This window comes from Poecile atricapillus, chromosome 1 (assembly GCF_030490865.1).
Source record: "Poecile atricapillus isolate bPoeAtr1 chromosome 1, bPoeAtr1.hap1, whole genome shotgun sequence".
Lineage (NCBI taxonomy): Eukaryota > Metazoa > Chordata > Aves > Passeriformes > Paridae > Poecile > Poecile atricapillus.
In genome coordinates, this window is record NC_081249.1 from 151,323,949 (window position 1) to 151,468,127 (window position 144,179).

A 144,179-nucleotide genomic window follows, 5' to 3' on the forward strand; every position below is an offset into this window, starting at 1 on the left:
GCCTCCTCTGGGAACAGATTTTAAATCTAACTCAAGCCATACCAATTTGGGGGGAAAAAACCTGCTTATTCCAACAGCCTGGAAAACATGTAAATGCATGAAATTGTTGTCTAGGTTCCCCCTCACCTCTCTTTTTTTAAGAAGGAAAATATTAATGGTTTATATGACGACTTTCTCTTTGAAATCACATGGCTACTTGTTCAGATCTGTTGTTTTTCAGTTCAAGAATTAAGAGAGATGATACAGCTACATGATACAGATGTATGAGACATTAAATAATTGAAATATAAAAGTATGTGATTCCATAGAGTAGTAAGTAGGTAGCCATTAATTACTTCATTGCATATCAAAGCAATTTTTAATTAGAAAAAGATTTTTCTGGATTACTGGTGCTTTTTGTTTTGGGCTTTTTTTTTTTTTCTTTTTCCTTGGTTGTTGTTTTAATTTTGTCAGGGAGGAAAGCTTTTGAGTGTATTTCTATTATACGGATGTGTACAGTAGCGCTAAAGCCAGTTGCTTCAAGGGTATGTGAAGAGGCAATATAGGGTGCCTAAATTTAGGCAGACCTGAACGAGGTCACCTGTTCCCCTGTAATAAAACTAGTTTGCTCTTTCTGATCTACAAACTTAATGAAGCTTCCACTTGGTTGGTAATGAGTTGTATGAAACCAGGCTCTGAATTACTCTAGTGTGAATCCAGAATCATTTAATGCTGATGTAAGCAGGATCAGAATCGGGCACGTTATATGACTTGTGCTGATGTAGTCAATTATCTTTATAATGTAAGGAATGGTTAAGAGAAGAATTATTGCCAGTCCTTGATTTTTGACATTGGCATTCAGGCACATATCTGGAGAAATTCAACTTGGGAACCATGTATTGTACATGTTCAGTCAGAATAATTTGCTGCATACTGAAATGCCAATCTTAGGGTTCAAGATGAAAAATACACTCCTATTAGTCAAATATTTATGAGTAGAACCCAATGTGTTTAAACCTTGTTGACCTTTACATAGTTATGACATATATATCATTTCTTGGTTATCCTTACTGTTGCTGTGTTCTAGGAAAACTAAAACAAGAGGTTAAGTAGTCCCTAAGGGTAAGTTAAAATGTAGACTACTGCCATGTTGCATGGCTGTCTTTCAAGGTAAGTTGATGAGACTGCTCAAAGCAATAAAAGAGCTTACTAGATGGTGACATTTAAGAAAAAAATGTATTTTTGAAAACGAGTTTACGATTTTCATTTTTAGTGTTCTAGTATTGTAAACAATGTATTTGATAGTATCTGATAGTATTATGTAAAGCCTAATTCTCATGTTTCTCTTCAAGCAGTTGCATTCAAAATGAGTTTAAAAGCTAATCTAATTTGCTGACACATTTAAGTGTTTTTTCTGATTCAAGGCTGGAAGGAAAGTCACCATGATCACTTAGTCTGATTTCTTGCTTAATATATATTTTAGGTATTTCATTCATTAATTGCTGTTTATAATTTAGCACCTGTATTAGCAGGCATCATTTTGAGACAATATGGTACCCAAAAATATATCTTAATTTAAAGTCATCCAGAAATACAGACTCTTACTAAATTCTTTGTGGTTAATTACTTTTAGTGTCTATTGTAAGTAGCCTGATTTGAGCTTGTATAGCTGTATTTTTATCTTATTTATTGCTGTATCTTGTTTTCCTGATTTTGGTAGGTTAAATGGTAAATATATCAATATAAAGTCAGTGTTGCTGCTCAGATCATCTCTTAAACTTTTCTTTGAGAAGCTAAACAGATGAAGTTCATTAAGGTTCTAAACACTAAATGTGTTGCTGATGTTCTTCAAAGGTCTTCTTTAAGCATTTTCTTTTGTAACCAGGCTAAATCTATGTATCTTGAAAGCAGCTTTGCTGAGAAGATTGTTGGGGCCCTGGTGGACAGCAAGCTGACTGTGAGCCAGCAATGCACCCTCATGGCAAAAATGGCCAATAGTATCGTTGTCAGCAGATTGGAGGCTTCTCCTCTCTGCCCAGCAGCACTGGTGAGGCTGACTCTGGAGTACTCCTTGTAGTAGGTGGCAGTAATGTTGTAGCCGAATCTCAGCTGACCTTAACATTTTCTCTGCACTGGAAACTTCTACAGAAATACAGTGGTCACATAGAAGTCTTTCCTGTATCTTGTGGACACTTTTCACCAGTTGGAAGGATAAATTTCCTTCTACCTTGAAACTAATTTTTATGCACACCAATGTATTTAAAGCGGTGTACATTGCACACTGCCTACAGAAAATAAATAAATAATAATGAAGGAAAATAAAGTCTTCAGTGTTTGATATATAGTCTCATAAAGTCCTTTTCAGCCTTTAAACAATGGAAGTTTTGATTTGAGTTGTGAGTAGTGCTGTATATAGTCATCATATAGTTGCAACTGATGACTCCCAGAACTAGCCTTTTCATCCTTTTTTCCCACTTATTAGAGATGTCAAAGAAAGACTTATATACTGTCAGCGGATAGAATGCTTGCCTTTCTTGTAAAAATATTGCATACTATCTATACATGACAGCCCTTATCTTTAAACTGATTTTTTTTTCTGGTCATGATGTTTGGTGTGCCAACTAGGCCTAATTTCTAAAGATGGAAACTGATTAAATTTTTATGCATCTTTGATTTACCACATCTAAGTGACATTCAGAATTTACATTACTAGGAATTTTTAAACCAATGAAGTCATTTTTAGGGGAAAAAGGTAGAATATTATGAAAACTGTGTAATGAAGTGAATTGTACTTTCTTATTTATACAGAGTGATACAAATGAATATGAGCTGCTCTTTCTGTGCCTTCAGCTGGTCAAGGTGAGTCCAGCTTGGGTCCAGAAAGCACATTGCTGTGGCAGTGTGGTGGTACATTTATCAGTGTTCTATTTTACTTTGCAGGGCTAATCTAGCAAGCTTTGTTATGTGGCTTCCCCTGACTACCTCAGATATGGTTTCTGTGTGTGTGATTTCTGTACCCATATGTGTTGCCATAAATGTGAGTTAGTTACTGAATGGGAATGGAGTTTATGTAGCTTTGGTAAAAAATAATTCAAGAACAACATCTCAAAGATTTTGCATGACATTTGATTTTGGAAACTGAAACTGAAAATGTAAATAGATTAAGAATTTAATATGCAGTCCTCAGAAGAAGAAAGCTTCCAGTGAGATAATACTAAGTATTTGGGGCAAAAATTAAAATTTCTGGCATGATTATTTGTAGCATTCATGGTTCAATGTTAAATGCTAGGGCTTCAGCATTTTTATTAGTTATTTCAGAGTGCTCATTTGGGAACTGGAGAGCTGTTCCTTATTTTCTAGCTACAATGCAGGCTGATAATTAATTGGAGTAAATAACTTTACACCTGTGCTAATGTGTCTTTTACATGCCACAAGGCTTTTCTAAGAGTACCTTTGAAAAGTTAAGCCTTGTCTGAATCGTGACATTAACCTCCATGCCAAAATTTAGGTCAAGTTTTTTAGGGGAAAATAAAATATGCAAAAAACAAGTTATTTTTCTTCCACAGTTTCAATATACAGTAGTGAAGCCTTACAGATTAGTGTTAATGTAGTTTTTATTTCACAACTACAAAGAAAAAATATAATGGGAAGGATGCTATCACACCAGAGAAAATAAACCATATTTTTAAACCAAAAATATGCAAATCAAAACTTTTTGCATATTTTTGGTCATCTGTTTACTCCCATTATAGTCATTATTCTTGACAGTGAAACATGAGTTACACTTCCTTAGTTAAGGAAGTTTAAAATAGTAATTATAATCTTCTTGTTTATTTAAGTAAAAGAAAGAACAATGAAGAGGAAAGTGCTTCAAATCAATCCCCCTACTATTTTAAACTCTAGAATAACTAATCAAAGCGTAATTCATAAAAACCTTGGGAGAATATAATACTGTTCCTTATATGCATTTCTGTGCAAGTGTGAGTGTTCTTAGGCAGTATCCTCATAGTTAACACTAGGTCTTAGCTGTCACTGTTACCATATGTAGTAATCTTTACTGATAAACTTAGCCCGTAATCAATAATTGCACAGACTAGGAAAGTAAAACATGATATAGTCCTTCAAATGAGAGTTATGTTAGTTGACGAGTTTGTAAAAACAATATGACACTTGTCTTCTAAATAATACTGCAGAAGTCTCTTGTAAATCCTTTGGCAATTTTTTCTAATCCTTTACAAGTTGTAAAATCATAGCTGAAAGGCAGGCAGAAATGGAATGCACAAGTAAGACATCTGTTATTGTTATATCAATGATGATGTATAACCAGCTCTGCAGTAATAACATTTTAACAAGGACTAGCGTCTTATCCAAAATGAGATCTCATCCACTTCCACGTCTTCATTTGCTACTTTCATAAGAATGAAGTTTATAATTGGGAAATGTTACCAGTTAGTGCTTGTTGGACATCACAGGTATGCTACAGTCTGGTTTGGATTAATGGCTTTGAACCCAAGTCATATTTTAACAGCAGTACCTGTACACCAGCTTCAAAATAAGGTATTTTTGTGGTGCTTATAGAAGTATTCACCATTGCTAAGTACAGTAACACTGAATTTTAGGAGTTCAGCACAGTGAAATGTACATAGTATTAATGTATGATCTAGTCCAATAAAGACAAACAGCATATTTTGCTTCATTTAGAAATGGATTTAAAATCAGAAGTGTGGAGGGCCATTCTGGGACAATTTTGGAGTGTAGATGCAACATTCTTTTAGAGAGACTGTTACCGTGTTAACTCAAAAACAAATTCTTATTAACTACATTTTAGCATCATATAAGATTCAGAGTTTCAACGTGTTTGAAATTGGTACAAAGCTACAAAACTGTGAAATAGACACAGCTTGGGAATGGCAAGGAACTTTTCCAGCTCTAGTGGAAAATGGGGAGAAGATATATTATTTTTTATTGTTGTTTTGGCCATGCATCAGTAGAAACAAAAGTAAACCAAGGAAGAAACATCTGTGTGTTTCTTTCTTTCTTTCCTTAAAACCTTTTGGTTTAATCAACGGTAAAATAGGTAATTGTGCATTCTAGTATATTTCAATACTGATTCACCCAGTAACAGCTAGTTAGCTCTTCATTTCTGTGACTTCATTGTGGAGTTAATATGAACTGAAAAAATGAGACCCATTCCATTGTTCTGTATGATTAAGTGTGGAGGTTTTTACTTTATTCTAACAGCCCATGGGACTTGGTCCAAGAATGTCTGTGGGATTTGGTCCAAAAATCCAATGATCCAAAAGCTTCCTGGTAGGGTTTTAAACTCAGTACTTCAGCTTTCAGGTTCTCTGGATTTGTGTGTGCATTTTGCTGCTGATACAGCAGTAGAATATTCCTTATTTTGTTATTATTTATTACTTTAAAAATATCTTTTTAACTATAAATCTTTTAGGCCTTTTACCAAGTTAGATTCTTACTGGAATTAGAAAAATTGATTGATTTGCTCTTGAAGAATCTGCTCTGGTTTTCTTTGCAGAAAAAGTGGAAGTGTATTGCTCTTCATCTTAGTTGCAGGCAATTTGGAAGAGTATTGTGTGTGGTTTTTTATCTGTTACAATGGATCATGCATTAGTACATACTAATACTGTGGCAGTATTTACCCCAATACGCATTTTTTTTGCTTCAAAGTTATTCTAGTTCAGAGAGATACATGTTTTTTATCTTCTTAAGCCAAGAAGATGTACATGTTTTTGTTAGGTTTTTGAAAAGCGTTGTATTACTGCTATGCTGTGCTTTAAAGAGCAAAATATGCCTACCTTTGTCTTTTAGAGTTGCAATGCTGCTTCACTTACAGAAGAGCTTTTAAACAGATCCTACTGGAAGAACACTCAGGGGTCTAGTATATTTTAGATATATTAGATACATTCAGATTCCTGAAATATTATTAGTGAGAGAAACCCTACTAGGACTTTTGTAAGCATGGGAAATTAACTTTCCAGATACAGAATGGAGAACAAATGGTACTGCTAATGTCAGAATCCAGTTACATATTTGTGATGGGTGATCTTTTTTCATTGTCCTGTCACTAAATTTATAGGCTAAGATGTTGATCTTAATGTGTAGACTAATAAAGGCATTTGTAAATTAAGATTAAAAAATGTGTAGTGAGACGACAGATGTTATTGAAAAAGAAAATATCAGATGCTGAAACAGTGTTCTTCAAGGAATGTTTCAGGGAACTATCAGATTTAATATTTCCATTAATGACACTGGCAAAACAAAACATGCTAAAAAAATAGTAGGTGTTAGAGCAGACAGGAGATAAGATTTCACGCAAAAATACCTTACTGCTGGGTAACCTTGAAGCAGGTAGTAATACAAAATGGAATGAAAGTCTGTAATATGAGGTGAAAATAACAGCAATTTCTGCTATAAATTACACTTTTTTCACTGTGAACATGTAAAGAGCTGGGGGTTCTTGTGGGTCTGATGTATTCATAGTTAAGTCAGGTAAGTGTTAAATCCATTGTACAAGAGTTTCATATGTCTGAACGTCACCTAGAATACTGTGGTGCATTTCTGGTTATCTGCTTTTAATAGAGATGAGTTCAGCTGAGATGGGTGCAACTAAATGGAATAAAGTAAACCTCAAGGAAACTGAAGAGCTTAGATTGCCTAGTCAACTAAAACAGAGACTATGAGGTGCTACAGTGGTTACTCATGAAAACATGAACATCCACAAGGCAGGAGAAAGACATTCTCTAAAGTAAAGGACAGAGCAATCAAAAGAGCAATTTGTCATAAACTGGGCTATTATAAAACATGAACTGAAAATTGTTTCTGCTTATAAAATGCGATATTACAGCTGTGTTATGGATAGATGGAACAAAGAACCAGATAGTTTCCCCTACAAAGTTTAATAAGTTTATGTAAAGGTTTTTAGATGTGGTTACCTAAGTTACTGTGAGACTAGACTCTTTCATCCCTGTTTTAGCAAGACCAACACCTTGGTTTCTTAGTTGTAGCTTGTTATGTTTTTATTGTTTCAGTCTTTTTTTCTCTTTTTCAATAGATAAACACCATTCAACACTCTTTCATAAATATCACAAACAATTTCCCAGGTAAAGCACAGAGGGCTTTGAACTTCTTTTTCTACTGCATGGTTTTTCACCTACCCTCATTGAAACAGAATCTTATTGTAATTGCTTAGGTCCACGGATGGTTCAAAAATGACTTCTTTTATAGTATTTGGTTTGTTTTATGCAAGCAACTAATGATGAGAAATGTAGACAATACAGTTGACCCAACATTGTGTCTTCTTACGCTTGTCCAAATCCTGAGTTCTCTGTTGTGTGTGAATCATGACATCATCTTCAGGAATTATTTCTTCATTCATGTTCAGTGAATTTATCTGTGATAAAAACTGGCTTCCTTTGTTTTCCAGGAAACAAATTAATTAAACATTGTTAATTATTTAGAGCTATAGGCATAGCATTTAAAATCTAACTGGTTATGCTTTAAAAATTCTTTAAAATATTGAAAATTGCTCTTTAATTTTCAGAATTTTGAAAGTAGAATGAACCTGAAGTTTTATAATGCCATGTTTTACCTATTGTCTCACATTTTTGCTTTGGTTTTCAACAGGCTTTGACTTTAAAGAAATACAGGGAGAGGTCTGTCTGTATTATCTTTTATTACACCAATTGAAATATTTGAAAAAGTTATGCTTACAGGCACAGAAGTCTCTCTTCCATGTGTGAAATAGAAATAGCAGCAAAATAAAAGTTGAGAACAGTTGCTCAGAGATAGCAGACATGCATCAATTCCGCCGTCTTTGAAAGAAAAGCAGTTGGTACTTGTGAAAGAGACAGGATAATATGGGGCTGGGGGAGAACAGGAGAGGAAGACAGGCACTTATCTGTAGGGAAAAAAGTTGGTTGTTGCATGTGAAACACTGGTTAGTCTGAGAGAGAAGGAAGGGAGATTAAAGTGTGCTATAAAACCACTCGCCAGCATCCACGTTATTTGGCATCCAGTAGAGTTGCAGGTTTTGCTTACCAGAATTTGAAAGGTGTTTCTAGTTTTCACCTGACCATAGGGGCATAATGTGTGAGCCAAGAGAGGACAGAATGAAAGATCAGAAAAGGAGTGACTATTGAGAGGTATTCACATATGGGTACTTAATTCCCTCTAGAGTGTGTCTGTTCACTCTGAGTAGTTTTACACTGATCATAGGTCTTGCTATGGCAAGTTACTGGGATAAACTGTTTATATTCCTGAAAATGCAGTTGTAGAATTGAAAGATAGTGGTGGTTCTGTGAAGTGATTATTTGCTACAGTAATAAGAGAGATTTTACGTTTTGTGCTCACATATGGTCTTCATTCATTCAGCATCTTTGGGTACCTAGGATGTTCCTGATAGTGAGGTTTCTGAGGCTAGAGACTGTTAGAACACCAAGGTGGTTCTTGGAAAATATCTCTAAAATGACATCTTCTGGAATTGCTTATAATTGGTTTGTGATTTTCTCTTTAAGTGCCAAGTACAATTTTATTTGACAGCTATAATTCCCTCTGTGGGGCTCAGGTATCTCTTTCAAATAAACACAATCTTTTTGTAGAGGTGTACCTTTTAATAAAAGCCTTCTTTGGATAGTTAATGGTTCTGTGGATGGTATGACAAGATTTTTTTCAGGGTGGATGGTATGGCATCTAAAGTTGCCCAATGTGAGAGTGTGTGTGTGTGTGTGTGTGTGTGTGTGTGTCTATTTGTTTGTGTATGTGTTTGTATCAGATGGTTGCAGATTTATGGAAATAAGTTTGTAAATTGTGGGGTTTTGTGTGTATTAGCTTGTAGATTACCATCTTTGATTTTGACCTGAGTACCTAGAAAGGATACTAGGAGTATTTCAGGGGCAGTTTGAAAAGAGTTACGATTATTGAATGCACGATTTCAATTAATGAGTACGTCCATGATGATGAGACTGTTATTCATATGTCTAATGAAGTATGGACTTGGTGCTACATATGTAATGGTGAGTAGTTGTTCTTTTATTTAGCTATGAAAGCTGCTGCTTTTGATTAAGACGTGAGGAAAGTTTATGCGTTCTAAAAGTTTATCTGGGATATTCAACAATGCCAGCTGCCCTACTCCTGCTTCTGTCCTTAGACCATCTTGATTACAGCAAAGTGCTGTGGGAGAAATAAAACCTTTTTGCCTTTCAAGCCCCCGTTTTCCTAGTTTATCTGCACTCAAGCTGACCTTTGCTAGCCCTGTTTCTAATTCTCCTCATAGACTCATTTTTAGTAGAGGATATGTGTTGTAAGTAACCAGGGTCAAATTTCTGGACCCTTGTATGTTAACCCAGTGATTTCTAGCCCCTTTTAATCCTTTCCTACACCAGGCAGCTGTAGTAATAAGGGTCAAGGGGCTGCTAGGGATTGAGGTCATTAGCTTTTGGGTTCTATTTATTAATTTTGTTGGTGTTTTTCACTGACCAGCCTTAATGGATATTATCCATTCAGCTGTATGGTATTGGAACAGCATTTGACCTTGCCAATAACATGCAAGTTTAATTTTTAAGTTTATTTTACTTTGACTGTAAACTGGATACTGCTTTTTAGATGTGGGAAGAAATTGTCTCACTTTTCATTATGCTGTGAACTGTCTGTATATCACGTTGAATACCTCAACAGTAATGTGTATAAAACCAGATCTCACTGAAGGAATAAAAAAAGCTCCAGTGAGGTCAATGAAACCTTTTAGGGATTTCATTGTTATTAACGATAATTTATTGGGAAAGGACTGTTTGCAACAAGTAAACTGTTAGACTTTATATTACTGCTTAAACCAGCACCTTTATCATTGCTTCAGCATATATTTATCTTTCTTTGACAGAACCACCAGAGCACACAGCCTGAGTCTTTGGGTTTATTACTATTTTTCAAATGTAGCAAAATGGTGAATTCAGAGTATAAGACAACAGTAAGAAAAGTAGAGATTTCATGGCCATTAGTTTCTCTTTAGCTGCTCCACTACAAATGTAAAGCTAAACAGTTAGATTCTTAAATTTCCCTCACTTGTGCGTAAGGTAAAGACTATAGACATTAGCACATTATGTGAAAATTGACAAATTTGTGCTTTTATGAACTTTAGCAGAAACAACATACCACACAGCAGATTCTTCCCTGTGTCGAGCTTTTAGCATTCTTCCTTCTGCTGTAGTTAAAATAGTTTGTTTTATGCCTTGATGTTGTCAGCTGCTACTGGTGAGGAGCAATTCCTTCACACTGAGGAGGAAAGAGTTTCATGTATTTGGTGTTTTTAGTGATATGGATGCATGCTCACTAGGTATTGTACTGTGATCAGCTAACTCATTTCATTAAAAACTCTTTTAGGTAGCAGTTATATATGGTTACTCTTAACAGAGTTGGTGTGAATCTGAACCAGAAACACAGAAGTGAAAGGCTTTCTATCCTAGTAACAATTTCCTGAGCCTTCCATTCTCCTATATTAAGAGGGGTTTTTATAGAGTGGAAAAATGCCTCATCATAAAGCTGTAAAGTTAAAACTGCAGCCCCTCTCCCTTCCCCAACACTCCTTAAACTGTGGATCTTGTTTGCTATGGGAAGTGAACTGCAGGAGGAAGCCAGATGGCAGCTGTATTGAGCTGCTGCTTTGTTGTGCAGGATGGGTGCCCCTCCTCCCTTCTCCAAAGCAAATGTTGATTCACGAATGAGGGGTTTATATATCTGAATGAGGGATTCATATGATTTCTTTAAATGTCTGCTCTTTAAATAGTTTGCAAAAGGAATTGATCCTGTACTCATAATAAGAAACTGCTTGAGATGTGTATGTGGCAAAGTTATATAATTTTAAGGTGGACTTTCTAAAATGGTGCATATAGCCATTGTCAATTTATTGCTCTCAGTTAAACTGCCTGAAGTGCTGTGCCAGCACAGCCTGCTTCTTATGAAACATACTCCAAACAGAAATACTGGTTTATATTTTATTTTAAGGTAAAATATATTTATTTTGTCAGCAATGGACTAAAATTACAGAAACCGTTAAAATATTTATAAATTAACAAGTTTCTAGCTAGGGAATTTTTTTAAATTATAAGAGGAAGATACATTGGGTGGATGGACCTGATTTACTTCACAGAATCTGTACCAAATCTCTGAATGTTTCATGGCACTTAAAAACATTTATTAAAATTCTACAGTACTTGCAGGTTAATCCTCAGGGCTGATTTTCTTTCTAATTTTTGTTTGAATTTCTTCATAAAACATAGCTTGTGTAAGTTTGTATACTTTTTAATTGTTGGGAGACATGTTTGATTACCATTGTATTTATGATGCACAATACTTAGGAGTTTTAAATTACCAAGTGTGCCAAGTTGGTTCTTCAGTTAAGACCACACACATACATAGTATAAGGTTTATGAAGATAAACCAGAACTTTATTTCTTTCACTGATTACTAGGATCATCTTCTTGTAAATCCAAGAACAATGAGCAGTCATAATTGCAAAGCTCACCATAAGCACTTTCTTCTAAATATCCAGGGCTGAATTCTCTCTGGCACCGTTGTCAACTGCATGTTCCAGGCTCAGTCTTTTGCCATAAACTGCATTCTAAGCACAATGGAAATAGCATAAAAACATAAGAATTAGGAAATTGTGTTATTAACAGGCTGTGTTTTTAACCACCATGGGGGATTTATTTAGACTGCCTAGTGTGCAAAATGTGTTCTTTAATGTAAATAGCTACTGAGAAAAAATTCAGATCCTCAGATAAATGTTAGAAATTAACCTTAAAAAATATTTTTAAGAATGTACACCAAAAAAGTAGTGTGGTTTTCCCTGCTCTTTTCTTCTGTTTCTTGCTGTCATACTCTCTTTCTGATGTCAGTTTGTACTTTTATAATGCAGATATGAGAGAAGACGGGGGAATAACTCTACAGTAGAGATGGAAAGAGTTAAATTAATTGGTTTAGAATGCTAAAACTGATATTCCTTCACCTCCACATACTACATTAAAAAGTAGTTTGGGGTGCCTGGCATCATCATGACCAGTAATATACCTAATATCAGCACTATTCAGGATCATTCAGAATTGAAGTGCGTATGGTTTATAAATAAATAAATAAATATGCATTATGTCTTTGTGGATATTAGAGATACATAATAGGCAGACATATATGTTGAAATCTATGTTTCACATCAAACCTCTATAGCATGCTTCATGAGGGAGACAAGACCCATGTGTTTTGCAGAAGCTTTTAAAGCTGTTTCATTTATTTTATTAGCCTTTAATGAATGTAATTAGAACCCAAGTAATTAAATGCAATTGTGCTCAGTATGTTCCTGTTGTAAATTGCCCTAAACAATGTGCATGGTGTGAACAAATTTGTGGGATTAATAGAGGATAGATAATGTTTTTGGATAGTATTTCACACTAAACGGCTGCAGAGAGAAACAAAGAAGCTGGCGCAGTGTCATTAATCTTAGTCAACTGGCAGTTCTGGTGTAATTTGCATGACTTAGGCAGTGACACAAGATGGGGCTAGCTTGGGATGGGTGTTAGATCACTAGGATACATATGTATTTATTTCTCTTTAGTACTCTGATTTATAAGTAGAAAGAAGTTTGTTTTAAGGAACCGATTCATTCTGGTTTCATCTTTGTTTTTACCTTAGATTAATAGAATTACTGGCAGTATATTGTATGTGTTCCTTTGTTTTTATAGTTAGCATATTGGTTTATGGATATTAAAAAACATCTGTGCATCCTTATCACCACAGAAGAAAAGCAGATGTGCTGTGATTGGATAGTGTGTTGCTAATGGAATAGATTTTCTTTCTTCACTCTGTCTGATGTGTCTTGTTTCCTAGTTTAAAAAAACCAAACAGGATACAGTAAGACACTTCCAAGTTACTGTCTGAAAAACCTTATATTAGTCATAAATATACATTTTCATTTTAATTCCTTTTGTCCACATGATTTTCTAAAATTATTGAATGCATGTAATCTGACTGAACAGAAGGATAACTCAACAACCATAAAATACTTCTAATATTTTAGTTGAGTAACGCATTTTCACAAAACAGTAGTGACCACTGCAGTTAATTTTCACAACAATTTTTAGACACCCTGGTTTGGGTTAGTTTAATTTTTCTTAAACTTACAGCTGGATGAAAATGTCTGTCAAATTGAGCTGTTTTGCTGAAAATCTAAACAAAAATATTCCACTAGCTTGCAGTTTTAGAAGGAGTCAAAATGAATTTGAGTCTTGTTAGCTGAGTGTTTCTGTCCCTGACCTTAACATCGTTTTCAAAATACTTCCCATTGAAAGCTAATATTTTTATATATGTTATGGTCCCCTTTATGTGAAAAGGGACTATTGTCCAAAATTGATGTCGACCCGTTTCATGACACCAAAATCTTCCTATAAATGTATTTTGTTTTATATTATTCACTGCCTGTTTTGACAAAAAACTGTGCCAGAATCATATGTGCTGAACTTATGAATGTAATATCTCTGGAAGATATTATTCTGTTAAATGTGTTCCTTCCACACACCCTGTTTCTTGTTATTCTGTATTACCATCATGTTAACTTAGAACTGTAATAAAATTGACTGATAACTAAACTGGGGATCTTCAGAAACCTTTGAGAAATTGCAGTCCTGACAGATAAACAGGAAGGGATTCCTGCTTCAGCAGTATCAGTGAATCTTCTAATTGTAAGTTTTCGGTACAGGAAGGTTGCACTCAACCAAGTCTGAGGAATAATGAGATAGGGTGTTCAGAGGCTGTTTAGCCAAGTAGTTACCTGTTGGACAAGTAGTAGTTACCTGTTGGGCAAGTCCTATAAGCTATATTTCTTATATTTTGGAAGCTTTTTCATCCTTTTTAAAATTGCCCCATTAAATAATGAAAATAAGGAATTTAAAATAATTGTGGGCAACCTTGAGTCCTCTTAAATGGCTTGATGATGATAAAATGTTTGTGCTTTTATCACTGCATACGAAACAATTGTAATCATACTGTTAATATGTGAAATGTGAAAATAGCACAGCTGTTACACCAAACTTTGTATGGTAAATATAACAAAAATACTGATACTGAAAATTTCCAGGCATTCAGTTAGGCCAGCTAAATCTGAAGCAAATTTGTCCCAAATGGTCTTGTCTCCTGAATTGTGAGTAAACAATGCAAAACTAACTGAATTGGAATGAAATATGGGAATTATTCTACCGTTGATGAGAACAATATTAGCCATGTATTGATACAGAGGGGTATGATGGCATTAAAGACAATATGCTTATAGCAATTTGGGAAAATATAAAATGCTTTAGCTATAGAATGTGCTCTACTGTGGGTTTTAATAAAGGGAAAGAAAGTATGTAAGGACAGTAGAACATAGTAAACAGAAACTGGCTGGATGGCTAAACACAGAGATTGGTGCTGAATGGAGTCAAATCCAGCTGGTAGCCAGTCACAAGTGGTGTTCCCAAGGGCTCAGTATTGGAGCCAGTTCTGTTTAATATCCTTATTAACAATCTGGACAAGGGGATTAAGTGCACCCTCAGTGAGTTTGCAGGTGACACCCAGTTGGGCAGAAGTGTTGATCTGCTGGAAGATAGGAAGGCTCTGCAGAGGGATTTGGACAGACTGGATTGATGGGGTGAGGCCAATCATGTGAGATGTAACAAGGCCCAGTGCCGGGTCCTGCACTTGGATCACAGCAATCCCAGGCAGTGCTAATGGGACAGTGCTGCTGGCTGGGGGAAGAGTGGTCCAGAATTTATTATTTAATAATTCTGAAAGTATGTGGAGAAGATTATGGGCTTAGCTGTACAGATGTTAAAGCACAGCGGTCTGCTTACCTGGAAAGCTGCCTGATGGAGAAGAACCTGGCAGTGCTGGTCAACGGCCAGCTGGACACGGTTCTGTGCCCAGGTAGCCAAGAAGGTCGATGACATCCTGGTCTGTATCAACAATGGTGGCCAGCAGGACCAGGGCAGCGATTGTCCTCCTAGACTCTGCATTGGTGAGGTGACATCTCGAATCCTGTGTTCAGTATTGGGCCCCTCACTGCAGGAAGGACATTGAGGGGCTGGTGTGTGTCCAGAGAAAGGCAACAGATCTGGGAAAGGGTCTGGAGCAGAGTTCATATGAGAAGCTGAGGGAGCTGCAGGTGTTTAGCCAGAGAAAAGAAGGCTCAAGGGGGAGCCTTAATTGCTCTCTACGACTACCTTGAAGGGGAGTGTAGTGAGGTGGGCGTTAGTCTCTTCTACCAGGTAACAAGTGTCAGAACCAGAGAAAACAGCTTCAAGTTGTCCCAGGGACACTTAGATTGGGTATTAGGAGCAATTCTTTTACAGAAGGGATTATCAAGCATTGGAACAACTTGTACAGGTTGAGTCACCGTCCCTGAAGGTATTGAAGACGTGTAGACATGCTACTTAGGGACATGGTTTAGTGGTGGACTTGGCAGTGCTGGAATAATAGTTGTATTTGATGATCTTATTAGTCTTTTCTTCTTAAGTGATTCTGAGCTCTTGTAGGGAAGTAGACAGTATGATTCTTTTTATACAGGAGCACTGTCTGCATTCTTTTTTTCTTGTTTGTATGATGCGTATAGTATCAAGTAAACTTCAGTGTCAACAAGTTCTACAACAGTTTAGCCTGCATACTTGTAAAATACAATTTTATCTTTAAGTAATACAAGTTTTGTAGATCTGCACCTAGAACCTGGCTACTGGAGACAGCTCTGGTCACATGAAAAGTCCTGAAATAAAGAGCTTGAACTCACTTACTTGTGTGTCAACTCTCAAGCTGTCTAACCATACTACAAAACATTCTTAGTATTCTTACCTAAAGTATCTTAATAGTAATATTTAAGAAGGCTCCTACTAGCATCTATGCAATTGAAACAATGTGGATTATCTCTATTTTGGGTCAGCAATTAAATGTTATTCTTCTGTCTTGTGGAAGAAAAGTTCTTTTGCTTTTTCTTTGATAACTAGTATAATGTGCTACATTACAAAACAAAAGTAATTAATTAACAATTCATGAAAGTAGTTGACTCCAATTAATATGCCATTGACCCAAGCATCACTGTTCTGCATTTAAAGACCAGGACCATAATATTTATTATGAGGTCAGACATATTGATATAGCATTAAAATGAGTCACATTTACTATACTGCATAGCAATTATGTTAATACAAAAAATATCAATGTTACATAGATTTTAAGTGGGAAAAAAGTTATGTGATCCAGAATTTGTTATTTGACAATTTTGATAGAATGTGGATGAAATTTTTTATGGGCTTTGCTGCACAAATGTTAAAGCACAATGGTCTACTTACCTGGAGTAATGAATTCTGTAGGCAGCAGTTTCCTTTTTCTACTCTTCAAATTATTACCACATTTATTTTTACATGAAGTTTGGGGAACTTCATCCTTCTCATCCATTAGGCTATATTGCTATAAGCTGTACACTTCCAAAAGAATAATGGGATTTCCCAGGACTTTTTTTCTGTTGTGTTTGTTCATAATGAAAATCTTACATTCCTTCCTTCTTTCTTCATGGCCCTTTTGTTCTACATGTATTTAGTGTCTGTTGTTCCATTGAATAGGCTGTTTTTTTTAGTGTAAGAGGATGTGGGAGAAGAGACAAATATATCTGGCCTGTCTATTTGCAATCAACAAATCTGTATTGGGACATGGATACGTTTCACATTTAGCATAAGTTTAACATTTAGATTTAAGGCCAAAATAGAGCTAAAACATTAATTAACTGTTTCTTAACAATACTAATTTTTTCTTTTGATAATTCTATTGCTTTGGACTGTATCACTGTATTGCAGTTATCCTGCTGAAAAGAAGCCTTACCCTCATTTAATCTGAGAAAAACTGTGAGCATAGATCCTGAGTAAAATATAATAAAATTGGAATACCATTGAGAAGTTTGGTTTAATTTTGAGTGTTTCTAGGTATATGGTATTTTGAGTGTTTCTAGGTTAAAATGGTATATGAAAGTGTATAGGCTTGAATTTATTCTGGTTTTAATAAAATAAATATTCTTTAGATTTCAGTTCATAAAAGCAAAAATGCAAACCTGAAAGAAATCAAACTTCCCAATTTCCTGCAAAAAGGTCCTGAGAATGTACATGTACAAGGCAATTCACAGATCTCCCTTAATCATGTGATTAATTCTATCACAGTTTGAGGTAAATGGGGGAGATAATTCCTTAGTACTCATGAAGAGCCAGAGACCACTGGTAAGATCTTCCTAGATGCCACACTGATTCAGATATTCCAGTATTGTTCTAAATCTTGTTCTGCTGCTAATTCTAAATTCAGTGTTCATATCTCTAGTCCTACCTAGTTAAAGATTTTATATCTTCTCACAGGAATTTACACATCAGTTGCTTGAGGAAATGTGAAAGCTATAGCAAGGAGCAGTTGCAAAATTAGTTATTAAATTTGAAATAAATACAATATCTAGGGAAACTAAAATTTCTTGGTGATACTAAGTGGCAATATTTTGTGCCTGCATTTTCTGGAATTAACAAGGCAATGATTGATATTTTTTAGAATATTATAGCAGGGACCAGTCTTGCTGCTGATGTGAATGGGAAGATGCTTCTGACATAGTTTTGTATTCATAGTGAATTGTTTAGGTACCTCAGCAACTGAAATTGCTAACACAGTTTCAGTAACTCCTTTTCAAAACTCACTTTAAGAAATTAACTTATGTTTTTAATGTTATTTATTATTGTTTAAACTTACAATTAGATTTTATTATTTTATTAGCTATTAATCTTATTATTACATGCTATATATTAATAATTATATTTTTATTAAAGGAAACAGTACACACATAATTTATTGTAAATTTCAAAAAAGAGGTGTCCTCACTGAATAAGTAAAAATGCTTGAATTTTTCCACATTGGTTTAAATCAGGTGAATCTATAGAACTTGTTGGTCACTTCAGGGATTATTTCCTTCTCTTGTCTTCAAAATACTGGCTTTGATAAAAATGGGCATGCGATAGGTTGAAGGGTGTTTTTCAACTATATTGATATTCCAAATGCTCCTGCACCTTGCCCAAAGGGCAAATAGGACAACCACTACTAAGCTACATTGCCTTATGGCTGTTAATATTGCAGTTTTTTGTTCTACCAACATGGTATTGGGCTGTCTGCATGCGTGTGCACACTTACACAGAAGAGGAAACCATTTACTACTATGCTGAACTCTGCTACAGTGAAATCTGTTCTTATATAGCAAGCAAATTAGGAAAACTTTCGAGGCAACATCCAAAGCCAATTTCATCCAATGCCAATTTAAAACAGCTTCCTGTTTAATTTATTTGTCATCCTTCAACAAGTAACTGACCCAGTGGGATGCATGAATATAAACAATATGAAGGACACCCACATCATTGTGACCAACCACTCTTTTTGTGTCATGCAGGTTCTAAATATTGATGTTATTTTAATATGCTTGAGCTACAAAATATTGATATAGATTTCTTGAAAAAGCCTGGTTTTTTGGTGAAAGAAGATAAGTTATTGTTACAAAACTCACTGATTTTTGCACATGAATGAGACTCTTCAAGCTGGCAGGGAAATCATCATAACTAAATGATCACTGTGTTTATTTTTTATCATAAAATACAGGCTTTTTCCTTTCTATTTATCAAGTGTGTACTATAATTGAAAACAAAAGTTGCAGGCTTAACACACAATTCCAGCTCTGTCAAGTTTATTTCTCTATGCTTGTAGATGGCAAAAAAACAACCACTGGTATTTTTGCTAGTAATTAAAGAAATCTATTAGGGTGAAAAAGAGCCTACTTGAAGTATAAATCCTAGTATACTATTCCACATAATTGATTACATAACTTTGTTGTACATAGTCCATATAATATTTCTTTTCTTTTAAATACTTAGCTTAGTAAGCTAAAAAAGAGCATAAATTCATACACTTTGCCATAATTATAAACTATTTGACTTGCATTACATACTTATTTTCAAAATAAAATTGTTTTCCTATATTTAAAAATTCTCAATTAAAATAAAAATATTTTTGTATTCTCTGCTCTAAGTAAAGAATGGACAAGAATTTGAGAGAATGTCAATGGGTGCAGAGCCTATTGTGTGTGTATAAATTTCAGCCCAGCTCCAGTTACTGTTTTCATTATACACAGAGATAAGTAGAATAATAGGAATAGAGCTAGTTTTGACTTTCATGGCTTGTTGTTGTGTTATTTTCTTATTTTTCTTACTTGGACTAAATGTGTTTTTGTAAACCAAAACAACCTATTGGAACAGAAATGGAATTCAGCAGAAACTTTTTCTCAAATATATCCACTGTAATGGAATTTATGACAGATTATTTTTTTTAAGCCCAGGGCAGAATTTTCTACCAAAATAACAGAGGCCTTTAAATATTCAGTTGCCTGTTGACCAGGGGTTTGTGTTTTCCTGCTGTCTGTTTAAATAAGAGTATTTAATCTGTGTCAGCCATTTCCCAAATGCGGGAAGCTCAACTTCATAGCTAGTGCCATGAATGGGAGTAGCTTTTCTTGCTTCTCTGTGAGCTATTTGACTGCTAATTAGTCCAGCAGACAGATTACGGAGTTCCACAGCGAGATATTCACCTGATGTGTCAGGAAACCAACTCTGAATTTGTCTAGGTTCCATTGCTACCTGTTACAAAGCCAGTGGTGATTCCCATTCCCTGAAACAGACACTTCCAACTCTCATGTCCAGCTATGTCTAATTTTGAAATGTTTCAATGCTGTTAATGCATTAAATTCCGAGAGCTGCTGTCTTACACACAGTGGGGTTGTTCAAGCACAGAGAGCTTGCAACAACTGCTCTGGATAAGCAATTGCTTAGTGTTAGATCACACATTTTGGACATTTCAAAATAGAGAGCTGAACTTGCACCTGATTTTATAGATGTTAGAGGAATGTTCTAGACCAGACCAATACTGATTGATTTCCATTAACACCTGTGATGGCTATGCTGTTTAGGATTACTTTATGGCTCATTGCAAAGCTATGGCTGTAAGAGACAACTTGCTAGGCTGTCTGCTCATTTTGGTGCTTTTAAGAAATTGCGTGTTATCCATAGATTTATGTGATATATGGATAGTTGCTTTTTACCATATTTTCCAAGATAATTTTGTTGTGTTATTGCATTTAGTCCAGCAATAAGCTAACTGCAATTTTTAACCTGTTTTGAGAAAAAAATAGGAGATAATGAATTTTAAGTTGACAGAAGTATTGTCTGGCTATTCTATGTAATTTCATGTCTTCTTAGGACAAAACTGTTTTTTTATTTACAGGCTTCAACTGTTTTGCCTTAACTGTGATCAGCATTTTTAATAGTGTACTGCTATATAGCAAATATAATACTCAAGTACGGTTCTCTGCAATGCCTTGATCTGAAATAGCATTTTGCTACTTTGCCAGATTCGTCCCAATATCAAAGGTTCAACTCCCTCTTAACATTAAAATACATTTACAGGTCTACTCTTTCCAGCCTTTGCCACACTTGCTCAAGGGAGTTAGAAACACAGATTAAATCTGATGAAGAGTGGTTCCCCAACTCTCATTCTTCAGAGCTTTAGAGTGGGCAACAAACCTTTATGATTTCTTGTAGCACCTCTTCTGAATTTTATTGCTGTGGAAAATAGTATCATGCTCACTGGAATTTGTGAACGTCTTTCCATTGATTTTAGCACACAGCACAAGTGACTCCCAATGAGAAAGCACCTAAAGTTGTGAAACTACATGTGCAGTAGGAAATATTGCTTGAAGAAAAGATGTAAACTGGAGACTGGAAATTTCTGCCCGAAGTTCTATCAACTATTTTCTGAACCACAAAGCAGAGAGCTGTTTATGTTTGTTACTAGTTTTTAATTCCTGTTGGCAGTGACATGCAGACTATGAAATGTGTTAGGCTTGATTTACATAAATCAGAAGGTTGTCAGCATCTTCCTTTTAGATGTCTATTTGCCTTAAAATCCAAATGGATGACCTCACTGTAACACAAATAAATAGTGTTAGTAAATGTTATTATAAATTTCTTCTATTACTGAACATACAGATGGAAATGCAAAGTTAAAATTTGTGATATTCCTTCGTACATACACTGTGCTTTGTTACCAGTCTCCCAGATTTTTAAGACCTTTTTTCATTAAGAAAAAAGTTCTGATGTCTGTATTTCAAAATGCTTAATCATATTCTGTACACATGGTCTTTTGTCTAAAATAAAATTTCTGTATTGCTATACCTCATTGTATCAATACAAATATAAATTTGAGGCCCTCTAGATGTTCATCTTAATGAAACAGAAAAGAAAGGAAATATTTTACTCTCTTAATTCAAGGGTTATTTCTTTGTGTTATCAAGGATCAGGAATGACAATTATATTGCCAGAAACATGAAGGGAAATAAGGAAAATACTGGAATTGGAAAAGTTCTGGATAATTTTGTGACAGCAAAGAACATCTGTTCATATTAGTAGTATACTAGGATTATGCAGTTGATTAGATGCATTGTGAGATACTTTTTATTAAGGTGAGTTGTTTTGTCACAAGGCTTTAACTCCTCATGAGGTGAAGTTACTGATCTCAGTGCAGTATAATGATTTGACTTTCTGTTTTTCTGTACAAATCTTTTAAAAAACATTTTGTCCTGGCAGCCAGGAATCAACTGCATCCTGGGGTGCAGCAGACACAGCATCGCCAGCAGATCAAAGGATGTGATTGTCCTGCTCTGCTCTGCATTAATGTGGAGTCACCCCAAGTCCCATGTACAGTTTGGGACGCCACAGTAAAAAAAGGATATCAAGGTGCTAGAAAGCATCCAAAGCAGGGCTAAGAAGATGCTGAAGGGCCTTCAGAGGAAGGCATACAAGGAGCAGCTGAGGTCACTTTGTCTGTTCAGCCTGGAGGAGAGCAGACTATGGGGAGCTAATACTTCCTCATGAGGGCAAGAGGAGGGGGAGAGCCTGATCTCTTCTCTCTGGCATACAGTGACAGGACCCGAGAGAACAGCATGGAGTTGAGTCAGAGGAAGTTTAGGCTGGGTATTAGGAGAAGATTTTTAACCAAAGAGTGGTCAGGTATTGGAATAGGCTCCCCAGGGCAGTGGTCCCAGCACCAACCATGACAGAGTTCAAGAAGTGTTCGGACAGTGCTCTCAGGCACAGGGTGTGACTCTTGAGGTGTCCTGTGCAGGGCCAGGAGCTGGCCTTTATGATCCTTGTGGGTCCCTTCCAACTCAGCATATTCCATGATTCTTTGGGTTTTTTTGAGATTTCAGAATAAATAGTAAGGTGCACAATTTTGTTTGAAATCTTTAATTCTCTACACCTTAAGATGATTTGCATTGGTCTGTCAGAGGTATGGTTATAAAAATGACAAAATAATTGTTTTTGTTACCACTAGTATATAACATGCAGCAAGTTGAATATCTGTAATTTTCATTACAAAAGCACTGATGTTTCAATGCCTTTCTGTATTTGGATGGGTTGAATGTTGAGCTACAAGTGGATAGATTTCCACGTTCGGGTCTGGTTTTAGTGTTCTTCTCAGTGGATACTGTTATGTGAAATCATCCTGTCACTTTCTAAACAAACTACTTAGCTCTGGAATTTTTAAAGGAAGACATCTTTTCACCCTTTCCAAATTCTACCTCTTCTTGCTTTTAAAATAATGAAAGTACCAAAAAGAATATGCTTGTAATTAAAAGTAATTTTTAAATAAACTCAGAAGATTGTTTCTAGAAATCAAAACATCTTTATGGTCCCATTTCTAAGGAAAGAAAGACAAGTGACTGGGATCCTGTACACTTTACTGTATTCTACATTAATTACCTTCTATTAAAAAATGACAAAGATCTTTTTGAAAGGGAATCTGGCACTCTTTCCCAGAAATGATGGCAGACACCCTACTCTGCTGATTTCTTGACACTTCTAATTACCTGTATTCATTTGAAATCGTTTCCTTTGTAGTGAGTTATTGGCATGATTTTCAGAGAACAAGAGGAAAATGGAAAACATTTTAGCAAGTTAAGAAAAAAAAATCAACAGTATCATTGTTTGCAGCTTTTGTTGAAACTAGCTATGTGAGTCATTTGAGGGACATGAAGGTAAATGAAAGGTTATACTTTGCCCTGCACGTTGTCGCTGGTATTTGTAATGTCAATAACTGTAGAAGGTTGTCAGGAAACTGGAGAGATAAAGGTCAATAGCAATGACAAATATATCATTGTATGTGTTTGAATATGCAATATCAGCCTAATCTCACGGTGGAGGTTTTCACACCCTGGAAATATCAATCAGGTGCTGTATCAGAACTATCCACTGTTTTCCGTGTACCAAGAATTAAATGGGAGGTCAGTAGATTTAAGTTTTAGCATGTTTACACTATTTTTTTTCCAGATTGCTTTCTGTATTTAGTACAGAGAAACGAGTTATTATCTCAAAAATAGATTTGCCTGAAATGAAATACTAACAAAGATTTTTAAAAAAGGTATTATACTTTCCTTAATTTGTTACAGGACATTAAATATTAATTTCTCTATAAAATCTGATATTGCCACAGTTTTCAAAATATTTTTGCAAACAATGTCCTTTTGTTATTATGTGCAAGTCTTTTTTTTTTTTTTTGTATACAAGGACGGGCAACAACATCTCATTTAATGTGCCTCTTACAGGAATAGACCATTATATTTTACAAACTACTGAAATTTCAGAGCTCAGTTAAAAGCAAGTACAGTCTGCATTTAAAAGAATGTGTATAAGGAATAAGCCTTCTGAGAGAATTACAGCTAAACATATCAAAGCACAAGATTCTTAATTGTTACAAATGTGTGTCCTGGTGTAGGAAAACCTAAATTTGACCTATAGGGGAATACCAAATCACAAGTTGTTGCATTATTATGTGACTTTCTGAGATTATGAAAGAACTAAAAATCAAGAGTTGAAGAGCAAGGAAAGAATTTACATCAGCGAGACATGAGCATTGAAAGTAAAAAGAACAATTCACTGAGAATCTTGAGGTAGGAAGGTAGGGAAGGGACACAACAGTGGAAGTATGAGTTTTGAGAATAACAGGAAGGAAGAATTACTGCAGAATGGTCTTGCTTGAGAGGCAATTGGAAGAAATAGTAAAGCATTTAAAAAAGTGGCTGTGGGAAGCTAAGGGAAAAGTGAGTACAAATCATTCACTGCTTAAAGATATGAAGTCATATATAGCGAAAAGAAGCTGAAAATACAGTAAGGCACAAAGGTAGTGTTAAAGAAGGATCCAAGCATCAGCCTTCTGAAATGTCTGAATCTAACTCTTTATAAAAATAAACTGAGTATGAAAATATTTACTAAGCCTGAATTAATGATTTCACTCTTCCCCTGAAAATGAATTCCTTTTACAAAATGCTAGTACTTTGTACTGATAAGTTATCACTTCTGTAGTGTCCCTAAAATTCTGAGACCTTCAACACAAAACTATAAAAACTTCAGTCATTTGCTATTGACTGACTTGTAGTTTTAGACTTTATTCCATTTATTGTGGTTTACATATTTAGTGACTAATTTAAGTACCATCAGTGACTTCTGAGAACATTTTGCCTTTTAGGATTTGGGTTTTAATTTAGTAAAAAATGTGTTTAATTACAGTTTGAGAATACATCCTAAGTGTGCTATTCTGCAAATCATTAAAGAGTATTTTTGTTGTGTTATGCAACAGTTCAGCGAGTTTGAGGAAGTGCTTGAAGAAGTACACTGTTAGCTGAAGTGTTTTGCCTGGGTCATTTTCTAGAGGTCCTTTTGACCTCCAAATACTTCTTTTTCCTGAGAGTAAACATCTTAGCTGAGTTTCCAAGGACATAATAATGACTCTTATTGCTTTCATACAAGTGAATACATCCCTGCCTAATTTTAAATCATCTGTCACCCAGGGAGTTCAAAACATTTTTTCAAAAACAAAACATCCCATCTCACAAGAAACATTACAAAAATATAATAGATTAAGGCAGTATCATGTTTTTCAGTCATGTGGTTTGTGTATTTACCTTGAGGGTTGCTTCATGAAACCAGGTATTGAAGTGCTATACCAATTAAAATTTCTTTTACAGTGCTGCCTGAGAAGTAGGCTTGTAGTTCTGGACTGTCCCTTGTCTAGGCTGTTGACCTATGCATTTTAGTGTGTGTTGAAGTTTTTGTCTTCTCTGTGCATATGGTGTCTGATACAAATTCTTAGACATTAAGAGTTAATTTAGATGATTCTTTCTCTCCTCACTTCCTCTCTCCCTTCTGCCTTCCCTGTCTCCTCCCCTCCTTTCTCTCCTAGCAAATGCTCTCCCTTTCATCTTCTCCTCCTCCATCTCTGCAACTCCCACACCATGTTCACGCTCTCTCTCACCCTCTCCTTGCTGTGTTACAATACAAGAGTTGTCTTCTCAGCACAGGGCGTTTGTCTACCTGTCCTATGTATTTGTTCCACATACATTGCTTCGTTAGACTTCCTCACTCTCTCTTACCCACGCATAAAGACGTGTTAGCTACGTTTTCCATTTGAAAACAGTCCCATCCCTTATTATAGAATAACACTTCTTAGATTTATTATTGTCAAACAAATGCTTAATTATATTATTGTCTGAGGTCTGTTATGTGCTCAAGCTCATGACGCTGCTGTGAGATGACTACAGTTATAAGGCTGTGAGGAGACAATTGCATTGCTCTTTTAAATCTGTGTTTTAGCACTCTGGAATGGGGATATCTTTCAACAATTGCAACCTTTTTGTGTGTTTTTGCAATTAAGGAAAACAAAAACAATTCACAATATTTTCCACAGCTAGTGGATAATCTCCCATGTATTGTGAAATGCATGTCTGAGGATTAGATTCTCCCAACACCTAGATAATTTCTAGGTTGAAATGCTCTACTTTGGAAATGAAAGATTTTTAAGTATTTCTGAAATAGACATTTACTTTCTGTACTCATGTGAGCTGGAGGAACTATAAGCCCAGCAGATTTCTCTGACATTATTACCTTCAAATGTTTTTACACAAGCTGTGAAAGTTCTGTAGCTACAAGTATCTGAACCAAACTTTCTAATCTGTGGGATATAATTTGGAGTCTATGGCTGATCTAAATGAAGAAAAACAATGTATAATTTCTCTCTTGATACCGTTTTTTCCCTGGACAGGTAATGCTGTACTTTGCTTTACTTTGCAGGGATTCAGCATATGAAGACTGGAATGTATTACAAGCTTTTGAAGAACATGGCTTTGCTCTTGAGTGAAGGGCGTGTGCCCGTACATAGGCCATAACTGCAGATTTTTCCTAACCTTTTTCTAAAGTCCTCAAATTCTAGACATGTATTTCTACTGCTTCACAAATCTCACAATATCATACATTATCTAATATTTTTTTTTCCAGGTAAACTACCAATATTACAAAGGTCAGTTTGTATTAATTAATGTGCAATGGTGAATACCTTTTGGAGTTTAAGAACATCACAGTACTGTAAAAGTGCTGCAAATAAATTCTTTCACACGTGAATTTATTCTTGTTAAAAGGAAAGTGCTGCATATTTTAAAATACATGGATATAAATATAAAAGACCTAAAAATAGACTCATGCAAGTGTCTCCTAGTTTCTGCGTTCCTATTTAATGCAGAATTTTAAAACCCTCACATGTGAAATGATTTTTATTTAGAAATGCCTATTTGTGATTTCTTTTTTGACAAAGAAAGGCCTTTTGTTCTGGTTTCTTCAGTAGAACCTCATTTTGTGACTTTCTACTGTCCCCTAGTGGCATTTTAATCTTTGTAACTATTGTGGTATTGCCATTCTGCATTGCTTCTGTGCTTTTCTGTTTCCTTGAGACTATCATTAACAAACATTTAAAATACTATTAAACAACCCATCAACTGACTGTGGAAGCAATAACATTGCTCTTTAGCCCAACCGGTCCTTTCAGATATTTAAAAATGATATAAACAAAGCCAGCAACCATATGCTATCTATATAATGCATTACTTTGTTACAGTAAACATTTCAGTTTTGCAGAATGTTAACACAAACCTGATGAAAGAAAAATGTTATTAGTTGTGACGAGCCTATACATACCCTACAGTAGCTAAAATGTAATTTGTGAGAGGTAGAGAATTGTTGTCAGTAGTCTTAGCATGAGCATGCATTCTAGCTATTCTTTTTATTTTCTTCCTTTTAAACTCACACTGCATTTCCATTAGATTGTTAGCAAATTTAATATACACCACAGCGTCACTTTTACATAAAATATTAATATATTACTGAGAAGTACCACATTAGTAACTATCTCAACTGATAGCTATTGAAAATGGACTTCTTAAGTTTTCTGTATGTTCTGTTTAGATATACACGTTTATTCTTAAATGCATAGTTGCCTTTTCTTTCTTGTGGGTGTATTTCTGTACATTTTCTTTCTCCACAGTGAGAGTCACATACATTTTCTCAATATAACCTCATTCTTGATTTGAGTATGCTTGGTTTTTGGTTTTTTAAAAAATTTATTTTGTATGCAACCAGAAGCAAACTACTACAGTCCCTGCTGTTATGAGCTTCAGTGATTAGTTCTCCCATGCTGATAATAGATTTTATTTTATACTAAATATAAGAATATTTCTTTATCTGAATTTATATGTGTACATATTTGTAGAAAAAGCCTGGAGAGTATAGACAGTTATATGTAATTTTTTACAGATAAGTCATATTTAACTTAAGAATTAAGATCTTCCCCAGATTTGGAAAATCTGAACAAGTTAATTGATGATTCATTTAGTGTAACCAATTACATTTTGAATGAAAGTGCGAAAACCTACTTTGATATTTTCAAAAATTGTAGATGCACACACACAGGCACATACATTCAAAATTAAAAGAATGAGAACCTCTTTAAGCTGTTGGATTTTGGGGGGTTTTATAGCCTTCTATAAGATTAACAAAATCGAGGTCAGTACAAGAAATGCCTGTTTAATATCTGCCATACCATTTTTAGTTGATAGCTATAAAAAATGACAGCACTGCAAGTACAAGGTATTGTGAAATTTGGCCCATTAACTCGGCATTTTAGGAATCAAAGAGATATATATTGCATTAATGACTTCTTGGCACTGTCTACTAGAGTATTATGGTTGTAATAACTACCGCACTAAAACTGCTTTTTTACACTTTTATCTTGAACTGGAGTAAAGGCAGAAACCCTTCACCCATCATATTTTCTTAAAATGGTTCATTGTATGCTATATGCCTTGGTTTAAAAATAAGAAGGAATGACAATTTTTACAATTTATATTCTTGAAAAGACTAGAAGGATTTGTGCTAGTTTTTGAGCCTTTTCTGTCTTCAGTAGTCATAGTGCAATTCTGTGTAGATCTGTTTATTCATCCTTAGGTTTAATTAAGATATCCCAAAACAAAGCCCTGGAGTGCTGTCGCTTTGGGCACAAACACAGAAAATGCAACCAATGTTAACATTCTGCTTAGTATCATTTTTCAGATGTAGAAAAAAGAGATTTTAAAGGTCTCAGATTATACAAGAAGGCTTAAAACACGTTCCCCTTTATTTGTACTTTTTCAAATGATGTGGTAGAGCTTTCCATATTCCCTCCTTGATTTTATTTTTTTCAAGCATTAATATCTTAAATTGAAGTGTAAAACTTACAGCTTCTGTTTTCGCAAAGTTTTGTGTTCATTTTTTACAAAAATCCTTCAGTAAGCAGATTTATATTAAGATATAGCTGCTGTTTGTAGGAAACACTGGAACTGCTTTGACAGGCTAAAACCAATTATAAATTTTTCTTTGAGATGTGTGGCTTTGCTTTAGCAAAACACAGCTTGTTCACAACCTTTGTTTAAAAGATGAAATTATCTATATCCATGTTACTTGGAGTTTGTATGTTTATGGATCTAAAAAATCCCCTGAAAAAGGTTTTGCCTAATTATTACTAAGATACTACAGAAGATTAAAAATAGCTGTCTTCACTGTATTGCATGAGAACAGTATAAGACTATCAGTGGCCTACTTCCCCAAAATTAGTTTTCTCCATAACATCTAATAAAGCTAAGCAGTCTCTCATTTTACAACTTAGGAGACTATCTAAACAGAATGAACAGATTTATAGGGTTATTTTTAGTATGTGTCACTTGCATTACAGTTTACTTTTGCTTTTGAAGCTTATTTGACATTCTTGGTAAAAATATATAGCCAGATATCTCATTAAAGTCCTTAATAAAATACAGTCTCAATAGGGTTGTTACCTCTCTCCCAAAAAATGGTGGAAAACTGCCCAAATCCATGTATATGTGCATCATATTGCTTGGATTTTATGTTAATTTTTTTATTAGTATTTAGAAAACAAATTGAAACACCTGCAGATGAAAATGTAAAGAATCTTTATATAAATAATTTCTCAGTTCACAGCCAGGTTAAGTAGCTAAGCATGTTGTCGCTGTGCAGTATTTCAGAGATCAACAGGTAAAAGTTTACATGTCTAAAATGATAATTTTTATTTTCTTTCATCACTCTATGAAGCATTTGTTTATGATGGTGAAATGGATATTAAGTTCTTGAAATGTATAATGTTGTGTTTTCTGAAAACCATTTTTTCTGTGAATTAGATATATATAAAAAGTCATATATTCTGAGTATCTTTTCTGAAAATACACTGCTGTGTTCTATGATGAAATACAGTTATAGACATATATGTTAAATCCAGCTGGGGAAACGTGCCTCTGTGTGCATGTTAAACACACCATAGCTTTTGCATATATTTTTAATGAATCATATTTATATGAATTGCAAAATATTGAAGAGATAAAACTGAACCCATATTTAAGTGTTTTATGTGTTCTTTCATATTTATGGAAATATTTTGATGATGTTAAACTGTAAAGGAAACCTAAACTGACACTGCCTTCTGGACCTGTCCTATTAATCAGGTTAGTGTAAAACTGTCGAATAAGGAAATGCCTTAACCAGAGATACCACTCAGCCTTAGAATTCAAGTAGATTTTGAATTTCAAGATATGATCAACAAACAGGAATTTTAGATAGCTAGACAATTTTGATAAGATTACATTTTGGAATAAGATTTTTTGAAATTGATAAAGTACCTTTGTAAGGTGAATTGTGAGAAAATTGTTTCCTTACACACTGACATCATTTCACATGCACACATATGCACAAAATTCTATAGGCTTTTATAAATAAGTTTGCTGTAACTATTTTTAAATGTTAATAGCCAATATGAAGCAAACAAATAATTTCTATAAATGTATCTCTTGACAGATTGCTTTCTACAAGGCTGGCATGGAATTGAAAGAATAAAATGATACAGGCTAACAGGTTAATATTAATCATATCTATGGTGAAGGGGAAATTGAGATAGCTTGGAAGGGTTAAAAGTGGGCTGGTTTCTTTCCAGATGTATCTTAAGGAGGTTTTTGTTGTATCTGCCTGAATATTAAGTCAGCAAAATAAAAGTAGCAAATGGTTACTGTAGTCTGCCAGCAAATTGCGTATGAAACAAAGAATTACTAGGTTCATACTAGCTGATAAAGAATTATTGCACAGACAAAGCCATTTAAAATTTGCAGCTCCAACCAGACAATTTTTTATGTTTTACAAAGAAGTACAATTACATTTTGAATGACCTTATGCCACAATGATGATATAAAGAACAGATTTGTCTCTGCTTCTGGGTCTAGCTTGTATATCCCATATTCATCAGTACATTTCAGTTGGTGTAGCTGAGATTGTCTATCTTTGTCAATTTTAAGATATGAATTAAACTCAAATGTCTTTCAAATGTGATACTGTACTTACTCTGTTCAAATAATAGAAATAATTTATTGCAGTAATCTGGATTTATGTCTTGGTTAGTTAGAGTAAATATATGGCCTCTATGGGATTCCCTTTTGGCCCTTAAATTCCACAGTGCTTTAAAATGTATTTGTGAGTTAGGGAAAGTTTAGTATGTTTTGCAAAAAAAAACCCAAAACCAACAAACCTTTAAAATTTATCCTAGTGAGAAATTAAACTCAAAAATAATGTTGACAAGCTACACAAGTTATTTCAAATATCCCTTGCAATTTTAAGTACAGTAGTTAAGATCAGCTGATAAGACATTTGAAAGCTAAAAGGCTGAAAATCTATGTTCATTATATTATATATTTATTATTATAATCAGAATATTAAAGGCATTTGAAAAGTTTTCTCTATCCAGTACATCATTTATTATTCAGTTTTGAACTACAGTTTTCTCTTTATATTTGTGATATTAAAATATTTTTTCAATCCGTATTGTGTAATTTTTATGTTCTCCTTCCTGGAATGTTCAAGATAAACCTACACCTATTCATCTGCCCATAATAATGAACCAGTACAAAACTGGAGATATTAAAGAAAATTATCACATTAATTGAACACAAACTTGTATTTTATTGCAATGGGAAATATAACATGTTCTACACTTTTTAGGGGAATCTGGTTATGGCTTTTTCACTTACAAAATCTGATGCATGTAAAAATGTTAACTCTCACTAAATCAGTCATTGCTTTTTGCAGATAAACTTTTTTAACAAAATGTATAATGAGAGAAAAGTGATGAGAGAATACCCCTTTTTAGGGGAAATCTAGGCTGTTATGCCTATCAAAATTGTAGCGGCCTTTTTTTTGTGGTTTTGTACATTCGGTGAGTAAAATTCATGAAACAATTGAAAGGAGTATCTGTATATATAATCATAATTAACCTTAGTTTCTAAGGTGGTGAGGGAGTCGCAAACAGTGCTTTTAAATTGCTCGGTGGGTCTTTTAACTGTTTTGAACCACATACCTTCTGTTACGCATTATGTATAAATATATCTTCTGAAACAATAAATATGTACTTTGAAAAGTCTTGGTCTTATTTTTCTTTAACTTAGTGGGATAAGTTGTACCTTTGATCCTGTTAGTTCAAGCTAGGATAAAGATATTGTTTCATTTTAGTAGTCTTCCACTACCTGTTAGTACCTGTAACATCAGTACTGTATCTACCACACCACTTGAAGAGTTTAAGCACAAGGTGATCCCCTAAATAAGCACATATTAAATGAAAATGCATTTTTAATTTATTGTGCATTTATGTATCTAGGTATACTTTTAATTAAACACTACCAGAAATAAGCAAATAATAGAAGTTAGCAGAGAAGCAGTTGATCTAAATCATGACAGTAGCTCATTTATCTTTGTCCTAACAAGACAATAGGAAATGACACTAAGCCGTTGTTTTCTATGCATTAAGATTTCCTTCTTAAACAAATGCAATTGAGGCAGTTTGTTTTTCAGCGACAGCCCAGCACGCAATGCCAGTGGCCAGAGTTTTGTCTTGTCTTCATCCAGGGAAGGATTAATCTTTGTGATGGTGCAAACAAAATGTATGTCTGAGGTCAAAGTGCGGGTTGCCTTTTGGGATCTGCATTACATTAATGTCATTTTTGGGTTCCTGACGTTAATCAAAACCAACACCATAAAGCGTCACTTAGCTAATTTGTGTATTATTGTCAATGTTACCATTAATTATGCGTTTGTGAGGAAAAAGAGGATTAATGAGATGTCACAGGTAATTTACAATGATCAGGCTCCCCAGGACATTAAGAAAACACTAGCTGTGTACGATTACCATTCAAACATAATAGTACTCATGCAGGAAAGCTTTCGTTAAGTCTCTGAATCAAGTTTTTCTACTGGTATGAAATGTATTTTATATTATCTGTAGAAGGTTTATTTTAATGCAAAAACAGTGTTGCAGTTTGGGTTTCTTTACTGATCTCTCTATTGAAGACATTAATAGAAATCTGGTGCTATGTTTTGAATGGACAATCCTTGAAAAAATCTGCTTTGTTGTATTAAATTGTTGTGAGATACTCTTTTCACTGGGAAATTTCTACAGGCAACATTAATAAGCACAAAATCTCATTAAAAGTGCAAGATTATCAAGTGATAATGCCATCATTAATGCAGTTACTATAATGTGATGCTTTGTATATATTACAGAAGCAAAAGAACCCAGTATGTTTATGTACTTACAGGATATGTATCAAGTACCACTTGTAGGTGATAAAGTCAATCTTCAAATGAGATGAGCTTGTCTGTTCGTTAACTAATGATCCTATTTATTCTATTAATACTGCTGGTTTTTAAACTGTATTACTGATTTATTAATGCATTTTAATACAGATTTTATAGAAAAGTTGCTTATTGGACAATAGGTCAAACTTTGATCCCAATTAACAGTAGTTCCAGAAGACAAGGGATTAATTTTACTTAATTTCATAATTGTCCATGTAGGGCTCATTTCTGGTAGAAAACTGAATCTGTATTGATTTCAATTAACTTACTGAACTTGAATCTTCTTGAACAAGGTTTTCTAATACATCCAATATTGCTGTCTGTTTCTGACAATGATTCCTTTATTACTTTTGTTGTGGTTTTGCCCCAGCTGGCAACCAAGCCCCACACGGGCGTGTCCTCACTCCCCCACTGGCAGGACTGGGGAGAGAATCAGAAGGGTGAAAGCTAGAAAACTTGTGGATTGAGATGAAGACAGTTTAATAGGGAATGCAAAAACCGTGCACACATAAGCAAAGAAAACCCAAGAATTAATTCAGTGCTTCCCATGGGCACGCAGATGTTGAGCCATCTCCAGGAGAGCAGGCACCCATGACACATAATGATTACTTGGGAAGACAAGCACCATCACTCCAAATATTCCCCCTTTCCTCCTACTTCCTCTCACTTTATATACTGAGCATAATGTCATGTGGTCTGGAATATCCCTGTGGTCACTTGGGGTCACCTGTCCCAGCTGTGTCTCCTCCCAGCCTCCAACCCACCCCCAGTCTCCTCACCAGCCTGGCAGTACGAGAAGCAGAAAAGGCCTTGGCTCTGGTAAGTCCTGCTCAGCAGTAATAAAACATCTCTATATATCAACCCCTTGTTCAGAAAAGCTCTGTACTAGATACTGTAAAGAAAGTTAACCCTACCCCAGTCAAAAACAGCACAACTTTGAATTTGTGTAGAAAAAGGAAAATCTGAGAAGAAAACTGTTTAAAAGAAAATGCAAGTTTTTTTGTATCTCTCAATGAATCCCTCATTATTTCTCTCAAAATTACCCTGGAATATGGAGGAGAGTTGTCAATGGTAATTCCAATCAGAAATTATTCTTAGGTATAAATAATTTAATTTGATTATTTTTCTCCACTTCCCTATGATCTCACAGATTGTTTTATACAGGGTCTTAATATCTAATGTCTTCCCTTCAGTTAACCTAGCACTGCCCTCTTATCATAAATTTTATCAGATTGCCTTATGAGCAAATATAGCACTTAGAAGATTAACTGCAATATAATAAATCCCTTTTCAAGCATATTTATGGAGAGTCAGAAGCTGATGCTGTGAAAACTCGTTCAAATTTTTATCCTTCTGTAATTTCAAACTGTGATGAGTTTAAGAGTCTTCTCATTGTCTTAAAATCCTCGTGAAAAGAACTATTCTTACTTTAATACTCAACTGACTCTGCTTCTCTGTTGAATCTGCCAGGAGGAAGGGGTTTTTTTAAAGGTGTGTAAGGAATTTCTATTAATACTGTGCTATATCCTACTCAGGGACTCAGGAATAATTAGGACCCCATAGGCTGAAGGACTGCTCATATAAAACACTATTTCCAGCCTGAAGACCCAAGTAGCTTCAGTCTGCTACTGCCAAGCAGGAGCCATAAACAACAGTGGGCAAGGATGAGATCTGGAGCTCACAGACTGACACATGAAGAAAATTAAATCAATTCTGCATTTTTCTAGGTACACATTTATGAGTATGGACTGGTTTCTAAATAGAACCCTATTCAGGAAAAAAGGACATTTTTATTTTGCTTTCCCATCCAGGGCATTAATTTTATATAGAAGCAGAGCGTGTTACCTGCGCCTCCTGTTAACTATTTGGCACAGTATATTAGATACGCTAAACAGTTTGAAATAGAATTCAGAAGTTGTTAAACACTATTTTAAAATAATTGGCATGATATTATATGAAAGCTAGAACAAAGATATAGAGTGATTAAACAAGACTTTAATGTTAACAGCTAGATTTGGAAGCATTTATGTATAAACTGCATAAAAGCTTGTAGTTGGATATGCAAGATATCATGTAAAACTGTCACTTCTTCATGCAATTATTGATGATCAAGATACTAAGAAGTGCAAGCCTGAGAATATAGCTCTGCTGAATATTAGAACTGGGCAAGAATATTGTAATGAATGATAGATCTGCTGGGAATTGCCAAAAAGTTGCTTCTGGTATTATCAAGACTACTCAGTTAACAGAATTTTAATTTTTAATGTTATTTTTTGAGGAGCGTTTACCCTTTTCCTTTTAGCAACTGAGGCTAAATAGATGCTGTCAACTGAAATGTGGAACTTGGAGATTTCATCCTATTTTAAGGAATTTCAGCTCACCTCTCAGGAAGACACCAGAATTTGCTAGGTAGATATAACTGTATGCAAGTCTTCCTATGAATTTGTAAAACTGCAACAAAAACTCAAGGGATGTTAGCATGCTCTATGAGAAAGAAAGGAGCATTTAAATGTATGCTATGAGTGAGGTCTCAGATACTTCTCATTTTTACCCAGAATTGTGTTCCAAAAAGAATTTCCAGCCAGCTGAGTCTCCTCATGTTTCACTGCTTGAGGCAGCTTAGCTAAGATTTATTCATAAATAAAAAAGCATGTGAGAGATTTGATACGTATGTACTCCCTTAATGAGTGAGACATCTTCATTTGCCTCTGTATGAAAAAAAACACCCCAGAATTAGTATAAATTAGCTGAGAATACTGCATCACATAAAATTCTTCCCATAGACGTGTGGGAGAATCTCAGGCATCTGAGGTGATATGCACTACATCCCCACCTCCCTTGCAGAGGAGAGAATTTGGAACAAATCTCCAACATTTCAGAGAAGAATTGTACCCAATTAATAACTCTAAGGGTTTAGAATCCATTCCAAATATTTTTTAAATACTGTGTTTGTTCCATATGAAACAATTTTGTTTTGTGATTTCATAAAGAAAAACAAGAACAAATATATCTGTTGAATTCAAAACAGCTTCTCTTAAGGAAACTAAAAATGAGAAGAGTAGCAAAATTGTGCCGAATTTGGAGATGTCTGAATGTACCATTAAGGGACTTCTTGGGTATTTGCTTACTGCTCTCATTAATTGCTCTTGGCTAAAATGTTCTGTCCGTTTTGGTCCAGAGATGCTTTGAAAGCAAGAGTTGATGTGTTTGTGACACCTGTCATTTGGGTCAGTTTAATGATTGTGTGGCAGAACATAAGTCTCACTGTCATTTTATCAGGAGTCTATTTAGATTTTTTTTTTTTTACTTGGTAATCCCGTTACATGTCAGGTAAGGAAAAACCAGAATGAAATCTAGATCAAATGCAGTTTCCTTGAGTTTGCTAGAAAATCCTGTGACATGCAAATCACGGGTTTTTCTCCCTCGAACTTAAGAAAGAAATTGAAGGTAAGAAAAATAGATTAAAGCAAGATAGTAACACGTCAAACAGCTTCAGGGGAAATCTACATATTTTTCTCAGCACTCTAGTTAAATACTAATAAGCTTATTAAAATAAAGTGACAAAAAAAAAAGATGCTTTACTTTCTCTATTTGACCTTTGTGCAGTGAATGTAAACATACTGCATCTTTTGAATAATACATGCAAGACTATTTATTGAATACATTTTTAATTAGTAAAATGGTATATATATGATTTAATGTTTTGATATAATTTCTGTTTATGAAAAAAAACTCCTGTTCTCCTAGAACATGATTCTGGATTTTGAAATAAGACAGGATATTATAAAATATAAGCTCTTTATGAGGGGCAATGCATTTTTTCTGTACTTACTTTCATCAGAGAGATGAGTAATATATTTGTCTACAAGCTTCTGTATAAAAAAGCAATAAGAAATATTTTGGAGAGAAACTAATATCTGAAGACTAATTTTATTTGAATTTCTTTTTATGTGACAAAATACAATTTGTGAGGTTACAAACCATCAATTGAAATATTTTATTAAAAAATGGAACAACACTATTGCTGTTGTATAATATTAACAGATGAAAGCAAATTTTCTTAGCAAATGTATAGTCTGAGGGGATTTGTCTGTCAATTTATGTGTTGAGCTGGGTGAATACAATACATTGTCATAATGTCCAAGAAGCACTGAAAAATAAAAATATTTTTGAAAAATTTAAATTATTATTTACCATATTATTCATGTGCATTTTATGCATAAAAGGAACCTGGATATTGAGGTGACAAATGCATAGTACTCTTTGTTGGAGGTCATTAATAGATGTTCATAACCAGTGTGGAAACAAAAGCTTATAAGGAGTATGAGAGGAAAGGAAGGGACACAGAAGATTAATTCTCACTCTTCTGTCCCTGATATCAGTGTATTTTATTGTGAACTAGGTGACTGGGCTGAAGTTTTCAGAAGGAGTAGAAAACTGGCTTTTCTAAAATTTATTACATTAACTACTTGTTCTTATCAATGATTTATTAATAAAGGAGTTCACAGCTTCATTGCAGCTATTTAATAGATGGTAGAATTGCTGTTATAACATCCTTAATTTGTCATGTGTTTAATATTATATATGTATTTTAATGCCTATGTTTTACAACAGTGATTATTTTAAGTGAGATAATTTGTGTTTTTTAAAAATGCTGTTTTGAAATTAAAATTGACCTGTTCTCTCGTGGAATTTAGGCACATTGTATCAACAAAACCCTAAAAATTATTCAGGCTTGTTAATTAAAATAATTTGTACAAGTAGCAAAAAAGACTGTGATATAATGATGTGAAAGTTCCCTTAAGCCATTGACTGAAAAAAATAATATAATCTTGCTATTTCTCAACCTTGTAAAGATCTCAGTTTCAATTTTTTCAACTGGTGAATTCTCTTAAAGTGATGTAACACAATGGATGTAGTTCCAAAATACAATACAGGACCAGAGTCTATGCTTGATTATGAAATTATATGCAGTTTCTTTTAACTTGTTAACGCAAACATCATCAGCATGTGAAAGTTGTTTTAGTGTTTGGTTAACATTTGCAAATGAGTTTGAATGCTTAAAAAAGTAATGAAATAGGCAAATAAAGCAGACTAATCTGCAAACTTAGTAGTCAAACAAGCAGTAGCAGGAAATTATTTCTGAAATTAATATCCTCCTGTAACATACTCAGTGGGATACTAATCCCATTGTGGAAGACTTTCTACTTAGTAAAACAGAATATTGACAAGATCACAACATGGATAGTTTTGAATTAGGTTGTTTTAGAGTTTTTTTGAACTAAACTTTTTGGAATGCTTTTGTTAAAACAAGGCTCTAGGTGCATGTATACTGAATGTGGTTATCCCTTCTTGGACCTTCAGTCTTGGACCTCTATTCTTACAGGTCTTCTCTTAACTATTACTACCTTATTGCTTTAGATCTCTTTGTTCCTACATTTTGCTTTGAACAGTGAGTAATTTTCACTTCTGCTGAAGAAAGCTTTTAATGTTAAAGTTATCAAAATGTTTCTTCAGGTTGGTTGTGTTGCAGATATCATTCAACTATTAAGCATGTGGGATAAACCCACCAACTTTTATATTTATTATTATGTATATTTTTTTAATATGAAATGTACAATATTAGACCTTTGTGCTCTGTTGACTCAGCCTCAGCTCCTATGAGGCCTTTTGTTTAAGGTGTATGTGCATTCAAACCTACCTTTACCTAAGGGAATCCTAAGTACTGCTCTTGACTGAATTCAATGTTTTTCACATGACTTTGTTCTTTCTGCTATTATCGGTCACTTCCTGGTAATTATCTTATTGTCAATGGTTTTAGTTTTGTTTTGATTTTAACATAGAAATGGATAAATTTTAAGGTAATGTTAATCTTTTGCCCTCATTGTAGACAATGTCTAAAATTGTAGACATTGAAGACCTTTGTGATAATTTTCTGCTTTTACATCTTTGTTCCTCTGGAGTTTGCAGTTTAGCTTTTGAGATAATTAAAGTTAATTAATTTTTCTCAAGATTTTAATCTACTTTCCATTTATGTTTTCTTAAACCAGTTTGAGATCAGTATTGTAAAATTAACCTGTGTTTTTCACAGAGTATGGCTTCCCCCCTCCTTCCTACCTAAGAGTAATCTTTCTTGGTTAGTATTCTGAACTACTTCTTTGGAGGTGCAGTCAATTAATGTGTAACAGCTTATGTAGATAGGGATATGTAAACACCTGAAGTCTTCTAATTGTCTACCCCTGTCTTATTTAATTATTTAATCTCATTATAAATGTTTTTCTTTAGCATTAAAACCTTCAGAGGTTGATTATTAATTTTTTTCTAGTGAATAAGCTATATTTTGTGTTAATAAATATCAAAACAGATGCATTTTAGGATTGTTCTATAGGAGTCTTCAATACCAGCTTTTTTCCATATAGTGCTAAAAGCTTAAACAAAAGGAATCACAGTCTCTATGTAATTCTACAGTGGTTTGTTATCTTAATTACTAGTTGTATTATTTTAAATGTAACTAAAAGGTAGCCTATATTAATTTGAATCTTTACCTGAGCTCTGAGATTTGAACCATCACAGTGAAGCAGAACAATTATTCCCTCACCATCATTAGAAAACTACCCAAGGTAGATATTTTCTTTTTACTGTATGTTAGGAAAAGGTAAGTGGTAGTTAAAAATCTCACAATTAATTGTTAACAGTCAGGTTTTTTTTATAACTTAGATGCAAAAAGCAAGTATTGCTTCACAGATGTGTAGAATATTAAATGGTTTATTATTTATTCTTAAGAATAAGTTTATTTTTAAAAGAATCATATGAATATTTAGTTTACTTATCTTTTAGCTATTATTCTTCTATATTAAATGGAAAAATTCTGATTTTTACTCACTTCCATTTTTTCTTCATTCCTACTTATGTCTCTTCTGATAAAATATTATTTTAGTCACACTATCAAAGACTACCTATGTACTTTTTACTTGTTCATAAAGAAAATTACATTTCTTTTATGAATTGTTCTGTAAATACCCCTTTAATGTAGTTATGCATACAGTTTTTAATTCAGCTGTGAAAATGCCTTTTCATTAGTAAAGGGGACCTTGATAATGTTGTTTTTTTCCAAAGTTCTTTTTAGTTTATATTGGTAACCAACCAACTAACTAAGCCAGCCAACTAAAACAGGTTTTGTAGACCTCACCAAGAGCTTTGTGGTGATACCCCTGAGGTATCTTCGGAGTTCTGCAGATGTCAGGGTCAAAAGCAGACTAGGTCTTCTGTGAAGTGACAATATAAAATTTCTAACAACAACAAAAAATAATAATAAAAAAAATAAAAATACAAGTAGTAGCACTTCTGTTGCATCTGAAGCCAAGCTGTGTCAGCACTTTTGTGGTCCTGCCTGCCTTGGCCCCAGAACTGTGATGCAGCCCTTTCCCTTCATCTGTTCTGTTGACATGGATGCTCATCTGATCTTGTGATGAGCTAGCTCAGGCAGGGAAAATCAGCAAATGTTTTTTACTTGTCTTGTTTTCTCTTATAAGAACAGTCTCCTGCTAGTTTACTTCCTGAAACAGAGCAAGGGAGAGGGACTCCAAGGGTGACATTTCAGGTTGATGTTAACTGTTGTGGAATTACAGCCTGAGGCTATAGTGCAGCTAGAATTTTGAGATGGAAGGATCTGCAATCATTGTGAAAATAAAAAGCACCCTGACCCTAATCTTAGCCACTCATTCCAGGTGCATTCTGCTTTCTCATCAGCATTTTATTTCTGTATAAAATAAACCAGTTTAGGAACTGACTGAAGTGATGATTTCCTTTTTTTTTACTGATTAGTGTTCAGTCAGATCAGTCTCTCCTACAGCATCACATAAGGGAGTGAGAAAAAAATGGGGAAGGGCTAACTAAAACTTCTTCTTTGCTACATGGTTTATGCTTGCTATAAATGTTATTTCAATTACTTATTGTGAAAGGCTGCTGTAGTTGCTAAGAGAGATTCACTAGGGTCTGCAAAGAGCATAGCAGCCAGTGGAAAGGATTGATGGTCATTATGCACAGAGGCTCATAGCAGCTGATGACAAAAGCCTATACCAGTTATGTTGAAAATTTCTTGCAGCTGATGGAAAAGGTCCAGGTTGTCTAATGTGGGAAACATGACAGTTGATACAGTGACCTATGAGTTCTAAAGAATAGTTATGGGACAAGAAATTGGTGAGGAACTTGAAAGTGCATAAGGCTTTTTTTCTCTCCAAAATAAAACCAGGTTTGCAATAATCTGCAGATGCCCCAATCATTCTCCTCCCACACCCCAGAGACTCCCTAATTGTGAATTTGCATTGTTCTTTCCTTTGGTTTTGCCTATGGCCTTTGGCAGCTGCTTTGCTGATCCCACCCAGTAACAAGAACATGATTGGACATCTGTCATCAATCACTGTGGGAATGTGATGCTTACTGCATTCAAGTAGAATTTGAAATATAATTGCAGGCAGGCAGGTAGTATTTTCAAGTAGTAAAATAGAAGACCTTGAAAAGATAAAAGAAAGGAATTGCTATTTCTGTTCTTAAGCTTCCAGTATTTTTCTCTACTTTTTCAATTGAAGGCTGTAAGTTGGATATAAACTTCAGCTGGTTTAAGCACTGAATGGTCTTTTTTTTTTGTATCCTGAGATGTTAGATCTTTTACATCAGTGTAGCCACTTTGCTAGATAACAGTCCAGTTCCTACTTGTGGTGAAGTCAAATGGTTCTTAAACTCTTCACAGTAACAGAACAGTACAGGTACTCTAGAGACATCTCTCCACTAAATAGTTTTGTGCATATTTACAGTGCTCCTTGAGCTGTAGTTTTTAGGGCCATTCATATACTTGTTTACACAGTCGTATTAAGAATGTTTACATTGCAGATAGTAAAGATGCTGAGCTTGGAAATCAGCAAAGGATGACAATACAGTGTAAACAAAAAGACATCTAAAAATGACCTTTCCCCTAGACTTCATCAACACAATGCTGAGCTTGAAGCTGCAAAAGTCAAGTACAGTTCAGTGCTAGCTGGGCTCCAGCTTCTGTTAGATTCAGGAGCCAGCAGCCAAGAACCTCTGCTTCTGCATGATTGAGGCTGTAGAATTTCAGTAGTTCTGAGATCAGTGAAGACCAAGATTTATACTTGTTAAGTATAGGTTGAGGTCTGCTTGGGGTTCAAGGTACACCAATGATGCCAATTAATTGAAGCTGTGATTCAGGACCCTCAGCCTGTCAACAGATGGTCCCACTGATTGCCATCACATGTTCTGACTGTCCTTTCCAAAAGTGCATCTATGTCCTTAAGTAGCAAGTAAGTGCTAGCTGTGTGAAGTGACGGACACAGTACACAAGGAGTGGATTCTGTCATGAGACCTCAGCTCTGCAGAGGTGCTATTTCTAGAATAGAACTGAGTATTTTCTGTTGGAAGGGATCTACAATGATCCTCCAGCCCAACTGCCTGACAACTTGAGGACTGACCAAAAACTAAAGCATGTTATTATGGGCATTATCCAAATCCCTCTCAGCCTCTGACAGGCTGGGGAAACCAACCATGGTCCTCTTGCATCATGACACATCTAGCATCATACTTAGTTTGCATGAAACCAGTGATGGCCATTTTGCTCCCAATTCTAAGACTGGGTTATTGGGGTCAACACAACTTTCAGCATGCCGGAATATAATTTACTTTTGAGAGAGTTTTAAATTTAGAAGCATTGGGGAAAACTATAAGCCCCAATTTCCATGTCTTTGGATTTTGTAACGTACATGCCTTCACAAATTATTCTATCAATTTAATTGATTTGGGGAATTTAAAAACTCAATAATTGAATGGGGAGACAGTTTTGTTATATTTTTCTCCACTGTAAATATAATTATCTTGTACAATAAATGTTTTGGATCAAATTCCCAGATTCTATTCCAGTATAGCAAGAGAAGTTATTTTCATTTCTGACTGTGGTTGATTCTTATATGTATCCTACCGTTATTTTTATCATATTTTCACTATTGCTTCTCTTACAAAAGTTTGAATATATGTTTTTTATACAATTTTAAAGTATAACTTTAACTCATTGTATTCTATAGGTGTCTTTTGAGTTTTCAGATTAAATTCAAAAAAATCTTTTTTAATCTGAGCAGCCTCAGTGATTTTTACAGGTATTTACAGATGGTTTCTGGTTACTGTGTAAATTATCTTAACTGCTAAATGGAGAGATTTGTTAGCAATTGTAAGTCTGAAATTGGCCCGCTGCTAGGGGATATTTAAAAGGGTAGAAAGTCTGTCAGCAGTTTTATAAAATTGTGAGTTAAAAAAAAAAAAAGAAAAAAGATGGATTTCATGCATTCTCAAAGGTTCTGAGGTCCTTGGAGAATTTACCTATAATAAATAAATTTATTCTATAATATTATAATATTAAATAATAGAAAGTCTATAATAGCAAAGCAGGTTGCTGACAAATGCCATACAACTGGAAGATGTTTCACTGTGGTGTTATTTGATTTTGAGTTATAATTCTCAGTATTCTTCTTTCTGTTTTGGAAACACTTTCTTTTATTATTTTCTAAAATCATAAAATTACAAGCGCAGGTTGATTGTCTTAAATTAAACATTCTCCTTAGAACTACATTTAGAAATCAATCTAAATGTTTAAGTCGAAGGTAAATATGCTGAAATTCACCTATGGCCTGTAGACTACTAATTCTACTGCTTGCTGCAGTTTTTTCTACTCTGCTCTATATTTTTTTTTTATTCTTGTGAACAGTGGCTTGAGGGCAGTTAGGTTCTATTAATCTCCAGGATTAAAATTTTGTTTGCTATAATTTAATAAATTATAACAAATAAAAGAAGAGACAATGCTTTTGGCTCAGAGAAGTTAGGAATTAAATGATGCACGGAAGAACTGATTTTACTAGCAAAATTCACAAGGTAGGATGTCTGCAGGAAGTAGAATATTATAATTAATTAAAAATCATTGCTTACTAATGGTAATTCTGCACAAGTGCTCTGGTAAAAGCCTGAATTTGTGGTTGTACTCTGATAGCCTTCAATGGGAATTGGAGAAACTAAACTGACTTCTGAAAATGTTCCACTTTTTTTTGGTTGGCTTTTGCTGTGTGGGTTTTTTTGGTGGGTTTTTTGGCTGGTTTTAGGTTTTTGAAGCTAGGTGTATTTATTTGTATTTCTTTTTAAATAAATGAAAGATTAAGTCAAATTGCAATCAAGATTTGGAATTTTCACATCTTCTGGTCCGGTATACAAGTACAATCCAGTACATATGTCTTCTAATACTGTTTCAGTTTTAAAGATCCCTAATATTTTGTTCTACTTACTGTGTGTGTGGAGGAGAAATTCCTGTAGGTTAAAGTGACAGTAAAATGGTTTTAAAAGACATATGTTGTTGACATATGGAGAAAGGAAAAGCTTTTTGAGAGAAAGTTTGTTTAAACTGTTCTCAAAATACTATAACGTTCCAACTGATAGCATACTCTTTTTATGGCTTATAAACAAAACCTTTTTTCCTAACCATGTATGATTCTAACTTGTTCTCTGCTATTCTTAATTTAGTCTATTGTGGTGGAGTTCTGAGGCCAGATCCCATACCTTGTTAAGCTAAGAAAATCTGTGTTCCATCATTTCCTTTATTGTGAAAGACTTTGTTTATTCACTCTTTAATTTACTATCCTCTAGATGACCTAACAGTCATCTAATTTTATTTTTTTAAATGAAAATTATGTGTAGAGAAAACTCAAGGTAATCTGTATGTGACTATTTTTGTCCTATGTTTAATTCTTCTCTTTTTGTCTGGAAAATTCCCAGAAAACTTTCAGAAGAAGAGTTGTAAAATGAATTTGTGTCTGTTTTGTTTTAAATAATTTCAATGTAAGCATATTACAGTCCACTGGATAGGATATAAAATCAGAGGAGTTGTCAGAAAGAAATTGCAAAAGAAATTACACAGATCTTATTCAAGGATGGCCTTGAAATATATGGGGGTTTTAAAATAATATAATGCTGATACCAAACAGTCATGAGTCCTACTTTCAGCTCCCAAATAGAATCATAGGAACATTAAGGTTGGAAAAGACCTCAAACATCTAGTCCAACCTTTGACTGAACATGACCTTGTGAATAAAGCCTTTTCACTAAGTGCCACATCCAATCATTTCTCAAACACCTCCAGGAATGGTGACTCCACCACTTCCCTGGGCAGACCATTCCAATGTTTGACAACCTTTTCCATGAAGAAATTATTCCTGAACGCATGGTATTACTCCTGAAATCTGAAATTTCAAAACTTACTTAGATTTACGTGGTAGGTGTAGGTATTTGACCCTTAGAAACTGAAATCTGAATGTGTTGACATAGTAAGATGTCTTCCTATTGTCAGTGAATCTCTTCAAATTGCAGTAATTAGGAGATAAATACATACAAATATGTAAATATTTGTATCTAGGTAAAATGGGGCCAGATATTTTACTGATGTAGGTTTTCATACTTCAGTGGAAGATGGTGTTTTCCATCATTTGAGAAGCCAGGCTGCAATATTTATATGTACATGTACACAAATATATGATAAAATGTATAAAGTTGGTATATCTCAGTTATCTTTTAACGTAATTTAGTTTGAGTGTATTACAGCCATTTTAATTAGTGCATAGTGTGCCAACAGAAAATCACATATAACAGAGAAGCAAAGGAGAAATCATGCCATTCATCACTGTTTTGGCATCCAGATTGAGTTTTGATCAGAGCTAAAATGAGCTCAGCATTTGTTCTGCATTTGCTACAGTAACTTCTCTTTGTAATACATGGGAAGTGGCTGGTTTTATCAAAGAAAATATAATTCATTATTTTGCGGCTGTGGTCATATTGAAATCTAGTCTGTCTTAACCAAAGCTAAGTTTTACCTGGAATGGAATAAGAGTTATATAGATAATTTTTATTCTCTTCTTTGTGTGATGTGCCTTAGTGGATAAAATTCAAGTAAAAAGTTCCTTCTTTACAGTGAGGGTTGCTAGCCATTGGATTATATTGGTGATCCCTCTCTTCAGTAAAATATTTAGAAGTAAATTGAACAAAAACTTAATGGTTTGGAGATAACTGGGCTCTGGTCAAGCAGTGTTCCAGCTGTTTTCAGATTTCTTTAGGGCATATTTCAGTAATTCTGAGGCCCAGCATTGTCATCGAAGAATTTCAGTTTAGATACAGAACTGAATCAGGATCATGCCAGCTCCTGCTAGTTAGTGTGCACATGATACACTATCTCAAGAGCAAAATCACAAAATTGTAGAATGGTTTGGGTTGGAAGAGACCTTAAGGATATTCTCATTCCAAGCACCCTGCTCTGAGCAGGGATGACATTCCTAGATCAGGTTGCTCAGGGCACCATCCAACCCACCTTTGTGAACTCCCAGGGATGGAATATTCACAGCTTCTCTGGGCAAACTACAGTGCCTCACCACCCTCTGAGTAAAGAGTGTCTTCCTGGCATCTAATCTACATTTCTCCTCTTTTGTTTCAAAATCACTGCCCCTTGTCCGGTTACTATTTGCCTGTGTAAAAACATCCCTCTCCCTCTTCTTTATAAGCCCCCTTAAGGTACTGGAAGGTGCTACAAGGTCTCCTTGGAGCCTTCTCCTCTCCAGGCTGAACAACCCCAGCTCTCTCAACCTGTCTTTGAAGGAGTGATGCTTCAGGTCTCCCATCATCTTCATGGCCCTCCTTTGGACCTACTCACACAGGTCCACGTCTTTCTTGTGCTGAGGACTCCAGATCTGGATGAAGTACTGCATGTGATTCTCATGAGGACAGAAGTTTAACTTCAGTACTTTACCAAAATTATTTAGTACAAGGAATATTATTGTTATTAGTTTTCTTTTTTTCCCATTTGTTTATTGTTTTAAAAAAAACAATATTTGAAATATAAGGGATGTGTTTGCACTGTTGAGGCCCTGATTATTGCTGTCAATGAGTAAGGACCAAAATGCACTGCTACTTTAGTAGTAAAATGCTGTACAATAAAAACATGTGCCTGTTGCTGAATGGGGTGGGTAATCCAGTGACAACAAATGCAGAAAAATATGAGTTAGTGTCTTCTTTGCTTCAGTCTTCATGACCCAGGTGTCCCAGATACCTATGTTTTGTAAAGGGGGTTGAGGAGGAGCTGAACTCCCATGGTGAATGACAGACTCAGGAATTACTTAAGAGAGCATGACCCTTATAAGACTGTGGAACCTGATAGACTGCATCTAAGCATGCTGAGAGCATTCCCTGGTGCCCTTGCAAGGTCACTTTCTATCATCTTTGGAAAGCTGTGGATATCTATTGAGGTCCCTGACAACTGGAAGAAAGAGAATATTGTGCGCATCTTCAAAGAACACCAAAAAGTGCAGACCACTCAGCCTCACAGTGATTCACAAGAAAACCATGGAGTCTCCTAAAGAATGCTTCTGGAGATAAAGGAGAATGTAATTCACAACATGTCTTTACAAAAGATAAATCTTGTCTGACGAATCTGAGTGACTCTGTGATCAAACTACTTGATTTCTGGATGAGGGGAGAAATGTGAATGTCATTAAATTTAACAAGGCTTTTGGTGCTGTCCTCATAATATTCTTGTACCCATATTAAGATCTTACAGTCTGGATGAGTGACCAATGACTATTTACAATACCAGTGGATGACTGGGCACAGAAGTGGTGGTTTCTTGGTTGTCATCTTCCTGGGTGCCTGTGGCAAGAGTATTCAGGGTTTTACACGGGCACCCATCCTCTCTATCACTGAGCTGAGATGGACAGATGGAGCTCACTCTCATCAAGTTTGCACTGGCCCTACACTGGGGACTGGTTGTTAAAGTCAATGGCAAGCTTTCCATCAAGAAGGACCTAAGCAGACTTGAAGAAATGGGCTGACAGCAACAAGGACAAATACAAGATCTTGCAGCAGTGGGCTGATTGACTGGGGAATTCCAGCTCTGTGGAAGAGGACACGGATAATACAGTTTTGAATGTCCTTATAACATTTAACTGCATGAACTACTCAAAAGGTTGATCCTTCATAATTGAAGACAACCAGATAATTGCACTCAAACCAGAAGAAGATGGAAGTAATATATTAAGAGCACTTAGAATTACTTACTTCCCCTCACCCCATCTCAGCCTCATTTTTTTTTCTTATTTAAATCCATATTCTCAATTGGTCATTTCATTCTGTGATTGCTTTATGTAACACAGATGCAATGCTTCCATAGGTAGCATTTCAGAATACTGCTTTCTATTAATTCACATCAGATAGAATGTTGGTTGATTCAGCCTTTCTTCAATTTTGTTGCTTCTCAGACAGATTATATCACTGCAATATTTCTTGGAATTAAATTCTCACACAGTTGGGTGTGCTTTCATGACAAGGTTGAAAGATTGGGAAAGGACTAGAAGAAGAAATATTTGAGAGATAATTGTATTATACTGACAATTTTGAAATGTCCTTAACTACTGCTGGTGATAATGATGAATGGTATATAATATGGTACTCTAAATTGGTGAGCAAGTCAATTAGAAAAGGTCTACAGTCATTAGCACTGTCTTATGTAATGAAATGGGTCAGAATTTAATGAGTCCTCCTTCCCTCCCCCATCCCCTCCAAATTTTAAGATACCTAAGACATGGATGTTTTTATTATTTTCGTGAGGTTGACACTGACTGATCAAATTATAGAGAGCTCATTTTACTGTTTGGCCCATGATACTTACAGCAGCTGTGCATTGGGCGTGTTGAGATACTAAATATCTATCAATTAAACAATAGGAAATCTTGAAGTCTTTTAGAATCTCCCAGAGTACTCTACGATCTTTCTGCTTTCAGTACCATAATTTACAGGTATTGTTCTAGATAGCAAATTAAAATAGCCCCACCCACAATGCAAAAAACCGCAACAAAACTCCAAACCAACAAAACAGTCTTGAGCATTAGTATGACACTGAATGAAGCTCAAAAAATAACTGAATAGTTGAGATTTTCTCATAAGTTTTTTAGATCTTTGTATTTCACACTTTCATTACCCTTTCCTAGTAATTTCTTCCACTGACGCTGCTTTTCCCTATCAACATTTATACTAAAAATCTGCTTATTGATTATCTTCTATATAACCAAGAAGCATGCCATTTTCTTTTCATCTCCTCAGATATACAAGCTGTAGTATATCTCAGCTGTAATATGCAATTTAGACATGAATCTCCTTGATTCATAACAGCCTCATTCTAATTTTATGCTGATGTACATTCACTGAGTTTAGCATGATGAATTAAATTCATACTGAGAGGGATATTTTCACATTTTATTTAAAGAGTTACTCTGCCTTCCCTGTCATTTATGAAAACTGTACTAGATTTAGTGACCCATTTTAAGATTCAGGAGATGGGGAAAAAAACCTTGATTCTAAGTAGTAGATTTTTATGCCTATCCAATTTATACTTTTTGCAATGATGATGGTTAATTTTGATGTGACTAGCCACTGCATACTGTCTGTGAAGAGCAGGAACCTTTGTGAGCAGTGAACACTGAAGTAATTTCTAATCACTCTTCTCTGTCAATTGGACATGCATGTTTACCTGCTACATAGATTTGAAAACTTTGTGAAAAGTACTTGAATCTCTTGAAAAGGAGCTGAATGTCTTGAAAGAAATCAGGAATTTTGGCTGCCAGAATTGCAGGATTTCTATGTTGATTGCTACTGCATGTTGATTTACTGGACATTAATCCTGAAAATGGTGTCCCCAGAAGTGAGATAATGGCCATGACAGCCAATACAAATCACCTAATACTGTTACATCATCCCCCACATTCATTTTACACATTTCCACCAGTTTCTGAAAGTCATGCTTGCCCTCTAGCTCTTCATAAGTCACTTATCTTTGCTGATTTGTAATTATGGGTTCTCTTTGGAAAAAAACATACAATTGTACATCTTTCTTAGCTCTTTATCCCATTGCAATACATCATTAAACTATTTTATAACATGTTATTTATTATGTCATTTAAAGTCTGTGGCTCTTAGGAACAGCCTTAAAGGATTTATGTTTTATTTATATATGTTTTTACTTTTATTCTTCTTTTTTTCAGTCGGTTATGCCTATTTTAAATAATTTGAGGAAAAAAAAATATTGCTTGTTGTAAAACAGATACCCTCAGGATTTCTAGACCATTTAGCCTTTTTCCCCTGTTATGTTTCATCAGATTTTAGTTATCTCCTAGAGAGCAAGGATTTAATAGATTAAAACAGCAATTGATTTTTTTTAAGTCTTTTATTTGAATTTATCCATTGCACTGAAATACATTATGTGTCTCCAAAGAAAGTAATAAATTATAGACAAAGCAAAAGTTAAAATTAGATCTGAATGTGGTGTAATGCCCAAAGGAAACTGTTCAGAAAGGTTACAAGCTGTCAAAAAACAATTTGTATGGTTAAAAGCCACACAGATAGATGCTGTTAATGGAGTATCTGTAATGATTATTTAGGCATTGGTTGCTTATTATGTCTTTGAGGCAGCTATTCAGTGCACTGCTTTGGAGGCTATAAAGACCTGTAATTCTGCACCTATTATACAGAAGAAGTGTGTGCAAGAATGCACTGTGCCACATCAAACAAACCTCTCCTCTCTATTCTCTTGATTTTTAATCATCTCTCCCTCTGGAATTATGGTTGATGATGATTGTAAGAATAAAGACTAGTTACTGTAGTGAAAGGATCATAAAGTCAATCATGTGGATAAAATTACTTAGCAATTCAGCCAGCTGGTCTCTATTTGGCTTCACTTCAGTTCATTAGTTTATGGGGAGAATTCACTCCACATTTAAAGAAAGCAGAATTGCATAAAAACTAGTTTGTAATTAATAGCAGCTTTTATACAGAAATAAAATTGCCAAGTGAATATGCCCATTGGGCACTCAGTTTTTTATTTCTTTTTGTACCCTTTGGAAAACAACTTTATTTTGTACTTACAACCTTAGACACAGGTTGTTCATCTACAATCCATCTTCTTTTCTTGAAAATTATTCTCTTCACAATGTAATACTTGAAGAGTTTTCAAATCACAATATTTGCTAGACAAGTAGACAACTTTAAACAACTTAGGGGCCATTTGGAAGCACGGCTGTATGATCTTGGCATTCTGTGCCAGTGCTCTCATGCAGGTGATTAGGTGGCAGTGTATAGCTGTAAGCATATGTTTAAAGTGCCATACATCATCAACATATTGTGGTTTGCGTGCTTTTTAAGAGCTAAATAGCTAATGTTCATTACTATTGTGTTTAACGGAGCCAGAAATAACAAATATACTGTTCTTCTACTTTTGAAACCTTTTATGAAGAGCACATAAAAGCAGCAGGGCAACTGGGGAGTTGATCCATTTTTAATCCCTTAACAGGATATCCAAAATGAAGCCAAATTACTCCCAGATCTTTTCAGGTCTAAGCATGGAAGCTAAGGAGGCCAGAGCCTGTACATTTGTGCAAGCAGTTACACTGGATTGCTAAAGAAAAATAGTATAAAGATGAAAATAGAAGAAATATAGAATTTCCTTTTTTTAATTATAACTATTGAAAGGGATGTATTGTTTATAAACCCAGATTAAACAGTCATGTATTAGCTTGGCATGGAGTAATGGCCTTTCTTCCAAAGCAGTGTGTACACACAGAATGTCTTCTCTGAATATTGTTGATGGATAAAGAGGGAAGAGAGCATTAAGGTGGAGTTATTTCTTGCTGTTATTCTTCTATCTGTTGAGTGTATTTGAAATGTGGATTTGTAAGAAATTTTAGTGTTTCAAGATATGTTTCAGTGTCCAATTAGATCAAAATTAAACTTTGGAACACTGTTTTTAGTTTTGGAACTGTTTTACATTTTCACACTTCCTATATTTTCATGTTTCCAGAAGAAAGTGTCCTACAAAACAAACTATTTCTACTGTTAATATTTTTGAGGTCTCAATACATGCTGTATAGATCTTAAAAATTTTATTTAATTGATTACTCAGTTTAATGAATTGGCCCTTCTCAGTGTAAGATAATACTTCTCTGGCAATATTACAACTGGCTACCAGCTTCATGTTGTACCTCCTGCAAGAATGTAAGCTGGCAGAACTGAATGGTGTTCAGGAAGGAAAGGGGCATCTTCTGAGTTCTAGGCAGATTTCTATATTATTTAGGGACTCTGGAATTCCTGAGACAGTGTAGCAGTGTCTTTTTGACATATATAGTAATTAAATGAATGATTTGCTTATACAAAGGGTATAATTATCAACAGAATATATCTACGGTAAAGATAACAGTGAAGTTCACCTGTTCTTCACCTGTTTCTTACCGGGAATTAATTTCTTTAGTATAATCACATCTCTTCCAGTATATAGTAAATATTACTTGTATAAATGGCAATATTTGACATCGTTAACAATTAGAATTGAATTTTTTTGGTTGTCTTCTATAGTAGGTAGACTGTCAAAGCAGAAAGGAATGAAAGGACTGGTAAAACCAATGTTGTCTAGAGAACATTAGGATCTTAAAATTTAGGAAAAAACTAAAAAGAGATGACTTTCATAAACCTTGTGCCTCACTGCAAACTTAGAATAGTCCATGGAAAGCCTACTATTAGTCCTACTACAAACACATTATATTAGGAATGAAATAATTTGTTTTAATGTCACGCAACTGTGCAAAACATTGAGGAGTCATTAGCATAAAGAACATTTGAACACAAGTGCCTATTCAATTTTGTATTGTTATTTTCCAAAATAGAAATCATGAGAAAATGGGATTGGTCTCAGGCTGGAGTCTGTAAGAGCATGTATAGGAAAATGTGTGACACTTTATTCTTAAATAGCTCCTTGACTAAAGCATGTTCCTTCCAATCATTTACATTTGTTTGATTTATGACATTTTGTGGAAATGCCTGGGAGACCTGGAGTAGTTCCCTCGTGTTCCATTGATGTTATTCTTTCATCTTCTTCCAATTCCTTCCATACTATACATGGTCCACAGGAAATCCTGCAGTACAGTGCTTCAGCAGCCCTCCTCTTTTCTGGGGAAAGGATGTGGATGGCGACAGCAATTGAGGATGGGAATGTGGGAGTGGGAATGCCCCCTCATGACCCATGTTTATAAATAGCATATGCAGGGAAGGATTTCAGAGCCTAAATAAATTCTACAATAATAATTTCATCCTACTTCTACTTGAGCCTACCATGGGCTAGAGATGCCCAAAATGCAGCTGCTTTTATGGACCTATTTGTACTCAACACATTGTAGATTCTCACTGTGTTAGATGAGACAGAGGCTGGAGGAATACAATTAGATAGAGCATGGGAATTTTTAACTCCCCATACAGTAGTTAACTGCTGTCATCTATCCCAGTTATTGACTGTTCAATTTCCTTAAGTTTATTACACATCTTCATTTCCTGAATCATTGGAGATCATTTAATTACAGAAAATGATTAACTAAATGAAAATGATTTAGCAGGCAAGCCATCTCCATTTACTAAATACTGAGAAGAGAACCCAAGAATTGTTAAAATGCATACATTCATATATACGAGTATTTAAAAATGTTTTTATTGGCAGAAATTTAATAAGACAGTCAATAACCAGTCCTAATATCAGACTACATGATCCTCTAGGTGAAGATTAAGTCAGAGTTGCAAATAACAATTTGTTAACATGCTGAAAAGATTGAAATGATTTTGTAGCTAAGCAAAACATTCAAATTTTCTAATGCAACATGATAATTAAATCGTGAGTATAACATGCTGAAGCATGTTTATTTCAATTAATACTCCATGTTTTTACTGTCATGTGTACTATTATGATAGTAGATATTGAAGAGATCTTTTATGAGATGGAGTTTGTTTATTTGGCCTGCTTAATACCCATTAGCACAGTATGCTGAAAGTGTATGTATAGGAGTAAAATTAATGATATTTTTTGAGTTTATTAAAGTTTAAATAATATCTTCTTTTGCAAAATTATTGCAAAACTCAGAATTTTGTGAGTCTCAAATCTATTTGATATGGACACCCTTTTTTGGTAATGGATGTGGAATTAAAGATATGCTGTTAGTCAGATTAAGCAGAGCTGTAAAACATGAGAGAAAAAAAAATCCCAGTAGCATTTCTCCATATGAAATAGTTCTGTTTAATTTCAATAACTGTGATTTATGTGGATTTTTCAGTACAGTTGAGGAAAACAAGTAACATCATTACACTTCACACAATTAATTTCCTGATACCATTATGTTTGTCTACAAATCGTCATTCAAAAATTCAGTTCAAAGCTGTTCCCACTTGTCATATATCACTGTATGTTCTGTGAAAAGTCCCTCTCTGGCTTGCTTGTGGCCCTCTTTAGCTACTGGAAGGCTGTGGCAAAGGGCTCCTCAGAACCCTCTCTGCTCCCAGCTGAAAGCATCTGCAGTACCAAATATAGCTATTTCAGGTTTGAAATCGTGTATTTTCTTTTTTCCTTACACTTTCCCACTTGATTAGTGGCTGAGCCAAGGATTGAAGCAGCGTTATCAGTATTCCTTATAGCAGGAGATGTATGTGATGTATAGCGCTTGCTTCAACTGGTTGCCCTGCTAGTGGACACTAATTTAGGGGCAAAACACACATCACTAGGTGACAAAGCCTGTAGTTCTACTAATGACCTGGGTTGACAAGTCTCTGTTTATTGTCATATAAATTGCTGTCCAAAATTTAAATTTTAAGTGGTTGTGTTTTATCTTCACAGAGGGTATATATAGGCAATCTATCTGAGGCTCTTTTCTCTATAATACTTATCAAATACATTATGCCAACTTTTATTCCTTATTTATTTAATGTTTTCTAAAACAAGTCAAAATGTCAGCAGAAGCCAGTGGAGGAGTGCATTGCTCAGGAAACATTCATGCTGCTCATAGGGTATAGAAATCCATTTACTAATACTTTATTATGTTAATTATTAATTATCTTAATACTTTTTATTATACATTATATTAATGCATATTAATTTCAGCAGCAGCTATGAGGTGAAATAGTTTGACAGGGTTAGGACCAATTCATGCTGTTATAACACAGAATGCTAACTAGACAGCATCAGTTTCAGGAATTAAGTATTAAAAAATGTTTTTAAAAAAACTTTTAAGATTTAAAAAGTAAGCCTTATTTCTCTGCATTTGTAGAAAAGTACAAATTCAAACAAAGAACATAAGTACTAAACAAATTATACTGAAGAATTACATACTGTATTTGTGTAAGAGCTGAGGGAACTTCTGTTTTTTTACATCTTGTAGCAAAAAATGTTCACAAGCTAGTGTAACTTTGCATATAATGCAAAGTTTATGCAATTAAAGACCATAAGAGAGTTTATAGACCATTCATCATTGGATATGGATCATAAACTCTGAGTTTCAGAAAATAAGGAAGGAATTTCATTTGTAGCTCACTGTTGCCTGAAGCCTACCTAATGACATCTTTCTTAGTCATAGAATTAACTGAATATCTAGCTGAAAATCTCTGAATATTCACTGTGCATATTAAACTAGAAAAGGTATAATAAAATCTTGCATCTTTGTAGGGGATTTTTGTTGGGCTCAGTTCAACAAAAATTAGACAGCACTTGTTCATTTAGTACATTCAAAAGGAGTCAAACCTTTCAAATTCCAAACTGTCAGCTCCCATCATTTCATATGACAGCTGAGTGTTTGAGTGTAATACACACAAGTCATACTAAGTGAAAAGCTGTTAATGAATAGAGCTGCTTTTCTTAAACCAAGGGAAATGAACACATTTGCCAGTGCTTTGTGGGTATGTGTTGTGGTGCAAAAAGGACTCTACTGTTCCTGCTTGGTCTTACCTGTGTAGCACCTTAGTATGGAGATATCTATGGATTTTGTTAACTAGGTCATTAATCTTTTGTGCTTTCTGACTTGAATATTTGAGGCAATTAATGTTGCCTCAAAAATTAAAAATATGGCAGAAGGATGTATTTTTTAAAGAAATAAAAAAAATATTCCTTAAGGTCTGTATGTAAATAGCATTCTCTTTGGATCTCATTGTCTCAAGGGCTATCTTCATCTTTCACTGAAGTCATCTGGGGAAGTACTCTGCATGCTTGAAATCAGTTCACACATGGGTTGTGAAATCTGGCTAATCCAAATTAATTTCCTGCAACTGTTTTATCCCCTTGCACTTTTGTGGTAGAACTGTAGGAACTTCAAGTTTGATTTTCCTTTACCAAAGTTAACTGGTATATGTAAAGTGGAAGAAACATATGTTTTTAGGTTGTTTTTGTAGTTAGAAGATAGAGCTTTTGAAACTTTGGAAAGCTGAGTAGATGTTTTCCAAAATGGCATCTCTCTGCCATCAGTTCCCTTTCTGACTCTGAATGCAGTGTGACTTTCACTGGACTTTATCTTCAAGCAGCCATCATCAAGTGACAGCCTAAGATTCCATGTACAGGAAGTTAGTTGTTTAAAACTTATCCACGTCTTTTTTTCCACTTTAGTAAGAAGAGCTATTTTGATAAATTCTGCCAGTAATATAAAGTAGTATTTGGTACCTGTCTCTCTAAAAGAAGGGCTGTCATACTCAGCTTGTACAATGTTCATCAATACTTGTGACATGAAATAGAAAGATATAACAGAAAAGACAGAGAAAGAGAATGTTTATTTTCTGAAAATAAGAGGATTAATATACAGAAAAATCTAGATCTTGTTCTATCCTTTGCCTCTGACTTACCATGAGTCTAGTGTACTTATCTACTACCTTTATTTCCTCTTTTCTTAAAAAGAGTAGGGATGCTCTACTAAGTCTTGCAAAGCCCTTTGAAATGCTCGTAGAGCAAAAAAATCTTGTTGCAGTGCAAATTGTTATTTGATTGATTTGATTTTATTAAAAATAAATCCAGAAAATTATGGTCTGACCTCACTTTCATACCAAAGACCTGTGAAGATTAAGGGGTGAGGGGATGTTTAAAATCACAATGGGAGGCTGATGCTAAAAGCAGACAGGTGACATTGAGATTTTGGAATATGGCCCGCATCAGTGCTTCAGAATCTGTCAATTGCCATGCAAACCAGAACAATACAATCTCATTATCTTTAAACATGCTGTGTGATTTCAGGGAGAATTAGAGTTGAGGTTCAGACTCAAGAACAGCAAAATCATAAACTTTTGTCAATAAATTTCAGACCTACCAGCTGTTGACTTCAGCCTAAATTCTCTTGTACTTTAAAGTTTCATTAACTTTGATAATCTCAAACACTTTCAATTTGGGTTTATGTATAGGCTTGAGCTGTTAATGTGATGTACCACAAATTTGTAAGAATATGTTTAAATGTGTGCTTTGAGCTGAAAAATCTCTAAGTCACAGAAAACTCAAAGTGGCTTGCATAGGCCCAATTTCTACTAATTGCTGTTATCTGAAACAAATGGTGCATAATTTTAGACTTTTTTTTTTACTTCATCCATTCATGTTATATGATTTATTGTCAGACAGCTGGCTTATCATTCTGGAAATTATACCAATAACATCTGGTTAAGGATAAAAACCTCTAAAACAGGAATTTCCATAGGGAAAGAGTCCTCTCTTTTCTTTGTTATGCAAAAACTTGGCAAGACTTAGAAGTAATCTGGAAACTTCCTGTTACATTTGCTTTGAAATTTCCATGATTCCACTTTCTTGGATTGAACCAGTCACCACTATTAGTAATGTGGAAAAATTCAATTTATGTTAAACTCTAAAATTACATGGTGGAAAAAACCAATTAATCTACGAGCTTTGAAGTTTGCATGTTTGTGGGGTTTGTGTGTGTGTTGGTGGTGCTCTGTATAATATATTGTTCCAAAACATCTTCATTTAAAGAACTTTAAATAGCATCTAGATTCAGTTTTTCTAAAATACTTGTTAATATAGAGGGCAGAAAGTTTAACATGGAATTTAATTTTTGTATTTCTTAAAAAAAAAATAAATCAGTGATAGGCTTTGTTTTCCTTATTTATAATCACTAAAAGTATCTTGAAAACTAGATGCTTTTTGAAAGTTCAAAACTGAGATTCTTAGTCCCTGGATGTGCTGTCATAGATTCCAACTTATCCTTTTCTTTCATTTGGCTTGCCTAGATATAGTTAAAGATCAAAAACATATGCTTTACCAGGTGTGCTTGTGAGCCAGCACCACTGATGGGGTTTTATGTAAAGAGATAAAAATTCTGTGCATGAGCTGTCATAAACTGTTTAGCTGAACAAAGTCACTGTTACTAAAGCACTGCTGATATTCCTAAATGGAAATGCAATGAGAAACACCTGTGTGAAAACCAGATTAGTGGAATTGAAAATCATCATGGATACCAGGTCAGAATTAAGTAAATAAGATGGTTCAGGGAAGGTTAAATAGTATCAATGTTCTTAAGTGGTGATGAAAACTTCAATTGCAAACAGTGTGCAAACAGGTGTGATGTTTGTCAGGCAGCGGAATGGAGACTTTTGTTTTAAATTAAATGTTTAAAATTCTGCAATCAAGAATGTTGTATCAGAAAAACAGATTATGCTTATTCCTGTTTTATGAACCTGGATAGGTAGCAGAGTGCTGTATAAACACAAAGGAAACACTCTCCAACTTCGCCTTGAACACCTCAAAGGCATACAGCCCCTCTGTGAAGGATGGGAGAGAGCTCAGTGGCCTGAACAGGTGCACTGGGTGGCAGGATGCCTTTCATTCCCTGCTCTTTGGAGCCCATGTAGAGAGCTGCCATAAAACAAGCAATGCAGTTAGGACACATATTGCATTATATCACTGCAAAGTGAATTTGTCCTATGGTGCACCATACCCCTTCACCCCTCTGCTTTCCTGCTTCTGTACGTGTAACACTTTATATGATAGATTAATGTTGATGGGCTTTATAGAAAGCTGTTCAGAGCAGTTTTTGAATGAAGACAATGAATGATTGCTACATGAAAACAGAAAGCTAAGATTGAGCCTACCAAAAAAATGTTCAGTTTTCTTCAAGGGATGTTTCTGTGTTTTCTCGGTATAATTTGGCTGATACATCAGAAAAAAAAAGAAAAAAAGAAAGGAATAAAAAAAGTAAAGAGCATTGGAGAGAAGAATACTGAGATTCTTAATTAAGCCAGGCAGAGATTGTTTATTCACTTTAAAGTTTAAACAGAGGCATATGGCAAAGATTGGTTCACTACTGGGACTGACAACTGGGCCCTGTTCTGCTAACTGCAGCAGCAGCAGCAGCAGGAAGAGAGAAAGGAAATAAAAAATGCAAACATGCAACTAACAAGCTCAGGGAATTACAGGAAGCTGTAAGAATCTGCTAAATTACACCTATATATTAACCTTCTTTGTTTTCTTGCTGCAAAGGAGGACATCTAATTATAAATAAATATGGAAAAACTTCCATCCAACACTACCACTAGAATGAAGAATATTGAATCCTTGCTTATATCAATGGAAATTTTAAATTACATTCAAGTATACTGCTATTTGTTTGGGTTTTGTGTTCTTTTAAATAGTAATGGTGTAAAATTTGCATAGGAAGAATTCTAATACAAAATTAATTACATATAGAATTCTTACAGTTGACAGCGCATCTTTGAAAAACTGCCTGTGCTTGTTCCAAAGCCACCTATTGCTAGCAGACTGTATCAGATAGAAAGTTTATATGAAACATATACAAACAATAACATGTACTTTGTTATTTATCACTGTAATTTTTTACATGAAGGATTTTCTATCTTCTTTATTGAAAATACATTTATGTATCTCTGACTAGACTGGCTTCCACTGTCATTGTTCACAACTTTTCTTCTATAACAGAAATATTTCAGGTTGGCTTTGGGTTTTTTATTGTGTAATATGCATGTATGCATTCTAATACATAAAATAAAAGAAATAGATTTTTCCTCCAGATATGTCTAAAATCAGAATTTTCACACACAAATATTATATGGTTTTCCTTGATGTACCATGAAAATCTCAACACAGCCCACACTTACTGAAAGTTAGGTCCCAACACAATCAGTCATCCCCCGTGATCATGATTGGAGTTGTCAAGCCTTGCACCATCTCCTCTGTTGAGACTTTCTGGTGCCAGTAAGGGAACAAGCAAAATGAAAACCAACTCAGTCTTGGTCATCTAAGGAAAGTATATCTTGATCTTTCAGAGTTTTCCATTAGTGTCCCATCCATATTCCTCCAACACACACCTTCCCCTGCGTTTCCTGGTTTTGCTGGCTAATGGAAGATAAAATAATTTCAAACAGGTAGATGTCCCAATGGCCTGTTCTCTTTGCATTAATTCAAATCAGCAACTATACCACATGGAAATGTGGAGAATGAGGTGCTTTTTTTCTTTTCACTGTTGAGTTAGGAACAGCTTTAACACATGTACCTTCAAGTACTTTCCTGGTCTGTTATGTACTAGGAACTACTGCTCTCAATCCAGAATCTGATGCAGAACGGTTCAGTGAAAAGGTATGAGATCTAAATCTTTGGATCTAGTCCTGCTCTAAATGAACTCAGTGAAAGTATGAATTGTAGGAGAGTAAATAAGGCATTGGATTTTATAGGCTTTATATTTAGAACAAATTGAAGGCCATTTTTAGTTACCCCATAAAACTTATTAATTCAAAATATGACTGACACCAAAACCACACATTCACAATTTGCACAACTAAAATTTCTGAAAAGAGTAACAAAGATTTGGAAAAGAGGTTGTTACTTGGATTAGGGAAGAAAAAAACAACCAACCCACCAACCAACCAACCAAATTATAGGTCATTATGGAGGCCCACTTATTCCATCATTTGTATTACAGAGATTTTCTTCTCTCCTTTCAGGCCTGTGTAAGTTGCCATTTTATCTTTCACAGTACTTCTAGACAAATCCCAAAATGATAGATATAGCAGTTCTTCCACAAGTGAGCCAGAAGTGTATCACACAGAAATGCTACAGTCGCTATTAAGCATTTACCAAAGACATTATTTGACTGTAATACGTTGTTTCAGCAGCTCTGAAGAAAATTGTTTCTGGCATGAAGAGCTGGGTGTCACATCAGAAACAAATATTTGACATTGTCTTGTTTCCATCATGCCTTGTCAGTATAGTTTTATAAACATCCATAAAGTTTTGCACACAGAAAGGATAAAAAGGAACAGTAATGATAGAGTATTCACTGAATGGATGTCACATGCTAGAATTTGTTCTGCAGTAAAATTTTCTTATTCTTGCCAATAAGGAATGATGTTATAAAATTAAATTTTGGCTTAGTACTGTTAATGATAAAATTATACTCTGTCAATATACATAGCAACACAATAATATAACAGCTCTTGTAATGAAACTTGTATCATTTTACACAGCAAGTAATAATTTAAAATACATTTATGGCACAATTTGGAAGTTTATTTCATTATTTAATGCCACACATTTTGCTAGAATTCTGCTACTGATAATAGCTTTGCATTTTTTGCATGTGCATTCAGTGTAGAAAGCTTGTGCTCTTATTTTATCCTGGAATTTAATTAATTATTGTGTCATATTTCATGGATGTGCCAACATGAAATTATGAAGAAAATAGAAAAAACCCTACAATCTGTTATGATTTTTTTATATGAACAGATCTGATATTCCAACAGTGTAAACAGATGAAAAATTTTTGAATATCCTGCATTTCACATCTAATACCAAATCTACATAACTTAGATTGCCTCAAAAGATAAAATTTGGACTACTTAATTATAATTACTTTTGATTTCTGGCTTATATTAAAACATAGTTAGTAGTCTTTAGTAGGAAGTAAATCAAAACTATTTCATATCTGGTATGGTTAGAAAGCTAAGATCTGGGGTTTTTTTGTTAGACCATCATGGTACCCAGAAAAAACAAGCCTGTAGATTGTTCAGTTTTGATTTTTTTTTATTGGACCATTTCCACTAAAACTCAACTGAAAAAAATACCCTACTTCCCTCCATTAGTGCTAGTTACTAATATTTCTGTAAGAGGGGCAACATAGCCTTAAGAGCTGAAGGGATATCACAGTTTTATAGTCACACTGGTGGATGTGGCTTTGAATGGCACTTCCTGCTCAGTTTGTAGTCTTTTGTACCCCTGATAATTTTTTCTAATTTTTTCTAGTTCTTAAACTAAAACCACCAATCCTGGTTTTGAGAGCTCTCCTTTTTAAAGAATTAAAAAGCCATGCCAAATTTTGATCTCAGATACAATGGTTCATTTACTATATTTAATCAAGACATAAACTTATTTAAATTAAATTTATTAAAATGAATTTTATTTATTTGAGTTGAGAAAGTAAGATTTTTAAGAATTCTCATTGCTTTGTATCTGAATTAGTGTTTGAACATTAATGTTCATATGGAAAATATCCAGTAAAAGGCAAGAGCGGCATGGTGAATTTCTGCAGTATTTGGGACACATTAAGAAAAGATAGGTGGTAGAGGAATGGTAATTAAAATTTTTGTATTTTTGCACCAATGCAACTAGTTTTAGTAACAAAATAGGTTGATGACAAAACTTCCATAGGAATTTAATGAAGTTGTACTATTATTATGTTACTGGACTATTTGAAAATGCTGCTTTAGAAATTATGAAGCACGTGTTTACCCCCAAAGATATTAATCTTAAAAGACCCTTGATATTACTCTTGCAGTTATTCCAGTATCAATTTCTTTCTGCTAGCTTTATTATTGTTTTTTAATGGCTTTCTAATCATGGCATATATTTTGATATACATGGCTATGAAATTACCTCCTGAGACAGGTTTAAACCCTATTTTGCAAAAGTAAGCAATTTTCCCACTACTCCGTGTCAGAACACATGTATTTGTCATTACAAACTATTGACCAGTCTGAGGAAAACACCAAACAAATTGTAGACAGAACCTGCAATCTAAAGCATTTATAGGTTTTTTTAATTTGCAGGCATTCTTCTCATCTGTTTACACTCCTGTCTATCTTTTCCACTGCCTTGCTTTATTTTTATTTCAAACATCTCTTTCATCTCGGAAAAAAAAATCCATGTATGGTGGTGTCAAAATAATAATAATAATAACAACAACAACAACAACAACAATAGTAGTAGTAGTAATGAACAGTTTAGGCAATGTCTATTATGTGGAGGGGAAACATGCTGCAAGATCAGAAGTAAATGTAACAAGGGAGTTGAATGAGGCATATATTGGTGGAGGCTTGTTCCTCTGGTCAGCTGGGGTCACCTGTCTCTGCCGTGTCTCTTCCCACCTGCCCATGCAGCCCCAAGTTCCCTGCCAGCGTGGCCATACAAAAAGCAGAAAAGGCATTGGTTCTGTGCTCAGCAATAGCAAAAACACCTCTGTGTTATCAACCCCATGTTCAGCACAAATCGAAAGCTTTGCCCCGTACCAGCCGCTGTGAAGAAAATTAATTCTACCCCAGCCAAAACCAAGACAAATATAAATGATTGACAAAATCTGGGACTAAGATTGGATCCAGCTGCACCCAGACTCCTCTCTGAGAAGGACTTCAGAAAGCAAAGGGGTTCTTTCTGTACCTCGAGTCTCAATGGGAGGGATTCACTAGTAAACTTGTCTGAAGCTCCCACTCTGTGGCCATTGCTCCCTTAATCTTGTCTGAAATTGAGCTTCTATCAAGCTCAAAATCCAGTTACTCTTCCCTTCTACCATCAAGGTGTAAGTCTCATTCTTGGTGATCCTCAAACAGCCCAGGGATTGAAAATATTCAATATTTTCATGGGATCTTTCTGACCAGAAAAATATTTACGGTCCATTACAAAACATACCTGCTGTAAAGGTTTAAATTTTTAATGGAAAATGAATATTTACAAAATGATTTGTTAAAAAGATTTTCTATTTATAGGGATTCCTATTATTTATAGGGATTATTTACTTGTTGTATAAATCCTGTTTCTGTTCTATCGTTTGTTTTTGGGTTTTTCTATCTGTCCAATCAAAGTTTCATCCCTCATATCTACCAGAACAGCAAACAAATAACATTTTAAATTCAATTTATTGTATGGATATATATTCCTGATTTTGATATTGTCATTCAAAAGAATGTTAGATGAACCCTGTCATTAGCTACAAGGTCTTACACTATGTTATAGGCACAGCACTGTGTGCATGTTCTTTAATACATGTTTGTGGGCAGGCCAAGGAAGAGGAAATATTAATATTGCACCTTTTAATGGCATCTTTCCTTGTATTTTGTCTCTGAAGTTGTAGGGGGAAGAAAAGGAATTTTGTAGAAAACATCTATTGCAGTATAATTAACCATGGCGATCCTTTATTTCAGTTCTTTACTGTTGACAAGTGACAGAGAATTATATGAATTACACTTTCATAAAATAATATCTTTTTTAGGGCTTCTTTGTATGTAGCTCCAAGTACAACCAAATTAAAATATTTTCTTAAATCTCTGAATATTTTTGTCAGTAAAACAAATAGTTTGTTGAGCAGGATGTGCCAAAATAAAGCAGTTTTTTTCTACTGCTTATAATTTCAATAGAAAAGAACCTTTCAATGTATTAGTACATAACTGTTAATGAGTATGACAATTCAAATTCCCAGCTTACATTCCCTTTGCCATGAATTAATCCTTTTTAGACTGCAGAACTTTAATTTGAAAAAAGTATAAGCATTTGAAAGAATTAAAACTAAAATCATATTAAAATCTATTTCCTAAATAGATTGTTTTCACTTTGTTGTGGGCAGAGTGGGAGCTTCTGACAAGTTTATTAGTGAATCCCTCTCGTTAAGTCACGAGGCGCAGAAAGAACCCCTTGCTTTTTGAAATCCTTCTCAGAGAGGAGTCTGAGTGTGGCTGGATCCAATCTTCACCCCAGACTGTGTCAACTGCTTATGTCTAAAGGATTTTATGGGTGTAATTGAACCTTTATACAACTTTTTCCTTCCAAATTAAGAATGATTAACCAAAAATAAATGATTTTTTTATTATAAGAAAATAATTTGAGATTATGGGAATAAATAGCAAAGGAAGTAATTCCATCTTTAAATTAAAACTTGGATAGTGTCCTTAAACAAGACCTCTGTGACACATGAAATGATAAGAATAGAAGAAAATGAGGATTCCTTTTATTACTAAGCAAATATTTTTTGCTGTGTCTTTAAAAGAATGTTTAAGGGATTATGATAGTGCATATGTATATGTAATTTATGCAAAGTCCAAGAGGAAATCAGTGCTTCTTTGGATGATTTTACTAGCCTTTCTAGCATTGATGTTTTCCATTTAATCTGAGTTTGAAACAGATCACTCTGGCATATCATATCATATCATATCATATCATATCATATCATATCATATCATATCATATCAATCTTGTCAATTAGCTCATCAAACTGTCCTGTATGGTCAGGGATTTAAAAGCTTGAATGTGTGCATCATGAGAAACGGTATAAGCAGAATTCCATCTCACAGAGAGAAAAAGTGGTATTTAAGAGAAGCAACACTGCCAGGACATCCTGAAAGCAGCAGCTAATGCCACTATTTCTCTTTTCTTTTACAGAAAAAAATACCCCTGTTGATTTGTCCCAGTTTCACAGTTTTATGGCTTGAACCACTTCTGTTTATGAAAGAGAGTAGAAATGCCTTTGGATCAAGTTCAAACAAGGCAGCTGACTAACAACCCCTTCTGTTAGTTGACATGGGTCCTCTATGAAATACTGTTTTTTTGGAAGTTGCATTTTTGTTAATTTCACTTTTTATGAGAAACATTCACTAGGGAAAGACATAGCGAAAGTCTGCCCCTGGGTAAGATAAAGGTTGTGGAAAAATTAATCACCTGGATCTGCTACATGGTTATCTAGAGACTACAGTTGTGACCCATATATGTGTTACTATTTTTAAGGCTCCAAAGAGCAGATGGTATTGGTTGACAGTCAGCAAAGACAAGTAAACGTGTTTACTGTTGCAAGGTTATGGAGGTGAATTCAAAAACAAAGGATTTAGAAGTGATAAAAAGTACAGAAAATAGTTGGAATGGTAATAAAGTTGCTTCCTTCCAGGGGCAATATCTTTTTTTTATTGTGTCTGATTGCAAATTAAGGTGAAAAAAATTAACTCCAGGCATAAAAAAAATATTCAATCCTTACCTCACTGGTTTCCAGAACAAAACCCCTTAGTCTTTGATTTTAGATTTGATTTTTTTTTCCCTGCTGGTTGCCATACAAAGAGATATAGCTCAATAAAATGAAAGATCCAGTGCAGTGCAGTTCATATTATTGGCCTGAAGGAATTCTTAGTCAGGTTAATGGATTTGATGGTTTTCACTTCATTGATTTTTAAGATGATTATATTTTATTTATAGGTGAGAAAATAATAGTTAATCTTAAATTTATGGAAAACTTATTGTGAGGCTGCAGGAATTGATAATGATAACAACACATTCAGGGAAACCAAATTATTCCTGTCTTTAGTCCTGTAAATGCTAATGTGAGGCAAACCTATTGACTTGAAATTAAATCTTTTTATGTACACCTGTGTCTGGAACAAAAGAGTTGTTTTTTGTTTTTTGTTTTTTTTTTCCCTTATGAAAGATTTCATTACATGATGCATCAATACACCTCAGGTGTTTCTTTTTTGAAAACTGTACATGAAATATCCAAGAGCCTAAAGCTCATGGATAAGAGCATCTTGTCCTCTGGAGATTATAAGATCTGATTTTTAAGTCAGCCAAGTCATTTGTCACATAAAAGGAATACTGGCCAACAGTAATTGCGTCCACAGGTTTGAATCTTAAACCACAACATGTGGATTGCAAATTTACAGTGGAATTTGGGGAACAGTGTGCACAATGGCTCATTTTAATGCAGCACCCTGTGCCTTAATGCTGTTATAATTTGGTTTTATGCTCTAAATGGGCTTGGAGACCTTTTTCACATTTTTTTGAAAGTCAATAGATGATAACAAAAGACCTAACAATTTTACAGTATATAGCTATAAAATCACATTCATCTCCCAGTTGCACTGAATTTCAGTATTCAGCTCATCTTACAATAGTGCATTGAACTGGGTGGCTAAAGATGGAGTGAAGCTGAATCAAAGTTACGCCTCAGGCAACCATAAGCCCTTGTTACAGAGTCCTAATGTATGGTGAAAGTTCTAGAGTGGCATTATATTTTGACAAAAAAAAAAATCACTTCTCAGCAATTTCATTAGTCATAATGATCCAGATCCAGTGCATTTCTTTGGGGTAAACTAGCAGAAAGACCAGTTTGGGAATGTGCAGCAGATTCTGTAGGAAACAAAGTAAGAGAAGGGGAGAGAGATCAGAACACAGCAATGACTGTTGAATTTTTCATGCTTATAATGCATTATCTCAAGCTGGTACTGCCGTTAATGGCTGTATAAGGCCTCTGACTGGACACCTACATTAATTTTAGAGCTCTTCTATTGTTTTGCTTGAAGCAAAATTTGACATCAACACGATGTTTCACCTTAGATTGAACTTAGTGGGGAAACAACATGAAAGTAAATTAAAATCACTGCTCATTTCCCACCACTTTTGCAATAACATCTTTTTACTTTACACCCAAAGCTGTCTGAAACCTTTGGAAGAGATTTCCAAGCGGAAAAGCCTGTTTTTTTAACTTCCTTTCCCTGGCTCCAAGATGCAACCAAGGCAATATATTACAAGTTTAGTCAATATACAAAAATAATTAGATACACTGTTTGTCTTTGGTGTGTTTTTACACTGGTGAGATTTTACACTGCTGTGTGCTAGGCTGAGCCTGCACAGGCACAGCGGAATAGAAGGAGAGGCATATTGAGGTAAGAGAGGGAGATGCATGTTCTGAGTCTGAAATTGCCACATATGTGTAAAGTGTTTTCCTGTTGGAAAAATACAGCTGTCAAAATAGATTCACAGGTAGCGTGTTAACTGGGGACTGTGGGACAGGAAGAAAGGGCAGAGGTTGAACAAAACCAGCAAAGGTTTGGCCTCCAGATTTGGCTAAAATAAGAGGTAACCTGAATTAGTGCCCAGAATTCAAACTAAAGCAGAAGTGAACTTGTCAAAGGCTTCAAAAAATATTTCCTATTTTCTTGTTCCTCTGCACTTCCTAGTTGTATTTGGTTCTCTGAGTCAAGGGCCAAGGTAAAATTAAAAGTGCTGGTCTTGCATTCTTGTACACACATTGGCTTAAAGAGCATAAGAAATCTCACACAAAGTCTGTTCTCATAGAGCTGCTAGGTAAATACTGCAGTTAATTAAACTAGTTTGAATAAGACCCAGAAAATTCATCAATATCAAGGCTGATTTTTTCCCATAATTGGACCTAAAACAGTTCCTCTCATTTTCTTAAAATCCCCAAAATTCTACAATGACTTGAGTGACTATGAGTGTTAGAGGTTTCAAACTACTATGGACCAAGATTAGGGGAGCCGCTTTCCTTTCTTTCCTTGTCTTTTTTTCTTCAAGGTATTACATGGAAGAGAACAATCATGTGGCATTTGTACAAACAGTACAAACAAAAGCCTTGGGACTACTCAAAATGCATAAACTTAAGCATATGTGCAAAGCTTTGCTGGATTGCGCCCAAAGGGCGCATCTATAAAGAGCTACAAGTATAAAATACTGAAATTACTTCCACATGTGCTATTTAGGTCATTATGTACAGCATTTCAAAGAAAAAGAAGGAGCTTTTTCTGTTATTTGTGTCTATTTATAGACTTTGCCCAAGATTTGAAAGAACTCTTTGTGAACTATTGTTAATTGACTATTGCTTATCTGTTATTTCAGGACCAGAATGATAATAAAAATAATAAGGATGGAAATGCTAAGCAATGAAATATCTTCTGTGATATGAAACAATCAACTAACTTTAAGAATTAGAGGAAAATCTGATCTACAGTGATATTTTTAAGAACATTCTTTTGTAATTTTATGCCCTTGGATTTACATACTTGCATTTTGAATTTTTTTACATAAACTATTTACTATCTGTGTGACTGTGAGTTACTTGTGTTTGTTTTCCTGTCAAGAACAGAGAAATATTTTTATTTGTCACATCTTTATTTTTAATATCTATAATGTCTCATTAATTTACAAACATTTTTGTTTCTGGTCACTTTACTTCTGGATACAATGATAAGGTAGATCTCAATCTCTGTCCACATTGTTCAGCAGTACAGAATTAATGCAGGTTACTGATGGGGAACTTCAGGCAAAGACGCACAATTTCTAGGAAATTACTTTTATTTCATAGTATAGAATATAATTAATAAAATTGAAAATAGCAATAAATTTTAAAAAAAGAAAATAATTTATAAAATATGCTAATCTCTCTTTAGGAGAGTTCAATGTAATAATCCCTATGTAGGTTTCCTGCACTGCTTAACAACCCCTTCCACGAAGTAAAATAACTTCTGGAGAGACCTCAGTAAATTTGCCTAGAGGAATGTACTAAGAGTTTTCAATTTATAGGTCAAGTTAACTGTAATTTTCCAAGTTTATAAATTTCAATAACAATTTCAGTACTACAAAGTGCACCATAGTCATCTGCAGCTTTTTCAAGATAGGAATACAAATGTGATGAAGTAAATAGGAAATGTAAAGAAAATTAGTGTATATTAACTCACATATAGACAAAATTAAGGCTGCAACAAATACAGCAAGCCTCCACAAGAAAATAGAACATGAACTTCCTGCTTTACTCCATATGCATTATTACAATTAAAAATAGGAGGTCTTCACATGAGAAGACACTGCAAATTATGGATTGTTTTCTTTCTTAAAGGTCAGAGATGGGAGACAGGCTCATCTTGAAGGATTAGTATTATGCATGAAACTTTTAACTACCATAAAAAGAATGAATGTCAAAACATACAGTTTTTTATGTGGAGGTTTAAAAAAGCTTCACACCAGAAATAGATTGAATCATATGCAAAAGACTCATAAATCTACACAGATTTTTGGAGGAAAGTGAATAATTGTACACTGAGCTCTGGAAAGTGATCCTTCCTAAGGTATGCATGAGAGTTGTCCTTAGTGAAATAAATGGAAAAGGATTTATCACCTAGAAAGAAGATACTAAGCCTCAGCAGTTGTGGCTTGTTCAGGTCAAATGCACAAGTAACTAAGCTAAGGATTTAAAAAGACAGTAAACAAATAGAACAATGTATCACATTAAAACCACCTGATTACATACCTATGCTCTTACACAAACTGAACAAAAAGCGTTCAAGAAAGTATTTTATTTCTTCTGTGTAAATAGGCAGCTAGGTTTATTGTATTTTCAGGGGTTTAGAATGTATGGTTTATTTTGTTTCTATTCTTCTCTTGAATTATAATAGTAGTAGTGCTTGCAATAAACCCTAAAACTCTACTCCTGCCATTGCTGCAAAGTTATTTCAGCAGTTTCTGGTAGTGGTGTTTAGTGCATCTTCTATTACTCCCCCATTTGTGTCCACTTTCAGTTATCTCCTCAGCAGGTATGCAATCATTTAACAAAGAAGCTGATTTTTGCTAACACTAGCTTATTTTTTTACAAACTCTGTCTTTATCAGTATGAGTACTGCATTTTTGTGAATTTTCTGTTAAATATGAAACATACACCCATTAAAATAAACACAAGATACTGATGCTGCACAATAGTCCTTCTATGAATCTTCCATGATAACTGATGTGGTAGTTTAGCATTTGAGGGAAAAAAAGTGGAAATTGATGTACATAGTTTTCTTCTCAGTATTTTGTATTTTAGTCTACAATAGAAAAAGTATGCAGAGGTGCTGCTTGCCTTTCATCTGCCCTTACTTTGAAAACCAGGACTACAGTTTTGATGCTATGTGGGAAATCCAATTGCACCTGCTTGTCAGCTTTGTTGTATGTGTAAAGGGAACATCCAGGTTAATGAATGGAAATGCAGAGGCAGAAATAAGCATTCATTACAAAGAGCATAGCTGAGTGGAGCACTGTAGATAGAGGAGCACACTTCATGCCTAATTGGACTTCTCAGATAATATGAAATACATTTTGTGGTTGCTACACACCTTTTTGAAACAATTGAGCAAATGGGACTGAGAAGAAATATATGTACTTGCAAGTTTTTGCACTATTTTCTACAGAGAGAATCATGTAAGCTTTGGGTTTGACCTTGATGTTGAGACTGGCCCTTGAGAAACTGGCCATTTATGTCATCCTATAATTCTTGTTAAAAAATAGTCTAAATGCTGTGTGTATGTCTCTGCTACAGGACAGATGGCTATGTGTAAACAAAGCAAATTGCACTTGATGTGTAGACATACCCACTTTACTGTCTTTTTTTCCTGGAGAGAACTGATCCAAATAGTGATACTTCCCCGGATAAAAGCAAAAATATTAACTGCTTGGAAGTGCAGAGATATGTATCTGCATTTGTTAACTAAACGAATGAGTACTGGTTCATTCAGAGAACCATTTAGATAGATTGTCTTCATGTTTAATTACCCCTTTTTTGGGTGTATATTGAATAATTTAATGTACAATTTAATTTTTAAGTGTGATTTTCAGCAATGAGAAACAATCAAAATGTTATAAAAATTATTTTGCTATAAAATTTGATGGTTTGCATTTTTATTTATAAAATGTGGTTTACATAATGCTTTTAATTTTCTGGGGGTTATTTGATTGAAACAATCTTCTGTTTTATGCAGATGTAATGTCTACATATAATTATCAGTTTTTGATAAAAATAAAGTCTAAAGAACACTTAGAATTACCTTTTATTCATAAGTTTCACTTTTCAGAAAACTTTTTGCAACAGGTATTTTTACAAGAGACAGAGATTAATTAAATTAAACCAATTTTAAAGGCTTTGTTGCCTTTTGGTTTTTCACATTAATAATGAGTAACATTGATTGATAGAGCTTGGGGTTGTATTAAATCATAGCCAGCTCCTAATCCTTTCTTCTTTCTTTTGAAATAAAGCATTCTAAACCACTCTTTTATCAGACAGCTAATCATAATCTTCTCTTATAATGCAAAGGTGAGGGAGTATGGTGTTAAAGAAGAGTGCGGAGTCATCAACAAACAAAAAAAACCAGAAAAAAATTCCAACCCACCAAATAAACCCATAATCCTTGGTTAATATTTGGTTTCTTATAACAAAACATTTGACATTTATATTTTCATTTTATTAAGCAGAAACTCTTGTTCCTGCATTCCTCCTAAGAAGAGCAGAAATTGCAATAATTTTCTTTACCTGTAGTTTAACCTGTAATAAAATGCTGTTTAGTATTTTTCTCACAAGCTGTTCACAAAGTTCAAACCAGCAAGAAAAACTGTCCACCTGAAGGTGGAGATTGCAACTCCTATTCTTTAAAGAAAGAAAAAGGAGGAGGAGAAGACAGGTACACAACAGTCCTTTAACTTTATTGTAGCTTGATGTTTTTTTCCAGTGTAGTAGCTGTGTGGAGAAGTGGGAGAATGGAAAATGATTAGCATACAGTCATGGCTCTGCACGAAATTATCTCCTAGGATTTGTATGAAATTCCATTAAATTTAAGAAAACCAGGAACCCTTAGAACCTCAGAAATCAGCTTGTGTTTGGCTTGCTACAGTCATTTGTACAATGCTCTTCAAGACATTTGATGACTTCTAAGTTGGTTGTCTGCTTACATAAATTGTGGAAAAAATTATGTTGTAGATAACATAGGAGAAGATCAATTATTCATCCCTAAAGCAGTGTTTAGAATAATTAGGAATCAAATGGTAGAGCTGAAGAAAAACTAGTATGTCCCTTTTCCTTGCAAAACCAACAATGTACAGTTAAAGGAATCTCAGTCACAGGAAAAATATGCATTGACCGTGTGTCTCTAGTTTTAGAAATACACTGAAAGTTCTAATTCCTCCTTCTTTCTAAATGCATCACCTAACTGTATTTTTCATGGCAATTTTGAGGAATGCTATATGCATTTTTAATTGTTCAGTGAAAGTAAGAATGCAGATTTCATGCTTGCTTGGACAAACACTTTGGACCAAGGAATTGCAGGAAAGGGATAGGATATTTTTAACCTAATGTAAGGTTAAAGCAGTACCACCTTGAAAAGAATTGCAACTCAGTGGCAGCTGGATGGTATATTTAAATGGCATCTTGAACTAAATAGTATCTTTGAATTAGAACATCTTTCTTCTATTTCCTTTCTCATAACATTTGTAGCAAACATTTGTGACAGAATAAAAGCAGTGTCTTCTTCTGTTGATATAATTGCAAATGTTGTTTTTCCTAATCTAAAGTCTTACTTAAAACTGTTCAGAATATACACAACTTGCAGTGAAAGTATTTAAATGTTAGACTGAAATTAGTTTCAAATCTCATTAAATTCAAGAAATGTAGACAAACAGGCAAATCTTTATTTTGTGATTCATAGCTTAACTCAAACTTAGGTGCTGCCTTTAGCATTCTTAAATATAGCAGAAAGAAGTTCAAAATTGAGGTTTGTAATTCATGATGCCCTTTTCTATTCTTCTCTAATTGTGACCTCTTATAACAATTTTTGATTTTCTGAATGCTTAATTTGTGGAGGACTGTTTATGCCTAATACAGAATAAATACTACAGAAGTTCTGCAGAAGTGTGAAAAAAATCAATATATCTAATTTAAGGCAGAGAGGTACCGCATCCAGACCCAACAGATATTCATCAAAAATCACATAGGATTTTAATGTCAACATGTTCCCATAGATCTGAGCATTTGGGAACTCTCTATGGCCTTAAAATGACAAATGGTTATGTATTCCTGTTGGATCACTTCTAAATAAGTAATATCCCATAACCCTTATATTAAATGTGTAGGCTTCACAGATGCTCTCTTCAAATCAACTGATTATCGATCTGTACGTGACATCACTCTAAAAGATGATCTTGGCTAGCAGCACTCATACATAAATAAATACAAGAAAATACTTGGGGTCCACCAGTTTCAACAGCAACATTCAGAATTACTCTAATCTTTTCTAGTACAAAATTTTTGGAATTTCCAAAATTACATAATTTCATCCTGTTTTAGCTTACATCTCCCTACTACCTTGTTGTGGTTACTCGCCTAAAAAACTAAGGTCTTAGTCAATATTACCCTTATACCTTGTAAACAAATATATTTCAATAAGCAAGCTTGAAATTCAAAACCATACCTCTTAGTTACTAATTTATCATCATTTTCCTCTTTTATCTTTTATAAGTCACTAGAAATAGTGATTCAGAATATTGGTTATATGGGTTTACTTCTACTATTGTGTTGCCCCTTGGGACATTTATGTAAAATGGACTTTCCAAAGTGGAAATATAGTCTTTTTCCTCTTCTTAATTTAATTCTTTAAAATTCTTAATTTACTTTCACTATCAGAGGTAGATTTCACTCTTACCTTTGTAACAAAATGATGATTGTAATGAAAAGATGATTGTAATGAGAGGATGATTTATAGGACTGAACAAAACCCTTACCTCTATAAACACCTGATTTTAAGTGATATTTGAATTCCAAAACATAACAGAATGATCAAAAGGAAAATTTATTAAATATATTCAATATATGATTTAACAGAAAAGTTGTCCTTTTCTTAAGAAAATGTTTATCAAGAAATTATGATTAAACAGATTTCATTTAAACACCGAGCGTTGCAATGGATCTTTTACCATGTTGCCCCTGGAGTTTTAACACTTGTTGAGTCAACAGGTATTAATATAACATTAGGAGAATTTTGCCTCCTGAGAGGAAATCTAGCTAAACAAAGCAATGTTTGATGTTTCATATTATATTTATTTAACTAAAATGGCTGATTAGATGTTAAACAGAGCAGAGGTTAATGATCTTTGTTATTGGTATTATAAAAATTAAGAAAGAATAGAATAGGGTTAATGATGTATCCCATTATTGTTATTATGGGGAATAAACACATGTTGTTGTCCGCTGTACTGAAAAATTGGCCCCAAGCTGTAATTAGCAAAATTATATTATTGTCTAACCTTATGCTGTAATTAATTACTCATGACTATATTTTTCAGTGCGGATTCTATGTGTTTTAGTCGGATCTTCCCCTCTGAATGTAAAACATGGAGGAAATAAACTCATGTCTGATTGAATCCAACCAGTATATTAAAGCTGTTATTTACTGTGCGAATAGAAAATAGGAGACTTCATAGGATGAAAGGTGACTACGTAGAGGATAATCTGAATTTGTTCCTCATCTTGTCTTTTCATTTTCCCTTTTGTTTTGACTATCCCTATTACAGCAAAGTGTCCAGTGAGAATTAAAAAAAAATAATCAACTGGTGAGATAAAACTATTTATTACTGGGGTTTTTTGTTATGATTGTGTGTGCCAGTCCAGAACAAGATCTTATTGTGCTAAGCTCTTTACAAAGAGAGAATACCAGATGGTCCCACCTCTGCAGAATTTATAATCTAAAACAGGGTGAATGACGAGGCAGAACATAAAACAATAGTGTCAACAATATGATGGCAGCAAACGTTGCAATAGTTCCATAATTTCTTGCTGGAAGCAAAGAGGAAGGGGTCAGTGTAGCCTCATGGATGCACACTTCCTTCCCCACCTCCAAATTGCTCCTGCAGCTCTGTTTGGGGACTAGAAAGGTGCAGAAATGGAGAAAAGGGTGACCAATATCAGTGTCAAGAAAAGCTGAGATGAAACCACTATAATGGAAGGACAAGTTAGAACCAAACATCTAACCATATTTGTAGCCAAAGAAAAATTACCTGCTTTGGCCATTTCTACTTTCTTCTGCTGGATCTTGTTATTGGCTTGCTTCTGTACTTTTACAGAAGTAGTGGTCAGAGGAAGAAGAAGCCACATGAAAACACCTACTGTGGGCTCAGCACCCACCCCTACTGCTGGTGCTCCAATTCCTGCACTAAATGAAGAAGAAAAAACTCTTCCACTCTCTGCAGGTGTAGTTCCAGTTCTGTCTTTTGATATATATATGATGATATATATATACATATATATATATATATATGATCTATAGATGGAGTTCTTATGAAACTTCATTTAACCTGTGGGATAGATAATCTAAAAATTATTTAACTCTTCCAGACTTTAAGAGTTCAAGGCAGGCCTCTCCTCCAAATTTTTCTGTCCTGAATATTTTTACAGAAACTGAGCTTAGACTAACAGGTCTGTATATGGTTTTAACCAGTCCCTTTAATTAGCTAGTGTTGGTTCTTTATGTTAACCAAAAATTCCAATTTTTTTTGTTGTTGTTTTTTTGTTTTTTTTTTAACAAATGGAATATAGAGATGCTCCAGTTGCATGTTTGACAGGAGCTGGTACAAAGTCAAAATAATACATCATACACATTAATCAATGCTCATTGAAATTTACAGAGCTGTTAGGGTTGTACATGAAGGCAATAGTGAAGAAATAGTTTTTTTTTTTTAAAAAATCTAGATATAGTTTTCAGAAAGTCAAGTATTTTTTCTTTTTCTACAATTTCATCTACACAAGGGGATTTTTTTTTCCTGGATATAGTTCATGTTTCATCATCTTTGTGAATTAGAGAAAAATATTATCTATTGCTGTCGATTTCTAATAGTTCACAGAATGATGATCACAGGACTAGAGCACCTCTCCTATGAGGACAGGCTGAGAAAGTAGAGGTTGTTCAGCCTAGAGAAGAGAAGGCTCCAGGGAGACCTTACAGCAATTTCTAGTACCTAAAGGGGACTTATAATAAAATAGGAAAGGGACATTTAACATGCGCATTTAGTGATAGGATGAGAGGTAATGGCCTTAAGCTGAAAAAGACTAAGTTTATATTAGAAATTAGGAAGATGTTCTTTACTGTGAAAGTGGTGAGACACTGGAATATGTTTCCCAGCGAAGTTGTGGACGCCCCATTCCTGAATTATTCTGGGCCAGGTTGGATGGAGCTTTGAGCAACTTGTTCTAGGGGAAGGTGTCCCTGCCCATGGCAGGGGGATTGGAATTAAATGATCCTTAAGATCCTTTCCAGCTCAAACCAGTCCGTGATTCTATGATTGATTCTATCAGCTGAATGTTCACATGTCCTTAAGAGATACATTGTAGAGTAGTGAAGGAATTAGCAGATGTTACAGTAACACCTATCTTGATCATCTGCCAGATATCTTGGGAGTCTGGGGATGTCCCTGCTGACTGGAAGCTAGCCAATTTACAAAAAAGGATTTGAGGGAAGACCTGCGAAGGACATACATGTTAGCCTAACTGCAGTCACTGTGAAAATTATGGAGATTATACTGAATAGTATGGAAAGGCATTTAAAGAATGATGCAGCTATCATGCAGAGACAACATGGGTTCACAAAAGGTAACTCCTGTTTAAATAATCTGATATCCTTTTGTAATAAGGTCACCTGCCTAATGGATGAAGGGAAGGTGGTGAATGTAGTTTTTCTGAATTTTAGTAAGGCTTTTGATACGGCCTCTTACACAACTGTCCCTTCTGGATAAGTTGTCCGACTGTGGGATGAGTGTGTTTGTGGTGTGCTGGCTGAACAGTAGGGCTGAAAAGGTTCTGGTGAATGGGGCTGCAAATACGTGGTGACTGGTCATCAGGGGTGTTCCTCGGGGTTCAGTTATAGGGACCATGCTGGTCAATATAGTTATCACTAATCTGGATGCAGAAGTTGAATGCACTGTTAGCAAGTTTGCTGATGACGCCAAACTGAGAGGTGCTTTTGGTTCTCTTAAAGGCCAGGAAAACCTACAGAGGGATCTACACAGATCAAATAACTGGGAATAAATAATGGGATGAAATTTAACAAGTCCAAGTGCTGGATTCTGTATCTAACACAGGGTAATGCTGGGCACAAGTGTAAATGAGGAGAGGAGTGTCTGGAGGACAGCCCTGAGGACAGGGAATGAGGAGAGGGCAGTGCTGATCCCTTCTCTCTGGTACCCAGTGAGAGGATATGTGGGAATGGTTCAAAGCTGCACCAGGGGAGGTTCAGACTGGAGCTCTGGAGAGTTGGTCAAACACTGGAACAGGCTTCCCGGAAAGGCAGTTGGTCCCCTAGGCCCTTATCATGGTCTGACTTGGTCAGCCCTGACGTGGTTAATTAGATGGATTAGATGATTATTTTAAGTCCCTTCTAATGGAAGGAAGACCTATTCTATTCTATTCTATTCTATTCTATTCTATTCTATTCTATTCTATTCTATTCTATTCTATTCTATTCTATTCTATTCTATTCTATTCTATTCTATTCTATTCTATTCTATTCTATTCTATTCTATTCTATTCTATTCTATTCTATTCTATTCTATTCTATTCTATTCTATTCTATTCTAATCTGTTCTTAGAGCAGCACTTTCATTCAGTGAAGCGTAAGAAAAAATAACACCCTACAAAACATAGTCCTGCTTTCCCCTGCCGCCAATGACAGCAAAAGCATATATCAGTACTTGATTTAAATTTTATTTGTTCAATTGAAAGAGGTAACAATAAATAATAAAAAATAAAAAACAGAGAGTGAAATAAATACCTAAATTAAAAATCCCCTTCAATGGTTCTATCAGCTTTATATTTTATGTATTGTAAAACAAGACCCAGATTTTGAAGAAATAGTATGAATTTGTTTTCAAAAAATAATTTTTTGTAAGTTTTGGACCTTGCATTTTGTTTTCTCAATATAAATTTATATTAAAAGCCTATTTTTTTTAAGTTTACACTTAAAAATACTTAACATTTTGAGCACAGTGAAGCAAAAAAGCAGAAACATATAAAATTCCTTACATATATTTCAGGTCTTAAAATCAAGATTTTTTTATACGGATTATGTAAATATTTTGTGGAACTTTCAGTGGAGGCATTTTGAGGTAAAGAAAGACAAAATATAAAAAGACAAAACATAAAAAATAGAGGTTTTATTTTTGATTTTTTGCAAGTTTTCTAATACTTTTATACAGAAGGAATACCAATTGAAAAGAAGAAATTATTGGGAGGAAAGACTAATACATTTTAATGAATGATTAATTTTTAAAGCATATATATTACATACTGTAAGTTCTTTTTTCCCAGAGTATGCACACATGTGTAAGCATAATCCTCTATTTTGAACAGCCGAATTTTTGCTGAATCCCTCATTTGTGATTGCTGCCAGGCAGATTAAATTCTAGTTCCATCTAATCTCTATCATAAAGGAGCATGGAGGCTGTTCAGGAAACACTGCTGCATTATCCTCTGGGTAGCATATGGATTTCTACTGCCACTTGTCATTCATCGTGTATTTGTTTTAAGAATATCTTTTAGAATTTGCTGGCACAGAGAATCCTGACCATTGGGATGTCTCTACCACATTACAGTAAAAAAAAAACCCAAAAAACCAAAAAAAACAACAAAAAAACCCCCATAATATGACAGAAAGTATGGATACATCTGCAAAACAAGCAAGCAGAGCTGATAAACATCTTACAACTGTTAGCTGTTCCTTTAACTATGAATTCATCTGCTGGCAACATGTCCTGTTTTGATTTGTTTTTCCTAGCATAAGGTAATGGCACACCAAATACCAGCTAAGATAGCAAGGAGCAAACTGAACTGTACCTCTTTCCTTTGCTCTGCATCTGCCTCTCTGGATGGCCCTAGAAACAGGAATGGGACTCCTGAAAAAGGAAGATGCCCTGAATCTGAATAAAGACTACACTGACTATTTCTCAGTAATTGTTTTGATGTCAAGCCAAATGCTCAATTTGTGTTGTTTGACAATACTAGTTCACTCATTTTGATCTGTGAAAGACAATTTTCTAAACAAATATTTGAATTTATTTGATTAATGGATGTTTGCAAAATCCATATTTTGTCAACTGTCTTTCTCTGTTGCATACCATCTATTCAAGTCTGTTTTTTCCTAGGCATTTAATGACTTATTTTGTTAGCTGCCACGTACAATGTGCAGTTAGTCTCCCTTGCCTGTTTAAGAATATGGGGGGTATAATGTCCTAGGGATGATGTTAGCAAAAGAAGAGTGATTAATAAATTAACACACACTGACTGTGTCACTGGAGAGGAACCACTCCAGATTTTCTGCACTTAGTTAAATTTAGTTTGTGAAAAGTAGCTTTCATGTGACTTTGTTAAGCATGTCTTGCTCTTTTACAATCAGAATTTTTAACTTCTGTTTTGTGATTTGTGTTAGAGATGTAGTTTCAATTAGATTTAAGAAATTATTTGGAAGGTGTCAGATCTTCCCTTGTCTTGAATAAGCTTGTTTTACAGAAGCAGGTGTTTAGTACCTTCCAATCATTAGTCTTTTACTAATATTTTTTATTAGTTGTGTCAATAATACTGAGGAAACTCTGCACTCTGTAAAAGAGTCTGGGCACTCATATTGTTAATCTTTCATTTGCAAATCTTGACAAAAGTGAGTTGTCAATTTTATGACCTTAACAGTGACTCTGAATGAACAGATGCAATCATAAAAGCCACATCCTTTTCTTTGGAGAAACATTTATTTTACCTATACAGCAAATATTTCATTTTTCTGTTGACCAGAATGGAGCCATTGTTTTCCATGTGGATGTGTGCTGTATGAGCAGAATAGATAAAAGCAGAGAAAATTATTGAATGCACAGAAAAAGCATATATCTAGCTAGGTCTGAGAACTTCAGAAACTTCAATATTCTCATCATGTAACCCACCAATTTAAGCTTACTCTTTCACTGACATGCTGGTAAGGTACTTAATACTTCCATGCAGCTATTTCTGTATATTTTGGTACAGTTTGCTTTGCTTAAGCAGACATGAGATATGTCTGCTTCCTACTTCATCTGCATATTATCTGTAGCAACAGGCTCCTCAGTTCAATGAGGCATTTTGAAATTATGACAGCACAAGTTATGTCAATAAGAAAATGTCCTAATTTTTTATTTGCACTCTTATTTGTTACAGAATATTTTAAAAAATGCCTATGTGTCATGCTTCAATTTACAAAATCATCTCCTTTTGCTTTTACTTAAACCTCAGTGAAGATATTTCTTGGGTAAGGATAGCCTTAAGCATTTTTTAGGGGGTGTTTTGATTCAGAAGCCATAATGTTTTGCACCTGAAAACATTCAGAGTTATGCAAATATGTGCATTATAGACACTTTTAAAAGAAGCTGGCAGTTACAATGTAAGTTGAATTATTTCTTCTGTAAACAGACTTAGGATATTTTGTACGAAGGAACAAAACTGGAGAGAACATTTTACTAGTGAAGGAAGAGCAGTAACTCAGAGTATCAAACAAGATATTATGTAATCATTATTTATATGATGTTTTATTTCCTTCCTTGTAGCCAGTCTTTTTTGAAAATGTTTCTTTTCCTGATAATTGTTCAATTGTTCCATCATTAGAATAAAATTATTGACACAATAGGTTACTGTTGCCATAGGTGTAACAAATAAGCTGAAAAGAAATTGGTAACCTGAGCAGAGTCACAGATCCTCATGTTGAGCACTACATTTTGGTTAGAATCCATTTTTCTGATTCAGCCACTGTATCCCAGCATGTTGGCCTGTTGAGTGGAAATGCAAAATGTCCAACTATAAGCAGCTTCCCTTGCAAAATGTAAAGGGGTTAGGGATTAAACCTTTCAAGTCAGATGTTTCTTTTCCTATATGCTTAAAAGCCATAGCTCATAGGCTACTTCTTTCGTTTTCTAGTTTTCCATTATCAGCTATGATCTTAACATCTTTAACCTTCCACCATTCACTATTAAATGCCAGATAACTTGTTTCAAAAGCTAATTTTTCTTTTTAATTTTTCCCCTTATGCCAACATCCATGACATAACAGCACTTTAACTTCTCTAGTGAGGTATGGTGTCAAAAAGAAAATAATTCTAGAGCCACACTCACAACAGTGATCTTCCCAGGTCATCTAGCAATGCGTTTTCTCTAAACAGTTTGGATTGAAATCTCTTGTTAATTTTTCTGGGAAAGAGCTAGTCATTGGTATAATGCCACTTTGGCTATAAGCACTCTACTAAATCAAAAAAAGAATTGTTATGTGTGTATTTTCTAAAAATTAAATATGTTAATTCTTTGTATGCACTTCAAATTTGTCACCCTATAGATAGTGTAATGCACAGGCATATGGAAAAAATGGGGAGGAGGTAAAAAAAAACCTGTCCTCTTTGGCAGCTGAGAAAACTGGAAGCAATGAAGGGAAGTGCCGGCTTAAGGAGCACGGGTATCGATTTCCAAAGCATTTCTGCTCTAACATATCATTATGTTACTATGCTATTTTCATCTTTAACATCTCATAACACGAGAAGATAAAGAATATCATTCTAAAGCTTTGCAGTGAGGGAATTATTCTTAGAGAAGCATAAAAAGACTGATTCTGAAGTTGGGTGTACATTGTCTGCACAGTAAGAGGGGCTTGTAGTGTATTTATTGCGTTCAGATTCAACAGGCTCACAAGCATGCAGGTGTGAAGGGTGGTCCCCAGTTTCCAAGTTAAACATCTGGTGTCATCTGAGATGCTCTGAGATACCTGGCATATTCATGTGGAGACAGAACATGTGCTGTAAGATGTATGGAAATATTGGTTACTTCTGGAATGGTGGCTGGAGGCAAGGCTGATACCACAGAGTATCTAAAATGGTAGAGATCTACTCAACAGCTACATCCACATGCCTTTGTTGAGGCAGTAGACTCCTTTATGTATTTCCTTCTTGTTTATTTTATCCAAACCTGGTTACAAAGGTTGTGCAACACTGTAACTGGAAAAAAAAAAAAAAAATACGTATTTCTGCATTATAAATTCAATCTCTAATGAAGTGCTTTTTATTGTTTTTCAGATCCATTTATTTTGCTGTATTCCTTGGTACCTGTGCACCTTTCAGGAAATCCCAGTGAGCCAGTACTACTGAGAAACAACAAATCATAGCACAGAGACAGGACTGAGCCATGGCAAACCACCCAAATCTAGGCACTTGCTCTAACTTGCAGTTTGAAGTCCAAGTTTGAAGGAGAAGATGTCCTGTTTTCCTGTGTTTACGTGCAGGGAAGGCTAATCTTGTGTTGAGACGAGCAAAAATAGCAGAACTCTTGTCCCCTGTTCCTCCCTTAGTTCTCCAATAACATGTGCATTGTTCACTTTATAGTGCATTGTCACAATTCTCTCCTGGCTTCTGCATCTTGCTAGAAAGATATTCCCACAGGAAATTGGAGAAACCCTGCAACATTACCCTGAGAATGATAGGTGTGCTTTAGTGAGGGCTCAGAAGATAGAGATTAATGAGAAGGAAGCAAAATGTCAGCAAATCTCTGCCAGAACATCTATGCTATCTACAGGAGGAAGTGAATGATGGGGAAGAGGAATAAAATGCATTTATTTTTTGCTGTAAGAAAGGCCAGAGATGACCTTATCCTAGGTTACTAGGATGTATTTCAAAAATAAGACATCCATAGCTTTCAAAAATTAAAAGTGGGGGTTTTTTTCTGTTGATGAGGAAAATAAGAAAACTTTTGAAGTGGCCTAATGTAGCAAAAAATATTAGCAAAGGACATGACATCAGCAGAATTTGAAATTTATTTAGAGGAGGCAAGGAAATATAACCTGATATTGGATAAAGGAGCAGGAAGATTTAGACAAAATTTGCCAATGTGTGCCACATTCTTGCCAAAATATTTACCAGAGGAACTTAGAGTGCTTTATAAGTATTAGTGACACTGATTCATAAGTTATATTTTGCTTATTTTACAATTAATAAATATAGAATTATATCCTAAACACATAAAAGAAATTTAGATGTAAATAATTATCTTTCCTCATCCAATAAATCACAAGCAATTCTAACAAGGTATTTTAAAAATACCTGGCAGTATCACATAATATGCTGAAAGATTATATAATTGATATGGTTTATTAAATAATAAAATGAATGGTAATTATCTACTGTATCTACTGCATCAAGTAAATCTGAAAACTAAACCAAAAAATGTATAGATAAATGATAGCATAATAACATAATGATAATATCTTCACAGATAAACTGAAGTCTACATTTTGAGACATATCTTTTGGATCATTCTTAGTCTGGAGCTTGCCATCATTATTTCAATTCAACCAGTAATTTTGGAAACTGTTATGTATTATTGTAAGGTGTATTTTTAACCTGGGGTCGCTACAAGGTAAAGACAAGGAGTAGTACACAAGTTGACCTGGCACAGGAATTCCAGATAAAACCCCAGAAGTTGAGTCAGAGATAATCACAAGATCTGGAATCTGCAATAACAAACTGTTCATATATCTACCTGTCAGCTGCCTTCCTCTAAGGGAGGGACACAAGGTCACCGAAATGGCCACTTTCCATCCCTTGTTTTTACTGGACATATGGTGGGTAAATGGAGAATCAAATATTTACAGGAAAATACTTATCCATGAAGACTAAGTGATTTCATTTCAAATGGTTGCTAGTTAGTTTTTTTGTCTTCTTTTGCAAGTTCCCATAAAAAGCAATAAGCTAATCAAGGAAATACAGTTAGTACTTTTCTCAAGAGTATTTCCACTCTCAACAGTATTTCCAAGTTTAATTAAAGGAATACATTCCAATTAAATAAATCAGGTATTATTTTTTTAAATAAATTTGAAGGAGAATGTGTGGAAGGAAAGACAGAATCACAAAAATCGAAGATGGATCACTGAGTTCAGCAGAGCAGTTCTGCCTGGAACAGTACAACACACATCATCAAGTGTAGGTTATGTACAAGCAGTACCACTACCCTCCTAAGTATTATTCCCTTATACATTTAAAAAATATCTCAAATCCCGAGATCCAAAAATATTTGGTTTAGGATACTCTAACATAGTCATGTCTATGGCTATTCCAGTAATAAGGGTGGTAATATTATTGTCTAATAACAATGACTAAATGGATGGTAATGTTAGGCTGTGATGTCACAATGTCAAACTCCCAGACTTTGTTACCCTCAGTTTTCTGAAATGGTTGAATGTTGGAATGGTTAGAATCAGACATCTTTATCTGTGTTGGATAATTTGAAAGAGAAAATGCATTTGTATATTCCACGTATGTCGTGCAGCAATATTCTGTGAGCCAACTAAAGAAGAGAAATGATTGTATTGCTGTGCCTGTGCTCCCACCCCTCACACAACCTGGATATCTTTCAGCCTCGTATTTATTTATCAGTGCCACAGCTGGCTTTAGGACAGTGCTATTCTCATTTTTCGGGGGAAGGGAGGGAACTGTGAGCTACCCGGGTTCACACAGGACGTCAGCACAAGAACAGGCAATGGAGCTCTATTCTCCTGAGCCGTGGCGTTGGCACTCTGACAACTGAACCCAACTTCCTTCTCTTGGAGCCTGGACAGGACACAGAAACATATTCATTTGGCAAAGGGGGAGGGGAACCCCTGTATCCCTTCCTTATTTTGTTTTTATTTTGGAAGGGACAGTTGCAGTTCTCATGCAGGGCAAGGTTATATAAACTTGACGGTGAGTAACCACATGTTTTTCAGCATTTCCTAAAGTTTGTAAGGGGTGAATTCCAGACAGAGCTCAGAATGTCACCATGCAAAAAGTCATACCAATGCTTTTACCAAAGTATAGGTATATACTTTATAATAAATGTTAACCATAATTATGTTAATCACAATTAATTTTTGGTTCCTGTGCATCTCTATGTATTAAAATTTATCTTCATATGCATATAGTATATCTGTAAAAGAAACAGCATGAGTAGCATATATTCAATAATAAGCTTTTATCCCTTTCCCTTTTTTTTTTAAACCTGGTTTTATAAAGATACATTAGAAAACATATCTAGAAGCTTTTTATTGTTGAAAGGTCCATTGTTTTGAATGACTTCATGATCATACTATTTATAAAACTGAATTTGTTTTCCTGAACTTCTGAAATATGTGCCTTCCTGGTTAAGTTAATTTTATGTGTATGTAATATATTGCTGTTGTACCAAAATAGAGTATGGTAGTAATATTTTATCATGCTTATCAGTGTCAGTATTTTTCTTGCTAGTTTTGTTAAGGTGTTGTCTCCATAAAAATGAGACCATAGGTTCTTTGTGGGAAAATGCATATTTTTCTCATATAGCAGGTTTGGATCTCTATTACTTTCATACTTTTAACACATTTTCATGATTTAAAAAATTGCATTAATTTTTTGATTTGAAGAAAGATGGAGAACACTCTAAGTGTGATTGACTTCAGGTTTCCTATGAACCTGATAACCTTTGTTTTACAGCCCAAGGTATATCTTGGTAGTCCCTTGTGTTTCTTACTTCAAACCAAATTGATTGAATGCTGATGTGTATTTTTTGTGTAGTAGATTGTGCAGTGTGCTTTGTAATGAGCTGAATTTAAGTAGCAGTTGATAGTAAATGTTGAAATAGCAAAAGCGACAATGTAGAGAATTATTATTTTCCTATCAAAGTTTGTCAGTTCTATAATGAGCTTAATGCAGAGAATATTTTTCTTTTGGAAGTGCACTGTGTGTATCACAGCAGATGGTGGAACTAAGGGGCAAAACCGATACATGCTTAATGCCTCATAGTCATCTCTGTCTTGACTGAGTCATTTTACATATAACATTTCTCATAAAGAGGAAGATTTTAAAGGCAGGAAATTAAGGTAGGAAAAATGTTAAGACAACTGCGAAAGAAAAATAATTTTATAATTGGCATGTATTTTTTAATTCCACTTTGTTAATAATTATTAAGTACAGCAAATTCAATATTAAAGCCATATTTGTTGTATGTAGGAAGAAAGTGGATGGAAGAAATTCTGAACAATTGCACAGGGAAGGAAGAGGATTTTAGAAAATTTAAATAGTGGTGAGAGAGAGGGAGATATAAACTGAAGGTTACTTTTAAAATCAACATTTCCTTCTTTGTGGAAAACAGAGGCAACATTTTTGCTACTTAAATTTGGCCCTGGTCACAGTAGTTACAGCTTGATCTTGCAGTTGCTATAAGCACATTGATTGAATGGAAGAAACATCTAAGTTAGCAGGAAAAACATAGTACACCAAAAGAACAACTTCCCACTGTGGAGATCATGCATTATATTCATTCTTCATTCAGAAGCTATTCATCTAAGTGAGAAACCAGCAAAACATCAACCTTCCACAGAACCTGTTGTGCATTTTCTACAGCATTTTCATCAGTGTGTGGGATTTTTCACAGCTGCTGATAAAGGATACTGACCAGTTAAGATTGTGTGTAATTTTTGGATTTACACTGTGAGTATTCAGTGAAGTAAATGATGTGACTTTCACACTATTCCATGCCATCCTACATATCATAACTTTTCATTTTGGTTCACTTCAGAAGACAGTGTTTACCTGGTGTCACCAAAATAAATGTGGCTATGTAAATTTGACAGAGACATTTTCTTCACAGAGAACACTCTCAGACTTTTATAATTTACAAGTCACTTAAAACTCTGTTAAAACCCAACTTTGTTGTGATGATATCCACTTCAGTTCGTACTATGAAACCAGAAGTTAGTATCTACCCACTGTACCATAAAGAATTTTTCAGTAGGGTGCTATCCAGTCCCTTTGAAAGCTCATTTTGTTCATAAATCATTAATAACAATACTGATTTAGAGAACCTGGAGGTAAATACCACCATCACCAAAGAAATCATATGAAGAAAGGTATCTATCTCTTTCATATTACCCTTATCCTTAAATGCAAATTATTTATTTTGATTTTACTAGACCTTCTTCCTTGTGAGCCTCCCATCAGAGATATTTAAGAACTTCTTTTTTTTTGTAAGTGGAAGACAGGAAAATTATAAGGGAATGCTAATATTCAAACTGTTTCTGATCTTTCTTGGTCTTATTGCACTTATGTCCAAACACACAATACTTGCACATTGTCAAGTCAGTAGATTTGAATTATTATACTTGTGGATATAAACTAATCCAGCAATCTAAGCACCAAGAAAGTAAAACAGTTCATACCTACATTCATCTAACATACTGTGTTTTACTAAACCATAATTAATTAAATGGGAGGAAATAATGGATTCTTACAACTACTTTCTCTCATAACAGCACACTGTTCTGAGCCTGTACTTTCTGGTAAGTAATGTCACAGAACTGGCTGCCTCACTAAATATTAGATGTTATAATCAAGAGAAACAGAAGCATGGAAAAATAACATCACCTAGCATAACCTGGAATATTCTTTAGTCTGTCAGTCATCTTGAAGATGAAATCTGGTGGTCCTTACCATGTTGCACTCTGTAGAGTGACTGTAGTAGCCTCTCCATCTCTTCAGCATCACTTCTTAAAAACTAATTCTTATTAGCATTCTGCTCCTGAACATGTCAGAAGTCATTAAATGTAGCCAAGCAACTGCATGTAGCTATCCCTTACTTCATGTATTCAGTGCATGGGTAGGTCTTTCCACGTATCAAATTTATGCATCTGCAATATGAATCAATATTATTCTTCATGCATCATCAACAGCAATCTCATAGGCTAGCACAGCCCATAGGTTAGAATAAATTAAGTGATAACTTCCCTGATGAGATGGAATCAAGGTGGATTTCTAGAATTCTGGAAGAATATTACTTTTCTAGTGGTTAAGGCTGATTTCTTTTCCATATTGAAAACATAGAGATATGAAAGTGAGAGAACATGCTGTCATCAGTTTGGAAGGTAGTAATAAATCTATTCTTAAAATTTTGTTCAGGAAGAAATTTTATACTTTATTGTAATTACTGGTGGTTATACAATGAACCATCCCCTGTATTTATGAACACTGTGAAAAGTGGGATCAGGTTTTCTGGAACTCCATTTATAATGACTTTGTTGAACTCAGGTTAATTATGAGAGGCCCATCTGAGAGAGAAGGCACACCACAGAACAAAAGTGATCCATTTTTTTGCTCTGCTCTTTGAATTTCATCCTTTCTTCTTTCATCTGTTTTCATCTTATGGAAGCGATTATAAGTGCTAATGAGACATTTGATCTTGCTTCAGGCAGTCATTTTCTGGTTAACACAACAGAGGTATCAAGCATCTATTTTGGTGTTATAGGAAGTCAGCAGGCTGGGGTCACATATTCTTTTCTCTTATACCTATCTACTTGCAGCAATCCTTTTTCTGGTACCTGAAATACTTATTGTACTATTTTATTTTTGTCTATGTAGCTCTTATCTGAACTCCTCATCACTAACTTATGTCAGGAAAAGATATAACTCTTACAGGTGTTTCCAATTTAGAAGCCAGTCAGAAGTATTTGAAACTTTTTTTCTTTTGGGAGCTAATTTTTGTCAAGTTGAAAATTACAGATTTGTTGTTTAGTTCAAGCAACAAGCAGTGGCTGATGAGCAAAAGTAGCATCTGAACCTGGGACCCAATAAGTACAGTTCAATAAATTGGGGTATCATTCTAAAGAAAGCAATACTGTTTGAAAACATGATTTCTTTCATGTTGACTTAATTCTTCAGAAAGCATAACCAAACCTGGTAGTTCTGAGCCATTCTTTTCATCAATCTTATTTATCCAAAGAAAGCCGGAGAATGCTTTTGGGCCTGTGTTCCTCAAGCGCTGATAATTATGTGTACAGACAGCACTGCTTGTATTACATAGTACACCCAGTGGAACTGGGATTACTGAAATTTAAAGGAAGCACCCTTAGTATACCCAAGGTATGTGTACCAGGTAAGCCCCAAATATTTTATCCATTAGGATGAATTTTTTTTTGAGGAAATAACCTTTGTTAAGCAACACTGCTCTTTCATTACTGATACAATCAGTTTCGCACTGCTAACTTGAATGTGAAGCTTTTCTAGCACTTTCCATAAATTAAAGTCGGTGCCAATTAGCCATTTATAGGAGACAGAATTGTGATATCTTTTCAAGAAATAAACACATGAGAACACGGAGGCTAATTAGTGGAAATACTTTCCTATAATCTACCTGTTCTAGGTAATACCAATAACTTTTACAAACAATCTTGCCCTGAGACTGCTAGCAAATGCTGCTAAGTATGTCTGTACATGCATAGTTTGGTAGTCAGTGAAATGTGTTCCGAAGTCTTATTACAAAGCAGAACAGTATTTGAACATGCCTATTGACCAGGCAAAAACAAGTCCATGAGATACCTTCATTTTCTCACACCTAATACTGGAGACAAACTTTGGGTTTAACTTAACAAATAGTTTTTATTTGGAGCACCCAAAAATCATAAAAATACTTATCTGGGGCTTTTTTTTTTTTTTTGATACGTGGAAAAAGGAATAGGCCTAGAGAGAAAAGAATAAATATCCCATACTAAATCTTTAAAAGCTGGTGGTTTGTCCAGCATTTTCCAGTTTCTTTTTTCTCAAGTCTGCAATTTATAAATCATGAAATATTGGTCAATTCCTTATTTGGGAGCACCTTTTTAAGTGCTGGATTTTTAAAAAACTGATTTTAATTCTTTGATAGAACACTGTTGTTTAATTGGATGACTGTGATCTTTAAAATCAGGCTTCCAATGTAATAAATTATAACCATGAATTTTCCTTATATAATGAACCATTATAGTTACTTGATGAGTATTTCAAGTTACAAAATTTCAAAGAAAGTTTAGATTGAAAAAATTAATTCAGATGTAAAGACATTTTGAAAATCTTTCAAACTTTTCAAAGATCTCTAATATTATTAATATTTCATTAAATATATCTGCTAGGAAACATTCCTGAAAAAGAAAGACAAAGCAAATGTAAAGAAAATCAAAGCATGTTAATAAAGTTGAAATGAAAAGGTACAGAAGTCCTGTTTTTCTGATTATCATGCAGGAGCAAGTAAAACTAAGGACTAGAATGTAGAGCCACTTAGTGTATTCTTATTATTCTTCAATTTACTATTATATAGGCCTACACAAATTAGTAAAGACACATGTATATATAATGTTAACTCTAGTAAAAAAGATCATTCCTACAAAAAACTTATGCCTTTAGGTAACAATTAGATTAATTAATTTTACTCAGAATATAACTGCTAAACATGGTTATTGATGATTATTTTCAGAATCTAGACTCACATTAGCAAATCATTACTTTTTTAAAGTGTTTTTTGAATATGTTAGGTTTTTCAAGTCTACTTGGAAGAGTGTTAGGGAGGGGAGGACATGTATTTTTTTAACTGGACAAGTTTCTCACACTTGCTGTCATATTTAGAATACTGTTTCCTGACATAGCACTTTTTTGCTCCTTCAGAATATGACTACACATTTCAGTAGTCTTCAAATTCACAGGCACATGTCAGTCTCACCAGCTGCTCATTAGTTTGTGTATTTTAAAGAAGGTAAGGAAATGTGGAAAGCTTGTTTCTTATCGAATGAATCAAGCGTGCAGTGTGAAGGTAATAATGAAGAAACATAATGGGTTAAGAGGAGAGAACTCCCACACTTAATTCCTTCCTGTTAGATGAGCTCCTTCACAAGAGTGTGATCCTTGTAATGTACAAATTTATAGCAGTGTTTCTTATTTTAAAAGAGCTGTGATTCATTGTATGGAGGTGGAGAGAACTGAGCTTTTGCACATTAACAATTTTAGATGAAGAAAAAACCCCCTTTTTTCCTTGCCTTTGCATTTTTGGTAGAACTTTATAAGACAGAATATTTAAGCATGATGGTTAATTTTACACCAAATTTGATCCTGCCACCAGTTACTTTCTACTTCTGCAGGCTGCTTACTCTGTCACCGAGTATTAGATGTATTACCCACAGAGCAGTAATTACATTTGACACATAATTATTATGGTTTTGATGACAAGAAGGCCTTTTCTTTTCCTGCTTTCATAACATATACTCCTGAAAGTGCTGGCTGGCTGAATACAGTTAGTTTAAAAGCACTTGGATTTAAATTGAACCCTGGGACAAAGAAAGAAATGAAAAGAGCGAGCACATTTGAAAATTCCAGATGATCTCACACAGTCGATTTTGAAAAGGAAAGAAAGCCTTTAAGTGTTGTTAATGCAAAAGGAGAAAGGGCTGCCGGGCTGCAGCCATGCCAGATCCCCAACAGGAAAGGAGTGCTTTTAAAGTTAATAAACTGAAGGTTTGGAAAAAAAACGGAGGCTCCTGGCAAGGCCACATAAACTACACAAATGAGTTTCTAATCTTGCCACATGGGCATTTTTCCAACTCTGCACTCTGAGTCACCCCCAGCTGCAGGCCTGGATGAGCAGTTTAATAATCCTTAGCCCTTTTTCTCCTTAAATGATCAGCATCAGAGTATCATGTTTCTGGAGCCTGGAGGCTGTGTGTTATTCAAATAGGGTGAGTTCTTGAAATTCCTCCAAACCTACCTGCAGCTGCCTCTGCCTCTTTGCTGAGGTTAGAAAAGCTGGACTTGCAAACTTTGTAATTTGACATCATCTTCTTCCTCCCTCATCTCCTCTTGATTTCTCACAGTGTGTATTGGGCAAAGCCAGGCTGGGAGGATGCAAAATGTATTCCCGTCTTTTTAAAAATATAAGAAAAGTTAACAAGGCATGGACGAGGTAAAGTCAATGCTAGGAATCCTTCTCTGGGGATTGAGTGGTTGTGAAGGAAACCTGAGCAGAAAAAATAGGACCTGACTTCCTCCTTGGATCCCAGAGCTGAGCATCAGCATCAGGGAAGCTTGATGTAAAGGGTATCCCTCCTACTGATGTGAGGTCTTCAATCAGTACCGAGACAATGATAATCAAATGAATGTACTATAAAGCAGCTCTAATTTTAGTCTGGTTTGTTATTGTAAGAGTTCGTAGGGAAGGGTAAAGGGGGAGGTGAAGGCTGCTACAAATGACTAATGCTGCATTTCAGCGTCCTAAGCCATATTTAGTGATGTAGGATATAAACATAAGCTCTCAGTACAAGTTTTCCTATTTGGCTTCTGTTTCCTTTCTTCTGCTCCTTCTCCCAAAGACAGCTGCAGATAGGCAGGTATTTATTGCTGGCGCTGTGCGGCAGGCACACCCAGCTCCCCCTAGGGCCGATCCCAGCATTTTGCGGCTGTCTGGCCCGTTCCCCGGCGTGGATCCCCATGGATCCCAGCCGCGTGGATCCCAGCCGCGTGGATCCCCGTGGATCCCAGCCGCTGGCGCGATCCCCCGCAGCCCCTGTGCCGGGCCGTGCCTTGGCTGGCAGCGCAGGGCGGCCCAGGGGCGCTCTGCCCGGGCCGCGCTGCCACCGCCGACACTCCCGACACTCCCCGCGCCTCAGCGCCGGAGCTGCCAGCGCCCCGGGCCTGGAGCCTGCTCAGCGCCACCCGCATGTCGTGCTTGCCCCGCTTTTCCAGTTTTGGCCATTGGATTTGCTTGGGAGTCAAAGTCTGAGCTCATTACCTGCGTGAGGTGGGTTTCCTGTACCGCCGTGGCATTCTGTAAATTCTGAATTCTTTTTCTGCAGTGAGTCCACACATACACATTAAACTAATTCTCTGGGGCTGTCAGAATTGCAGACCAGCCTGAGGCATGGCAGTATGATAAAGTTTTCAGACCCTGTTTAGTTAAGGCTGAAAATCTGGGACCCAGCCAATCTATACCACTCAGGGCTCTTTTCACAGTCCAAAATGATTTGGCTTAAACATTTCCAACTGTGATGAGGTCTCATTTCAGTGATTATACAGTCATTCACTTTTCCACATCAACATCAAAGTCATTAACAACTGAGTATTATTGCATTGGCTGGAATTCAGTTAAGGACTAGAGGGATGTTGCTCTTTATTAAGATAAATCATTGCCTTGGTTATGTCACCCATGAAATAATCAATTTACTGTGTTGGTTAATTTCCTCCCTCTTTGATCTGTGAATTAAATTCAGCAGATCATTGTTCCACACAACTGCAGTGGAAAGGATGCTTTAAAATAAATGCACCGCATTTTCTAATGGTACAAGTCTGGTAACTGTGTAAAACAACACTGCACGTGGCCCGATCTATTTCAACAGTTTCCTTTGAAAGCTTCAGGGGAAAATGAACCAGTAGCACCAGTTTGGGTGATACTCCTTCAAAATTCTTAAGGAATGAACCAGAGGAAAGAGAAAAGCTAGCAGAACTGATTCTGAGGCCTTCAGAGGAGTTAGGCTGATTGCTGATACCAAATGAAAATATTTCTGTTGAAGTGCAAGGCTATTTCTTGATAGCCTTTATAAGCTCTGCTTACCAAGGTGCTTACTGTAAGGATTTTTTTTTTTTTTTCAAAAATCCTACTGCTAACAAGCCAAATATTTTAAAGAAACCCAAAAAACCCCTGCACTGATACTGATTGATATTCTAATCTCCTTTTGCATTGAACTATGCATTCTGAAATTAAGCTATGTGTATAAATAAGTCCACATCAACTGTGGAAATCACTATGCCTATCAACAAGAAACCGATGATGAGAAACTAAAGCCCAAATCTGACTCTTCATTTTGCAGAATTTCACAGGAGTGTGGGTTTTCAAGTCTCACTTTTCTAATATTAAACTCTAACTTTCCACAGATTAAATAATCCATGCTAATTAAAAGCAACACAGACTTCAGTATTTCTCTAATGTAAGTTCAGATCCATGCTTCTTCTAAAACCTGAGCTCTTCTGACATGTATGTCCTTTAAATTCAAGACCATGATCCATCATGGACTTTGAAAAATAGAAACAGCATGTGATGTAGTTTTAAGAAATTGATCTCAGATTATGTTGTAAAATGTGCCTAATATTCTCCTGATGATAGTACTGCTGGTCTCCAGTGGCCAAGGCTAGATACACCTCCTTGGCCAAGTCCACTGCTGCATTTCCCAAACAATTTTGCAACGGTGCCACATCCCCATTGCTAGGCACATAAACCCTTCAAGTTGCAAAAGCTGCTTGGTCTTTGAAGGAAGACTGTGTACAAATTGGATGAATTGTGTTATTGCCCAGTCTTTCACAATTGTACTGCTAAAGTTACTGTAAAATGGTCAGCATCTAATTTTGTTAGACTTTAGAGGTAAACGGCATGTAGCTTTCTGGTTGTGGAACCAGGAGACAGAATTTGTTCCCAATTTTTACATCTTAAAGCTGTATTTATGTAATCTTAAAGATTCTAGAACATGTATTTGTTCTAGAATGCTATTATTTTTGAAAGAAACTGCATATGAAAATACTATTGCTAAAACAGTTGAACTAAAATTCCTGATTGAACTAAAAAAAATCACTTTATTTGCTAGCTCCAATTCCCATTACACAAGTAAAATATTCTCACTAATTCTTAGGTCTAAGTTACGAATTAGATCAATGGATTAAGAAGATATAATACTGCTTCATTATAAGAATAACACCCCCAATTCACTTAAAAATTAATGAAAGTTGATTGCATATTTGTTTCTATAGCAATTACTTAGTGTGTTTCACCTCACATTTAACAAAAATTGTGTGTGATTTCATGAAAGAAAAACAATTTGCATTAACAAATTACTTTAGTGCATTTGAAAGTCATCTTCATGAAACAAAATATACCCTAGCTGAGTATACAGAAGAAAGAACACTAATGAAAGTTCAAAGTTAGGACTACATAGAAATTCATGGTAAATCAGTCAGGATATTCAGAATATGTGAAGAAGCTTAGTATTGAATAGTTAATTGCAACTGCAGTAAACCTGATTAATGCACGTGACAATTCTATGTTGCTTATAAACCTTCTCACTTAGCAATCACATCACTATTTTCTAATTAATTGCATTTGTTAGTTTCTCTTTGTCAGTTGTTTCATATTCATGGTGCTTTTGCAATTAGTTTCCATTTCTAAATGAATTACTCCAAGAGCAGAAAGTGAAAACATTGCTATTCCTCAAGCGTGATTTCTTATTTTGTTGACATGAATGCATAGTAACTGCAAGTTTCTTCAAGCTGTTGTGGAATATTTATTTTTTAGTTGCCATGAGGTCATACACTTGGAGTTTTAAGATGACAGAAACTCCTGGTGGAGTTTTGAACACATTTGGCTTTTGTAATTCTGCTTCAGGCAGTAGCAGGCAAGTTAAACAATCACTGATTGACTTTTATTAACCGATCTGTAAGGCTGATAGGCTCAGGAATGCAACCTATAGACAGATTCTTGAAATACAGCCAAGACATTAATCTTAGAGAAATTCCAAAATTAGGAGGTAATACGCTCCTTGCAAATAAATTTTTTCCTTAGATAATATTCTCTATAAGATACTATTCTATTCTGCTTTTTGTTTGAAAAGTTCATTAATAAATTTATGATTATTAAAAAAAACCCCAAATTGCCTATCACAGACTTAACTTCAAGCCTATGTTGTTTTACCTGAAAATAAAAAAAAAATATTTTGTTCCACTAAGGTAGCAGAAGAATTAAAGTTAACATTTTAACTGATGTAAAAATGTAATGGTTTCTTTGGTATAAACTAGCCATAAGCCCTGATAAAGATGCTGCACAGTGAGACTCCTGATCTGTCCTTGGGTTGTCCCCTTGCTCTGGGGTAAACTAGAGCCAAGCTGTACTTGGCATGACATTCCTTAGTGAGCAGCTCTGTTCAGCTCAATAAAAGGTTGAGAGGAAGGGGCCTCCGTTACACCTTTCTCTAGAAAACACAGAAACACTGCCCTGCTATAGAACACATTCTCCCATCCCATGCTGGTTTTCATACTTATTCCACATATACCTTGATCTCCCTTGAAGGATTAGAGCTGTACAAGCCAGTTCCTGACTGTATAAACCATAAGTTATGTGATACCATAGATTTTGATGCCTGTGCAATCTCAAATTTTTGTTTTAAAGGTTTGTTTTGGATTTATTAAATACATGGCATTTATTTTATTATGAGAGCTGTAAATCAAATTAATTTCTCCTATGAACATATAGGTATCATCATACACTCTAAAAGAAAAAAAGTAATTAGTGATTTGAAGTTTATGTCTCTTTTATTTTTCATTTTGATGTCAAAAAGCAGCTGGCATACTGTTTGGTCCAGCAAGAATTCCATGTATGAGTCCCTAGACTGAAGCAGCAGTTCTACAGTTTTGAAGGGCTTATAGAGACAGCCTCAGGACCTCTAAGTCCATTTACACACTTGACACCAAACACATTAGTGGAATCGATGTCAATGGAAATGTTTAACATTATTTTAAAAAACAGAGGTACAACGGAGTCTAATAAGTCTAGTCTGTGTTCTCTGAACCAAAAGAACACTCATGGTGAGGGTTCTTGCCACTTCCATGCAATTAAACTTTTGACTAATATTTCTTAGCATTGGAGCGCTACTGTTAAAAGGTCTGCAGTGGAGTACCAGAAAAAAAAGAAACCAGACAAATTTATCTAAGCATTTTCATTAGTTGTTAAGATGACCTTGCTGATGAGAGGTAGACTCAAATTCCATCCTTAACTGAATCAGAATGGAAACTGCACAGATATGAAAGCCTTCAAACTTATAGGTATTTAAACCTCCATCTCTTTTTAAACCAAAAGACGAGACTAGATCAAACTTAGTTGCTGACATTTTTAACTTTTTTTTTTTTTCCTTTTATCTGTTGAAAGAAGGCATCTAGTGTGGCATACACTAGAGCTCATACCATTTGATATTTGACTGCACCAGCATGTATTGTTCTGGGAGCTGTGGGTACAGCAGGGATCCTCCACATCACTGAAATTATGTCTGAAGCATACATGTAAAATCTGTTATACTATTTTTTGTTTTAATTAAGCCAACTATTTTACTTCCTAAAGTGCACTGTCCAAAGATCTTGTAACATGCAGTGAAAATGTATAGGTATCCAGTTATTTGTGGATAATATATCGTACACGGTAATTACTACTGAAGAGTTTAATCAGTTTTAATAGGCATCTTTTAATTCTGCCATCCTTTTCTATTGATACAGGCTTCCAGCAACATTCTTCCATATTCTCACTAAAAACAGATCAATTACAGTATATCCTTTTAAGAAGTTTGAAATAAAATATGCTAAGTATATTAAAAATGTGCCAAGTATGTTACGCCCACTGTCAGTTTCAATACCAGCAAATTACCCTGTTCTGCAAGTCATTGCCTATCTCTATTCACAGACTATGTGAATAAACTTCTAGTTTTCATTCATTCTAGGCTCTGGAGCCTGCAGATGGCAACTTTGGGAAACAACCTTTTGGCTGAGGGCTGTCCCCTCATTTTTTAAATGTTCTGAACAAGGGATGGTTTTTGGGATTGCTATTAATAGGCTCCAGGGTAAATGCCCCTTCTGTGGGATGCTTCTGGGGGGCTGTTATCATTATTCTCCAACTTTAACACCTCCAACCCACTGCAAAGCTTTCCTCTGTAGCTGTTATCAGTAGGCTTCAGAGTTAACATACCATCACCCAAGAAGGCTGTTTACTGGAATGGCTGTTTTTTAAGTTTCCAGAGTGAAGACAATGCCCCAAGTCTGGAGGAGCTGACATCAGTACGCTCCAAAGCATCATCTAAACAAAACTTAATTGCTAGCTTTGCACTGATACAGGACACAGAGGAAAGCAGGAGTTAAAAAATGGATGCAAAAGATTCAGATGAATGCCAGCAAGAAAACAAGACTGGTTAGGCCTCATCAACTAATGCTGGCATTTCTAATATAATCCAACAAGAAATGTGATTAGCCAGCTGCATTGGTAATGTATTAACTCTTGCCAGTCTTCTCAATATCTGCTTCACCTATGGTAAGAGAGAAAGTTCATATACAATATTTTTAGTGTATCAAAGACTGAAAGTGTTACGAAAACTGGTTACCACTGCATGAGTACTTGACCAATGGAAGAAAATTCTATCTGTGTGTGTCTTTGAAGTTTAAGTGCCCTTCACTGTACAAATCAGCTTGTGCTAAAGGACTTATGTCTTCTAAACTGGTTTGCCACTTGTGCTGGTTTTGGATGAATTGACATTTGGTGAGGAGGGATGAAGCCACCCACAGAGATGATTTTTCTGCGAGGAGCTGCTAAGAGCTTCTTCTGTGCTTAGCAAAAACCAATAGCTGGCTAGCTCTGAGAATTGACAACCTATTGAACCATTCAGATGCTGGGTCTATCTCTGTGAAATCCACATTTTAAAGATGGGCAAGCCTGGGAAATATCTCTCTTGCTTCTGGTCTTGAAGAGATAACAGGGTGCTTGCCTCCAGGGAAAGAAGAAGACCTCTGTTTCCAGAGATGAAGATGGTCAGAGAGATAGATGAAGAGAATTTTTGCTTTTGAACAGCTCATCCTTAAATACAGTACCCCATAAGTTGACATGACCCATTAACGCAGTGGTGGGAAGGCTGTGAAAATGGGAAGAACTTCACTATTGCAAATTTTCCATACAGCTGTTATTTGTGAAAATTAAAAAGCCACAAGAGAACTGTTTCTTGTGGAGAAGTCTCCATGGCATGGTGAGAGAAAACTCCTATCCCTAGAAGAACTGATGAATGACTATTGTAGAGTTGGTAACCGATTAAAAGTCCCAGGTTTTGTCTCTATGTTGTCATTTGGGAAAGAACTCAGGCAGGGAGAGGAAAAATGTTCTGAAGGTTTTATTATGATTCTTATTATTCTTTTAGTTCTGTTAATAAAGTTTTCTTTATACCTTTTAAGTTTTGAGCCTGCTTTGTTTTCTTCCTAACTCATATCTCACATGAAAAAATGAGTAAATAATTCTAGTAGGTGCACTGATGATTTCAGCCAGTGCTTAACCCACTATATTATTTGGTGCATTGGCCAGGAAACTCAAATTGGCAAACCTAAACTGCTACACCACTCCATTGTTTTACCTCACCCACAGCATCTCCATTTAAATCACAATTTATATGCTTCAGAATGTATTTCCTAACTGGTGCTATATTAACCGCAGCCCATGTAGCACAGCAATGAAAGAAAAGCCATAAGGGTCTCAAACCATAAAAACTTGGAGGCTGAAAACCTTAAAGGGTCACTAAAACAAGGCATGGGTAATGACTGGTAATACTAACAAAGAGTCATGAAATCTGGGGACAGAAAAACCTGGCAGGAGGACACATATTGTAGGCATAGACATTCACCCACTACTGGCAAAATCAGATTAATGAAACTTAACTCTGTCCTTAACCCTCCCAGGGAAACCTTGAAAGAGTTCATGTGTTCCTGAAGCATCAACACTGAAAATCCTGGTGACCATGAACTCCCAAAACAACCTGGAGAAGTGGGAATTAAAGGGAGAAATCTGCTTGAAGACATCTGTAGCATCTGAGGACTGATGCAGACACTGGGGGCCCTCAAATGTAGAGGCAAGAACAACTGAGATTACTGATAGCTTTGCTCTCTCTCTCCTCTCTAATAGCACAGAGACCTTGGAAAAGCATAAAAAGATACAAAGCACAAGCATTGGACACTATCAACTCCCCGGCTCATTTCAGATATCCCATTGTAAATGCCTGCAGGCACAGTAAGTTGCAGTTACAGCTAACTCTCAACATTTATTCACCCCCAAATAAGGCTAGTCTTACATTGTTGCTAAATAAGAATTGAAAACCAGTTGTTAAAACTGGACAGAAGTTAAGCCACGTCGGCTGTTTACTCACTCTGGTCCCCCCAGAGCAGGAGTTAATGGAAGGGCTGAAGCAAAAAAAGTGCAAGTTTGAGACAGGGCATGTTTACTTCTTGGAGATTGTCTTTTCCCCCCTGGCAAAGTGGTGACATAAAAAGGATTCTCCTTGGGTTTCTAGAGAATGGGGTGAGAATTAGAGTGGGCAGCTCTCAAAGATGCTTTGAAGCAGAAGCCTCTGTCAGCTCTGAGCAGTTCAGCTCTCTCAGCTCTGTGGCCAGCAGTTCAGGGAGATAGAGCTCATTTGATAAAAGCCCTGTGCCAGGCACTGCTGGACTAGAAAGGGCTGTGCTGGATGTCTGTGCACATGTGGGGTGTGTGAGGACAAACTGGGGCTGCCCCACAACAGACTGAGCCAGTTCCATGGCAGCCCCCTGCCCAGCCCCAGAGGAGCCATACAGGCAATATGGCAGCGCTGCAACACGAACAGCTGCAGGGGTCTCAGCATTGCAGTGGGCTTTGCTCATCACTGGGTGAGAATGGCCCTTTGGGATATCACCTGGTGATGGACGTCAATGAAGATGGATCCACCTAGCAATGGATTATGATGTCACGGAGGAGCTGGTGTCCCTGCAAGCACCACACCCAGTCAGCACCACACTCCAGCTGACCAAGTTTGCGTGTACACACGCTGGGGGCTACCATCCTGCCAGGCCAGCGCTGCGCTTCTCCACTGCTGCTGGCCTGGCCAACAATTACTGCATGAAGGCACAGCAGGGAGATTTGCTGCATCTTTGCTTCTAACTTGCTGTTTTGCTTCCATTCCGCCTTCTCTTCCGTCTTCCATATCTTCACTTTCTTTCACTTTCATCCGTGATGCTAGTTTCACTCTCTTCCAACTCTGGGCTACAAGAAAGCTCCGTACCAGGGCTGTGTCAGGGAAGCAACTTGGTAGCACTTCTGTTTTTCCTGTAGTTTATCTAGCCACCAGCATGCAGGGACCCTGGGTAGGCAGTTGGAGACCTCATCCCCGAAGGGGTCCAGTCCTTGCAGAGTTCAACACCCCAGGTCCCAAGTACTGGATTCCTGGGACAACAGGTAAACAATCACAGGGAAGCAGTGGCAGCAAGAGGCACAGCACACCGCTTACTTCCACTTAGAAACTTCCTTTTCACTACACAGCTGTGGGCACAGGTCCTTTCACAGGCTTGTCTTCCCAGGTCATGCAGCTCACGATCCCACCAGGGACAGAGCCCCTGCGTACTCATTTCGAGGGACCAAATGTCCCATCGAATACAGCTGCTCACCAGGTCCTCGGTACTACATCCATCCGTCCATCAGCAAGACTGGGAAGTATGTGGGTCCATCTGCACATATGATGGGACGTCCCAAGACCAAGACTGAGGTCACCCCTGGACCCAGTGAGTAGTATTTCTGCAGTCCTCCTTCCAGGCCAGACAAGCATGCCTTACTGTTGCCCTGTGCCACCTGGGCACAAAACTCTCTGCTCAAGCCCTGAATGGGCTTCAGAGAGTCCCAGACAGAAAACAAACAAGACTGAGCACCTCCTCCTTACTTCTCCTCTTTGATTTAAGTTAGGTCCCAAGCTTCACTTCCTCTTCTGCCTCTCTCTGTCCCAGGTGACTACACCACGGATCCTGCCAATAAACACATCTACCATACTGCACCGGCGCAGACAATGGTGTTCCGACCCAAGGACTTAAAAGCTTACCGAACACCAGGTACAGAACCTGGGGAAACAGACACTCTTACTGCCTGCGTGTCCTCTGGGGAGCATCTGCAGCTTCTTCAACAGGCCTAGCAAAATGCCTAGGCAGCAAGACATAATGTGTGCTCAACAAGCTTCTTGCTGTCCCAGAGCACCAAATTCTTCCATCTCACAGAAGAACCAACAGTTCTAGCTTCATACAGCCAATGCACAACACATGCAAAAGAAGCCAGAGGCATTGGGATGAGGGGCAGGATACTCTTCCTGCTCCTCACAGCCAGCTTGGCAGGCTGACTCTCTTCCACCCAGGCATTGCAACCTTTTCCATAGGACTGACCTACACACTCTCTTCCTATTCCATTTCCAGGTCCTGCCACCTACACCCTGCCCAGGATTCTGGGACCCCACACAGTGTACACCCGTGCTGAACCATGCTACTCCATGAAGGGGAAGAGTCAATACCAGAGCGCTTTTCAAGAGGCGACAAAGGTGAGCTGTGCTTCTCTGATCTCTGACTACAGCAGCAGAAGCTCAGGTGCTCTCCTTGGGGCAGAAAGGCCCCAGTGCTTGCCATATCCCCACATAGCACATGCTTCCTTGCACCTGCAGCAAAGCCCAAGAAGCCACAAGTCTTCTGGCTCTGCTATTGCCAGTAACACCAACACTTACGGTCCCTCACTTTTCCACACCAGCAGCTTTGGCACGATCCAGCTCACTGGCACTAGCGGCACTAATCTCCCCAATCCTCTGAGAAATTTCCCTCTCATCCCAAGGAGCCCTCTCTTCCCAAGGCCCCAGACCTCCCACTCTGCTCCTCTGACCAGAAGCAGCACAGTACTCATGAGCACCCAAGCAAGAATCCTCACTGCCTCTTTTACCCACCAACCTCATTGCTTCTCTTGCAGTCACCAGGTCCTGCAGCATTTAACAGGGTGGAACTGGACATCTACAAAACCAGGGCTCCCAAGTATACAATGGGTCTAAAAACCAAACTTGCTGGCAAGGGTGTGTTTCCAGGTCCAGCTGACTACAGCCTGGGAAAGGTAAGGCAGCCTTGCCACCGACGTTTTATACTGGACAGTCTTCACTTGAGTTCAGCTCTGGAGACTGAGGCATCATCTTCAACTCTTTTCTTCCTGTTTTTCCCCTCCAGTTGTCAGTGATCAAGGCCCGGGACCCTGCTTACACTTTTGGACTGCGACATTCTCTCTACAAAGCTTCTTTAATACCTGAAACACATCTTGATTAAAGACAGATATCTGTAGAGACCTTTTTCTGTTCCTCCTTTGTGGCAGAGTGGGGATAGGCGTGCATGGGTGCAGACCAATGGCTCTCACTGTCTCATGTCTATGCCTCAGTCAAAACTTGGCAGGATTAGGAAGGGGGGAGAGCAGTGAGGTAAGAGCATGAGCCAGGCTGACACCTCCAATAGCACCATTTCACCCAACCAGAGCAAAACACTGTGAAAGCTTTCCAGCCCTGCCTTACACAGTCCACCCCACAGTCCATGCTGGCCCCAAGGACAAGGCCCATCTCAGCATCCCCCTTTTCAGTGCACACAGGTGGCATCTGCCCAGGGTGTACCCAGAAACACAGCTACCCTGCAGCAGCTCCTGCCATAGGCTCATTTCCACAGGAAAATCCCCAGACCACTGACAGCTGAGGAGAAAGGACTGTAATTCCCAGTCTGAAAATGCAATCATCATAGGATCCTGCAACAGCCCAGGTGGGAAGGTGACCTCATCCAGCCTTCGTGTGGGAAAGGCAACCTAGAAGAGACTAGCCAGCACCCAGCCAACTGCCAGCTTGATTGTGCCCAGTGATGGCACCCTCCTGCACCCCAGGGAGGCTGTTTCTCCTATCTGGCAATTTAGTGATAACAAAAGGATTCGTTTCTGATTCCTAGGGAACAGGATGGGAACTGGAGCAGGCAGCTCTCACAGGTACTCCAAGGCAGGAGCCTGTCTCAGCTCTGTAGCCAGCACTTCAGTCTACTCAGCCTGTTATAAATACAGTGATAAAAAAGTGATGTTATAAGAAAAAGTTTTAGTTATGATTACAAGTAGAAAATCATTAAGCATATGGTATAGGAATGTTAGGAGTGTTGTTTTTGAAGTATTCAACCAGAGAAATCTTACCAAGAAGTTAGCAGATATTTTATGCCTTGTTTTGGAAGCTATGGAAATTTTCATGCACACCAGTTAGACTGCTTGGAAACCCCCTACCCTCCCCATCATAATTTGAATATCAAGGATTCCAGTCAGTAGATCTAAATAGATACAGCCAGTGATTGTCTTGGGGTAGCAGTATTATTGAAGTTATATAACTAGTAAAACAAATCATTTTAAAGGTTAAATTTAAGAATGGTCATATTGTGCATTGTAGGTAAAAGAACTTATGTAAACATGACACAGAAGAAAAGGCATATAAAATGGATGAAATTTGTTTGCTAGTAAGAATAAATTTGGAGGAGTAATCTCCAATGTTCCTGGCACAGAAATAAAGAAGTCTCTGCTAATTCACAACAAATTGTTGCTGGATAAGTTTCCTTCATCCTGTTTGGTGAAAAAAGCCCTTTGCTCAGGCACTGCTGGACTAGAAAGGGCTGTGCTGGATGTCTGTGCACATGTGGGGTGTGTGAGGACAAACTGGGGCTGCCCCACAACAGACTGAGCCAGTTCCATGGCAGCCCCCTGCCCAGCCCCAGAGGAGCCATACAGGCAATATGGCAGCGCTGCAACACGAACAGCTGCAGGGGTCTCAGCATTGCAGTGGGCTTTGCTCATCACTGGGTGAGAATGGCCCTTTGGGATATCACCTGGTGATGGACGTCAATGAAGATGGATCCACCTAGCAATGGATTATGATGTCACGGAGGAGCTGGTGTCCCTGCAAGCACCACACCCAGTCAGCACCACACTCCAGCTGACCAAGTTCATGCGTATATGTGCCAGAGGCTTCCTCCCTGCCAGGCCTGCACTGTGTTTCTCCACTATTGGCCTGGCCAACAATTACTGCCTGAAGGCACAGCAGGAGTTTTTGCTGCATCTTTGCTTCTAACTTGCTGCTTTGCTTCCATTTCGCCTTCTCTTCCATCTTCCAGATCTTATTCTTCACTTTTTTTCAATTTACTCCGTGATGCTAGTTTCACTCTCTTCCTGCTCTGGGCTACAGGAAAGCTCCGTACCAGGGCTGTGTCAGGGAAGACCTTGGTAGCTCTCCTGTTTTTCCTCTAGTTTATCTAGCCACCAGCATGGAGGGACCCTGGGTAGGCAATTGGAGACCTCATACCCGACGAGGCCCAATCCTTGCAGAGTTCACTACCCCAGGTCCCAAGTACTGGCTCCCTGGGACAACAGGTAAACAAACAATCACAGGGAAGCAGTGGCAGCAAGAGGCACAGCACACCGCTTACTTCCACTTAGAAACTTCCTTTTACTACACAGTTGCGGGCACAGGTCCTTTCACAGGCTTGTCTTCCCAGGTCATGCAGCTCACGATCCCACCAGGGACAGAGCCCCTGCGTACTCATTTAGAGGGACCAAATGTCCCGCCGAATACAGCTGCTCACCAGGTCCTCGCTACTACATCCATCCATCCATCACCAAAACTGGGAAGCATGAAGCTCCATCAGCACAAATGACTTCACGTCCCAAGACCAAGATAGAAGTCACCCCTGGACCCAGTGAGTAGCATTTCTGCAGTCCTCCTCTCAGGCCAGACAAGCATGCCTTACTGTTGCCCTGTGCCACCTGGGCACAAAACTCTCTGCTCAAGCCCTGAATGGGCTTCAGAGAGTCCCAGGCAGAAAACAAACAAGACTGAGCACCTCCTCCTTACTTCTTCTCTTCGGTTTAAGTTAGGTCCCAAGCTTCACTTCCTCTTCTGCCTCTTCTCTGTCGCAGGTGACTATACCACGGATCCTGCCAACAAACACATCTACCATACTGCACCGGCGAACAGCCTGAAGTCCCGACCCAAGGACATAAAAGGCTTCCAAACGCCAGGTACAGAACCTGGGGAAACAGACACTCTTACTGCCTGCGTGTCCTCTGGGGAGCATCTGCAGCTTCTTCAACAGGCCTAGCAAAATGCCTAGGCAGCAAGACATAATGTGTGCTCAACAAGCTTCTTGCTGTCCCAGAGCACCAAATTCTTCCATCTCACAGAAGAACCAACAGTTCTAGCTTCAAACAGCCAATGCACACCACATGCAAAAGAAGCCAGAGGCATTGGGATGAGGGGCAGGATACTCTTCCTGCTCCTCACAGCCAGCTTGGCAGGCTGACTCTCTTCCACCCAGGCATTGCAACCTTTTCCATAGGACTGACCTACACACTCTCTTCCTATTCCATTTCCAGGTCCTGCCACCTACACCCTGCCCAGGATTCTGGGACCCCACACAGCGTACACCCGTGCTGAACCATGCTACTCCCTGAAAGGGAAGAGTCAATACCAGAGCGCTTTTCAAGACTTTGCAAGGGTGAGCTGTGCTTCTCTGATCTCTGACTACAGCAGCAGAAGCTCAGGTGCTCTCCTTGGGGCAGAAAGGCCCCAGTGCTTGCCATATCCCCACATAGCACATGCTTCCTTGCACCTGCAGCAAAGCCCAAGAAGCCACAAGTCTTCTGGCTCTGCTATTACCAGTAACACCAACACCTATGGTCCCTCACTTTTCCACACCAGCAGCTTTGGCACGATCCAGCTCACTGGCACAGTGGCACTAATCTCCCTCTCTTCCCAAGGCCCCAGACCTCCCACTCTGCTCCTCTGACCAGAAGCAGCACAGTACTCATGAGCACCCAAGCAAGAATCCTCACTGCCTCTTTTACCCACCAACCTCATTGCTTCTCTTGCAGTCACCAGGTCCTGCAGCATTTAACAGGGTGGATCTGGATGTCTACAAAACCAGGGCTCCCAAGTATACAATGGGACTTAGAACCAAACTTGCTGGCAAGGATGGGGTTCCAGGTCCAGCAGAGTACACCCTGGGAAAGGTAAGGCAGCCTTGCCATCAACATGTTATGCTGGACAGTCTTTGCTTGAGTTCAGCTCTGGAGACTGAGGCATCATCTTCAACTCTTTTCTTCCTGTTTTCCCTTCAAGCTGTCAGTGACCAAGGCCCGGGATCCTGCTTACACTTTTGGACTGCGACATTCTCTCTACAAAGCTTCTTTAATACCTGAAACACATCTTGATTAAAGACAGATATCTGTAGAGACCTTTTTCTGTTCCTCCTTTGTGGCAGAGTGGGGATAGGCGTGCATGGGTGCAGACCAATGGCTCTCACTGTCTCATGTCTATGCCTCAGTCAAAACTTGGCAGGATAAGGAAGAGGGGAGAGCAGTGAGGTAAGAGCGTGAGCCAGGCTGACACCTCCAATAGCACCATTTCACCTAACCAGAGCAAAACACTGTGAAAGCTTTCCAGCCCTGCCTTACACAGTCCACCCCACAGTCCATGCTGGCCCCAAGGACAAGGCCCATCTCAGCATCCCCCTTTTCAGTGCACACAGGTGGCATCTGCCCAGGGTGTACCCAGAAACACAGCTACCCTGCAGCAGCTCCTGCCATAGGCTCATTTCCACAGGAAAATCCCCAGACCACTGACAGCTGAGGAGAAAGAACTGTAATTCCCAGTCTGAAAATGCAATCATCATAGGATCCTGCAACAGCCCAGGTGGGAAGGGACCTTGGAAGGTGACCTCATCCAGCCTTCGTGTGGGAAAGGCAACCTAGAAGAGACTAGCCAGCACCCAGCCAACTGCCAGCTTGATTGTGCCCAGTGATGGCACCCTCCTGCACCCCAGGGAGGCTGTTTCTCCTATCTGGCAATTTAGTGATAACAAAAGGATTCGTTTCTGATTCCTAGGGAACAGGATGGGAACTGGAGCAGGCAGCTCTCACAGGTACTCCAAGGCAGGAGCCTGTCTCAGCTCTGTAGCCAGCACTTCAGTCAGGCTTCCTCCATTTGACAAAAGCCCTGTGCTCAGGCACCCCTGGACTAGAAATGGCTGTGCTGGGTGTCTGTGCATGGGGGAGAAGGTAAGTTCCCGGCACCGCGGCACACAGTCTCGTCGCATCCTCGGCGGGCAGGCGGCCCCGGTAGCTGCTGTCCGGCGGTGCCGAGCTGGAGCATGGTGTGCCGAGGAGCTGCAGCGCCGGCAGCTTGGCCAGAGCGGGCCCAGGCGCTCCTGAGGCGGCTCCGGGCGAGACCCGGCAGCCCTGAGGGGCAGCTCCGACGGCGACAAAGGGAGCGGTGGGTGGGTGGTAGTGGGGTTTAATTTCCTCACTATCTGAATAAATAGCAGTAATTACACTAATTTCCTCCAGCCGAATCCGTTTCACGCGTCGTTATCTCCATTCACGAGCTTTTACTCCTTGTTTTCCGTTCGTGTTTTCCTGCTGAGGAAGGGCCTTGGGGACCTTGGTTGCCTGCGGCTCCTCTCAGTCCAACCCCGAGCAGGCATCTTCCTTGTCAGGGCTTCAGGTGCCCTTCTCTTCATTTTGAAACGCTTGTGGTTAATGGGAAATATTTTAGCTAAACTTACATGAAGATCTGAGTTAGAAAGATTACAAGAGAAGACGAAGTTAGAATAGGAAAATATTTGTTAGAAGTTGCTGTTGCAGGGGAGGGACAAAGGCAAATGAAGCTTTAGTTAACAGACTGGATGTTCAGTCCTTTGTGGTGCAGGAAAATTTTAGAACTTGTTTTTTAATTTACATAAGGAATTTCATCCTACCTGCATTCACAGATGAGGTCAGAGATGCTGTGCTCTATGGGAGCAGTGGTGAGGCAGCAGCAGACAGATTTCTTTCTGGGCAGGTTTTGGGCTCCCATGAGTAAGATTGCTTGATTCACCTGGAAGAAGGGCTGGAGAAATGGTACTCAGGGTGACCTCGGTCTTCATATTGGGACATCCACAGATGTGCGGTGGTGGAGCTGAGTCCTTCCCACTCACGGTGATACAGGGACGAAGGTAGTGTGGAGTACCTGCAGAGCAGCTGTCTGTGATGGGATGCTTGGCTCCTTGCAAGGTGTTAAACTTACACAGTTTTATAAGTGGAAGCAGAAGATGTGCTGTGATCCCCCAGCTCTTCCCCTCCCTCCTCTGCCCCTGCCCCATCCTCTATTATTCGTGGTTTACCTGTCATCTCAGGGATTGTGTATGTGAATCCCAGGGTGGTGAACCATGATGTGGCCACATGGGTGATAAAACCTCCAGGCTCCATCCATGTTGGTGGATACAAAGCCTACAGCAAGAATATGAGCCTGGGACTGCAGCATTTCTAGGCCCAGTGCCACACAGCAGGAGCCCTGAGGGGTCTTTTCCTGTTTTCTCTTATTTCCAGAAGGTTCAAGGGTGATTCCACTCTGGTCAGCACTCATTAGGCCTCATTCAGGCATTATGTCCTCTCTGGGTTCCTGGAGACAGGTGGCAAACTTAAGAGGCTCAGGGGAGGCAAGGAAGGTCTGTGTGAATGGGACTAGCTCTGAATGGAGTCGAGAAGGCCTTGGTGCACCTCACAACCTGGTGCCTATGGGTAAGGCACCTAATATGATTTTCTCTTGAAAACACAACAAGCAGACCTTGATGATATCTACAAGGCAGAAACATGCAATAAGAGGAAAAAAATGTGGTTTTTTTGTTAAGCTGAAAGCTATTTGTTCTTGTAGTTTTGGGTCACATAATATGAATGCATGTTTGAACACCTCAAACTTCTGTTTCATGTCTTATTTTTCAGTGGTCCCTTAATTTATATTTTTTTCCTGGAGAGGGTTATTTGGGCCTGGTGTTTGTAAGCAGAATTTTCTGCTGAAGATAATGTTTAGGAGCACCTCTGTGCTGCCACTTTGGGAGGTTTGGCAGCCTGAGCGTGCAAATAAATGCAAGAGAGGCTTTTCCACAGAGTGCAGAAGAAACTGAGCAGATTACAGTGTGCATTTTCAGGTCATGCAAAAGAAGCTGCATGCCAGCCACAGATGCAGAGTGTTTTCAGACTTCTTCCCAGTAAGAAAATATAGGTAAATTTTCCATACATTGTAACTGCCAGTGTGTTTAGCAATTATCAAAAATACTGGTGGGTCTAATAAGTTACTTTTATGTTTAAGTTTAAGGGAAGAGTTATTGATGGGAAATTTGCCAAAAACATTAGTGACAGTGTTATTAGCTCACAGTCTTAATGGGAAAGCAAGCAGCATGTACAGTCTAAGACACTGAATCTCATCCACCCAAAAGGCAAGGCACAAGACAGCTAACTCTCTTCCTGAGACTGTGGCTTGTGATTGATCAGGGTTGCTGAGTTTTCTGAGCATTAACCTGAATAATTTAAATATTTCTAGATTGAAAAGATTTTTATAGTCAGAAAATCTGAAGTGGCTGCCAATCCTCTTTGAGAGAAGCCTGTATAGTTTGCTTGTTATGGATTTGCTTTTTCTGTAAAACTTTACAGAGAAGAATCTTTTTCACAGCTCTGTTTTTTTTTCCGTAGTTGTTTTTGGACATGCATGACCAGAGGGAATTGCTCTCTATCTGGGGGAAATTATTTTTTAGACTGAAATATGATGAGGTGGTATATCCACTTTAATATGTTCCTACATTTGAGAATAAAGGATAAGCTATGTTATACACCAGAAGAAAAAACAAGCAAAACCAAACATCCTTATTCCATCTTCATTTTTTCTCTGGAAGGGATTTAAGGACTCTGGCCATCTGGATGTCTGGCAACTCAGTCAGAGCTGTGGCTACTGTGTGTGTGCAGATTAACTGTGTAGCACATGCACAGTAAGTCCAATGTGTCCAGTACACATCAGACCTGCTGCACATGTGCTGCACAGATGGTCTGTGCATACACAGTAAATCAGCTATGTTAAGCCTACTGCGCATATGCAAACCATCTGTGCATTGCACATATGTATATTTTTGCATGGGAAATCCCTAGTCAGAGCATGAAAGGTTGTGGCAGAGAGGAACTCCAGTGGTAGAGAGACCGTGAGATAGTCTGACAGTGGCATAAATTAACGCAGCTCCTTGCCTGGTTTTGCTCATGTCTGGGCCAAAGCTGCAAGTAAGTTCCTCAGAATCAGAAAATGTGACTAGCTGCTCAACAGTTTCAATCTCTGTAACACTTGGCTGCAGGAGAGAATCTGTATCAAAACCATTAAAGGCAGTAATTATCAGCTAGAACTGCAGCTAGTTTGTCAGGTAGCTCAAAATGAACAAGGTCTGGTATTTTACTTATCCAATAAAATAGTGATGCTTATGTTGCAGACCTCAGAAGTATGTTTAGCCAATTATCTTTATTTCCCAGTAATCCTTTTGCTTCTTATCTAAGATTCAGCATTTTTGTGTGGGCTGTTTAAGCCTGACTAGGATGCTTGATGGTAAGTATATAGGCACAGTTCACTTATGTATAGAAAAATATTATCTTTTCAGCATATATGCAAATTATTTCTTATTATGTTTATGATACATTTTTAAATCCCAGTTCTGACAATGACAAGAAGGCTCTTTCAGTCTGCTTTAGGTCTGTCTCAATGAGTTCTAATGGTCTGAAGTTGAAGAGCCCCTTTTTTATCTCACAAGGCATCACTGCTCATCTAACTGACACACACTTGAGGGAAGAGATACCTTCACATGCTTGAGAAGTTGGCCAGTGTGAACCTCCTGAAGTTCACCAAGGCCAAGTGAAAGGTCACACACCTGGATTGGAGCAATCATCATTTTCACTACAGGCTGGGTGGTGAATGGATTGAGAGCAGCCCTGCAGAGAGGGCCTTAGCTATACTGCTGGATGAAAAATGAGATATGAGCCAGCAATGTGTGTATGCAGCCCAGAAGGCAAATTTTACCCTGAGTTTCATAAAAAGAAGAGTGCTGTTCACTGGGCTGAGGATTTCCCCCACTGCCGCCCTTTGCACTGTTGTCTTACCTGTCCAGTCTACTCAAAATAGCTTGTTCATTTCCTCTCAACCTTCTCACCAAAAAAGTCCAAGCCTTAACCATCTGAATTTCCAGTCTCAAATTCACAGTATATACCTCCTCTAACAAGTCATGCTCCTTAATTATTATTCCCTCCCCTTCCCACTCCTACCTGTCTATGCTTTATGTTATATTTTTGCTTTTATTCCTGGTTTCTCATTGAAAATTGCCAATAGCTATATGCAGTGAATTTATCCCTACTTTTATTCTGAGAAGAGCTGTAACTTTCTTGGTCAAGAACTTCTAGAAAAAATCATCTTCAATCAAATACTGTCAAGGCCAGGTTTTACAAGTTTATTAATACAGTAATAACACTACTGTGTAGTAAATCATATGAAGTCAATACTTGAACTGCTGGATTCCACTACGCTGTAAATAATCCATTGAACTGAAGGGAAATACCTGAGTGAAGAAAAGAGGCAGCATTTTTCTGTAATACAAATTAGAAACATATACCTCAGAGTTGGACTGATTTTGAAAGAAGATTCTGGAAATGTGATAAAAGTGCAAAAAACAATAAAGTGTGACATATGAAGTGATCTGTTGTTTCTAGTCAGAGTTCCAGCCTCAGTAAGCTGCAAGATAGACGAGGCTCTAAGAGAGAAAGAAAAAAAGAAAAATATAAATAAAGGCAGGCTTAAGGAAAGGGGGATAGGGATAGGGATAGGGTTAGGAAAATTGTAGATTATTTGAGGCCATCTCCTTGACCCTAGCCTACCTCCACTGGTGCAACCACTGGTCAGGGTGAAGTAAACCTGACAATAGCTATTCATCATACTGTAGACTTGAATGTAAAATGAAAACCACAACTACCTCATATGATGCAAGTACATACAGGAAGGGATTAAATCAATGAAAGATGTTATCCCAAAGCAAAATAGGAATTCCTATTGAATTCAGCCCTTACGAGAAAGAGCTGATTTTTCCCTGCCTTAAGCTACAAACACATGCATGTAATACACCCTCGTAGTCAGGAGTGTTGAAATTCCATAGGAGTTTCTTGACCCAGCCCTCCAATTACTTTTTGTCATTAAGGTGCATAATGTTCCCATGAATGACTTGCTTTCAAGGATGAGCAAATGCTGTACAGTAAGGAAAAATAGTAATTATTTGATTTCAGAGAGACTTTTTGGTCTTCCCATCTTTGTTTACTTCAAAAGCTGGTAATGGTTTTAAATATTTTGCCTGAATGAAAGAATCAAAAAAATATCATCCTTAGAACACCTGACATTTCTTCCTGCAAAATCTTCTTCCTTGAAAGGCAGGAGTACAACAGGTAACAGATCATAGTCAGGGAATTTCTGCAGCTGGGCTGATACATGAAAGTAAATGTTCTCCACTGAATTACAGAGATAATGTAAGTACAGATGAAGACCTCCTTTGAAAAGAAAACAAACCAAAAAGCACACCTCTGTTCTTCCTCCTTTTTTTTAGCATCCTCAAAGGAGGAAAATTCAACATCAAGTGTCACAGTACCATGAAACATCTCAAGACTGTCTATTAGTCTTTGCTAACAAAACACACATTTTTCAAATTTCTCAAGGCTTTGCTGAAATTGTGGGCCAGTCTGGGAACATCTTAAAAGAAAAGTGTGCACACATATGCACACATTCTTTGAATGACCCCTTCACTCTTGAAAGAATGGGATTGTCCATAAATTTCTACTCTTTGTACTAAAGTGCATTAATTAAAAATATATGGTTAACGTGACCTTTCTGTTTTTAGATCTGAAAAAAGGATTATCCATATACAGCCACATCTTCACTGTTTAAACTAAATCTCTCTTAAAATAACTGCAACGCCTTCTTTTCCGTCCTTTAGCCCTAAAAATAACAATTGTCACAACCAAGGAACACAGCAGTACTTTAGTTATTTGTCATAAATCACTCACAGACAACAGCTTCAGTTCCTTGTTATAATTGGACAGTGAAAATGTTGAAGGGTTTCTAAAATAGAGGTGTTGGCCCCTTTGATTGACAGGTACCATGGAACTGCAGTCTGTCCAACCTTCTTCCCTAAAGCCGAGATCTCCTTCAAAACCTTAGGAAATTTTTTATACTCAATGGAAGTTGTCTATTTAAAGCATTGGTGCATGGAAATGAGTAATAAATCAATCAGCGTTTGCCATTGGTTAGCAGGTGGTGAGCAATTACATTTTGCATCACTTGATAAGTTGTTTTTCTTGAATGCTATCTCTCTTTTACTTTACTGTTACTATAATTTTTTTTTCCAATCATTTAACTGTTATCTCAGACCAGAAGTTTCACTTTTGCTTCTCCCCATTCCACTGAGTGCGGGTGTGGAATTTGGATTTAGTGAGCAGCTGTGTAGTGCTTAGTTGGCAGAAAGGTTGAAATAAGTACCGGTCTGGCCAGAGTGTGTTAAAATAAATTTTTTATAAGCATTGATTATCTTGGTTTAATAGACAATGTTGGTTACAATGTTGATTTCTTTGCTCTCACAGCTGTGCTTGCTCTCAGGGTTGTGTCCTGGAACACCTGTAATGCCTTACCTGCAGTATGTGTTCCCTATGGTGAGTATTGTCCTTGGGGCCTGGGCTAAGACTATCACTGTGGGTACTTTCTAGCATTGGATTATAATCTGATAGCATTGCTGGCTGGGAAACCAATCTGTTGTATGTATTCAGTATTGCAGGCACCTCGGTTTTCTGGGAGTGATCTACTGGGAACAATTAATCACAATTTTTCTCTTAGGGAAAAGGCCTTTACTCCTCAGAGAGACAATTTACAGGGGAGCTTCCTTCCTTCCTTCCTTCCTTCCTTCCTTCCTTCCTTCCTTCCTTCCTTCCTTCCTTCCTTCCTTCCTTCCTTCCTTCCTTCCTTCCTTCCTTCCTTCCTTCCTTCCTTCCTTCCTTCCTTCCTTCCTTCCTTCCTTCCTTCCTTCCTTCCTTCCTTCCTTCCTTCCTTCCTTCCTTCCTTCCTTCCTTCCTTCCTTCCTTCCTTCCTTCCTTCCTTCCTTCCTTCCTTCCTTCCTTCCTTCCTTCCTTCCTTCCTTCCTTCCTTCCTTCCTTCCTTCCTTCCTTCCTTCCTTCCTTCCTTCCTTCCTTCCTTCCTTCCTGCCTGCCTGCCTGCCTGCCTGCCTGCCTGCCTGCCTTCCCGCCTTCCTTCCCGCCTTCCTTCCCGCCTTCCTTCCCGCCTTCCTTCCTTCCCGCCTTCCTTCCCGCCTTCCTTCCTTCCCGCCTTCCTTCCTTCCCGCCTTCCTTCCCGCCTTCCTTCCTTCCCGCCTTCCTTCCCACCTTCCTTCCTTCCCTCCTTCCTTCCTTCCCTCCTTCCTTCCTGCCTTCCTTCCCGCCTGCCTTCCTTCCCGCCTGCCTTCCTGCCTGCCTGCCTGCCCCAGGCTGCTTACATAGTGTTTGAGAATTTAAAATATTTTGGATAATGTTTAAATACCTTTGCAGCCAGCCTGGTCCTTTTACTGGGAGCCAGCATGTTGCTGCATATGGTTTAGGTCTCGTTTAAGGTCAGACCAGTTCATTAAAAACATAATCCAGAGCTCTGACCAAATATTGGATAGTTCTGAGTGGTGGGGTGTGTGGGATAGTATGGGAAATTCTCTGGGGCAGTGGGCACCTCCAAGCGTGTTTGAACCTCTGCTCTGAACAAGTGTTGTTACCTCAGCCTTTCGTACTCCTACAGTGGGCTCCTATTACGGCTGTCATGGTTTTGGAACAGTACTGCCCAATTTAAATGGAAAACCACATTCTCCCCACCCCTACTGTTCTACTGGGAAACAGGCAGAAATTATGGGTTGTGAAAGGAAAATTTGCTGGAAACAGCAAGGAAATAAGAAACAGAAAGAATATTTATAGCAAAAGTGTACAAAGAAAGGATGATTTACACTCAAAAATGCTCACCAGGCCCAGGACAATGATAAACAATGGTGGACAGCTCCTCTGCATGCCGTGCTTTCCCCTGACCACAGGCCATGTCCACCTTCTTCTTGGAAATGAGAGTCCCTTCCTTCTGTCCACCAGTTATGAGGTGAAGTGGTACAGAGCAGCAACCTAGGTATTGTCTCATAGCTACTGTAAAAAACTAACCTTTTCCTAGGTGAAACCAGGACACATGCCTATAGTGCAGTTCAAGGGCAAATCAATGTAGTCTGTGTTGTTTATGTTCCATAAAAAAAAGGTTGTTTGCAGTGAAGTGGTGGGAAAAGACTGGTATCTTTGGAGATATATCCAAGATCAAGGTAATACTAGCTTGAAGAGAGTTTCAGAATTTTTTTTGCATTTAAAGCCAGAGAAAGAGGACAGCAGTCAACATTCCTCACACAGCTAGAATATATGGCCCAATCCACTGCCCACAAAAAATGTATTGCTGCTAATAGAAGTTTTTCTCAATTAAGGAATGCAGAATTGGGTCTTTAGAGAACACAAATGGTTAAATGGAGGAATGCATTTACAAAAGAGTAGTTAATTAAGTACTGCAGTTTGACTACAGTAATCTTGTGGTGGTGAGGTGGTATGTTGGTTGAAAATGATGAAGGTTATGGTGCAGTGATTTAAGAAGTTCTGTTGGTATTCACTGGTGTGTAAAATGTAAATATATTTGTGAAGTTGAGCACAAACCAAAATGTTTGTGAAGAGAGTCTTTGGGTCAGTTGGATCACTGAACAGAGGTGCATCCTTTCTTTGTAAGAGATCTGGCTTTAAATAAAGCTATTCTTCATATTCAGATGCAGGTTGAAATTTCTTGTTGAGGCCATCTGGCTAGTATTAACATCCTGCTTTAAAACTGTGTTCTTGCTAGTTTCCCAGACTTGCATCACTCTTTTGAAAAAGTTTTATTTTTCATGATTAATGATTCACACTTTCATTTTCAATCAGGAGAAACAAACATATTTCATGCTAAGAAGTGAGCTAGCAACAGAATATGCAAGGAAATGCTGCTTTATTGTTTTGTTTGTGGGCTGTTTGTGTTTTTTTCTGACAAAAAAAAGATTAAAAAAAAAAGGAAAATAATAGAAGCCAATATGTTTGACAATTGGTGAACTGAATTTGTATTACCACTGATGGGAGCCAAAAAGTGGTGAGAAGTAAAAACAGCCAAGCTAGGGCTTTTGGAACCCCTTGGAATGACTAGCACAGACAAGTTTGTAGTCCATAAGTCACTCTTTATCCCATGATGTTCTGAGTCAAAAGTCTGAGCTCTTGGGGCACACTTACCACTCAGATTACCCAGACACTCCTGGATTTCCTCTTGGCACCTTTCTTGATACATATCAAGATGCATGGAAGCCTGTAGAGCTCTGACTCAAGGCAGCACTTGTAGACTTAAGGCTTTGGAAACCCTGATGTCTCTGTGGTTATAACCTTCCATATACTAATAAATTAAACAAGGCTGGGACATGTTTGGGCATTATTTAGCAATCATTTAGACTGTTTAATTGTAGACAAGGTCCCTGGCATGGTTTTAGTCCAAGAAAAGTTCAGTTTCCTAGTCAGGATCTGGGCAAGGTTTGGGAATCACATGGGGCCAGGGAACAGAGATGTGCTGGGCATTGCAGTAGATGAGAAATTATTGTGGCAGAAGAGAGGGAGTTTGGTTTCATAAACACATACCATGCCATGGTGTTTGATTTAAAACCCAGAGAATGGTTATTTAAGTTTACTTTAATAATGTATCATAGCCTGAAGGTATCTAGATTTTACAGAGTTTGCCTGTCATGTTTTGCAGGTGTTGTGGTTTAACCAAAGCCAGGATGGAAGATTTCCAGGATCTGCAGCTCTGGGCTGACTTTGCCAAAGGGGCTGCTACAGATTTAGGACAGAAGGTTTCACTGTCCAGGGCTAGATTGCCTGTAGTGAAAGCACTCCCCATAACAGGGTTGTCTTAGCGCTATGGTAATCCAACATTTCAAATATATTCTTGCTCTCCATACCAAGTATGACCCAGCTGTTGCTCTGTAAAAGAGTAATTTGATGATGTTTCTTTATTTATATCAGAGTTTATTAAGTTAATTCTTTGCAAAAGATGAGGTTCGGATATGTGTTCATATATAAGGACTGAGGTTTTTTTATAGGATGTACGCAAAATGCCTGATTTTCATAAACTTCAGGATGATATACTAACTCTTATCAAGACTTCCACACCTGCCACATAAGGTGTTTAAATTATATTTGAGATGTGACTGAAACAGTATCATTTCAAAAGGTTTGGATAAAGGTTATTTTTGCCCTTCTATCTGCCTTTTTCATTTTCAAAAAACAGAGCAAATGAAAATAAGCCACTGGAATATTCAAATTCAGTTAAGCAAGTGCAGGTCAAGGTTTGCATCCCTATAGCATTTTTATTGTATAAATAGACATTCATGTTCATAATTTACCTGAGGAAAATATCTTGATATATTTTTCTTTAATCTCATCATTCTTCCTACTAAAGGTCTGAATTTTGGGCAGTGCAGTAAAGCTTTTCAATATAGTATTTTAAGACTCTGCAATCCTTTACTTGTCTCAGTCAGTCTTGGTAGCTTTAGTGTTCACAAGACATAGTGGTAATACTACTTATGTGATCCCAATCCATGGTTACCTTCTTGAGATTGTAATATGGTGCTGAGGATTTAAAAGGCATTTCAGATTGATAAAAGGCAACATATTAATCTGGAAGGATTTTAAGCTAAGGCTATTTGTCTGGCATGTAGTATGTTCCCTTTAATATTTGTTCATCTTCGAAGGAAGATTGCCAGAGTTCTTTCTTAGTAATGGAGGTAGGAATGAGTAAAATCATATCCCAAGGCTCAGACACATTATTTTATACCATATGTCTAGTAAGACTGAGCAATCTAGGTATCATTAGAGCTGTTTTCTCATGAGAGTAGTGGTACTCTATCACATACACAGACTCAAGAACACCGTGTGTGAGCTTTCGTATGACTAGGTGCACTGTTCAAAATACAAAATGTGTGATAGATCCCACTGGTATGTTCTTCACGGCCCCCCTGTTTGAATTTATACAAAGACTTTATGTCAGAAAATTTTAAATCAACTCTGCAAAGTAAGTATTATTCCTCAGGTCCTTGCAGCCTCAGCTAGCATAGATAAACTTTGCAACATTTATACTTATGGGAAGTTCACCCATTAATTACCACCACTTTAAATTTTGCTTCACCTTATTTTTCATGAGTGGAAATTCAGCAATAAGACCTGTTTAAATAATTGTGGCTTCATTAGCACACAGCCAGGGTGTAACTGGAAACATGAGCTGATGTAGAACTGTGGATTCTGAGGTGTTCAGGCCGAAGTATATTTTTTCCTCTTCATGAAAGTTGCCTGTGATGGAGGACTTCTAACACTTCTAAGATGTTGGAACATCATTTGGGCTATAAGTACAAAACAAAATTGAAAGTGTTCAAGATTGCTTCTTTTGGTCATGCTACAATTACAGCAGCTTTCAGAGATACAGAAAAAGTAGGATTCCAGAGAAGACCTTGAGCAGAATATGGATTCTTTTTCTTCTGATATTTGCTCCCAAGGTACTGGAGTGTGTGAGTTTTTTTTTTTTTTGTTTTCAGGGAAAATTTTTTTTTTACTTTTCTCTGTTTAAAATAAATGATTTTTTAAAAAAAATTACAAGTGTTATTTAGGATTCTAAGTCTCGAGGGAAGACTTGTATTCTTAAAATGACTTACTTTCATGAATTGAAGTTCTTTAATGGCAACTGAAAATGACACAATCTTAAGGGAGTGTTTCACAAATAATTTTGTGTTGCCTCCACTTTCAAAGAATCTTCTATTCCCCATCAAACCATATATAAGGTATGCTATTTGCTTTTCAGAAAATAAGGCAAGACAGGAAAGTCTTGTCCCATAGTTCAGAAAATCCTAGAACATTCTTTTAGGCCACATGGGAAATTATCTCATGATAATGACCATTGGAGTGAAAAAATTTGTTTTGCTAAAAAACAGCAATTTTATTTAACTTTAAAAATAACTAGGGCTTTTGAAAGTAATATACCCTACAGTATTGTCTTTAAAGAAGGGAAAAGAGTCTGATGAAATTGGATATAACCTGTGAAATTAGAGCTAGGAGGGCAAAGTTGAAGTATTAAACTATCTCCTTTAAAAAACCTACTTTGAACAAATGTCAACTATAAACTATGCTTAGAGGCATTTAAACACACTAGCAGATGCTGACATGATAGACTGTTACTTTTGCTGCTCTAGTCAACACAGGAACAAATTACCATGGCGCTCTACATCTTTGATTCCTGTCTTTGCTTTGGTGTTGATAAGGGTTTAAGCTCCCTGGGCCTCAGTTCTTAGTCATTTTATATTAATTCATAGCTTCCTCCTCATTCTTTTTGTAAGTTTAATTTGTTATTGTGTTAGGTGAAATTTGTTTTATGATAATAGTGGTAATAAAGACTGATGGCGTCTTTACTTAATGGAGCTATTTTGTGAATCTGTATCAAGCTTTTCTCATTGTGCCAAGAGCAGAGCATCTGTGATAATTGCAGTGTAGTTTAAAGCACTCAGTTTGTGACAGAGACAAGTTCTGTTTTTGGCTGCCTAAGTAAAACTCTTTCTTTTCACTAGAAATCATATGTCTGCAGTGGAAAACAGCACTTGACCCCATAGCACTGAGGCTGACCATCAGGGCCAGAACAAGAAATTGGAGAGGAACTGTACATCAGTTAGCTCTCTTTAGACACAGTGAGTTTTAAGTTGAAATTAGTATTTTCAGATATTCTTTTGCAATAACAGTGTTTCCAATTCTATAAAATTTTGTATAAATACCTTCTATTCTGCACTTCTTACACGAGCACCATGGAAACTCAGAACTTGGGAAAGGGGGCTCTAGCTCTCTTGGCTAGAATTTGTCTAGGGAAGCAGGTTTAAAGATATGTCCTGTGAAAATGGTCTAGGAAATCTTCCCTGCAGATAGAAACTTTCAAGTTCTTATTTAATTTCAACTAGGATAATAGTATTCCATCCTAGACATCTGTAATATCCTAGACAGTGATTGAAAACAGAACAATGTGAGGGTCCGCAGCAACATCACTTGGGTGATCTGATGTAACACTCAATTTTATAATTCATTTTAGCTGATTTTCCTCATGATGGAAGGTCAATGTACTGATGTTACTGTCTATACTGAATATTAACAGTAAGATAATTATGGATCAATGTATTCTATGTATTCTATTCTAATGTCATATTATATTCTTATATTAATAATACATAATGAAAACAAAATATATTAGACTTAAAAATAAAAAAGAAAAACATTGCTAAACTCCCCCCAGAACAATTAAAATACTTTATGGGGACATTATTAAAGTCTCTAGAAAAATTAAAAGGATATATTTTCACATAATTCTCCCTCATTATTTTTCATTCAAGTAAAAGAGAGCTACCTTATATATGGTTTTCTTTTTTACTAAACAAAAATTTCAAGATGATATTTTTAAAGTATCAATTTGTTTATTACCAGCATTTTTAAGCTGAAAGAGATCAGTAACTGCACTAAGACAACCAAACACTTAGTGAGGACTCTTCCTAGTTTGCTCTGCAATATGGGAAATAGTATTAGATGGGGGTTTTGTCCTCTGCATTTATAGCCCTTTTCATGAGAAATCATGTCATTACTTATGACAGTAGATGGTGGCAAACATGGCTTTATGTCACTGAGGCCCAGGATAAACAAGAGAACTTGACCTAGCTTTTTTTGCTTTGCTCCTTTTTTTTTTTTTTTTTTTTTCCTTCCCCAGAATCTTTGTGCTAAATGGGTTGAAGTAGATTTGGTTTGTACTTCTCAGAGAGGATTCAATGTGACATGTTATGGGAAGCTCTGGCAGAAATATGTGGTAAGTAGGTCACAACAGCTCTGTTGATTAGCATATTGGTGATTTAAAACCACAGTATCAGTTATAAAGTGGTGGATGGATAACATAAAATCTTGTGTATTTATTGGGAGAAGGAATTTTTACAGCATGAGACCAAGCTGAGTAACCATGCTGTACTAGGAATATATTTATTTTTCTTAAAACCGTAACCCCCTCATGAAATGTTTTTAGCCCTCAGCTTAGCCTGAGGCCAAATCCAAGGAAAGTAGCCTAAAGCTCATGATGAATGTTTACTGACTTTTGTGGTCAGTGTTTCTCAGGAGTAAATTGTAAAGAGCATATGAGCCACACTTTGTTTCCAGCTTCAGGCTGTGGAAAGGAGTTGGAGGAAAAGCTATGCCATTTAAAATTACCCCGAATTATGTTCACAAAATATACTTCACCTTTTCACAGCTGTGCATACTAAAATTAAGTATTGCATTCCCTACTAGGAAGTCAGATACACCTACCTCATGTGTTTTAAATAAAATAAGAAGCAGGTTCATTTAGCAAACAAGACAGATAATTCAACATGAAAATCTAGGGGCTGAGAAATGATCTTGGGAGTTTTTGGGTGAACCTTGAGATTTGGCACAAGGCAAGTGTGCAGCAATCCCTTCCCTAGATTACCAGTAGGATGTGCATTGCCTTTTTCCTACTGTCTTTATTCATGTTTCAGCAGCTTGCCACAAGCAATATGCCAAGCTCATACAAAAACCTGTCTGTGTAGCACACGAATGTGTGCATACAAACACACATACACGGTTCATTTCAGAAGATTCCATGTAACCTTAATAAAAACTGCTTTCTGAAGTAGAGAATATGTCGAGCTGTGCTTGCACAAGCTCCTTGCTGAACAGAGGAATTTTACAAAATATAGTTACAAGATTTTCTGCTATGACTGCCATGGTTACGTTCTATTTCCATAGCTTGGTATTTTTCCATATTCATTTCAGAGTCATATATATCAAATAAAGTGTCACTAGATGTACAAGTCAATATTAATATATTAATATGTTAATAATATCCACATAACACCAATATGTATACATGTTATACTTACCTGTACAATGCTTTGAGAGAATTTGGATAGCATATCAGACTGGAGGTGAACTTTGAGGTTCAGGTATGATAACGTTTATTGGCTGAAAACACACAATCTTATTACAGACAACAATGAAATTTTTTATATGATGTCCATCAGTGCAAACTGTCTAATTTTAAAACATTTTGTTCCAAGGTCAACTATGATAAAATTCTAAATATAATTTTAGAACACCTATAAATCATAATTTCAAAACATACATTTTTTAAAAAAATTTGAAAACAGGCAAAACAACAACCAACTGATCTGAAAGCTGTAATCTGAAAGCAAATAAATTATGTATTTTTTTCCTTTTCATCAGGTAAAATCAGAAATCACTTCCAATCAGATCTTCAGAGATGAATAACACACTGGTCTGCATAACTGAGAAATAAAAACATTGACATTAATTAGAATTGGCTTTTGGCATTATTTTATTTTTTAGTACACAAAGGAAGAAAACACAGAATGCTGATCAAAGTAGGTCCATCTATGTCTTTTAAATCATAATTCCAACACCAGAAACTATCTTACTCAAATTTAAGGGAATGGCAAATGTTAGCATAGATTCAGCTGCAACTTGTCTGTTCCCTTTAGAAAAAAATTCCTTTTTAGACAGCTGAAATTTTACCTTTACTTATGTATAATAAGACCCAATTCTGTTTTTCTGAGTGAGTAGGGTAAAAACTGGGCTCCTTCCACTGACATTCTGTCTAGTCAAGTCTTCTAACCAAGTAGCAGAAGAAATTAGTATAATAGTAGTAAAGCAATCTCCATTAATCCTGTTAATTACAGGTCAGTTATAGTAAAGGGGCTCAGATAAAGAGAATGTATTTTAACATATATGCATATATATATACCTGCAAATGCATATTAAAAATATAATTCCATGTATATGAATACTTAGGAACAATTATTGACCACTTATGAATCCTCCATCTTTTCAATTCTCTTTGTTACTTTTTTTATAAATTTATTCTTGTAGGTAATACAAAATCAAGAGTATAATCTTAATTTTAGCCTCTTTAGCCTAATTCTTTTCCCCATTTACAGATACCACTGAGTGATTTTTGTTGTTGTTTTTGCTTGGTTTTTTGTTTGGTTGTTTTTTTGCTTTAAATATTTGGGAGCATTTGGAGAGTTAATATTTTGGGAGTTTGTAAGTCATTCCTATGGAGCCCAGTGCAATCCAGCAACATGTAAGCATTGGGACAGAAACCAAATGCATCCTCAATACGTAGTGCCTCATTTAGCTATGACTGACAGGTGCAAAATGCTACTGAATCAGAAATGACAGATATAATAATGGCCAGCACAGGAGATTCACAAACCAGTTTTTCCTGGGAGCATCATCTGCAATGGATGTTCCTATATACCGGATATGGAAATATCTAATTACAATTTTCATTTGTTAAAACAAGGGAAAATATTGATAGAATAAAATAGAAATCCCCAAAGAACAGAGCCCAGATGTTCTTCATAGTGATTTTAGCCCAAGGGAAGTTTAGGAACAGAAGTGACTAGAGGCTATGTGTAAATTTTCTGGGTGGTATGCAAGGAATTACATATATAATTCCAGCTGTTCTTAATGGGATGGAATCATGATTATAATAATGATTCCTTATGTACTGAGTTGAAAAATTGCCCACAAACTTTCAAAGAATTTACTTTCATATGACCTTGCTTCTTCAGGTAGAAGCATTCAGTGAATTAGATGCAACCAAGACAGAGTAGGTTTTTTTTTTTACCTACTTCTAGCAAAAAAATTTAAATCTAAATCTGCCAGTGTAATGTTGGTGGCATTCTGTTATCCTGGCCTAGGGCACTGTTTGAATAAGCAAAACTCTAACTAATTTGAGATTTTTGACCAGACAGAGATCACTACAGGCCTAGTGATTACATCTTTCTTTATTTGATGAGACATAGCATTTGAAAAGACCTCCTATGTCATTATGCCCAGTTCCACTTGCTAGCACAGGCAAATATGTCATATAAAATTAATATCAATCATGTAATTCAAGAATCTTTTAATATGCTGGGATTTTATTTGCCCTCTCTGTGATATAAAAATAGCACAAAAATAAGAGTTAGATCTTGAGAAGACAGTTTCACAGAACTGCTTGCACTGAAATAAAGAAAGCTGCAAATGCTAGTTTTTGTCTTTTGGAAAGGCACTACTGAGAAACAGTAGAGAAATACAAACCTACACCTGTACTTTCCATTTCTCTCTCTCTATTATTTGTGTCATGTGCGAAGGCGTTTTTACTGATCCTTCCACTTCTATTGCCATTAATTTACATTCTGAAAAATAGTTTTTGCTGAAAAGTTAGGGACCATAAATTGGTTCTTTATGACCCTTCTAGTCCATTTGGTTATGGAGTGAAACAAGATTCAGCCTGAAAAGGAAAAGCAGCTGAGAGTGACAGTGAATTTCATAAAGGGCATATAAGAGGCTGCAAGGAAGAGCCTGAATCCTCCCCCATCGTCGCTTCTGAGTTATTAGGCCACATCTCACTCAAAAGATTAAACATTTTATCTCACAGGTCATTCCATTTTATTGCAGTGTTGCCTTTAGCAATGCTATAGTTAAGGTTCTGTCAGTGTTTCTATAATGGGCCCCTATTTTCTGGAATTTATAACTTAGGGCTAAAAGTCCCTCTGGGTTAAAACTTGGCAAAATCATAGTAGGTGTTTTTTCCAGCAGAGAATTTTTTCCCCATACACTGTCCACTTTTTAGTCTACATTTAAAGCCAATGGGAATGCCACAACCATTTGCTTGTAATTTTAAAATAGACTTCTTTTACCCGAATCCAAGGAATTTCAAAAAGTATTTATTACTTAATGCAAAAATTCATGGCAGTGTGATCTGAGAATCGATGAAATACTAGAAATACAAAATGGACACTCTGTATGTGTGTATGCATGAATGTGCGTGCATTTGAGCATCTGTGCATGCCCACACAGTCTTGCATTTTTACACAATTTATTACATTTTATTACACATTTTATTGAGTGCTGTGTTTCAAATGAAGACTCAACAGCTAATGAGCTCTCAGTGAAATGCACACTATTGCATCCACACATGACATTCAATGGCTATTGAGAGCTGCCTCATCCCTGGAAATGTTCAAGGCCAGGCTGGATGGGGCTCTGAGCAACCTGTTCTAGAGAAAGTTGTCCCTGCCCATGGCAGGTGGGTTGGAACTGGATGATCTTAAAGATCTTTTCCCACTCAATCCATTCTATGATTCTCTGTCAAGGTCCTTTTGAAGGCCTGCACAGCACATAAGTGGAGAAATCAGGAATGGTGGAAGAAAGAAAAGGTAAGCCAGCTCCTTAAAACTACTTTTATTGGCAGCTGTAGTCATCACATTTTTAAACCAAGCTATTCCTCATAATAAATATACAGACAAAAAGGGATGTTAAAGGGAGCTAAATAGTTAAGGAAACTGTGTTCCTTCTATTTTTAGCTCAGTGGTTCAAAACCAGCATAGATCAGTAGTGACTGAATTTTTTTTTCCATCTGTTCTGGTTATTTCATGAAATCTTCTGATGATGTTGATGCATTTACTACTGCACAATTCACCACACCATGAGCTTCCTCCAGAGCTAAGACTAAGTGACAACTTTGAAATTTCAGAAGATAGAAGGCCATGAAGAATGGACTAATCCTTCTCTTGATCCCCTGGTGTAGCCTGAGCAGAATTGAAACAGATGGTTTGGATGGTGTAAAAAATTTATATTGCTGCTGCTCCCACTTAACTCACAGTAGGCCTCTTATTCCAACATCTCTTAGGATAATTAAAGCTGATATAAAGCAAAAAAAAGATGTTGTGGTGAGTCAGTGGAGGAAAGTCATGCTATTCTAAACTAAATGCACTTTTTACATGAGTTTTACTTTCATAAATCCATTCATATATGTGTTTACCATCTCAAAGTGATACTCTGGCAAAGGACTGCTAGAAATGAGAAGCACCCTGCAATATGGTTTGTCAAGAGCTTCTATTATTTCTCCTGTGAGCAACAGAAGAGAGAATAGAATCCTGCATGGGCACTACCATAGGAAATTCACCATAGTCTTTCATATTACAGCCATCACTTTATTTTCAAATGCCAAACTGCAGTATTAATACCTGAGGAATCAAGATTAGGATGACCTTAGCCAAGATATCAATATATTGACTGTGTCACTCTCATATCTGTAAAGCAGATATAATTAGTGTTGAGATACGGATGCAGACACTGCTGTTCTCAATATGCTTTACATATTAAAAGGAGGAGATATGTCCATGTTTTAACAAAAAGTAAAACACAGATGGGTATGTCCATCTTATATCCAGGTTCCTATATTCTCAGGTTCCTATAGTCTCAGGTGCCTATATTCTTACGCTCGCTTTGTTTAACAAAATCTTTGTAAGAGCATTCTAGAGATTGTTTAAAATGAACACTTTCCTCCCTCCAGCACTCTTTCAGGATGCCATTATTCTTTCCTCTTTGAAAAAAAAAAAAGAAGTGAAGAATAAAGAAGACAAAAATTGTGCAGTCATCATACATAATATGGTAAATATAGCATAGTTTTTAGTCATTTTTATGCTGACATATGTCAGGAAGAGCAAACTGAAGTCCTAATGCTTTTTCTACAGCTTTAAACTTGTGGAGTATTTAACTAAAGTTTCTTTCCTTCAGAACATTTCATTAAAACAAAAATTACTTCTTCCCTCTTGATATTGCCAAGAGAGTCTCACACCATGTAATTAAATCTCTGTTTTAAAGTACTTCTCTCACCAAACACATGCTTCTAAGTTGAAGACTTCATAATAGATGTTATTAACTCTACATATAAATAGAAAATATGACTTGTAAAACATTATATTTGCTGAATGAGTTTGCCTTTTCCCAAAGTCATATAAATGACTCATGAGTTTCTTTTCTATTATTTAAAAATAATGTAATTATGGACTATTCTAGAATAATGTGATGTATCTTCTGTTCATATACAAACCTATTAATTAGAAGAAGCATAAGTATTTATAATGTGCTGCATGCTTCCATTATTCAAGCTAATCCTTTTAATCCTATTTAAACTGGAAGATAGAAGTTAATCCAAATAACATCTCTCTACAAACAAATATTAATAAACCTCTCAGTCTCCCTTGTCACCTGTCCTGGAAATGACGAATGACTTGTTTAATTTGCTCTAGATAGTAAACAATGGAGATGAAAAGCAAAGAATGCAAAACTTCCACTTTAAGGCCACTAAAATGTGGAGTAAAAACACTGTACAGCATTCTTCTGTATGATGTCTCCTTAAAAACTTAGCTTTTCTTGGTGATACTTCAGAACTCCTGAATCTTTTTGATACTTCAAACTAACTCTAGACTTGTGCATAGAGAATATTAACTGGCTGAAAATTTTAGTGTGCCATGTATTATAGGCAGCATTTCAATGTCATGCTGTAGTTTAAAGGACTCTGGTATCTGGTATTTTTTCTAATTTGACTTGGTTTTTGGAAACCAGCAACAGCATAAGGAAGCCATGTTGCATCTGTAATTTTGGGTTTACCATGGTACTGTGGTCTGTGATCTGCACATGGCCACTCATCAGGAATCAGAAAACCAGCAACTGTTTCTCCCCTCTGTGAGCAACGATTTTGAACATAACTCACTATTTTCACACTGGCTGTTCTCCCTTTTGCCCCAAAACACAACTGCAAACTGACCTACAACTCCTTTGGACAAAGAAAACCCTGACGTGTCCACACAAACCTGTGGGTCTATTTTTTGACAAGGACACATAAAATATGATTGACCTGCTAGAATGACATTTTGCTTTGTTAGGTAAATACATCATTCATTGCAGTTGTAAAATTAAAAAGATACTGAATGTTATGGATTGCAAAATAAAACACAAACTAATTTTCTTTTGTAAGCCCAGATTCATGTTTAGATTAATTTTTTCCTCCACTTTCTTGACACAAAACACTTAAAAGTAAATAATGCTTCCCTTGAAGCAGAACCTCCCTAATACCAGTGACACAATTGTATCAAAATAAAAATTTGAAAATAGATGTCAATTAGAGATTCATTTGTATATTCTCTGTGGATTCTGTATTTACTAAAGACTGCCTGCATTAAAAACAGCAAAGCTAAAACTGTGAGTTGGTGACCTGCAAATTGAATAACTATGACTTTAAGGAGCATCAAAATATTGGAAACTCTAAACAGTTTTTTTGATAGAGTGTATTGAGAGTAATGTTTCCATTTAAGAAAAATTAGGGCCTGCGAGGGATTCATATTTTCAATTAGGAATGTACTGGACCAAGCAGATAAATTAAAGGAAGAAAAGTACTTGCAATGGGATGCTGTACGTGATGGATTTCCAAAGTATTTTAGGATTGAGTTGTTGAACTGCTAACATAAGTATATTGTCTTTGATTTAAACTGGTCACCATGCCAGAGGGCTAGAGGGTAACAGCTTTTATCCTCCTGTAGCTGAAGGATGGATCATGCAGAGCAATACAGATCACCACCTTTTCAGTACCAGGAAGATTAAACAAAATTATAATTTAGACTACAAAGACAAGCAAGCAAACTAATGTAGAAAAACTACTCAAAAGACAATGGGTTAAAAAGTAGGTTATTTGGAGTTTTTAATTTCTTTTTATAAAATCTCATAGTTAAACAATTCAGAAACATGACTAAGTGGAGAAATAGAGCATGAATTGCAACAAACAGTTAAAACGTGAAAATATGAAAATCATATCTCAGGACTGATGAAAACCGGAAAGGACTGCCAGTGAAGCAGGAAGTTTTTTATTTGTTACAATTTTTAAATAGGTCAAAAAATGAAAAAAAATTTAATACACTGAAAAGATCTTCGAAAGATAATGTGATGGTAGGGGCAGTGCAGTTCTGTAACATAAATGTAAAACATTCTGAAAAATATAACAAGCACTGGGCTTAGTGAGCTTTTGAAGTAGCATTGAGTGCTCTGTGCAATCATTTTAATAGCTGATTGAAAATATTCTTTATACAGTGAAATTTTTAAAAGCAAGCAATATATGAAGAATTACTTTTCAGAAGAGAGAAAAAATTAGAACAGAAATACTCAAATACTCAAATATATAGATGGCACAGCTTCATGCTAAATATCTGTGTCTGGATACCATCCCTCCTAAAAGCTAAAAAAGCAAGAAATCTTTTACAGTGTATTGTTAAAATGCAGCAAAATTCTGTAAAGACAAAGAAGTACAGAAATTAACAGAATAGGGAAGATATATCAGACAGTGCTTAAAACCAGTAGCAAGAGGATTTGAAAAACCCTAAAAAATACTCCTTTTGTCAGGTTTTGTTTCCTAAATTTATACATTTAGTAATTATTTTGGAAGTTCTTTTCTAAACATGTGAAATGCTAGGCTCTGTGAAACTCATTTTCATGAGGAATTATTTTAGTAGGATTTTTGCTTTGTATATGCATAGATAATGTATTAATGGGAGGATTTCAGAATGAGTTCATGGAACTAATTCTACTGTCATATTTTGAAAAAGAGGTTATTCCATAAAAGTAATTTTACAGAATTAATAGAAGATTGTGAATACTGCAGAAGCAGAACACTAGGCCAGATGTACTCTTTATCTTATTAATACCATGTCTTCCCACCATGGGCTTCTGGGCTTGAGCCTACCTTCTGGAAATAATTCTGCATCATTAAAAGTCATACAGTAAACCTGCAGGTAGCTTGACAGCATAGCAGAGAAGATGACTTGTGTGGTGTGTGAGGCATGACAATACTGAAAGCCAGCTACCAGGTTATCGGGCTGTGTGCTTTCGCTGGACACTTGAACATCATGCTGCACATGTTCTGTGAAATAGAGAGAATTTGCTTTCATTTGCCATCCACCATTTGTAACCAGTGTTACAAATGTGTCTTGTAACACAGTTCTTTCAATTGAAAACTTTTGAGCTTAGGTGGTTAGCTCCAAACAGGATTTTATGTTCAAGAACTGTGGTCATGCAACACTGAAGTGTCCTCTACCCAAATAAACTAGAGGCTAGAAGCAACATAACACCTACTGAGCTGCAAATTTTAAGGAGATTTGATTTTTCACTTCTTATCTTGATATTAAAAGTCAGTCTCTCATTTCCTCTGCATTCAGGTATAGAACAATGAGTTGGGACAAGATGGCTTTCTAATTTGTTTAGCAGGCACGCAGCTTGCCCATGATTTCCACTCTAATAGTGATGGATGCCCTAGGCAAGGAAAAGTTTACATGATTTTGAACAGCGAAGCTTTCTGTCACCACCAACTTCTTATCATCCAAAGCCTACCAATGTGTGTAAGTTTGCCAGTTTACATAAAGATAGGTTTCATATTTTTTTAATTACCCTTTTGGAGGCAGGAGAAAGGAAGTTATATTCACAAGTGCTAAAATGATCGTAGTGACGCAAGTCAGCGTGCTGCTGCTAGTCTGCCTAGCCTCAGCCTCCAGTCAGTGGTGACAGACAGGTTATTCTAGAAAATGATTTCAAATATAAGCTCCTGCACTATTTCTTCTAAGCAGATGATCTCTCCCTATTTATACTAGAGGGAGCCTGGAGAAATTGTCCTTTCTAGGCTGAGGTTAGCCTTTGGGAATAGTCACAGCAGCAAGGATCACTTCAAAAGCAGTTATACCAATTTAGTCTTCTCCTAAATATGTTATAGTACAAAATATACTCCAGAATAATCCAACTGCAAGTAATCCAACTTCCAAAGCAATGGAAGAATGCTTAGCATAGACTACCATAGTATTTACTATGTAGATTAAATCAATTAAAGAGGTGAAATAATGACTGAGGCCACTGTAGTTGAAGAAAGGTCTTGTGTATATCAGTGCTTTTCCAAGAAAAAGTCAGCTGCAGAATTTCTGAAAGAACTGTGTTTTTTCCATTTCATTAATTAGATTTCTGTGACTTATCACTTACTGCCACTACTCATCTTAATTAATCATTACAAACAGATGATGCACAACTGAATTGGAAGATACAGCAAATACTGAGGAAATTAAATTGCAGACAACACACATAGGTTCTGATCAATCATCTCTTAATTTTCAAAGTCTGCCAAGAGATGCCAACCCTTAATGTTTATTTGTGCCATGGTGATAAGAAGTTTTCTTAATGGTAGTTCCCTTGTGTTTTGTTTTCTCTCTCCAGGGCCTCATAGTAAATAAGAGGCTCAGTTTTCATGTGTTTTTATGATGAAGCATTGTAGCTAAATGAATGCCATGGGACACCCCTTAAACAAGTAGGCTACAGAAGAGCAAACCTGTTAAAAGAATATATTTCCTCTTCGTATAGAAAAACAAGTCCTGTGCAATGAATGCTTCTACTGACACTTTATGCATTTAAAGTGTAGTTTAAAGAAGTGTTGCTTGTTAAGGGAAATTACCTAACAAAATTCTCATACTTCAAGCAGCATTACACCATAGCATACACTGGGACCTTTAGTAATACACACTAATTACAGATTTATAGATATTTTAAAAGAATTACTTTTTTGTCCACTTTAGAAGGCCTTCAAATAAGCTTCAGCTGTGTGACTGGTAAGGCTCTGTGGAGCAGTGTGTGCAAGAGCAGTGTGTACACAGCTGGTTATGTATGCATATAGAGGGATGGAGCTGTCACTTTAAAATAGTTTTGTTATGGGCTCACCATGCACTTTGTTTACACAAATATTCACAAATATGGAAATAATCAGGGCCAGAGGCATCCTGCAAAATTTAGAATTTGCATTGATAGTATGAGTTTCAGCGTGGGAGAAGCCTTCAAGAGCTCCTGAACTCTTCAAGGCTGTAGGAGACCCTAAGAGGCCAGGAGCAGTTGGACATGTTATGGGGCCAGGAGCAGTTGGACATGTTATGGGGCCCAGGCACTGGGGGCTGGACTGAGGGCTGCCTGCAGCAACATCTGCACTCACTGAGGTGTGTCTAAGTTCCATCTTTCATTGATTCAATGAGTTTTGGATCTGCACCCCAAAAGTTCGGCAGTCAGTACAACAGGGAATGGAAAAAACACATACATGACTATTTCTGTAGTATATCAGTGAAGATAGTCCCAAATGTTTAAAAATACATATATGCAGCTTTCAGAAGTATAAATCTGTTATATCAGAGTTAAAATTTTGCAATCCTTATTCACAATTAAATTACCTTTTTAGAATAGTTAATATGATTTTTCTGTTTTTACATTCCATCCACATCACTGACAATCTGTTATTTTTTGCTTTGCCAATGAATGAAAGTGCAAAACATCCCTGCAGTATGAGTAGCTTGGTAATTATCCTCTTGCCATACAGCTCCCAACTGGTTGTCACATTGCAGAAGTTATATTTAAAGAAACCATATTTTATTAAGTATTGCCAGAAGACAAAGGAACTGAAAATAGCAGAAAAGAAAAATAGTCACCAAGATATTTACTGCTGAGGAATGTGTGCTGTATTTTTCACTGTTCTCTGTATTTATTGAAAAATCAATGGTAGGTCTCCTCCAGTGTGACTGTTTTGTGACAGACTTTTATTATAGGCTAACATTCCATTTCACCAGTTCATTTGTGTAAAACTTTTTGCTGCAGTGGCAAATATTGATAAGATTTCAGACTGAAAAGCAAAAAAGAGCACTCTCTACAAAACCAAAGGAACATTAAATGCAGTTCATTAAAAGGCTGGAAACAATGTGTGAAACATGATTTCTAGTAATAAATGAACTAGTGTTTCGTTGTTTTTCAAGGTGCAGACAAATCTTTTATTCACAACTGTGGTAGGTTTTTTTAGCATATACACATATATGCACACATGCTAAAAACATAGAATCCACACACTCAGTATTTAAATTTATTTATGCCTTTGGTGGGAATGTTTTTAACATTGAAATTCGAATGCTGTGGGAAGATTTTAAAGTGTTTTAGTAGTTTCTTTTCAGCTGGGGTGGCTGTACAGTTTTGAGCTTTTTCATCACAGAAAGAGTGTTGAACTGCAGTGGGGTAGCTCGTGTGTATTTAGTCTGAACTGTGATTGAAGCTTTCTTGCTTAGCAGGAAATTGTTGATGTTACATCAGCCTTTGCTGATGCTGCTTTACAGAATCAGTAAGGAACAAAATGTGGACATGGAGGTGACTCAATGCCTATGGCTCTTGGAGGTGTATTAGGGAGGTCTGAGCAGCATATTGAACCGTCTTTAATATTCAACATTTAGCTTCATTTCTGACTTACACTGAGCTTTCAAACTGGTATCCTCCTGACAGTTTCAAAGTGATTTTGACTGTGTTCAACTCCTTTCTCTGTAGGGGTTTAATCTCATAAAGATTTCAGCCACACAAGTACTAGTGTCAGGGGTATAATGATCACTTTGAAGTTTGTTTGCTTTCCAGTGCATTTAAACACTTTAAGTGTTCCAGAAATAGGATTAGATGCCCCAGTGAATTCATTTCATTTACCCCCAGCAGTGGTTTTCCAATACTATATGGTGTTTACATGGTATCAATTTAGTGGCATGCTGATCTCCAAGATTCATCCTCTCCCCTACCAATTTTCTACTCTCGATACTATTTGAAAAGTGCTGTGGTATGGGGCAGATAATACAGGCAAAAGGAATATTTGGATTCTGGTATTTTCTCAGGGGTCTTTTTGTCACTAACAAAGCTTTTTGGTACCCTAAGCAAAGGAACTTGACATGACTTTAGTGGAGCAAACTAATCAGGACAGCCCTACATTTTTTCTCCATGTATGCCTATCAGATTCTGAATGTTTTCATTGCTTTTATCCAAAGAGTGAGATTCTGTGCTTTTCTCAGGGCTTATTGTTTGACCCTCATTATGGAAGTATTTGCTGCTGTAGTGTCTGTCCCACCTTTCCTTACTTTTCTCACTCTAAATCCTCAGTGAGTCCTAGTTGATGCATCTCCACACTTCTTTCACTGCATGAAACTTCATTTTCTGGGACAGAGCCTTTATGCTTTTTAATGACTGACCAGAAAATAAAACTTACTTTGGATTTTTATTTATTTATTTATTTATTTATTTTCACTTTTATTGGTTTGAAATGGCAATTTAGCATACTCCCTGGTGTTCATAAAGAATTAAAGGAACAGGGAGAAAAGGTCTATTATCAATTAGAAAGTGCTTTTTTTTTTCTGCAGCATTTAATCTCTAATTATTTTTTCCATAATAAGACATTCCATGCTGCTGCAGAATGAGCTAAATGGTTTATATTTGGGGCAATAAAGGTTTTTTCACTTCTATTACCAAAGGGAAATATTAGGGAGGTCTTTGACTGTCCATGCTATATGAGCAAACACCACTTAAGCCAGACTCTACTTCCTAAACAAGTATTTAATCTCCTCATTAAAGATATATGAAGCTAGAAATCAATGAGCACTGGTGGCTAGAGCTTTATAGCGGAACTAATGGCTACACCTTGTCTAACATAAGAAACTTCACTTGTGGTTTACAGCTGCTACACATGGAGAAACATGAACCTAAAAGGAAAGGCTTTCAGTTGTGCTAATAATTACAGTAATGATTCTAGATAAGCAGGCCACATAAACGTGTGACAAAAATCAAGCATTTTCACTCCACATTTCATTCCCTTAAAAGACACTGTGAGCTCTTACTATAAGGTCTAGATAAAACCAATTAAAATACTGTTCCTTGAATAAAAAAAATTAATTCAGTTTATTATAAATCCTCCTACAGCAGAAACAATTGCAAACTTAAAGTGCAGTGGATTGGGAACAGGATGAACTGGCAAGTAAGTACATGACAAGATTTAAGTGAATATATGCAGTGCTAATGTGATCTATTTTGTTTTCAAAATCAGCAAAAGGCAAAAAATTAACCCTATGAACAGAAGAGAGCACATCACTGATACACTATTTCTGGTTCTATATGCTTGCATCTAAATTATTTGCATGAGAAATAATGCAACATTTTTCACGCACTTGAAAATGCCTGAAATAATGTAAGAAGATACCAGAGTGTACAACAATACTGTGGGGTGCATTGCCTGTATTTTGTGGAGGCATGATGATGTATGGCATTCAAAGAGCAAAGCCTTTTTTACCAATGGTGGAAAATTTTTGGGTTTTCCGTCACAAAGAATCTCACTTGTTTCAGAGGAAAACATTTTTTCCTGAACAAGAATGTTGCTTTAATGTGAATATTGTCTAACCTAAGCTAACATGGGACTAAGAAAGATATAAGAAAGAAATAAGTGAAAAAATTTTCCCCCTGTAGCTTGTACACTTACAATTTCAAAATTGGCTATTTCATTGAGGTCAGATGATGCCATTTTACCTGGATACATAATGTCAATATCCATGGGCAAAACTTCAAATGTAGAGGTTGTATATTTGTATAAAATGTTAGTGTCTTTGCAGAACTTCAAGCACAGATCAATGGACAGGATGCATTCCTGGTTTTATTTAAACTGGGACAGAACAGCACAGCTGGAGTGGTAATCACAAGAATCAGAGATTACAGTCTTTGGTGCTACTAGAGCCCGTGTCTCCAGTTGTATGCATTTTCAAATAAATAATTTCAAAACTGTTTATGGGGGTTTTTTCCCCTAGTAGCTACATTGTTGAAGGTGAGAAAACTCATGAAAGCGCTCTCCCTGAACTACTGAACATGATAGAGATCACATAAGGAAATTATTTTTAGTAATTTTCTGTTACATACAGCTTATAAAGCTTCCATTATGCCCCAAACCAATCTATGATGCTTCTAAATGTTTTTAAAATGTGTATGCACACATTGCAGTGAAAGACAGAAAGAGCAATGAAGTAGTAAATGCTAAAAATATGTAGCTCTGCCTTCTTCCCATGCTTCACTTTTCCATAACTTGTACAAAAATAGCAGAAGTCTAAATAATGCCTCTCAGTGGTCTTTTCATATAGTTTGCTATGGTTCTTAGTTACATTTTCTTGGTTACTTTTCCTCTGGGAAGAAAGCTTCAACCTAGCTTACCCTAATTTTATCTGAATTTTGTAATGTGCTATTTTTTGCTAGCTCTCTTCTTACATATTTGTCTTAAATTTCATAATCACTTCACATTTTCCCAAAAGAATGCATTATTTAATGTATATTGTTTTTGTAGCAGACCATAACTAGGAAAAGTCATAATTTAGGGTAATACATTATTACCCTAAATTACAGATTTGATTATTACAATTAGCCTTATTACAGATTGATAGCTATTTTTAAATGGCTTCCTTGACATTTTTGGATACTATCAGCATAATAAAGGTAAATGGAGAATGGGAAAGGTTTAGTTATTGCTTTCTAGTGATAGTAAGTAAAAGAATTCTGCAGGCAGTGTGTGTTAGTCACTCAGTGCCAGAAATAGCTCATGTTAAATTTTAATCCTTGAAAGGTATTTCCACCCTAAGAAGTTTTAGTAAAAGCCTCGAGAAGTGACACTGGCCAGTATGGAATAATGCAAGATGATGTGCACCAATCACAAGTACAGGGGTGCTCATTGATAACCCAGCTGATGCACAGATTGATTATATTGGTGGAAAGGAATGATAAATTTCAGATGAACTCCATTATTATGCATAAGTATACACAAATTCAAAGGAAGAGATAAGAATTTTGATTTAGCCATTCTAAGAAGATTGTAAAGAAGGCAACAGCAAGAAAACAACAGGAAAACAGAAAAAAATTAATTTAGATAAAACATAAGGAGAACAAGACAGTATTAGCAGTTAGCATAGATGTTATGCCAATTTAAAAAAAAACAAACAAAACAAGTAAGGCAAAAGAAGACATAGGGAGAAAAATTCCAATCTAAAATTAAATTTTATACTACATTGAAAAAATGTGATATGACAAATGACTCCTTTATTTAAAGTAGTTTCTGACTTATGGTCTATAGCATACACTTCATATAATAAAAAAATATAAGAATTAGTTATATGTTCTGGAATAAATTAATCAATATGATTTAGTGAGAATGTATAATAATAATAGTAATATTAATAACAATAAATAATAATTAGCTACTTATTTTTTTAATTCCTCTTATGCTTCTGAATTCTGATACAGAGCCCTTCAAAATTTTAAATATTTTGACTTTTCCTTGAAATGTAGTCTTTTACAGCTCATGTCCAACCATTTAACTTTTGAAAATCTTCTCCAGCAGAAACATTACAGATTACATTTCAAATAAGTGCAAATATGATATTTGCAGTTTTAAGATAATGTAGAAGCTTGAGACTCTTTTATAAAAAGTCACTACAAGATGGAACAGTGATGTAAAGGAATGGACAAAAATTTTAATTTTGAGAGTACTGGTAATCCAAAGCAGGGCTTATATATCCTATAATTTATTTGAGAACTTGCAAAAGTATGTTACAATTTCAGAGATCTGCAGACTTTCAGGTGTAAAGTACTGTTGTATAATGCTGCCTGTTTTTGTCAAAGGGGAGGTCAAGTACAAGGTTTCCTAATATTATTTCTGATACCATGACTATTTCAGAACAATTTGCTGTCACTCATAAAGGAAACTTCATGTTAAATTTAGATGTCACATACTGATTCAGGGCTCAATGGTACAAATGGAATTAAAATGTCTGAAATTTGGAACTAGTGAAGTAGTGAATACCTGCTGGCACAGTCTAGGGTACATCATGTATAGAGGTATTTTACATAAACAGAATTTTGTGTTCAATTACTCTTGCAGAATTTTTGCCAATTAGTTCTTCACTACTTATAGAATCAGAACTGAAAAAGAGAGGATTTGCTATTTTGACTTCTGGACTTTACCAGTAGGGAGAACCAACCAGACTGAGCATGTAGAAAATCAGTGGGACCTGGAAAGGGAACCAGCCCTGTTCTAGTCAACCTCCTTAGTCGGGCTGTGCTGCTTTTTGGTGACAGCATTGTCTCTCCTGACCTGATCTGAACTCACAAAAAATCCAGAGAACTAGAGAATTTTCCATACACCTGGACTCACACTTTACACACATTATTACTGTTTGCATTGACACATGTGACAAATGCATGGCCTGTTGACTAACTTTTCATGTCATATTTTTCATCATGACTTGTTAAATGGTACGGGTGTGTGACTAATTTGCAGAGTTTATGAAGTTAATTTGAGATCAGGTGAAGTGACTAACAGTCCCTTTGCATATCCTGGGTCTGTCACATTTGAGAGTTTGTGCTGCTTAATTAAAACACTTTTATATATGCTACATATACACTCTTAAAAGTGTGTTTTTAGTTTTATAAAGCAAATTTGAACATCTAGAAAGGCTTCTACACTGTCACAGTATGGTTACTGTTTTAAGACTCATAAGTGGTTAATAAATAGTGCTGTTGATCTTTGTTCCAAATATTTGGCAAATCTTTGACAACTATGAATTTATGGTATCATTTGGAAATGCCTCAATACCAGACTTGTAAAAATAACCTATTCTAAGAAAGTATCTCAAGTTTTGTTTCATCATGTATTAGCAGTTCAAATTCTACAAAGAATGTTTTTACAGCTAATATCAAACAAAACCTCTAGAATAATTCTTGCTGAACAAAAGCTAGGCACTGTAATATATCTTAATACAACATGGGCAATATTTAGGTCAGTATTATAAAAAAGCCCAAAAGTCCAACCCTTTTAGGGTCCTCTCATAATAGGCCAGGATCTTTCTTCAAAAGCAGAGTTTGTCATTCTTTAATATTTTTAACATCAACAAATAAAAAAAAAAGAAAAGAAAAAGCCTGGAACCTTCAAACCACATATCAACATAGATGCACAGGTTTTCTGCACGTGTCTAGGATAAAGAGGCCTGATTCCAGAGATAGGACCGAATTATTTTAAAGTTGCACTTTTTTCTTGACCCTTGGCATTTCATTTCAGCTCCCATGCATCATGTGTCCTTAATCCAAGTCTCTCTACAAATAGTATAATTTGCCTCAATTGGATAATTTGCTCAATTTGGTTTTTTAATGCAAATGAAGCCAGCTGAGGCTTCCACCCTGTTTGAACCATTTCTGCTATCTTCCATGACCATGGATTAATTCATACCTACCCCTGCATGAGTTCTTTTCTTCAGATACTGAGCCTGAAGTCATTATGTCGTTTCTCCATTTAAATTTAGATATAGTCATAATGGAGATATCTGGAGCAGCATTAAAATGAGAACAAAAAGTTTATTTTGTATCATATACCCAGCTAATTTAGACAGAATGGATAAGTCTTTGGAGGCTATCAAAACTGATGGTTTCTTTCAGATATGCTTTTCATTTGGGAGGAATATGCTTTCTATTTTTCTATGTCCTCACTGGTTAAGTAACTAAACTAGGAGCTCTGTGTTGGTCCTACTGGCTCTGTATCAACTGCATTATACCACTAGATCTGGCTTGAACTAAGACATAACAGGGAAAGGGAAAACAAAAAATAAAGTCAAAAACCACCTATGGGGCTAATCCATTAACTCATTGTTACAAAGCTGAGATTGCTTTCCACAAGACAGGAAAGAGGGAGAGCAAGGAGATAAAGGTGTTGTACCTTTGTAAGGATGAATAAAGAATTTTAAGTTCCTGGGCAAATATTCTTAACATTCCTAAGATTCTTCTTTATTCAAAATTACATACATGCTATAAATCATGCTTTTGACAGAAAATGCAAAAATAACCTGGAATTTTTCTTGGCAAAAGACCCCCCAGAAACCAACATTTATAAAAACGAAAAATCCTTATCTTTTTCTGCAGCCATTTCTGAATCTTGGATGTTCAGGGAAGTAAATCCAAAGTTCTCTACTTCACAGAATAATATCTAAAGTCATGTTTCAAAGTAAATATAACTTTCTGCCCATTTTCCAAATGTATCACAGTACAAAAGTACATATATTGATAAATATTTTCCATTAGTTACATTGAAAGTAAAGAAATTGAAGTAATTATTACAAGTATTGTCTTCTAGGTTTATTCTATCCTATAATCTGCATAAATTCAGATTGAACAGTAATGGATTTTGTTCTATTTTCCAAAGAGGGTGAAAGGTTAGAATGACACACTGAAAGAATGTTTTTTCATTTGAGATTTGAAATATCAAACGCTTTACAATTTTACTATGGCACTATTTAATCTTTATTATGAATAACACTGATTTATTTCATTTATTTTCAATGTGCGTTAGATAAGATTCCATTTTTTATTCTTTTCCAAATAATTGTCCAATCTAGGTCTCTACTGTGTAGGGTTATATGCCCTCAAAAGTGATTTCTATGCCCTCAAAAGTGATTTCTCCAGATTAGGACTGACAGCCCAGTCAAGCCCCACTGGAAACATCTCCCTTAGAACTGGCAGACACTGCAAGGCTGGGTGCTTGACCAGTGAACAGAACAGAGGATGCATAGACACCTTCAAGAGAGGTAGCTGTTTAGGTGCAACAGCTGTCCTAACTGTCCTCACTGCCAGCTAAAAGATATTCTAAACTGAAAAAGAAACTTTTTCTCCTCATATTATATATATATAAATAAAAAATTATTTATATTTTATTATAATATTATACATGACGTTATGATATATATTATATATACATTATATATTTTGTATATTACGTATATAATATATAATATGATATTGTTCTTGTTGCTACTGTTTGTTTCAATATTACATGAAATATGCAAATGTAATTAGCTTTAGTGTTTGTGTCTGAGAGTACAAATGAAATATTTTGGAACACAAAAAAATGTAAATGTAAGAAATGTAACAGAAAAAGAAAGCCTAGTATTGGTGGATAAAAAGTCAGTTTTATTTTACATAATTTCTTAAGAATTTTTTATTTTTAAATTAAATATTCTTCATGCCTTCTTTCACACACACACACACAAATCGCAGTTATACTGACATATTCTCATCCTAAGTAATGTATATGGAGTCAATGTGCAAAAGCCATGGCAAGAGAATAAAATATTCTTTCACATGACATGGATTTCTTCCTGTGAAGGATAATATTTTACTTTATTTCTCAACAACTTTATTTAGCCCATATAATTTCATTGATGCTCATATTAGAATCATATTTCTGGATTTTAAGCTCTGTGGGAAAAAACTCCAGAGATTTTGTTTTCTCAGTATGTAAGTATTCTGGTCACAATATTTAACACAAGAGAAATTCTTTCTGTTTGTACAGAAAACATCTTTCTTCTTGAGAAAAAAACATTTGTATGGAGAAATGGTTATATATGAAGAAAATGCCATTTACATATAACTACTATGAATTCAATAGTACATAACCAACTGACTGTACATGCAACTTAAAACTTTGCTGAGTTTAACCTAGAATGTCTGATTGTAGTGAAAGCTTTGAGTAAAATACTGTTAAGCACAGTGAAATTTTCCCCTCAGAGCTTGTAAATTTATACAGGACATGATTGTGAGCCCTAGGGAAAACCAGATAGGATAGGGTGATGTGCTTGAAAGGAAAAGTAATTTGATGACACTGAATACTGAACATTGTACTCTACATGGCTGATGAAAGTCACTGTTTTGTGCCTTTGTAAACAAGTTTCTATTGACCAGAAAAAGAAAAGAACGAAAAAGGAGGAATACTTTTCCAATTTCAACACAGAAAGGATATCAAAAGTTAAGCAAAGCATTGGAATCTGTTCCAATTATCTATCTATCTATCTATCTATCTATCTATCTATCTATCTATCTATCTATCTATCCTTGACATGAAGATTTTAGAGCATTTTAACCCCCAAATATTGACTTTATCAAATTTTGTTGAATGACCTCTGGCACAATGCATATTTTCCTTGGATTCAACCTAGAGATTGCAGTAGACATTTGCAGGATGTCAGCATTTTTTCAAGCTATACAACTCGACTGTAAAACAATCATTACAATTGAAATAATTAAAAACAAAAGAGTTTGAAGTTGTACCATTCCCACTCTAGTGCAGTTACCATATATTTGGTGTTCAAACATTAATTTTGCCTGTATTTTTAACACTGTAATTTCATCTGTAAGTTTTGTGATTCACTTGAAACAGTTCAGTGTACTGAGTGTTTTAACTTAGGTTTAGACATGATTTAATGCCTTCCATGTTCCACAACACATTCACATTTCCAGGCTTACTCTACAGAAAACTTTCTGCAGATGAATCAATTTTCTTCATCCACATCTCCTGTATTTACCTCTGTCTTTGTCCTACTTCTACACAATTTTCCACGATGAGTCAGTCTCTTCTTTGATTTATTAGAAATAATGAAATTAGGACCATAAAATGAAGTGAGAGTCATATAAAGGAACCAAGTCAAGGCTTTCATTGGTCATAGAACAAAGGGCTTGTTTGACACATATTTGATTTCTAGAAACTCTTGGCTTCTGCATTTTACCTGAGATTGTCTAACCTGAGGCCACTAGTGTGCACCACTAGTCTGCTGTGTATATTTACTACACATTAGACACATGAAATTAGCCTTTGTGAACACTCTTGTGTAATACATTATAGGTCTCAATTAGAGTAAGAAATACAACTGTGGAAGTCAGCCCACTGTTTTCATGAATAAAAGGTTACATGATGTTCATCAACCAAAAATAATGATACTTTGGAAATAGTTTTTAATCTGTCACCTTAAAATATAGATGAGAGAAGGTCAGCTGAAATAGATACAGAGTGTCTTGACATTGATATTAAACATTCTTTGTTCAGTCTTGAACTGCGAGTGTACTGAGAGTTACAAAATAGTTTTGGCAGATAATGTTCTGTATTTCTGACTGCGTATGGGTAATGTTCTCAAAAAAGCAATGTGTAGCTACCTTGCTGAGTAGATAAATATTTTTCTGCCTAGAGAACAATGTGAACTGAATACTTGTTTTGAATCCCAAAGCCA

The 144,179-nt window shown here is 36.2% G+C and overlaps 2 protein-coding genes across 2 annotated transcripts; both read left to right on the forward strand.

Moving 5' to 3' along the window:
• The first annotated feature begins 488 nt into the window (after nucleotides 1-488).
• On the forward strand, nucleotides 489-103,647 carry LOC131585035 (outer dense fiber protein 3-like). The gene is made up of 10 exons (XM_058850751.1): nucleotides 489-524; nucleotides 1,865-2,026; nucleotides 2,788-2,838; nucleotides 14,941-15,031; nucleotides 85,410-85,652; nucleotides 101,877-102,077; nucleotides 102,297-102,398; nucleotides 102,753-102,874; nucleotides 103,291-103,428; nucleotides 103,539-103,647. The coding sequence occupies exons 1-10, from the start codon at nucleotides 489-491 to the stop codon at nucleotides 103,632-103,634; spliced, it is 1,242 nt and encodes a 413-aa protein (XP_058706734.1). The 3' UTR covers nucleotides 103,635-103,647.
• A 1,594-nt stretch (nucleotides 103,648-105,241) lies between these two features.
• LOC131585106 (outer dense fiber protein 3-like) lies at nucleotides 105,242-107,587 on the forward strand. Its single transcript, XM_058850883.1, has 7 exons — nucleotides 105,242-105,326; nucleotides 105,622-105,744; nucleotides 105,870-106,070; nucleotides 106,291-106,392; nucleotides 106,747-106,868; nucleotides 107,245-107,382; nucleotides 107,492-107,587. Exons 1-7 carry the CDS (start codon nucleotides 105,242-105,244, stop codon nucleotides 107,585-107,587), a joined length of 867 nt encoding a protein of 288 aa, XP_058706866.1.
• The last annotated feature ends 36,592 nt before the right edge of the window (nucleotides 107,588-144,179 follow it).

Coding starts and splice junctions, on each gene's coding strand:
- LOC131585106 (XM_058850883.1), top strand. CDS start 105,242: ATGGATTATGATGTCACGGAGGAGCTGGTGTCCCTGCAAGCACCACAC. Junction 105,327..105,621: donor CCAGCTGACCAAGTTCATGC/GTATATGTGCCA, acceptor TTTTTCCTCTAG/TTTATCTAGCCACCAGCATG. Junction 106,071..106,290: donor AGAAGTCACCCCTGGACCCA/GTGAGTAGCATT, acceptor TCTCTGTCGCAG/GTGACTATACCACGGATCCT.
- LOC131585035 (XM_058850751.1), top strand. CDS start 489: ATGTGTACAGTAGCGCTAAAGCCAGTTGCTTCAAGG. Junction 15,032..85,409: donor TCCTCCTAGACTCTGCATTG/GTGAGGTGACAT, acceptor GGGAACTGTGAG/CTACCCGGGTTCACACAGGA. Junction 102,399..102,752: donor AAAAGCTTACCGAACACCAG/GTACAGAACCTG, acceptor TTCCATTTCCAG/GTCCTGCCACCTACACCCTG.